Here is a 137,335-nt window from a genome sequence, read left to right as displayed (position 1 = left end):
ATGGCCAAGGCAGACGCCTTGTACAATGCGCTGGGCGGCAGAGACTCTGGAGGGGCGGATAAACGGGTGTGCATGGCCGTCCTTGGGACTCTGGAGGAAGCTCTCCAGCCCAGCGATGTCGCCGTTCCCATCCGTTACTTGGAGGCCGGATCCAAGCTCGGGCCGGATCACTTGGCGCTGGCCATGGACAAAGCCTTGGCCGAGAGGAAGGCCAGCCTGGCCATGAAGAAGGACGAGTTTCTGAAGAGGGCCTCCTCCATCTTCATCGCAAAAGTCAAACCCGTAAACTGAGCGCCGCACAAGGGACCAAACAATTTGGCTTTCTTTCTTTCCTCTGTCAAATGCCAAACATTCCTTGGGATGAACTGAGAAAGAGGACATTTTGTTAGTCTTTTCTAAGGCTGGGGGTGATGTGTTGGGGGGGCGTGGATTTGGAGGGGTGACTGTGGGTATCCTTTGTGCCTTCGCTAAAGCCCCTCCTGCGTGAGTGAGGTCAAGCCGCTGGCCTTGACAGGACTGTATCTTGTTAAGTCAATTTTTATGGCCTGGAATTGAAAAAATGATGGTAGTATTTAAATTTGAGTTATTTATACTGCAAAATTTGTTGGTTTCTGTGTGTGTGTTTTCAGCAGAGATGGGTCATTTCTCTTGAACCAAACACATCTTTCTCAGCCTAAACAACCAAAATGTGAAATAGATGTAAGGACTCCCCTGCGTCTTAACTCTTTTCTGGTTCTGTTCAATTTGTCACGATTCAAAATGGATTTGGGAGCTCTGCGCATTCAAATTTCTCTTCTCACTTGAGCATGGCACTCTGGGACAAAGTCAGTCATGCCCTGCATTCTTACATTTTGAGGAAACAACTTGCTTTGGTGCTAAATTTAGAAATTTAGGAGATTATAAGACGGGGGGAAAGCAGGGAAGAAAAAAGCATACTCCCAGCAAAGGTTTTCAAACGACGTCGCATTTATCCAGGACTTAACCCACGAAGATACAGGACTTCCTAGTGAATGGTTTGTTGCTGTGGCATTCCTGGATCTTCATGGATTAAGTCCTGGATAAGCATGATGTGTCTGAAAATCTTCAACACGATTGCGCAACTTTGCCAAGAGTATGCCTTTTACTCCCAGGTTTTCCTCCATCTGAAAATCTCCTTAGAAATACACAATTGTGTATTCTGCTTGATAGTGGGGTTGGACTGGATGACCCTTGGTTCTTCTTCCAACTCTATGATTCAATGACAGCCCACTTGGTCACATCTCCCAGGAGAGTCAACAAGTATTTATTTATTTAGAGCATTTAAATCCCTTTGTTCAGCCACAAGGAATCTCCAGAAAATCAGTTGAAGATTAAGAATGGGGAGGGTGGCTATGAAAGAACCAGAAAAGATCCTAAAATGCAAAGATACACAACTAAGCACAAAGGTTAGAATCATACAAGCCCTTGTATACCCTATTATTATGAATGGGTGTGAGAGCTGGATATTAAGAAACAAGATAGGAAGAAGATGAATTCATTTGAGATGTGGTGTTGGAGAAGAGTGCTGAGTATGCCATGGACAGCTAAGAAGACAAGCAAGTGTATCCTAGTGCAGATCAAGCCATAAATCTCCCTGGAAGCCAAAATGACAAAATGTAGGCTGTCGTAATTTGGACACATCATGAGAAGGCACAACTTGCTGGAAGAAATAATAATGCTAGGAAAGATGGAGGGAAGTAGAAAGAGAGGAAGGGTGCATGGTAGATGGATGGATTGTATTAAGGTCACAGATATGAATATACAGCAACTAAGTGGAGCAGGGGGTCTTGGAGGTGTCTCATCCATAGGGTCGCCATGGGTCGAGATGGACTCGAGGGCAGTTAACAACAGCAACAAAAGGTGTTTTATATATATATAATGTCATATATGTAAACTATATAGTATGTATGTGTGTATATATAGTGGAGTCTCCTTTCTTGGAGGTCTTTAAACAGGTTGTATGGCCATCTGTCGGGGATGCTTTGATTTGGATTTCCTGCATGGCAGAATTGGGTTGGAATGGATGGCCCTTGCGGTCTCTTCCAACTCTATGATTGTCTCTCTCTCTCTCTCTATATATATATATATATAATGCTATATTGGTGGAATTCAATGATCCAGCCATATTAGTCTGTAGAATCAATACACAGAGAGTTCTTGTAGTATCTTTGAGACTAAGTAAAAGAAAGAACATGGCAGCATGAGCTTTTGTAGTCTCTCAAAGGTGCTACAAGATCTCTCTACAAAATAATACCATACATAATATAACATACAACGTGTGTCTGTGTGTATAGCATATATGTATATATAGTAATTTTATAGATACACATATACACTTATGGTAGAATTCAGAGACATAGCTGTGTTAGTCGCTGGAATCAGTAGTCAGAGAGGTTTTGTAGCACTTTTGAGAAAGAAATTGGCAGCATGAGTTTACGTAGACTTCGGTCCACTTCCTCTGATTTATATTATTATTATTATTATTATTATTATTATTATTATTATGCACTTATTTATTTGTTTGTTTATTATATTTATTTATACCCCGTCCTTCTCCCAGGATTGGGAGTCGGGGCAGTTTACCACATTAAAAACCAAAGCCATTAAAAAGATACAAATACGTTAAATACAAATCCATCAAAATAATACAAACATGGATAGAAACTGGGATAAATAAATAAATAAATAAATACAAACACATTAAAATAATACAAACATTGATAGAAACTGGGATAAATAAATACATTAAAATAATATTAAAGTACAATAAAAAATTTAAAAAAGAAGATAAAAATGTCTAAAGTAAATTAAAAACATCATAATAGCATTTCAATGTGTTTATTTGTCTGTCTATGTATATGGCCAGCTTCTGTCCTAATCAATACAGTATATCCAGCTCAAAGGCCTTCTGGGAAATGTAGTCCTTGGAGTCCCCGCCCACTCCTCCGCGGCCACTTCTCATTGGCCGACGCGCAGGGAAGGGGGCGTGGCGGCGAGTGGCCCCTCCTCTTTCCCGTCCTCTTTGGAACTACGCCTCCCAGGCAACCCTGCGCGCGCGCCTGCCTGGCTGCCTAGCTGGGCGCTCGCCTCTCTATTCGCGACGCGTCTCTTTCAGGTCCGCCGCTCGCGCCGCTTCTCCTCCGGGCCTCCCGTTCTACGCGAGCCCCCGGCTTCGCTCGCGGCCTAGCTCCGGATTCTGGCTCTGGGCTAACCATGGCGAGGCCGTCGGTGCCCAGCTCTCAGAAGGCGCTGCTGCTGGAGCTGAAAGGGCTTCAGGAGGAGCCCGTGGAGGGCTTCCGAGTCAGCCTGGTGGACGAAGGGGACCTCTACAACTGGGAGGTGGCCATCTTCGGGCCCCCAAACACTCACTACGAAGGCGGATACTTCAAGGTGAGAGGCAAAGGGGGGTCCCTTTGCATCCACACTGGAGAGATAACCCGGTTTGGCCCCGCTTTAGCTCTTTTTGTGACTCTTTGCTATGGAATTCTGGGAGTTGGAGTTTGTTGTGGGGCCTCTGGCCCCACAACAAACTCCAACTCCCAGAATTCCATAGCAAAGAACCACAAAAAGCGCTAAAGCGGGGCCAAACCGGGTTACTTCTCAATTTTATCGATTAATATTACTTATTTCCTTCCTCCAACCCTTTCACCATCTTTAATTATTGAGGCCTTAAACTTGTCAGCTCTGATGCTAAGCAGGGCCAGCCCTGGATGGTCCTTGGATGGGAGACCGACCATAAAAGGCAACATCAGCGAGGGAGACCGAGTCGATTATTCAGGGAAGGCCAGTCAGGAAAGATCCGTCTTGACCGCCTTTCCGAAGCCGCCAAGGTTGGTAATACGTCGGATCCAATCCATAGGCACCAGGTCCATAGGCACCATCTGATCCTGGATACTGAGCAGGTTCGGCCCCGGTTAGTACTTGGATGGGAGGCCGCCAAGGAATAGCTGGTTCTGTAGGTTGCATTTCAGAAGAAGGAACTGACCAAAGCACCTCTCTGAGTCTTCCTTGCCTAAGAAAACCCTATGAAATCCATGGGGTTGCCCTAAGTCTTGGAAGGACACACATATATATGTATATATAGACATACAGACAGATACCTTAAAGCGGTGGTTCCCCAAACTGTGCCTTTTCAAGTGAGTTTGGACTTCAGCTCCCAGAATCCCAGACTATTGGCCAACGTGGCTGAGGCTTCTGGGAGCTGAAGTCCAAGACCTCTTAAAGGGCACAGTTTGGGGACCACTGCCTTAAAGGCACCAGGTCCTGCCTGGCCTTGGAAAGTGAGCAGGGTCAGCCCTGGTTAGCCCTTGGATGGGAGACCACCAACCAATACCAGATGCTGTAGGTAAGAGTTGGCCAAACCACATCTCTTGAGTCTTCCTTGCCTAAGAAGACCCTACAAAGGCGTCTGGTGTGTAAAACCGGAGCTGGAATACACGCTTTGTGTGCACCGCTGGAGCTGGGGTACAAATTCAGAAATAGGAGTGTGTTGTGCAAGTGAGATCTACATTCGGAACTAGAGTACACATTCTTTGTGTCTAAGGGAGGTTGGGGTATACATTTGGGACACAAATACACATTCTTCTTGTACACAATAGCTGGGACGTCTGAGTTACTTACTGTCGACATTTAGGTGTACAAGGGGGGGTAAATCTGAAGCTAGAATACGAATGTATCTGGAGCTAGAATATAAACACAGACTTAGAGTACGTGTTCTTTGTTTCAGCCGGTGTGGAAATCCAAGGCTAAAGTACACATTCTTTGTAACCAAGACTCGCTGGTAGTCTAAATTTGAGTTACGGCATATATTTTGGGTATACATGAAGAGCTGGTGTGTACATATGGGGCTAGAATACACAGCCTTTGTGTTATCAGTGGGGCTAGTGTGTGCCTTCTTTGTCTGCAACTGAAACTGCTTCGTGAATGTGCTAGAAAGCCTAGAATACAGGTTCTTTGTATCCAAGGAAAGCTGGTGTATACCTTTTCCGTTGCAGTATACACTGTGCATATAGAAATATAGAACCTCACTTATCAGCTAAATCGCATTTCGAAGGAATTGTATACATTCTAAAACGAGACATACGTACGAAGTTTACAAACCAGTGTACACTTCTAAAAAGCGTTCCTGTTAAATTAGGGTAGTTCTTTGAGTTAGGGACTATGACTCTGGAGGCCAGGGTTTGATTCCTCACTCGGACATGAAACCCACTGGGTGACATTGGGAAAGTCACACTCTCTCAGCTTCAGGGGAAGGCAATGGCAAACATCCTGTGAAGAAATGTTGCCCAGCAAACCCAAAGATAGGTTGGCCTTTGGGTCGCCATAAGTCGGAAATGACTTGGAGCTACACAACAACAACAGAGCTGTTAGATAACAACTCTAGTGGCCATGTTGATGTGGAATGATGGCTATTATGTACGAACAAATCTCTTTCTCTGTGTGTGTGTGTGTACATATATATATGTATGCATATGTGTGTGTGTGTATATATATATATACACACACACACACACATACACAAATCTGTACATATATGTATTATAGACAACTAAATCACTGGATTGGGAGAGACATTTCTAGGCAAGGCATTCAAAACGTATCCTTGAGGCTAGTGTATAAATTTTAAACGCTGTGTGTATATGAATTATTATTATTATTATTATTATTAACCTTTATTTATAAAGCGCTGTAAATTTACACATCACATGCCTGCTTCCAAATACATATCTAAAGCAAGCGTATAAATCCTCAACTAGATTAATGGACGAGAAGGAATCAGGACAAGGGTAAGATTTGGAAGGGGAGCGATGAAAGAGCGAGACAAGATCCTGAAGTGCAAAGATAGATCACTGAATGCTGAAGTTAGGACTGTCCATTCTATTATATTTCCCGTTTCTATGTTTGATTGTGAGAACTAGATGGTGAAGAAAGCTGACAGGAAGGAAATCAACTAATTTGAGATTTGGCGCTGGAGGAGAGTTTTGTAAACTGCAACAAAGACAAACAAACCAGACCTAGACAAAAATCAAGCCTAAACTCTCCTTAGAAGCCAAGTTGACTCAATTGAGGATGTCATACTTTGGCCATATCACGAGAAGGCATGATGTATTAGAAAAGACAATGAAGCTTGTGAAGTCAGTATCATTATCATTATTATTATGATTATCGTCATCCCATTTTCCTCCCAAAATTGGGACCCAAAGTGGCTTAAAGTCTAAAAAACCCTATGAACACAGTATGGATAGATGGATTTCCAGATGGACAGACTCCGTCAAGGAAGCCATGGCAATCTGCAAGACCTGAGTAAAGGATAGGATGACTTGGAGCTCTCTCCTTCATAGGGCCTCTGTAAGTTGAAGTTGACTTGAGGGCAGTTAACGCAACAAAACTAGTGTGCAAATTATGAATTCTAGGAAGCGACAGTTTTACAGATGTTTCTACATTGTCAACACAGAAGCATAGGTAAGTAAACATATACAAGCACCACTTTGAGGGATTGTGCGATATAGTAAACTATGCAGAAGCTTATTAATTAACATCACCGATAATGATGACGTCAAAGCTAGCGTATACATATTAAACAAAAATGCTTGTGTCGCAGAAAGAAAAACAGAGCAATGTGGTCGTGTGTATCTACTCCACATTGGTATCCACTGAGTTAAATGGGATTTACTTCTCAATAGTGACTGTGTGGCTTCTGTGTCAGTGAGATGGTGGATCTGGCTTTTAGTCCGAAGCTTACAGGAGCTATCCAAGGTGCTGAACTAATATTCGCCGGAGTTCTTGGGATATTAAATACATACATACATATCTGATGTAGTAGCTTGGAGAAGAGAGGACTGGGAGGTGATATAATAACTATCTTTCAATATCTGAAGGGATGTCACTGGAAAATAGAGTGTTTAACTTCTGTCGTTCCAGAGACTAGAACATGAACCAATAGATTCAAATTATAGGAACAGAGATTCTGCTTAAACCAGTGGTTCCCAACCTGTGGGTCGGGACCCCTTTGGGAGTCGAATGACCCTTTCATGGGGGTCGCCTAAGACCATTGGAAACCACCTATTTAATTACAGTTATGAAGTAGCAACGAAAATAATTTCATGGGTTTGGGTCACCACAACATGAGGAACTGTATTAAAGGGTCATGGCATTAGGAAGGTTGGGAACCACTGGCTTAAACATTAAGAAGAACTTCTTGCTTGCAAGAACTGTTTAAGAGTGGAATAGACTTATCTCAAAGAGGTTTTTTTGGGGGGGAACCCAGTTTTTTTAGAAGAAACAAACCTGTGTTTGTGTTTAAACCGTGGTTTTTAAACCATTTTATTTGCATTAATATGTAAGACTGCACCAATATATGACTGAATCAGAAAAATTAAGTAGCAAAACGCAGTTCAAATGTTACGGCCACTAGTTTAAATAGTACTGTATTTGCTCTATTGCTCTATTAAAGTAACTTAAGTGAATTGTAGGATTTGTTTCTGAATGGCATTTCCCCCACTGTAAAATAAAGTGATTAAAAAGAAGCATCTAGGCACCGGATACCGGTCTGACAATGCACCACTTCCAATAAACTGTTAAGGTTAACATGTTGAAATGCATACAGTCATGGTTGTTCCAGTAAGAGGGTTGGAAAACAGCAATGACAGCCAGACTAAAAAAGAAAGAAAAAGGAATCTTTCTTTTAATGAGTGGTTATTTTTAAGTCATTTGCTTTAATCCAAGGGTTAAGCCATGATTTAAATTGAACCTGGCTTAAGGAGAGGTTGGTTGGCCATCTTTCAGGAGTGCTTCTGTTGTGTATTCCTGCATGGCAGGAGGTTGGACCTTATGGCCTTTGTGGTCCCTTCCAAATCTATAATCCTGTGGTTCTGGTTTGCAGCATGGCAGGGGGTTGGATGGGTTATACAGTCCTTTTCTGTCATTCCTTGGCCCGCTGTGCCTTCAAAGGATGTACACAAAGAGCAATAAAAAGAAGGTGATTAAATAGAACATGGGAACATTAAACAACAGAGTTGAAAACAACCGAGGAACAAAACGGACAGCAGCAAAATGAACAAGGAAGCTTCAACAAAAGACCCAAGTCAAAAGGGCATCCATATTGACAGACTGTCAGGATCAATGAATTATAGTGTTGTTGTTGTTGCTGTATGCCTTCGACTTGTTTCTGACTTATGGCAACTCTATCGGGAGGGTTTCTTGGCAAGTTTCTTCAGAGCGGGGTTGCCATTGCCTTCCTCTGAGGCTGAGAGAGCGTGACTTGCTCAAGGTGGAGTTTAATGGCCAAGCCAGGATTCGAACCAGAGTCACAGTCTCAAACTACACCAATAAGCACCATTAATTGTTTAGTTACTTTTTATAGGTTTAGAAATCGCCTTTGAAACGTTTCCCAAAACAGGATGATAAATTTAAGATCATACTTGCATTCGATGTACAGAATACGCACCATTATAAAAGTGATGAAATTGAATATGTTAGTGTGTAAATATGATGAAGAAGAAGTGTAAAGCTGTACCAAAATGGGAAGCCAATATTAAACAGGGAAATATTAAGGAGTGCTATAAGAGAGGTAGCAAGGTGGAATGGGTTGAGCGTTAGACTACAACTCCAGGGAACAGGGTTCGAATCCCTGCTCGGCCATGAAAACCCACTGGGTGACCGTGGGCAAGTCGCACTCTCTCAGCCTCAGAGGAAGGCAAAAGCAAACCCGTCTGAGCAAACCGTGCCAAGAAAACCCCATAATAATTTGGCTTTAGGGTCACCATAAATGTTGTGTAGGCCCACAATAACAACAGCTAGCCTACGCCACACATAAAAACAAACCAGGCCCTTGGAAACAGCAAAGGTGACATCTGAGCAGACCTGTGTCGGCTGGGACTGTGAGTGTGTCAACACCGAAATAAACAGAAGCTAAAATGTCAGTGTTTACACTTCTTGCTGGGTTTGACCTCAGCGGACCAACCCCAGTTCCAAGTAGTTCAGTTTCTAATAATAGATCTTAGGTTGAGTACCAAGTTACTTATGAGTAAATAAGGTGGGAAAACGTTCTTTAAAATCTCTGGGTTTCTTTTCTTCCATGGTGACTTTCGTTATCTCAACAACAGACCCTTCCCTGTTACATTAGGCCCAGTCTCACAGATATTTGAATCCACCTTTCCTTGCTCTGACCTCACTGCCAGTGGCCACAGTCGTCAGGGATAATGGGAGTTTCAGTCTCGACCCATTTTTATAACACCCGGTTGGGATAATTGATTGATTGAAATTTATATAATAATAATAATAATAATAATAATAATAATCCTTGTCCTCCTTCTCTTCAGTCTAAATCAGGGCAGGGAACATATGGCCCTCTGAATGTTGTTGGGCTGCAACTCCCATCAGTCCTAGTCAGCATAGCAGGTGGCGAGGGATGATGGGACTTTCAGTCTGATAATGTTGTTGCATTGGGCAAGTTGCATTCTCGCAGCCTCAGAGGACGGCATTGGCAAACCGCCTTTGAAGAAACCTGCCAGGAAAACCATGTGGTGGGGTTGCCTTGGGGTTGCCATAAGTCGGAAAACAACTTGAAGGCGCACAACAACTTGAAGGCGTAAATAAGTGTGTATACAATTGCAGCTAAAGTCTCCTGTCTCCTTAGTGGCTAAAGTCATATCATCATAGTTTAAGGTTTAGAAGACATGTTGCTGCTGTTGTTGGGGTTCGATTCCCAGGTCAGCCATGAAACCCACTGGGTGACGTTGGGCAAGTCACACGCTCTCAGCCTCAGAGGATGGCAATGGCAAACCCCCTCTGAAGAAATCTTACCAGGAAAGCCCCATGATAGGTTTGCCTTGGGGTCGCCATAAGTCAAAAATGACTTGAAGGCACACAGCAGCAACAACAAAGCTATCCCAAAGTTTTCTTGACAAGATTTCTTTGGGACAGAAATTGCTGTTTTTCTGAGGCTGGAAGTGTAACTTTCCCAAGGTCTCCTAGCAAACTATGTAGGGATTCGAACCCTGGTCTCCCAGAGTCCAACACTGAAACCACTACACCAGGCTGTCTCTCTAAAAGGGAAGCAGAAAGCTCTAATTTCCCACCCTGTGCCATATGGAGAGGGAAAGGTGTGCAAGGTACATCCTTTTGGCATTCAGCTTTGCAGTGCATGCAGACCTGGCCTTTGTTTCGCTGCCAATCTGGGGGCTGCTGAGAAACTAGGTGGAGGTTTGTTTATTTGGGTAAATGGGTCATAGAGAGTCAGAGGCTGTAAACCAATGGAGGCCCAGGTTGGGAAAGCCTGTTTTGCAACCCGTGGCTTCCGGCTTCCTCATCGTGACGAAAACAGTGGAGGCCTGGACTGTCTGAGTCAGCTTGGAGCTGGTTTGCCTCCATCTGAGGCCTGGTGGCTCTTTTCCTTGGCTCAGTATCTTGTAAAACCTGTGGCCCCAAGGCATGCCACCGTATAAGGAGTGTAACTCCTTCCCTTGGTTGGTCATGCTGAGAATAGGTTGTGTTGTTTTTTTAGTGTCCCAAACAAACTATCATACTTGCAAAACAGCCCTGTAAGGTAGGACACTCACATTTATCCTTACATTGCTAGTGTGTGTGTAGAAGCTAAAGCCGGTCAGTGATTTGGGGCCTGATAGGATACGGGACTCTTTTAAAAGCAGCCCTGCCTAGTCTGGCATCCTCCAGATGGTTTGGATGATAGCTCCCAGCATTCCCAGCCATCGGTCGTGGTGGTTGAGACTGGTGGGAGTTGAAATGCAGAATCAAATTGGGGGGAAACCGACTTAGGACTTCCCAGTTCTCACTTTGGTTCAGACCAGAGCTGGGCAAAGTGTGCCCTGCGGGCCATATATGACCCTGTAGGGCCATTTTTATGGTCTCCAGGAACCCCCAGAGGTAAAAATAATAGAGAGAGAGAGAGAGAGCTTGCCAAATGACCTCTAAATGCAGGGCATTTCCATGTCTGCAGCTGCCGCCATCCCCAAACCCAAGAGGGTTCAAAAGAAATATATATCCGTAAAAAGGACCCCTCTGACCATAGTATCTGCAGAGCGCTCCTCCAGCACTGCATCTCAAATGAGCTGATTTTCCTCCTCTCAGCTTTATTCCCTTTCTAGTTTTTGCACACTGATATGTAGAAATCCAAACTGAATTGATTGATCCTGAATTATTCTGGCTTTGGTATTTAATGATATATCTTTACAATTGAGTAAAAAGCTTGTTCCCTTCCCCCCCCCCCCCCATAGTTGTTTGTTGCTGTTGTTGTGCGCCTTCAAGTTGTTTCCAGCGACCCTAAGACTATTGTGGGATTTCCTTGGCAAGTTTCTTCAAAGGGGGTTTGCCATTGCCGTCCTCTGAGTCTGAAAGAGTGTGACCTGCCCATGGTGGGTGTACATGGCCAAACTAGGATTCGGATCTTGGTCTCCAGAGTCCAGTGCTGAAACCACTACACCACACTGGCTCTCTTGCATAGTTGTACCTTGGTATGATGCTCTTGTCACTTAGTTTGCCAGGTTTAGGTATGTTTTGCCATCAAAACTGGAGGTTTTCCTCTGGCCGAGGGACAAAAGTGGTATAGCCTTTATCAGAAAAGAGTTGTTCCTCTGTGACAACAAAGGTTGACTTTTAGTCAGCCATCCCATTCTGTTTGTCCGTGGGGCGGTTTTAAAATTGTTCTGGAACTGGCAGGTTGCTCAGTAGTTACAAAGCTTTCTGGAAACAGTTGGTTCCCAAAGAGAGAGCTGGGTTATAACATAAAAAGGAAAGGTTGAGGGGGGGGGGATATACCTTTTCCAAGGTATTTTATTTTTTTTGCTTTTGGAAACAACCACGCTGCAGAGAAGCCTCATCAAAGTTGGGGACTGCCTTATGCCATATCTAGTTGCATATCGTCTGCACTGACCAGCAGTAGGGTTTCAGCCAAGAGACTTTCCCAGTCCCACTCGGAGACACAGATTTAAGGTCTGCATGTGAAGCAGGAGCTTTACCGTTGTCCTATAAATCTTTTCCCACTCTAAAATTGTTGCCTGTGCTTGTGAAGAACTCTGAAGGCTGATTCATCCCGGACTTGTTGTCGTCATGTGCCTTCAAGTCATTTTCCAATTTATGGCAACCCTAAGGCCATCCAGTCTCCAATTTATGGCAACCCTAAAGCCATCCAAACCTTCAAAGAAAGGGACTCCATTGCACTCCAAGGCAGCATCTTCCATTGTCAAACAGATCTTACCATCCAGAGGTTCTTCTGGAATCTCTTTACCTCTCACTTGAATCCATTGCTCTGGGTCCTATTCTCGGGAGCGGCAGAGAATAAGCTTGCTCCATCCTCTATAGGGCAACCTTCCAGATATTTAAACAGGGCTTTCATAGGAATGTTAACAACTGCCTGACTCTGCCAAGGGGGCAATTCCTCCATGTTGTTCTTGTGTGCCTTCAAGTCATTTCCGACTTATGGGGACCCTAAGGCAAACGTGTCTTAAGGTTTTCTTGGCAAGATTTGTTCAAAGGAGGTTTGCCATTGCCTTTCCCCAGGGCTGAGTGACCTGCATAAGGTCACCCAGTGGGTTTCATGGCTGAGCTGGGAATTGAACCCTGGTCTCCAGAGTGGCAGTCCATCCTTCAAACCACTATGCCATACTATTGTTGTTGTGTACTTTCAAGCCATTTCTAACTTATGGCAACCCTAAGGCAGACCTATCATGGGGTTCTCTTGGCAAGATTTGTTCAGAGGAGGTTTGTAAATTCCTCCCTTTGGCTATTACCCTTTCTTGAAGACCATGGGCACTGTCCTACCAGCCTTGTGTTTTTTCTATTTAGAATGGAGGGCACCATTTTGTCTTTTACCAATGCGTCGGCCTTGAGCCAAGCCTTCTGCCTTGGGCATTGCAAGATGGTGTGTGTGTTTGTGCGCCTTCAAGTCGTTTCCAACTTATGGCTACCCTATCATGGGGTTTTCTTGGCAAGACTTGTTCAGAGGGGGTTTCCCATTGCCATCCTCTAAGGCTGAGAGAGTGTGACTTGCTCAAGATCACCTAGTGGGCTTGCCTGGCCGAGCTGGGATTGGAACCCTGGAATCCAGAGTCCAAGGCTCAAACCACTACACAATGCTGGCTCCTAACGCAAGATGGACTCCGCCACAATGCCGGCAGAATTGCTTTCTGAACCGCCGTCAAATAGAAGATTTAATTAGTTGGTTTCTCAGCTAGAGGCTTGATAGCCTTCCTAATCTTTACATCTGGCCACGATCCTTCTAGCTCTGATCCCTTTTTAGTTTTAATGAGCCAGCCCACACATTCCTTGGTTGCTCCCGTCTTCGTGGCTTCAAAACAACCCATCCGAGTGTCAGCTCTCTTTCTCGCTTTTCATTAAGGCATGGCTGATTTGCCCGGAGTTATTTGCCGGGACAACTTTGCGTTAGCTGTTGACAAGCCAGGCGGATTGCAGTCCACACGGATTAAGGTTAAACCTGGGCGGTGATCGAAACTTAAAACAGTTCAGGAGGAAGTCATGCAGGGTGGATCTGTGTTGTCGTTCTGCCTCAAATGATTCATCATTTTGTGTACCCGATATAAACCAGGTTGTGGTGGGGGTTTTGGGGTTGTGAGTATATAGGTTGAGGCTGGCAATGGAAGAAAGCATTGACTGCTGGGACTATGGTAGTAGTTCTCATGGGTTGAGATGCTATGATGCCACTGAATGTTTTCAAGCATGGTGGGTGACCATTCAAGCTACTCTGCGGCTGCCTCTGCACTGCCAGTTTGACACCCTTTAACTGCCAAGGCATAATGCTGTGGAATCGTAGCTTTGGGAAATGTTTAGTCTTTTCTGGCAGAGAAGCTCTGGTGCCACAGCAAACTACAATTCCCGGAATTCCATGGCATGAAACCATGGTTGTTAAAGCAGTGTCAAACTGCCATCTCGTTTTTCCTCCATTGAAGTCCTGGCAACATCCGCAGTGCCCTTCCCTACTTTTCTCTTCACAACAACCTTCTGAAGTAGCACAGTCCGAAGGAAAGCTTTTCACAATTGCAATTTTAGGATTGTGTTTCTGGCAGTGTAACTGTGAAACTATGCCAGCCTAGCTTCATGTACCTGGGAGTAAGCCGTAATTGGGGTTTCTATATAAGAGTGCATTAAAATAAACCACGGTGTTTCGTCGGCTATGGCTGAAGCCTAACTGGTTTTATTAATTGCTGTCATTGCATCCTCCCATTTCTGTGATGATTTCAAGGCTCCCCTACTTCCTCCCTGTTGTTGTGCGCCTTCAAGTGATTTCCAACTTAACAGTGAACCTTTCGGACTTTTCTTGGCAAGTTTCTTCAAAGGGGGGTTTGCCATTGCCATCTTCTGTGCCAGAGAGAGTGACTTGCCCATTGAGTTTCTGTGGCTGAGCAGGGATTCGAACCCTGCTTTCCAGAGTCATAGTCCAACTCTCAAACCACTGCACCACCCTTTATCCCCACAACAACAGCCCTGTGAAGTAGATCAGGCTCAGGGGACAAGAGAGTGACTGGCCCAAAATCACTTGATGGCTTTTGCTGGATTGTTACAGGAAGAGAGATTCCACCTAAACATTAGGAGGAATTTCCTGACGGTGAGAGCTGTTTGGCAGTGGAAGATGCTGCCTTGGAGTGTGGTAGAGTCTCCTCCTTTGGAGGTTTTTAAACAGAGGCTGGATGGCCATCTGCTGGGGGTGCTTTGATTGGGTATTCCTGCATGGCAGATTGGAGTTGGACTGGATGACCCTTGGGATCCTTTCCAACTCTGTGAGTGGGGACTTGGCTCACCTGAGATCCAGCCAAACACTCTTAACCACTAGGCCAATTTACATCTCCTGCAAACCCATGTGGTTTGCCCTGTTGTTGTTCAGAAAAACCTCCTGACCCTTGTCCAGGCATGCAGGCAAAGCGGTCCAGCCAGCTTGATCAGGGATAGGAAAAAAGCCTTTAGATAGATTTTCAGAAATAGCTTACTCCACTTCTTGGTGGGCTGGGAGAACAGGTCCCAGTGACTCACCTGACCTTAAAAGTACCTCTGCAGCCGGACAAGCAAAGTGTGCCCTATGTTTAAGCCTCGGGCAGACGCCAGCCTGACCTCCTAACCTGATGCCACAAGACAAAGAGGGAAGGAATGGCCCGCAGCCTGTGTGAAGAAGTCCTTCCGCTGATCTATCTCACCACTCCCACCATTCAGCTTCCATGGATAACTGCCATTGAGTTCCAGGACTATATTTGTTGTTATTTGTAGTCAGAGTCAACTTAGGACAACCTAATGAGACAGAGCTGGTATGGTGTAGTAGTTTGAGTGTTGGATTAGGACACTATAAGACCAGGGTTCGAATTGCTGATCAGCCACGGAAACCCACTGGATAGCACTCTCTCGGCCTCAGAGAAAGGCAAGAGCAGACCTCTTCTGTACGAATTCTGCCATGAAAAATTATGATAGGATGTTTTGCATCATTGGGGAGCTTTTGGACAAAAAAAACAACAACACAAAATTGGACCCTTAAAAATAAATCGAGGTTTGCCAGAGGTGATGGGGACTTTTGGTTACTCCGCTGTAGGATGATTCCTGTCCCACCCTATCTGTTGTTAATGTGTTTTCTCCTTTCTCTGTTTCCATACAGGCTCGTCTCAGGTTCCCCATTGACTACCCTTACTCACCGCCCGCCTTTAGGTTCCTGACCAAAATGTGGCATCCAAACATATACGAAGTAAGTTGTCCAATAACCATGAGGATAAGGAAAGGCTAAAAGCTTTGGCATTTTGTTGTGCTTCTTGTTAATCTTGACTAGAGAACTGTTCCATCCATTGTGTTGACTTACCAGTATTGAATGGGTTTCCTCTAGTGGGGATGAATCAAGAGGATTCCAGCTATTATTAGATATACAGTTGGCCCTCCATATTTGTGGCTTTGACTTTTGGGGACTTGATTATTTGCGGTTTTGATTAATATGTTCTCTCTAGGTATCTCTAGGTCCTCCAGCGTAATTCTGCCAGAAGTTAACCATAGAGTTGTGCTGGAGAACTTAGAAGTTCCTGGAAAAAACACTTCTCTTGGCATTTGTAGGTCCTCCAGCATGATTCTGTTATCAGCTTCTGGCAGGTGTTGACCTGCACTGGAGGACCTAGAGATTTCTAGAGAGGTGTTCTCTCTGGTAAAAAGAATAGCGTTTTTTTATTTTCAATTTTTCCACTGTAGAAGAATAAATATTGGTTTCTCTTTCAGACAGGAGACGTTTGCATTTCCATTCTACATCCTCCGGTGGATGACCCACAGAGCGGAGAACTACCTTCAGAGAGGTGGAATCCCACCCAAAATGTCAGGTATGAGCTCTTCCCTTACCCCCTCTCCCTGCACTCAGAGGATATGAAGAGGATGACTTTGGACTTTTGTTTAGAAAAATATCCTTTAAATTAGCCCCCAGGAGAACATGGAGGGCCATATACACCCTCACCTTCCTCAATAATCCCCCCCAAATTGCTCCCATTTGGGGGATTGGGACATTTTAGCCTCCCTATTTCCTTTTTATAAAGGAAAGTTTGCCTCTTCGAGGCTTAAAATAGTCCAGGAGGGAGAGCCAAAGATTGTGAAACTCCATTTGGGGTATTATTGGGGGGAAAGGGGGTTTGACCCCTGAGCCCACAAAAACAGTCCTTGTGCTGCATGTGATTCATGGGCCACACTTTGCCCACTCTTGGTTTAAAATGTGGAGAAGCTGTTAAGTGAGATCGAAGCATAGGATCAGGGACAGAAATAACACTGCATCCATCTGGTGCTGGGATTATTTGCACACGGTTTCCTGCATGTGTCCTTGGTATTTCCCTGGTGTTTCCCTACGCTTCCACTTACTCGATGGCAGCTCCTGGTAGGTACGTTGGAGCTCATGGAGTTGAAAGGTGGTTTGAACAAAGGAACCAGAAAAGCATAGCCTCCAAAGGCCTGCTTTATATTATTATTATTATTATTATTATTATTATTATTATTATTGTTATGTGTTTCCCCAAGACTCAAGGTGGGGTACAACATAGATTAAAATACAATATATAACTAAACTCATGAAACCATTTAAATCGGGGATTCCCAAACTTTGGTCCTTCAGGTTTTTGGACTTGGACTCCCAGAAGCCCCAGCCAGCTTAGCCAACAGTTAGAAATTCTGAAGTCCAAAACATCTGAAGGACCAAAGTTTGGGAATCACTGGTTTAAACGCATAAACATAGGATTAAGACAGGCAGGATGTTCTTTCCAATTTAGGCCTTTATAAAAACAGGAAGTGATTTCTGTTCACTTCCTGTTTATAAAAGTCCTTTCCTGGCCTAAAATGAGAAGCAGACCCAGCTCCAGATGTTTCTTTTGCCAGGGAAGGTCATTCAACTCCAGGTCTCCTGGCTAGAAAGGATGCCCATCTCCAGTTCTCATTCCCAACCGGGAAGGACACCTAGCCCCAGGCTGCATCCACACTGCAGAAATAATCTGATTTGCCACCACTTTAACTGCCCTGGCTCCGCTCTAGTGCCACAGCAAACTACACTTCCCAGAATTCCATACCATTGAGTTAAAGTGGTGTCAAGCCAGATTATTTCTGCAGCTACCCTAAACTCAAGTTGCAATTGATGTGGTCCAACTGAAGTTCTGATGGCTCCTCTTGATGATTCTTCTTTCCAGAACAATTCTCCTCAGCGTGATCTCGCTACTCAATGAACCAAACACGTTCTCCCCGGCTAACGTAGATGCTTCCGTCATGTACCGGAAGTGGAAGGAAAGTAAAGGGAAGGATCAAGAATACACAGACATCATCAGGTTGGTGCGGGAGCCAAGCAGTCACTGGACACAGGGATCTCTTCACAGTTCAGCACCCCTTAAGAACTATACCTCATTTGCTGAGTTTAGAAAGATGATGATGATGTTGTTAAGTGCCTTCAAGTCGTTTCCGACTTATGACAACCCTAAAGCGATCCTATCATGGGGTTTTCTTGGCAAAGTTTGTTCAGAGGAGGTTTGCCATTGCCATCCCCTAAGGCCAAGAACATGCGACTTCCCGATACTCTTATCATTGTTGACATGTCAGCTGGAGATTTCCATGTCAGGAAACCCAAACTCGGTACAATTCATTGTACTGGATTAGAGATGCATTGTTTGCTGGATTATGGACAAACTCATGTCCCTGTGATTGTGAATTGTTGTGGTGGTTGTTCATTGCCTTCAGGGTGGCTTCAACATACAACTACCCTACAAAGGAGAGACCTCCAAGACACCCTTGACTGTATGTGGTACTAACAACTTAGGTCCAAAACACACTGCAAAAATAATCCAGTTTGAGACCGCTTTAACTGCCCTGGCTCAGTCTTAGGGAATTCAGGGGACTGTGGTTTTGTGAGGCATTTAGCCTTTTCTATGAGAGAGCTCTGGTGCTATAATAAACTACAATTCCCAGGATTCCCTTGCAGTGAGGCAGGGCAGTTGAAGAAGTTTCAAAGTGGATTATTTCTGCAGTGTCCTGGAAATTTAGTTAGAAGTTTTGTAATGGGCTGGTGGCAAATGTCCCTTTAAAAATACATGAGTTGTAGTTTCTATGGGGAGAAAGGGGATCCATTCTGCTGGCGATTGGATCCCAAGTGAATTCAGTGTTCATCAGATTAGGAAAGGCCAGGAGAGGTTATTTAGTTAAGTACTGTAGTTAAGTTTAGTTATGTAGTTAAGTAGCCGGAAAGGAAAGGCAAACCACCTTAGGGTTGCCTTAAGTCTGATGAAACAAGTTGAAGGCACACAATAAAGCTGTTATAGAAGCATGAGGTTTTTTGTGATAGCTTTTAATAAAAGTTACAAATTACAAACATAGTACAGTAGAAAGGGGTCTTGTAGCACCTTTGAGCTGAAGGAAAGAAGTTGATAGCATGAGCTTTATTAGACTTGAAACCTCCAAACATGCATCTGTGAAGAAGTAGACTTAAGTCAATGAAAGCTCATGCTGCCAACTTCTTTTTTTCAGTTAGTCTCAAAGGTACTACAAGATCCCTTTGCATACTGAATTTTCCAGTCTAACATAGTACAGTGCAAAGATGAACTGTAAAAGCAAGCGACGGAAACACTCTTAGTCCATTACAGTTGCAAGAAAGTTGTATATAATCTGTTCAAAGGTATGGGAAAAGGTATGGAAAAGGGAGATGGTACATTAACCAAATCAAAGTGAACCGCGTTTCCACAAATGGATCCAATTTGGAGCCATTTGGACAGACCCCTGTTCTTAAAGCTCAGGGCAGCCCTGGCTTCTTCAGTGGTGTCACTCCCTCTGTAACACTGTCTTCCTCTTTTCTTACTGCCAATTATATAATGGTATTAGAGAGCAATATTTAGCTCCCATCCTCAGAAATTTGAGGGAAAGGAATGATGAAAGCAAGCTGTCTCTGCTATTGCAAGGAGACGATCCTTTTATAACTCTTAGGGTTGCCTCGTTTGCAGTGAAAGCAGTTATTTAACGGAAGCAAGAAGTAGAAAAGGGCCCCAGATAGACTGCTGTGCAAATTACAAGAAGGTTGTAATCAGATTCAAATATTCCACATTGTATAGAGATTTTTATTATTATTATTTTATTATTATTCCTAATGTAAGTTTTAACTATGTATGTTTTTTAGAATCATAGAGTTGGAAGAGACCGTGAGGGCCATCCAGTCCAACCCCATTCTGCCATGCAGGAAATCTTTATTCTTTTTTTTTAATCATTGTAATGTGTTCCTTTTTATTTGAAATGGTCTGGGGACTTATTCAATAAAGCTGTATCACTTCTTTTCCTGCTGCCCTCAGTTTTACCCTTACCCTTTCCTATCGCCCACCAGGAAGCAGGTCCTGGGCACCAAGGCCGATGCCGAGCGGGACGGAGTCAAGGTCCCCACGACGCTGGCGGAGTACTGCGTCAAGACCAAGACCCCGGCGCCGGACGAAGGCTCCGACCTTTTCTACGACGACTACTACGAGGACGACGAGATGGACGACGAGGTGGACAGCTGCTACGGCGACGAGGACGATTCCGGCAACGAGGAGTCTTGACGGGGGACCCCCTTCCTCACTCCTTCCGCCCTCTCCCTCTTTTTCTCCCCCTCTGCCCCCTCTCCCTTCCACCGCTGCCTCCTCCTGCTGCTCCTGATAGTAGCAATAAACTATCTGACTCTTTTACTTGAACCCAGGATGGATCCGGCTGAGACTTTGGAACCCCTGTTTGGCCCTGAGACAAAACAAAACACAAAAAAAAGAGAGAACTCTACCTCAAAAGGGGGACTTGGTTTCTGCTTGGAGTGGCTGGGAAAGGGGTGGGTGGGTGGGTGGGAGGTATGCTATTTCGTTTTTTTAAAAGGTGGGGTGATAGATCGACAATTTGGCTTCGCGCGCTCCGTAGTTTGGCTTTTGTTTTTAGGAGGGGATCTAGCAGGGCGTCTCGGGAGGGCAAGGGGAGCAGCTCGGGTGAATCCGCCGCACCGTTATTTCCCAGCGGTTCGATTCTCGATAGCATTAAGGCGACGGCAGACAGGAGACCGCCGGTCCGTCGAGGAACCAGACGCAGCGTCGGCTGTGAGGTCTTTGGGTGCGTTTGCTTTCTTCTTTTTTCTTTTTAACAGATATTCATTAGACCACAATACTTTTTAATGAGAGTCGCCTCAGTGCGGAGGGAAGAAGGTAAGGGGTTCGCAAGCATGTTCACCGTACTATTCACTGGACTCTACAGAACCACTCCTGGGGATTGCGATGGTGGTGGTGGGCTGTCCTCCTTTGGTCCGGAGTTCAAATTCCCCTTGTAGTCACTGGCAGGGGGGCAAACCTGCTTTGCTCACCATCCTTCCACATTTCTGTCCCCACAACGGAGAGGTTGCATTCCTAATTTCTCTGGGGCAAAGCGGGGGGAGAGTATTTGCACCTCAGCTCTCTGTGTCTGTGTGCTTTTTAAACCAGGGAGTGGGAACCTATTAGAAAGAAGTGGAGAGATCATCGGCAGAAAATGGTGACTTTTGTGGAATCGGTAGAGGAAAGGTGGGCTTTTTTTAAAAGTAAACAAGAGATTTGTTTGGGGTCTTTTTCCTTTGTGGTTTTGTTCTGTGTTCGGGAGGGGGGGTTGGAGGTTTATTTTTCTCCCTCCTGGTTTTGAATATTTAATAAAAGGACTTTGAAAGGAAGCGCCGTTTGGGATGGCAGCATTGGTAACAACACGATTGAGTGTAAGGGAAACCAGGGTGTGCAAAAGTTACCTTTTGGGGCTACAGTTGGAGGATTTTGTACTCCAGAAACAACTTTTCTAACATATGGGAGGAAAGGGTTGGGTTGGATCAGGGTGGGCAGAGTGCAGGTATACATGGACCCCACTTTGGTGCCATGTGAAACTCGTCCACTAATGCTCCCCAGTTCTTTAATTAAAAAAAAGTCTACTAGCTTTTCAGATGATTTTGGCCTAGACACCATGTAAAAAATCTCAGGTGCATGAAAACACACAAATATATCTCCACTTTGCTCACAGAATCCCTACACTATCTCCCCAGATACCTCCCTTTTCCTCTGTAGACAGGATGTGACATGGCTTGCAGTGGCCATTTTGAGAGAGACTGCAAAGGAAGGCAGATTGGGTTCCCTGTGTGGTAGTGGAGAGGATTGGCTCTCCTCCCCTGTACAGGTGCCCACCCCTGGATTAGGTTTTTAATCCAGATCTTATTCCCTGAATGGTGTTCCCATTATCCCTGGCCAATATAGTTTGTGGAGGAGAGGATTTGTTGGCCAAGGCCCTGTGCAGACCAACCTTTGCGGTGGAATCCGGATGTAGCCTCCTCATGACACACTCCAACTCTTCCACAAAGGGTGCAGCGTCACGGCGCTCCTCTGGTGCTGCGTCCGCACGACGCAGCGCTGAAGGAGCCACGTAAAGCTGTGGCGCCGTGGCCATCACGCCCTTTACAGGGCACAAAAGGAAGCCCCAATCTGGAGAAAATGGAAGCGGCTGCAGGCCGTTTCTGACTTATTGCGACTGTCTCTCTCTCATATATATATATATATATATATATGGGGTTGGCATGGCCCTCTGAGGCTGAGAGAGTGTGACTTGTGAGTGTATATAATCATATATAACTGTATATAGAATCGTGTATGTGTGTGTATAATAATATTTATATGTTCTTGTCTTATGCCTTCATACATGGTTTTATATATATGTGTGTGTGTGTGTGTGTGTGTATAAAATTTAATATATACACACATATATACATACACATATTAATATATATATAATACACAAGTTTATATATAGAGACATACGCATATAATTATACATATATATAATATAAACACAGTCTTATATAATAGTTTTGGATATATACATATATACACACATACATACACATGCATATATATATTATACATACAGTCATATATATATATATATACACCAACATATGTAATACACAGGTGTATATATATATATATATATATACAAACAGACATATACACAGTTTTATATATATATATATATATATAATTTTATTGGTGACTTGAATCATGTCAGTGTTAGGGGCCTTGGAGGACAGTTCCCATCATCCCCAGACGATGCAGAAGGCAGGGGACGCCTCAAAGCCAGCCTTTCTGCACCCTTGAGCCTTGGAATGGAAATCCCATCATCCTCTGCCCCTCAGGGGCGGTGGTGGCCATGTTTTCCCGGGGATGATGGGAATTGTAGTGCGAACGGAAGTGCCTGCTGCTGCCTTGCTCTCGGGCGCCCTCTGGTGGCGCCCTTTGCACAGTGCAGTCTCCATGACTCATGGCTGCGAGGCTTCTCTCGGGCGCCCTCCTGTGGAGACCATCGGCCAGCTAGGATCTCATCCTCACAAAGGTCTTATCGCAATTCCGCTTTTGCGCTCATTGTCTCGTAATTCCGCTCTCTTTCCTGGCTCTCTCTCGGGCGCCCTCCTGTGGCTCAAAGGGCGCACTTCGGCCCCTTGGCGCTTAGGATGATGATTGTCCTTCCCTGTCCTGGGGCGCCCTCTGGTGGCGGAAAGGGGGCGTTGCAGCCATTCTCAGGCTCCAAGGGGCTCAGGATTCCTGGCTCCTGGGTTTGGGAGACTCAGGGATGCTGGCATCTTTGGGTCCAGATTTACAACAACAACAACAATAATGAGGCAGGGGAGCCAAAGGCTTTGGTCCTGGGCATCCTGAAGGGTTCCCTGCTGCCGTAGATAAACTGGAAAGCATGGCCCTTGGGGACTACAGCTCCCAAAAGAGCCTCAGGATGGAAGGCCAGTCCCAGGCCTTGTGGCCCCAAGATCTGCTTCTGTTTCCATGGGGCCAAGTTACAGAGGAACTCCCAGGACCCCCAAATCCATGGAGGCTATGGGATAGGATTAGGATTAGGATTAGGATTATTATGGGGCCTTGGTATCCACTGTGGTTTGGTTCCAGGACCTTCAATGGATCCCTAAATCCATGGATGCTCAAGTCACATTATATGCAATGGAATATTATTATTATTATTACTATTATATTCGACTATAAGTCATATTCAAGTTAACATTTATTGTACTAGCCAAAGGCCATGACAAAATAAGCTTATCAAAAAGCATAAAACATTTAACATTTAAAACAAAAGGCACAGAATACAAAGGAAAAAAATGTCCCAACATTTAATGTGCAGTTGTTATTATTATTATTATTACTACTATTATTATTGTGACAGCTGCAGTTTGGGTCCAGGACCTTCCTTGGATAGAAAAACCTATAGCTGTTCAACCCCATATGTATACATACATACATATACATAGAGAGAGAGAGAGAGAGAGAGAGACTCAGAGGATTGCCATGGCATTCCACCTGGAGAAACCAGCCATGATAGTCAGAATTTTATACACACACACATATATCTCTATATAGTGGTAAAAGCGCTTGTAAAAATAGGGTTGGTGTTGGGGGTCTTGGAGGACAGTTCCCATCATCCTCAGAAGGCACAGCAGCATTAGAGACTTTGCATGAGGCCACGCCCCTCAGAAATAGGCAGCCAATCAGAGCGCAGGAAGGGCCAGGTGAAGGGTGTGGAGTCAAACACACACATCATGTTACACACACGGCTATGTATACATATATATTATTTAATACATAGATACATATATATACACACACACACAAACACATATATAATATCTAGAAAGTTATAATTTCATATATGTGTATATACACACACACACAACATTATACACAAGGTTATGTATACATACATATATATATATATATACACACACACATATAATCACATTTTATATATACAGTATACACACACATATAAATTATATATATATATATATATATACACACACACACACACACATATACATATGTGTGTGTGTGTATTTTAAATAGGTTTTGCTGCACAGTGGGCCTTTCAGGCGAGCCCTGGGAGGAGAGGGAGGGATCTATGCAGCTGGGTCGATCTCTGGGTCGATCTAGAGGCTGCAGTGCCCTGACTGACCACAAGAGGGCGCCGTTGCATTAGGAATGTTCTTTATTCTTAGCCACATCTTGATAAAAGCGAAGTCTATGGGGACTCATGTGACTTTCCCATTGGCTCCCCATTCCTGAGGGGGCGTGGCCTCCTTCCCTTTACCCGGACCTTCCTCTGCTCCCATTGGCTGCCTATTCCCGAGGGGCGTGGCCTCCCTCTTTGCACGTGGAGCATCATCATCATCATTTCAAAGGAGAATGGTTTATTATTATTATTATTATTATTATTATCCTTATTACCTTCCTCTGGGTTCCAGGAGGAATAAGGAGCAGAGGCCAGTGGGCTTTGCAAAAGGAGGCTCTTTCCCAGTGTCCCTCCATCCTCCATTGAGGCCAATGCTGCTAGAAAGCCTTACAGCTGGATGGAGGAGGAGGAAAGGAAGGGCCCTTGGCTTTGCCAAGCGAGGGAGAGCTCTGCGCTTGGCACTTCCATGTGTGTGTGTGTATCAGAAGTGTGCGTGTATATATATGTATATATACGCACACACAAACACACCTACATACTTCTGCTGTGTGTGTATATATGTATATATACATATATATTTATACTTCTGATACATATATATATATATATATACACACACACAGACACATACTTCTGGTATATATATATATATATATATATATATGCACACTTCTGAGATATAGATAATAATAATAATAATAATAAAATTTCACGTCAAGGCGGTTTGCAACATTACAATTACAAAATTACAAGACACACACACACATATATATCTATAGGCACAAACATATAACCACATATACATAATGTATATCTACATGGCTATACATGGGCACTGATGGACATTGCAGTCCATCATGAGGAGAGGCACATGGGTCTCGTGGTGCGTCAGACACTTTCCTTGCCTCTCTGACCTGAATAAAGGAACGGAGCAGAGCTTGCCATCTCAGTCTTATCACAGCAAATTCATTGGGTTTGTGTTGTCATCGTTGTTGTTGTTGTCGTGTGCCATCAAGTTGTTTTCTTAGGGGCGTTCTGCACATCCCTCAAGTAAACCTGGGGACTGGGATACACTGGCTGTATCGGGTATTCAAAGGCATAGAATAGCCACCAACAAGCTATTCTAGAACATGGCCACATAGTCTAAAAACCCACTTGTCTAGGCATTTGTAGGTCTTCCAGCAAGACTCTATGATCAACCTCTGGCAGATTTTGACCATAGAGTAGTGCTGGAGGACCTAGAAGCTCCTAGAGAGGTAAATCCAGAGAAGGTGGAGGGACCAATGTAGCTTTGCCATTAATACTAATCATGCTATAGAAAGGGTCACCGCAGCGCCTTTCTACTTCTTTTGCTCCTCTTCAGCGCCCGTAGGGGTCAGTGTTGAACTATTACGTGAGTGGGCGGAGCCATAGGTCTCGGCTCTCGATGATTGGTTGCTATAGCTGCGCTACCTAAGCGTTGGCCAATCAATGATGCGTATTATCGGGATAGGCGGGAGATGTCATATTCCAGCCTTTTGATTGGATTAGGAGCACGCCAGTTGAGGGCCTCGCACTGTGATTGGCCAACGTGGGGAGGAACGGGGCCGCCCCATTTTTGGCGTACGTGACCGGACGGCGTCGGCCTCCTGCGGAGTGGCTCCCCAGCCTTTGCTAAACGATGGGAATTGCTTCAGCGCCCATGTTCTTCAACCTTCCTTCCTATAGGTCATTTGTCTTGTCAATCAAGTTTCTGCCCCAACAACAATCGCGCCTTCTAGCCCCGCCTTTGCCGCGACTCGAGCCTTCCTCTGATTGGCTCTGGCGCAGGCCTTTCGTGACGTCACCGGTCCCACAGTGACGAGTTTCCAGCGCCCGCTTCAGTCCCTTTTCTCCCTTCCCAACCGTCCATTCCGAGGCCTTTTCTTTTGCTCAAACTACAAATCCCAGGGTTCCATAGGACACACCCATCCCACTTAAAACTGGTTCGAACTGCATTAAAATCTCTCTGGGGGTCATGAGGTCGCCATAAGTCAACAGGCGACGCACCACGCACGCATACAAACCCAGCCTTCTTTCTCGCACTCCAATCTGATTGGTCTCCAAACCTGTCCTTCATACCTGCTGGACCAATCCCCGTCCGGCTCCGGCTTCGCGCCTTCTAGCCATTGGCTGCCGCGCGCGTGCCCTGCTCCTTTTTTCCCTCCCCCTCTTTCACGAGGGCGATCCCCAACCGTCCTTTTTTTCGAGCTCCAATCTGATTGGCGCAATCTCATGCCTTTCACTTCCCGCTGGTCCAATCGTCGTTCAGCTCGGGGCTCGCGCCATGCGGCCATTGGTCCTCTCCTCTCTTTTCCCACCCACCCCTTCCTGAAGGGGAGGGGGATTGAAATCCCTGCGGCGGCGGCGACCCCAACCGTCTTTCCTCGCGCTCTAAACTGATTGGCTCCACCACCTGCTCTTCATATCGGCTGGTCCAATCGGCGTCCGGCTCCTGGCCAACGCTCTCCTGTCATTGGCTGCGGCGAGCGCGCCGGCTCCTCTCTCGCCCCGCCTCCCGTCCTTATCTCTCTCTGCTGGCTGAGAAGGATTGAAAGAAGTGAGACGAAGAGGAAGGGAGGCAGCCATGCGGAGGCTCTTGGCGGCCTTGGGAGCCTTGCTCTGCGCCCTCAGCGGCGCCTCCGCGGCCGGTAAGAAGCCCAGGGAAGGGAAGCATGGTGCCTGAGGGGCCGAAGGGGTCCTTAGGGGCGTTGAGGCCAAGGCTCCCCGAGGGAGGCGAGTGGAATTGAGGGAACAACGATAATCGATAACGTTTATTGATAACGCCTTTCCACCAAGAAGCCTCCCGTTAAAGATATTAACAACAACGATGATAATCAATGTTTCTTTATAACAGCCTTTGCACAAAAAGGGCAGTGCATTCAATAATAATAACAATAATAATAATGTAATAATTATTATTATGTTTAAATATAATAATAAATAATGTTTTTATAATGCTCTTTAGTGCATTAAATGTAAATAATAATTATAATATAATAATATAATTAATAACAATAATGCAATTATTATTATTATTATTATATTTACATATAATAATAAATAATGCTTCTTTATAATGCCCTTCGCACAAAAAGGTAATACATTAAGTATTATAATAATAATATAATTAATAATAATGTAATAATTATTGTGTTTAAATATAAGAATAATTAACGTTTTTATAACGCCCTTTGCACAAAAGGGCAATACATTAAGTATTATAATAATAATAATATAATTAATAATAATGTAATAATTATTGTGTTTAAATATAATAATAATAATAATAATAATAATAATTAACGTTTCTTTATAACGCCCTTTTCCCGAAAGGGTGGCACAGTAAACATAATAATAACAATGATAATAGTAAATAATGTTTCTTTATAAAACCCTTTCCACTTAAAAGTGGCGCATTAAACATATTGACCATAATAATAATAAATAATGTTTGTTTATAGTGCTCTTTCCAACTAAAAAGCGGCATGTTAAACATAATAATAATAGCAGTAGTAAACAAGGTTTCTTTATAAAGCCCTTTCCCCCTTTAAACATATTGACAATGTTAATAATAACAAACGATGTTTGTTTATAGCACTCTTTCCACCTTTAAACGTAATAGTAAATAATACTTACTGAGGAAGCTCTTTCCACCAAAAAGTGGCACACTAAACAACGATAATAATGTTAATAACAGTAAAAGCTACTAAAAAGCAGCACATGAAACACAGTAATGATAGTTATAATAATAATAATAATACAGCGTGTTGTTGCGTGCCTTCAAGTCGTTTCTGACCTATGGCGACCCAAAGGGTTTTGTTGGCGAGTTTCTTCCATTGCCTTCCTCTGCGGCTGAGAGAGTGTGACTTGCCCAAGGCTTCATGGCTAAGTAGAGATTCAAACCCTGGTTTCCAGAGTTGTAGTCCAACGCTCTTGAGTCTAACCACTAGACCACACTGCCTCTGTAGTTACTTGGATGGCATGGTATGTCTCCAGAATAGGTTCTCCGCGGCGGCATCCACGCTGGAGAAATAACCCGGTTTGGCACGGCTTTAACTGCCCTTGGAGCAAATCCAACACAGACGACAGGGAAATCGAAGCAGTCCAAAGATTTGCCATGCCTTGGATCAGTCATTGGTGAGAAGGTAAAGAGCGGTCAAGGAATCAGGAGGAGGCTAGGAATGGGAAGGGCAGCCATGAAGGAACCGGATGAGAACTGAATAGGAAAGTTGGGTTTCTCTAAGGTGTTTTCCATCACTGGACGGCGAAGAAAGCGGATAGAAAGAAGACCAGCTCATTTGGAAATGAAGGGGCGCTATGGATAGGATGTCTTAGAGATGTCTTATTCAGGCTCAGTTTAGTAGGGAGAATTCAGGCTTTATTTGCTCCAGGATCCATTTATTGCTGGTGTTTTTTTGCAGTCCATGATTTCTGTAGGACTCTTCATCAACATATTTCAGCTGAGTTGAGTTTCTTCCTATCTGCTTTCTTCACAATACATTTTTCACAGCCCTGTTTGGAAATGGGAACTGCAATGCCATGAATGAGCCTAACTTTAGTATTCAGTTACAGATCTTTACGCTCCAGAGTCTTGTCTAGTTCTTCCAGGTCCTAGCCTTCCTTCTGCTTCCTTGACCACAGTCTCCATTCTGAGCCAGGTATGGAAAATCTTGAGCTATTTAAATGTCACCCCAGAGGAACTTTTGAAATAATGTTCAGGTCTCCATAGAAGTTGCTATATCAGTAGCTCAAAAAATGTCTCTTTGTTTTAAAAAGCACACTCACAGAATCCCTAGCAAGCTCTTAGGGAACCTCAGTGTCCCAGGGAAGCCCTGCATTAAGGGCATTGGGGCTGAGGAAGAGGGGAGTAGTCCCAGTTTTGCAATGGCTTTAAGGGACAGCCAAGATTTTGAAGAGAGCGGGGATGAGAACATGACCCCACAGCACTTTGTGGGACGGATGGCGAGAGTAAAGGGAGTGAGGGAAGTGAGAGGGCACCTTCAGGATACGTTGTGGACTTTCCACCAGGTTGTGAGGAGGGAGTTGTTTTCATACTGGGAAGCAGAGGTTTAGAGAAGGTCCCCATTTTGGAATTGCAACCAGGGGGGAAAGGATGAGAGGGGAAGCAGTCTTTTAGGGAAGCAGGAGAGTGACTGAAGGAAGGGGGCTGAGGGAAGGAGAGATAAGAAAACAGCCCTGCAATGAATTGTGGGAAAGGTGTTGATCTTACAGAGGTGGGGCCGGTCTTATAATGGAAAGGGATGAAAGACTGAAAGGAGGAGAGCAGGAGAGGATAGCTCTGCAGTGCACTTTGAGAAAAAGAGATTTTCATGAAGGGAGTGAGATGGTCTCTAGTATTTTCATGGGGAAGGTATTCCTTGCCTAAGGAAACCCTATGAAATTGATAAGGTCACCATACGCCAACAGGTGACACACACACACACACTTGCACTGAAGAGCTGAATGGATGGAGGGTGGCCTCACAGTATATTATCAGGCACTTTACTTTCATGGAGGAAGGGAAGGGTGTAAGGAGTGTCTTGGTATCCGCTGGGGTTTAGCTCCAGGACCCCCTGTGGATATCAAAATCCATGGATGCTTAAGTCCTATTAAATACGAGTAAAATGGTGTCCCTTATATAAAATGGTTTGCTTTTTGGAATTGATATATTTTTAAAATATTTTCAAGCTGAAAAATATGTAGATATGGAGTGCCAACTGTATAAGGCAGGAAATTGAATGGTGTGATAGGATATAATAGGATAGGATAGGAGGGAAGTGAAAAGGATGTCATGGATCCCCCAAACATTTTGAAAGTAAGCAATCACGCCCTTTGGAAAGTGTGACTGTCGCTAGGCCCTCCATCTTGTAGCAGAGAGGACTGGTGGGGGCTGCAGAGCACAGCTTGTGTAACTGGAAATGGAAAAACAGAGGAGGAGCCCACATTCAATTTGGAGGAGGAGAAGGTTTAAATCTTGTGACAGGGTGGCTGGGTTGGGGGCTGTAAGGAGATAAATGACAACCTGGCCCCATATATGTTATGGCAGGAGGGAAAAGGCAGAAGGAGAAGAATGCCCCTCTTGTAAGAGGAGGAGTCTGAAGGGAAGGAGAAGTAAGTGCTCACGGAGAGAAACTTAGGAATGAAAGAGAGTATTCAACCTGCAGAGTTGTAGGGTGGGAGGGTAGGCACAGTTTCACACACATTATGGAAAGATGGGTGCAGGAGGCATGGGCCACTTACTTTAAGGGCACAGGAGGCTGAAGTGAGGCAGTGAAAAATTATTATTATTATTATTATTATTATTATTATTATTATTATTATCCTTTATTTATAAAGCGCTGTAAATTTACACAGCGCTGTACATACAATCTTTTTAATTGGACAGTTCCCTGCCCTCAGGCTTACAATCTAAAAAGGATCCAAAAAGGGTTAAAATGTGTTAAAATGAATTGAAACTACACTTGTTCCTCCACATTCTCTGGGGTCAGGGGCACAGGACCCCTGTGAATGTGAAAAAACTGCAAATCACAAAAGCACTATGTTTTACCTGAGAGAACACCTCTCTAGCAATCGCTAAGTCCTCCAGTGCAACTTGGTGGTCAACATCTGCCAGACATTGACCATAGAATTGCGCTGGAGGAGCTACAAAGACCTAGTGGAGTGTTCTCTCTAGGAATCTCTACTAAGTCCTTCAGTGTGACTTTTGGTTAAAGCTGACCATAGATTTGCGCTGGGGGACCTAGATATTCCTAGAGAGAACATATTAATAAAATCCGTAAATAATCAAAGCCACAAAGGCCAATGCCGCAAACATGGAGGGAGAAGTGTATTTGCATGGGAGGGTTTTGTAAAATCAGTTAGGCTACAAAAGCTGTCATAAACAGCCATGTTTTTACTTGGTGCCTGCACAGCCGCAATGCTGCTTGCCAGTGGGGCTCAAGAAGTTGGGCACGGGAGCTACGTGATAATGTTTACTTTGTGTGTTGAGAAGGGGAGGCAAAAGATTAGGGGTGGAGACTGAATGGAGAGGTAGAGATGGGAAGAAGCCCTTGTCTGCATTAGGGAAAGAGGGAGGTGAAGAGAGGTTTAAGGAGGGTGCTGCTATTGGACAGAGGGGAAATAGGAGTATGGCATGACTCCCATTTTGGGAAGACAGGAGCAAACGATTGATATGATGGGAGAGGATGACCTTATGCATCTTGTGGAGTGGAGAGGAATAGTTTGGGAGACAGACACATAAATACTTATAGAGCATTTGTGATAATAAGAGTAAAAGAGAATGTATAATTGAGGTGGTGGAAAGAGGGCACTTACATTGCAGAAACCATTTCAGAGGTGGGCTTGGCGGGGGGGCACTACATCTCTGTCTGGTTTGAACTTGTGTACAGAAAGACGCATTACACACATGGCTTTTATGTAATCCTTGTTGTTCTGGGTGGGCCACCCTGAGGGGTAGAGAGAGAGGGATGTGCCAGGTTGGCTCTGGTTGCTGCAAGCTTCTCCTGGCTTGCACTCTGCTTTGTGTACTAATGAATAGCCATATGCTGATCTCAAAGAAAGCAAATAGGGGTAACCTCTGGGTCAGTGCGGATGGGGGAGCACTGGGCACTAAAACGTTCCTGGCCTCTCTTTTGGGGAATCCCAGTTTTTCTTTTGTCATTGTAGCTATATCCCGAGTTGTGCTTCTTAGTCTTGGTTCTCGTGGATGCGTAAATTATCTCATGGAAGACTCGTGTGACTGAATCCTCCTTCATAAGAGAACCTTAAAAAAAACTTGGATGGAAAAAATTCTTGCCAACCTCAGTTACTAGCATGCTAGATTTCTGTATGTGAGGATTTCTGAGCGCTTCCACCAAGTGCTTTAAGTGGTGAAGTCCAAATGCTAGTAGTGTTGGACTGTAATTCCTAACGTTCTGGATCTCATTCTAACATTATTCATTGTTAGCGGATAAAGCCTCCTTATGGCTTGTTAGGATTCTTTCCTTCTCTCAGAAGCTTTAGGTGTTGATCTAGCACAGTGAGGAGGGCTGGTAAACTTATGGGTGCAGTAGCAGGTCTTGGGATCCAAAAGTGTCTTGACAAACCTTTGGGTGAGTTGTGGGCACATGTCTTGAGGTTAGGGCGTGTGATGAGGAGAGCAGGATAAAGGCATCTGTATGCCCAATCCCCAAAACCCAGAAAGAACGCTGTTGTGCCTGTGAAGGGGTTAATGAACCCATGTGAAGATAGATGGGCCCCTTTCTCAGATGAGAGGTAAAGGAGCCAGACAGATGCAGGTTGAGGCAAGCTTAAGGTGGCCATATAACAACAAATGGTGAGGCACCTGTCTCTAGTTGAAATGCCAGTACCAACAGTTTGGAGTAGGCCCTATGGTTGAAGAGGCTAATGAGAAGACATGTCCTCTAAGTGTGTAGTATAGTACAGACCTGCAGGGATTCCCTGTTCCCATCATGAAAGCACAAGCACCACTATCGCAAGGAGTGGACTCTGGAGTGGGGCAAAGATTGGAAGAGAACATTTCTATTTCAGTCTTCCATTTCCAGTGGTGTGACCCTGGCTTTCATGTTTGTATGGAAGCATGGGCTGCATTGGAGCAGAATGTCACTTACATTATTGTAAGAGCCGGTGGTGAACAATAGATAATTTATTGATTAATAGCTTGGGTTGCTTATTATTTGTCTTGGAGAAATGGAAACATGCATTGTAGCTGCCTTGGCTATAGCTGCCTGTAGCTCCCATGCCAGGAGAAAGGTAAATCCAAGTGCTTTGCTGCCCTGCTTGGGACATCAAGCTGAGAATGGGTGAAGATGCCTGTTTATCCAGTATAGTGAAAGGCCTTGTGTGATCTACACTGGTGGTACACAGGGCTTGAAGATAGTACTTTGGTCCTGGGGGAGCAAATTTGCAGGAGGCATTTTCTCCCTGCTTGTGTGGGTTCCACTTTCACTGACTACAATGTGGAGATGCCCTGGGGATATGGAAAAACAAGGTCCTTGTTGATAAGATAAAAATAAAGATTAAAAAAGATAAGTTCCTTGTAAAAGGTGAGGGTTTTGCTATTGCTGCATGCCTTCAAGTTCTTTGCTACATACACTGACCGTATCACTGGGTTTTCTGAGGCTGAGAGTGTGTGACTTGCCCAGGGTCACTAGTGGGCTTCTATGGCTCAGCAGGGATTCAAATCCTGGTCTCCAGAGTCATAGTCCAATGCTCAAGCCACTAAGTCACAGATTGCTGTCATATTAATGTGTGTATTGGGAGTCATCTGTTGCAAGGTGACATTTTATTATGCAGAAAGGTCTTGCCAGAAGCATACTTTGACCATGAGAGAAAGGAAGACGTTGGAATGGGGGGACACTGGGTGATACTTCTTATTTAATGTTGTATATCTCCCCTTGCTTGCTGAAATCTAGAAGTGAAGAAAAGGAGTTGAACCAAGTTGGACAGTACACTTGACTCTGCACTTTATCTAAGATACCTTTTTTCCAGTTTGTGTTTCACAGAAGTAAATGCTGCCTATAAAGGTTGAACTGCAGTTAACATCCTCTGTTTTTAATGCAAACTGGCTTGATCCTGTTCCTCCTCCCCACTTGCCTACAAAGATTTCTTTCTCCCTTCTTGCTCTCAAATGATAAAATAAACATTGTATGTTGGTTTCTTTCTAACAGCTTAACAACTGGGCAGGAAGAGTTCATTGGCCAGCATAAAACTTGACCAGTTGCAAAAGAGAAGCTGATCTTAAAATCTCAGAACCCTTTTCATATCTATGCAGTCCTTCATTTGCTAATCTGTCGTCCAGATTTCCTAGAAGCTGTTAATGCAGCATTCCCAAATCTGTTGTTATCAGTTATGCTGGTTGCGGATGATGGTTGTTGCAGTTGGATACAACTGGGAGGCATCAGATAGTGGGGTGAACTAATGCATTCATCAATTGATCTATAGCTGCTGGGTCATGGCACTAGGACAGAACTAAACTGGCAAGGTTTTTGAAACGATGCCATTCATGCAGACCAGGTATTTCATAGCTTTTAAAATGGTTTCAGCTTGCTTTGAAAGCAGTGGGGGACTGTGAGGGATTTAGTTTGGATCTCTTTGCCCTTCCTGTGTTTAGGTGACAGATGTCTTGGAAGAAGAAAAAAGAGTTCAAAAACTGGGGGCCAGTAACAATATGAACAAAGTAACTTTTCTCTCTGTCTTTTAAAAATCTGAAGTAGGGCACTCATTCCCTGCTCAATCGCTAAAGTGTTGTTACATATGAAAATACAGACTTTCCCCCTCAAAGTGTTTAATCATCAGGGAAGAAGACATGACCTTACAAAACCAGCCCTCGATATTCAGCAGCAATCCTCTACTCTTTTGCTTGTATTATATCTAATTCTGTTGTTGTTGTTGTTGTTTTTAAATTAAATTAAGGCTTATTAATGTTAATAACCAGTGAAGCCTCTCAAGATTAAGAGTTTACAAATGTAGTCTGGTGCTTACCCTAAAAGCACCAGATCCCTTTTGATCTAGGAAGCTAAGCAGCGTCAGTTCTGATCAGTATTTGGATGGGAGACTGCCAGTAAGTGCCAGGTGCTGGAGGCTATGTTTTAGAGGAATGAAGTGGCAAAGCTACTTCTGAGGATTCCTTCCCTAGGAAAGCCCTGTGAAATTCATAGGGTCGCCATAGGTGACTTGAAGGCACTTACGCACACTTAATCCATTCTCACTTAAAGATCTTTCCTGAGAGACTAAGGACTTGTCTGTGACTGGCAAGTCTGGCTCCTTCACTTTGCCTCTAGCTGTGCTTCAGTTCTTCAAGAGGTTTCCCAGAATATCTTTAGTTGGCATTTCTAGTCATCTTGTCCTCCCGTATGTGAACCTCTTGAGATCTGAAGGTCACTTTGAGCTTTCAGCAGTGTTTTTATAGTTGTTGATTCAGTTTTATATTCCACACTGCTCCATAGGCTCAGGAGTGATTTAAAATGCTGTCCAGCAATGGCTGAAAAGGGAGATCCTTGTTGAAAGCGAAGCTGAAGTGGCCAAAGGAGAATACTCCTCCGTTATCTAATGCTATACCATGGTATTACAAAATGTTTCTTTGTTGTACTTATGTATGTGCAGCACGTAACCTAATGCTTTACATACAAACTTGTTCAGCAGGCTCAGTGGTCAGTGATTTCTCGCTGGCTCTTGCCTGCTCCAGCCTAGTCCTTGCACAGGGTTTGGTTCCCCATATCCGAGGCCGGGATGCTTGTTCCTTGAGCGACAAATGCATCCGTGATAGTTCAGTTGGGTAACTCTGTCGCAGACACTGACCTCTGTGTTCAAACCAGAGGATTAATGTTTGATCAGACCAATCTTTGAGCAGATCATTAGCTTAGCTGCCCTGAGAAAGTGCATGTGACACAGCTTTTACAGTCGCTGTTTGGCTCCTGCTGGGCTGAAGCACTGAGGAACCAGAACTGTAAAATGGAAGCGGAAAGCGGCATTTTAGTAAACCACCAGAAACTTGCAATGGTTAGCTTTTTAAAATGTTAGGGACAGTGGGCTTTTGAAGCAGTGTAGGTGCTTTGAATGGGATAGGCTGCCTTCCTGGCCGAATCATCCAAAAATATGTATTAAATTAGGGGTTGAAAAATCTATGAACATATGAAGCTGTAGGGTTTTACAGCAGAAGCTTTTCACCTGACTTTCTTTTCAATGGAGAACAGGGGCCTTCAGCAAATGAGCCCATGATCTGCTGGACAGAGAGAGAAGCTGCTTGGGCTCTCTTCCCATTTCCATGAAGCCTCTTGCAGTTCTGCTGTTTTGCAACACTCAGAGCTTTGTCACCTTCCCATGTTTCAAAAAACGTCAGTGCCTTCAGTGCCACACTTTGCTGGGAGAAGTGAATGTGGCCTGGGGAATAAAGGATGTCCTTTCTTCTGAATTGCTTTGTCATGTCTAGATTTCCCTGAAAGAAAAAATCAAGTTCGTGTGGGTAATAAAAAGGAGACACTGTAGAGCAATGTTTCCCAAATGTTGCAATGTTAGCTTGGCTAACAGTCAGGAATTCTGGGAGTCGAAGTCTAAAACTCCCGGAGGACCAAAGTTTGGGAACCACTGTTTTAGAAGGTGGTGGGATCCCTCCATAAGGCTCTTGGTAGGGAAAGGAGCTCTTCTTGCCAGGAGGAGAGCGTGTTTGGGTTTGTCCAGCTTGTGTGCGAGGGACTTTGATCTACTTAATTCATGTGTCTCGGATCCCTCTTTTTCTTTTCCTAAATAATTTATCTTTGTTCACGGAAAAACACTCCTTTCATAATAGTCAGTTTGGATTTCTCACCCTTTTCTTTTCCTCCTGGGTGTGTTTTCTCTTGATCTATCCTTGGCCGCCCTCATTATAGGTCAGAGAGAAAGGTTGGTCTCCTTTTTAATTTGCTCTTGTTTTTGTTGGGGAGCTGCTGCCTAGATTTGCTGTCTTGTGCCAGTTCTGAGCTGCCCTCTTGTAACACGAAGCCTCCACCCTGCCAAGGAATGAGCTTTCTCCCACACCTTGCGCTGATGTGAGGCCAAGAAGCCATCTTCATGGTTTTCTTCAGCTTAATCTGTTTTGAATGTTAATGTCTCAGCTCTGCAGTGCTAAGCAGCAAAAGTCTCTGGGCAGATTTCATTTGGATGCTTGCTCACTACTAAAATGTCAGCTGAGCTTCCCTTCCCACATGCACACAGGTTTGCATTAACATCCAAACAATGATACCTTTATTGGGACAACCAAAATGCACAACTCCCAGAATTCCATAGCCTTGAGCCAGGGCTCTTAAAACAGTGCCAAAACGGGTTACTTCTCCAGTGTGGATGCAGCCTGAATATCTCTGCAGGAGGTGGAGACTGTTATCTCCAGAAACAGCCAAAGCTGGGAGTCAAAGCCAGTGCTTTGTATCTGTGAGGGAACGTGGCTCTTAGCCAGGACCAGCGTCCAGAAGATGGCTAGTTGCCTGTATCTGTCAGATAGTGTCTGCACACCAGGAGCTCCTCCCTGTGTCCTAGCTCAAAGTGGGGGGTGTCTGTTTATAGTTGAAGGTGACTTTACTTTGGAGCGAAAGGGCAGATCATGTGTTTTTCCTTGGGGCGGTTATGTAGGAGCACTTGTGTATGAACTACTGGGAGAAAACTGGTGTTCGCCTCCTGTCGTCCGATAGTCCTCTGCCCTGCTTGGTTTCAGCTGGATTTTTCTACCTCAATTGAAAATTTAAAACCAGTGGCTTTCCAGTTGCATCGTGTTGAAGGCTTGGTCAGCAGCTTGTGCCAACAAATGCAAACCCCATACAGTGATCCTGCCCAGTCTGGTATCCTCTTGATGTTTCAACATCACCACCTGGCTGTACTGCCTAGGAGTAAAATAGTCTGGAGGGCATCAGATTGGGGAAGCAAGGCATGGAGCTCAATGTTAGGAAATACTGTATGACTCACCTCTGGGCTGTTACAACTCCATGTTAAAACAAGCAAATTGTTGCATATTGAAAACTATTATGGCGGGAAGTAGGACAGATAAAGCAGGTACATTACATTGGCTTTTTGTCCCCTCCATCTCCCCTCCCATTGGCCCAGATTCTCCAGTCTTTTGCAGATGCGCTCACAAGATGTAGTATTTTAGCTGCATAGTCAGGTGGCATCCAGATGATTTCTTTGGCTGTGCCAACTGTCTGTCAGCAGTTTGCACAATCCTTTGTCAAGCCAAGCGTTTTGAGCATCGTCGGACCCCTGTAGCTTGGTCCTTGTTTCGAAGCGTCTTCTACTTCAAAGAGTAGTGCTATTTTAAATCTGCTCCCCTATGAATTCAAGGGTTCATTTGGAGACAGAAACAGCAGCTGGGTTGTCTAGCCAGGCTGACCTATGAAGGGGGCTGGTCCTTCTGACCTTTAGAGCGGGATTATTTAATAAATTTCTTGACTGCCCTTCAAGCAAAGTAGACTCCTAGAAGGGTTCATAACCATGAAGTTAATACATTAAATAAAATAATCTTAGGACCCCTCATAGAATATATGCTTTGCTTGTGAAGTGTGAAGTGCTTGTTTTGAAAACCCAAGCCACAATTGCATAGAAAGTCTTCAGAGTTACACAATTGCAGAATATCCCTTGCATCAGAAGGAAGTAAAATCCCTGTGATGTCCCTTATCTTTATGGCGACATTGTTCTATATTCTGTTTGTTCTATATTCTATTTTCAGAGAGGGAGAGAGAAGGCAGATTAATATTGGATATAACACCAAAAAACAAAATACGACAGCATATAAAATCCACAGAAGAGCAATTCCTTTAATAGCCAGCTAGAATGCACAAAATGCACCATGCAAGCTTGCCCTGAATTGAGTGCCAGTTAATTTTCACTGGGTGATCTTGAGTGTTAGGGTTATGCTCACATTATGCCCTCTCTGTTCCAGAGGGCACCGTCTCTTTGCTGTTGGCATCATATCTTTTCTAGGCGTCTGAGGCAGGAGTCAATGTCTTTCAAGAGGCCATGTTGATAGATGAACAGGCTTTTGTGCTGCCAGGTTGCTGCTCAGCCTCATTGTCCTCTTCAAATAGAGGAGCCAAATTTAGGGTGTGCTTCATGTGGCAGGGGGAGGCAATTCCTGTTTATATCATCCTGCTACGTGTTTTCTGACTCTATTTACTACACTTTTGTGGGGTTTTAAGAGAGCAAGCAGGGCATTTGTTAGTCAGAGAGGTGCTGAGTCAGCCATGACTAAACAGGAGGGAGTTCAACACGCTTCTCACGTAACTGAACCCATTGAAAGTTCTCCCAGGGGAAGGAGGGCCCTTGGTCCTCTTTAGAAAGATCATTTAGCAAGCTGTGTTGAGTAAGATTTTACAGCAAAGTGGATCAGGGGACGTTGGGTTGGTGATTCATCATGAATCTGATGCAAAGATGAAATTGTGTGCTTGAGACCACATCAGGTAAATTTTTCCACTTTGCACGGCCAAGAAAATGATCTGGACATTTCTATGCAGGATGCTGGCCATGAAAGCTAGCAGGCTTCTCCCTCGCCCCTCAATATTTCAATGATTGACTTAAAGGAGGCTTTCCCTTGTGAGATTCTTATCTTCCCAAACAAGCCTGCATGCTAACTGGCTGTTAAAACAATTAAGATAGGCTGGCTGACAATTATGGAAACTCGGTAAGAGGTTATAGCTTTCCTGTCTCTGCATTAGCACTTACCTTTTGACCAAGAGGCATAAGTATGGAAGCATTACCCCAGCTGCTGCCTGGAGCAACATTTGCCTTGGCTTTGACTTAAGAGAGGAATGGACCTTGGTAATGTTATATTACACACACACACAAGTTGCCTGCTCTGGAAAGTTCATATTCCTTCTGTCTTTGTGAGGAATATTAACACACCCCAAACCAAGCCATATCAACTGGTGAGGCACCCAATTTCCTTTCTACAAGACCTTTTTTTTAATGAAGCCATGGCCAGTGAGCCCAGGTGAACCCTTTGCGTTTTGTTTCTTTGATCAAAATAGAAATGTGGTTTCTAGCACTAGTTTTTTGTATGATCCTCTAGTGCCGTTTTTCCCTTCTGTTCCTGAGTCCCGAGGGCTAAGCTTTGCCCTTGTTGTGGTCTTAAAGATTAATTTGTTTGGGTGAGGCTTAACCAAGTGGACTTTGCTCCTAGTCTCGGTAAAATGTTTTCCGACTTTTATTTTTTACTGACCCCTTCTTGGTCCTACCTGGCCTTTAATGTGCTAAGTAAGTTCAGGGTGATGAAGGCTTGTGGAGCAGGCTGGCTAGTAGAGAGAGAGTTGGCTAAATATGTTGATAATAAGAAACCTCACACAATGGTCCCCAGTCAGTATGGCTGGGCCGTGCGCCAGGAGTTAGCCATGCTAGGTCAGCTGACCACATGGGCCACACGAGGGTAAGCAAAGGAGCACTTGTTTCCCTTCTGTGGGGCATAAAAGGACGTGCTCCTGTTGTTGCGTGCGCTTTCTCTGCTATTGTCTAAAAAGCCCTTGTCTTTGTACCTTGGCATGCCTGGAAAGAACTGGCCGGTTTCGTGCGGAGAGCAAACTCTCCATTGACAATGGCCAAGATATCATCAGATGGCTGGCACAGACGTTGCTGTTAATGTCCTCGCTGTTACCTGTCTACTAATAGTCTCCCTTACTGAATTATTTCCCCCCTTTTCACAATAGGAAAGGGAAGCAAACAGTATGAACTGATGGATGGGTGAGAATTCTCGCTCCCAGCAAGGGCTTCAACATTTGACAGAGGTTCCTACCAAAATACTGCCTCTTGCACAGTTGCCCCTAAAATGGAAGGGAGTGGGAAGGATTTTGCCCATGCACACGGAAATGTAAGAAAAAGTAATAGCATTTACATTTCTATATCACTTAATAGTGAACTCAGTACTCTACCTATGGCCATGTAGGTTGAAGATGCTGCTCCATGGCTCTGTGAACTCCGCTAAAAGCTCTGAAAAGCAAGGATTAAAATCACCCATAATAGGTGTTTTTAACACGCATTTTTATGGGCCATGTTTGCAGTATCCATATGCAGAACATGTGGGAATTAGGTTACTTTCTGCCAAATGCTTTATGGAACCACTGTATAAGCTGTGATGGGTTAGTTGTATATCTTTCTCTACCTATGACCAAGTAGTTTATGTTCTGTTTGCTGCATGTCTCTATGGCTACTTCTGAAGCTTTTCATGCTGTTGAGAAGTCCTGTTTGGTGAAGAATGGTTGATCTCTTCTTACATATTCTGGGTTCATATATAGACAAAATAGTATCACTGGAGAGTGTAAGATCTTGCTTGCTCTGGCCCCATCCTATTTCCCCAAAGTTAATCATCCTTATCTTTTGAGGGAAGGAAAGACTGAACGAGGGGCTTACCAGGCTCTGTTTACTGCAATGCTTCTGACACCTTGTAACAGAAGCAGCAATGGTTGAATGTGCCTTTTTTGCTATTGTGTCTTTAAAAAAAACCTTCTAATCTTTCTCTTTGCACTCTTTTGCACTAACGCTTTGCACTAACACCTCTTCAACTCATAGCTGGCTTTATAAAGTCACCGTTGTCTCAAAAGAAACTGACCGAGGACAGCGTGGAGCTGTACTGCGAGGCCATCGGCAACCCCATCCCAGAGATCCAGTGGTGGTTCGAAGGGGCCGAGCCCAACGAGACGGCCGCCCAGCTCTGGGACGGCGCATGGCAGGACCGGGTCAAAATCAACGCCACTTACAAGCAGCACTCCACCAGTACCATCTCTGTCGCCAACCTCACGCTCAACGACTCTGGCACATATGAATGCCGGGCGAGCAACGACCCCGATCGCAACCACTTGTCGAAGAGCCCCAAAATCAAGTGGATCCGTTCCCAGGCGAACGTGATTGTCATTGAGCGTGAGTGGCAGCCCCCCTTCCAGGTGTGGCATCCGCTTGGGCACAACGATGTCTCAAGCTGTGCCACAACTGCGTGCCTCCCCTTTTCACCTGTGTCCTGTGAGAACCCACCTGCACCTCCTGCCCTAGCCATGTAGATGTCAAAGCCATTCCCCAATTCCTGTGAATCCCTCTCGCCATTGGTGGGGGACCTGCTATGGCCCTGCTCAAAAAGGGTTGTAAATGCCTATCCAAAAATCACCCCCTGCTAGTCTTTTACCATTGAGGACCTAAAGAGTTTGAATGCCTGCCTCTTTCTCCTTGGCGTTCCTGTCCGCAAATGCAGGACCCAAGTGACTCCAGCAGCCGCTAGTAAACCAGCCCTTTTCCTTTCCACTCTTTCCAGTTTTTCTTCCTGAATATATGTATCTGTATAGCTACACCTTTGCTTCTTGTATGCTTTCCTACCTTGCTTAGAGGCTCACATTGTGGGGTGGGTTTAAAACTGTGTTTGTGGTAATTACAACCGTTTTTGCAATGGCCTTTACTGTCTGTGTGCAACACCAGTCATGTGCTGCTGAACAACCAGTTGCCTTTCTTTCCCCCCTCGCTGCAGAGCTGAAAGTCCATATTTCCCAGCAGCAGGAGAAACTGCTTGCTTAATGGCAGAAGCATGGGACAAACAAATTGAATGTGACATTTCTTCAGTTTGGACTTTTGACAGGAGAGCCTTTTCACCCCAATGTTTTGCTTTCTCCATTTGCTAGTGGTTTTCAAACTCTGATCAGGAGATCCCAAGGACCCTTGATGGCAGATCTTTCTTTTTGCATGCTACAGAACCATGATGGGAAACCTTCTTCAGCCAGGAGGGTCAGATCTGGTCCTTAGTCTTGAGCTTCCCTACCCTGGCTATGCAGCTGAACACACTGAAAATGCTCTGGGATTAGCTGGGCTTTCCTAGCAAATGTTCAGGCTCTCCGTGTGAAAAGTGTAAATGAATGATATTTGAAAAACAGCACTCTATCAGGGGCTTTAAAATGACTGGAATAAATCCAGGTAAATGGAAACTCACTGCAAATCACAAGAGGGTCTTTCAGCCCTGTATACTACCCTGCTGTTGGGGGGATGGAGGGAAGGATGGGTGGTTTGGGGAGGCTTGTGTTACATTTGTTTTGTTATGGCAGCAGCAGAATTTGTCTGCAGCCAGGCTGTTTTCAAGTCACTCTACTTGAATAGAACCTGCTAAGATATGGTAGTTGACTAAGGTAAATGTTCTTCATGCTCCTGAAATGGCCAGGTGGGTTCGAAGTGTCCTTTTGCAAGTCTCCTTGCATAGTTTCATGTTAAAGAGCTGCCTTCAGCCTAGCTTTCAAAACATTGAGTGAACCCCAAATGAAAGAGAGCATGAAAATGGCCATGTGGTTCCTGGGCGTACTTTGAGCAAACAAACTGTGATAAAGACAAACTGGTTGCTGTACCTAACAGTTCTCATGAGCCAGACAGCATGGAACCCATTTTGTAAATTACCTGCTTGCCCACCTTCACCCCTCAAGGGGAATGGAGGACAGTTTTCCCTTGGACATCTGGACCACAGAGATAGGCATTTCTGTTAGAACAGTGGTTGGCAAGAGCTGGTCATATGGCTGAGAAACCAATGCCTCATGTCTCCAGTGAACCTGAAAGTCCCACATGTAAGTGCTTCCCTTTCCCAGGAGGGCAACTTGAGGAAATATGTGCATTTATTTGCACATTCCTTTTCCTTCCCACTATGAGAAGTTTATCTCTAATGTTTTCCTCGGAGGAGGGGATAATGAAAGATTGCTTAAGGTCCTAATTTGACCCACAAACTTGTCAACTGCCTGCTGTTGGCCTACATTTTGCAACTGGCTGCAGAATATCAGGAGATGATTCCTGTTGGCACAAAATGAACTTCACAACTTGCTCTGTCATTTTAAAATGCTTTGTGCTTGAGAGCATGCGCCTGGGATGGCCTGGTGGTGAATGACACACAGGAGTGCCTTGCAGAAGGAACAGAATGTTTGGTCAGGGCCCCGGGAGACAAGAGAGTTTATGTCTGCTGACCTGAAAGCTAGAAAAGGGTCTCCTTTTTTGGACCACAGTTCCCATAGTCCCCCACATATGGCTAATGGTCACAGTGCCTACACCTTTCTAGATTTTTTATGTACATACTTGCTCAGTCTCTGGAGAGATTGAAGGATGCAAGTTACCGAACTCTGGCTTAATGCCCCAGGGTTTTGGTTTTAACATTTAATACTATGCAAAGCCTAGCAGCAAGTTGCTCTTTCTGTGTTTACCTGAGCTCTGTATCACAAGTAGGTACTTTTTTCCTTCTTGTTGAAAGGAATATGTCTGCCATATCATCCTAACCCAGCTTTATTTTCTTCCCAAATTTTTTAAAAAATGAACAGGACCTCATATTTCAGTCACTCCAGAGGTAACTGAAGGTTCAAATGTGATCATTTCCTGCAACATAAGTGAAGAAGCCGTAACCATCAAAGGCCGCTATTGGATGAAGGATGGGGTGAAGCTTGATTCGAATGGGACTGCTATGAATTCTACCTCATACATGTAAGTGTTTCCAGATGAAGATGTTTCTTCATAATGCCATATCTGAGATGAGAGAGGATAGATTTCCCCCAAAGCCACAACAGTGGAGCTAGTGGTCTTTGTGTCACACAGAATGTGCTGTTACCACCAATGAAGAGTTGCCCTTTCAATGAGGTAGAACTTACTTTCTGCCCTTCCCCTTCTGCATGTTCGCTTGGAGGTAAGCCTGTGTGCGCATGTGTGTGTTGGAAGAGGCTTATTCCCAAGTTGGATTTGAAATAGCCCATGAATTTATGCTCAAGTTTCCGCTAAAGCAGAGGTGAACAACTGTGGCTTTCCAGATATTCAAGCTGTCTATTGCTTGTTGTTGTCTGCCTTAAGGGCTGGTGAGTGTTCTTGCCGAAATGCACCTGGAGAACCACAGGTTGTCTACCTCATCACAAAAGAGTTCCATTGGTTGGATTTTATTCTACTTGTAATGCCCATTGTATTGCACAGGCTGGCAAGAAAGAGAAATACAAAGGATGATGGCTAAATTTTCAAAATGTATAAGCTCTTCTTGCAGAGGAGGAAAGACCCACTGTTCCCATCTCCTCTTGGCTCTTCAAACCTTCCAACCGTAGTCAGGAGCTGGCTACATACTGTCAGCTGGCTTAAGCCTTTGAGAAGGGCTTAACAAAATGAAGAATTCATTGGTTAGCCTCAGTTGAAAGAAAGGGAGAAATCCCTCAGAGAAAGGTGTAAAGGTAGACCATCCACAAAACAGGCCCCTTGAAGAACAAAACTTTGTACAGTCAGCAAAATTCAAACCTACACAGAGGAGCTCAGTTAGCCAATGTTGTGATCTTCCAGGTCTTAGATCATAGAATGGTAGATTTGGAAGAGCCTGCAAGGGCCATCCAGTCCAACCCCATTCTGCCATGCAGGAACTCTCAATCAAAGCATCCCCAACAGATGGCCATCAAACCTCTATTTAAAGACCTCCAGGGAAGGAGACTCCACCACACTCTTGTTGGATTGCTGCTAGTGCTAGCCAGTAGTAAGTACTGAGAGCAGTTGTGGCCCATCCCTTCCTGGCAGGCCACAAGTTGCCCACCTCTGCACTAATGCCCACGGACCAGCACTCTCCATCCTCTTAAAGGATCAGCTCTCTCCATATAGGGTCCTTTTGGTGCTTAATATTTGGTGCTTAATATTTTTTCCCTCCTGTTTATTTCCTGTTCAAACAGAAGAAGGGGTACTTGATGTGGGGGTTTAAGTCTCTCTGTGAGGGGCTCAGATCAGAGTGGAGAGCTGAGTGTGGCATCAGGAGACAAGCTTTCCTACAAACCTCTTTTATTCTTTCCTCCAATTAGAGCATGCTTTCTCTATGCTGGGAGGCTGGATGGTTCGCTGCCCCTCGCCCTTGTCTTCCCCTGAAAGAAAGTGCCACCCTTGTGGTAATGGCATTGGGCCTCTGGTTCCCATCCTTGCCTCTCCTGCTGGCAGAGGCCCAGCTGGCCAGCCAGGCATCACGTCCTTTTCCACACAGCTGAGTCGACGTGCCTCTCTCCCCATAGCAACCACGCACTGAGAAAGGATTAAAGTATTTATACCCCCAGCCTCCCTCATATGCCCTCAATTCTCTGGGCAGGCTGTGTGGGATAGAAGTAACAAAAAAGAAGCCCAGCCTCTCCCTCCATAGCAAATACTCTGCAACTCTTCCTGCAGAAACATCCCTCCCTCCCCCAAAGGGCAGACATATTTAACATATTTTCCTTCCAGAGGTATGGCTAATCCATTAAATCCGGTCAGAACAAGCTTCCTAACTGAGACGTCAATAGCAGGGTTACCTCTATTATTCCTCCTCCTCCACCATGTGTTCTAAAAGCTCCTGAAAGTACTTGTGAGAACTTTATTGAACAGAAAGCATTGAATTGAAATGGAGTCCCTGTGCTGCCTCTTCCAGGATCCTCCCTGGTTGCATCCATTCTCTCTCCCGCTCTAACTCAGTCCCTCTTCTTGTAGTATTTTACCCCCCCCCCCCCCCGCCATAAGATTACTTTGGATTAAATTAGCCAAGACCCTTTTTTTGCTTTTATTTCACTGAACGCATGGTCCTTTGAACCACAGCCTGTGAATCTTAAATACCATTGGATTCCAATGCCCATCATCCAGGTATTGGCTATGCTGCCGGGGGATGATGAGAGCCATAGTTCAACACCTGGAGGATCTTAAAACCTGAGTGAGGAACCAAGGGATTCTTCAACCCTTGCTGGAAACCTTACAGTTGCTGTCTGCTCTGGACACCATAGTCGGTAATGGCGGGAGCAGTAGTTCAATATAATCTGTAGACCCAAAGGAAAAGCAGGTTAGGTGTTGGAATGCTTGTCCCAAATCCGATTCCCCTCTCCACCCTTCAGTTGTTCCAAGACTGAAAGTTCCTCCTGTGTTTATCTTGGGTGCAGCCTGTGGATAAACCTCCTTATTCTCCATGCCTTTCCTCTTCACTGCCCTCCTTTTCTTTCTGACCTTGTGTGTTCTCTCTTAAGGTGGTTCTGGCTGTTTACAGACATCTGGTTCAATAAATCATCGTCTTGAATTGAATTTCTCACTTAAGAAAAGTTAGAAGCAAAAGGAGAGTCAGGTTTTGCTATTCCATTTCATTGAGGGGCTCACTTTTGAAGTACAAAGCTACCTTTGCTGGCTGCAGAGTTGTAACATGTTGTGCACTCTACTCACTGCTTCCTTGGCACACTGGTTTTTATTTCAGGATCCCAAAAGTGGATCATGATTCCTCGGGGGAATACCACTGCATCTTCGACACGGATCCCCAATCAAGAGCCATTGTGTACGTAAAAGGTAATGATTATGGAAACCTGACTACCTTCATGCTTCCATTTTCAAAATAGTTGACTTTTCAGTGGGGACACTCAGTGGTGGGCAGGGGAGCAAAGAGCTAACATTTGTATACTGTCGCTCTGTCAGGACTGAGCCGCTATTCCATCAGCTTTGTATTCATGCTGAACAGAAAAATCACCACTTGCCCTTTTGGGAGACACTGAATAAAAGGAAGGTTGGAAAGATCCAGATTTCTGCCTGGAGACTCAGCAGCTGCAACCACTAGTTTTTTATTTAGGGTATTCTGTTCTTCAGATAAAAAGACATGATTGGGGGGAGGGGGGGGTTAATGTCCAGCAGACACTGGCTACTCTTAACCAGTTGGTATGGACCAGGGGTCGGCAATCCCCGGCCTGTGGACCTAATCCGGCTCGCAGGCGGTATTGCGGCGGCGGCGAGGAGGGTGGGCACAGACAGTGCGCTGCCGCCGCCACCCACCCACCAGCAGCTTCCTATAGCCCTGCGCACGCCTGCAGGACCACACGGAGGGCTAGGAGTTTCTCCTCCTGGGGCTGGCTGGCCAATGGCTGCTGGCAGGGGGTGGGCTGTTGGAGCTCCAGCCTGCCCCCATTGGCCAGTCAGCCTCAAGAGGAGGAGCTCCTCCTCTAGTCCTCGGCAGGACAGGAGGGGGCAGCAGTGCTCCTCCCTCCCGCCCTGCCCGCGGTTGCCTCACAGCTGCGGGCTGGGCGGGAGGGAGGCGGGGGTCCTCCTGCTCCCTCCTGGGCTCCCTGGGGGTCTTTCCTGCGCCAAACCTCCCTCTGGAGAGAGGTCTGGCAGAGGAAAGACCCTCAGGAAGCCCAGGATGCTGGCCCGCCAGGCCCTGGGCTCCCCCAGGGGCCCTTCCTCCACCAAACCTCCCTCCGGAGAGAGAGGTTTGGCGAAGGAAGGGCCCCTGAGGGGGAGGCCTCCAGCGCTGGCGCCCCCAGCCAGTTCTTTTGCCGGCCTCTGACGGGGCCTGGGGCCCCCTCAGGGGCCGGCAAAGAGGGGGAGGCCTCCAGTGCTGGCCCCGCCCCCCGGAGGGTGGAAGCTCCGCTCCTGGCATGTGGCTCTGCCCCCGGAGGGTGGAAGCTCCGCTCCTGGCATGCGGCCCCGCCCCTGGAGGGTGGAAGCTCCGCCCCCGTTTCCCCCCCCCCCCCCCGGTTGTCTGAGGGACAGCAACCCGGCCCCCGGCTCAAAAAGGTTGCCTACCCCTGTATGGACAGAGGACCTCTCACCAGCTGCCCAGAGGCCACAGTGATGGCAGAACTCTCTTGGCTGACCTTCATCTGCTGGTTCTCTTTTCCTCCTTTGCAGTCAAACCACATGTTGTTGCATATAAGAAGTCGGAGCACGGGAACGAGGGGGACACTGGCGTGCTGACTTGCAAGGCCCAGTCTTACCCTCCTGTCACCCAGTGGATTTGGTACAAGATGGTAGGGGGCATGCCAACGGTGAGTGTCTTGGCTTAACTCACACATTTCACCTCTGGACAGAACAGGTGCAACTTCACTGGTTCTGTGAAGCTGAATCAGTTCAGCCACTTAATGTGTTCCAACCTAGGGCTTCACTTCAGAAACTGTGTGGTAATGCATTTTCTGCTTGCTTTCCCCATGTCCCACAGGCGCAGCATTTGAGCTAATGTTAAAAGGAAGTAGTTGGCAACAGGGAGCCCACTCCCTTCCTGAAAATAGACACACTGGTGTTCATTGTAGAGTTCAATCTATTTTGTTCAGTAGGAAATGTGCCCACCACCCCAAACTCTTTTGTGAAGTGGGACAGCCTCAAGTGTATTTTACAAAAACTCCTATAAGATAACGTATTTAATTATGATTGCTAAATCTTCTATCAGAGGCAGTATGCCCCCGAGATACCTGTTGCAGAGAACATGAGTGGGAGAAAACTGCTGCACTCATGTTCTTCTTGTGGGCTTCCCACTGGAGCTGCTTGACTGTCTGTAAAGTGGCCAAAATGATCCAGCATAATTCTTCTTACATTTGTTCTTCTAATTCATTAAGGCCCCCGACCCTTGGTCTCCCCTATTGAGAGTGAAAAAGGTTTTGCTCATTTCCTTTCCAATTCTTCTGCAGTTTCATCATAGTTAATCAACAAAAATCTGTTACAATGCTGCTTTGGGGGGAGGTCAGTCTAGTCATCACTCCCTAGATTTTTTTATTTGCCCTTGATCTAGGGTTTGAAATTTTGAAGAGCCCACCAGTCCCAAGCCAGGGTCTTCTTTTCAGAATTGGTGAGAATTGCCAGGTTCTCCAGGCAATACCTCCCCTTTGTTTCTTCCAGCCCATTGTCAATGGCTCAGAGGACCGGTTCTTCATCAAATCAGAAGCCAACAGGACGGACCTGCGCATTGTATCCCTGGATATTGAGAAGGACCCAGGCGAGTACAAGTGTAATGCCACCAATGACCAGGGAGAAGATGGCGCTTCGGTGAGCCTACGGGTCCGCAGCCGCCTGGCAGCTCTGTGGCCATTTCTAGGGATTGTGGCCGAAGTGCTGGTCCTCGTGACAATTATTTTCATCTACGAGAAGAGGAGAAAGCCCAACGAGGTCCCTGACGGTAAGGCAACTGGGGAGGAGTGTTTTGGTGCATGAGCCTGGGAGAGAGGCAGCACAGAGCTTCCTCCCAACTATGTATTCTACTAAGGCTGAGAGAGTAGCCACCCAGTGGGTTTCCCTGACCAGGGATTCTCCCCACAGTCCAGCCACTACACCATGCTGGCTCACATTTTCCCTAGCCTTATTTAAGATGCCCTGTCCTGGGCTGAATACTCCCTAGTTTATCAGCAATAAAAGCCTGCCCTCTTGTTCATCTCTCACACAAGTACCCCAGACTGCCCACGCTGTGTGGACCCTGCACAAGTTTCCTGCCAGAGCCATCATTCCTTGTACTTAACAGATTTGGGTATGTTAGGCTGACTCATGTGGAAATTGGCCAGGGCTATAGAAGAGGCAACGAGGTCAATGTCTCCTTTGGTGGACCCTGGGGAATGGCATTCCGCAAATGTGTCTTATGTTTACTAACAAAGAAACTTCAGCCCCAGATTAGGTGAAGGCAAAACTAAGGGATTAGGAGGACTTTTGCTTCAGAATGCTTGAGAACTAGGGAGGGGTCATTTTGAGTTGGGGGCTCCTTGCCCTTTCTCCCTGTTGTTTTAATGCTTCCAAAAAGAAAACAAAAGCACTGACTTCATAGCAGTGGGGCTCAGGCTGCTTTTGGCACCACTGTCCTAGTTCTTTGCAGGACATAAAGGATTGAAGAACAGTAGCAGTTCTGTCGCTTTCCTACCAAAGCTTCCAGCATTGTTGGTGGCTTTAAAAATTTCTCTCCAACAAAGTCACGTTCCCTCCTAGCAACCTCTATTTAGGGTTTAAATCTTAGCTGCCCAAATGCCTCCTGAGGTTTCTAAATCGCAGGGAACTCAACCAGCAGGCTGCAATCTGGGATGGTCCTGTTGTTTCTGCAGGTCTGCAGCCCCCTCAAACAATTCACAGCAAGACCCTCTTGTTTTTTGTGCAAATGTAACCAACTGGAGTTGTTTAATTGCTGAGCGCATTAGCCCCTTGATGCTGCTTTCTAGTGCTCTCATAAATCCTTAATTATTTGTGTCCTTTATGTATTTGCTGCAAAGGTATTTAATGTTGCTACTATTCAAGGGTGTTATGTTTTACTGCATGTTATGCCACAGGCCTTAAATCCTCCTACATAGATTGGAGAGCAAATGCTGCCCTTTTAAATACACAATCACAGCTCTTTTCTTTGCAGTCTAGGCCTGAGACCTCTCTTGGGCTTTCCCCCCTTTTAAAAGTCTATAGCCTCCCTCCTTATTGGCTCCAGTCTTCAGCGCTTACAGCTGAGGAGCACTTGGGGTCCTTTGCTACCGATTCCTGTCTAGATGCTCCTTGGCAGTGCTTTCCTTCTGATCAAAAGGGTGGGGAGTGGAAAACCTCCATGTTGGTTGTTGCTAGTGTCTTGGTTTAACTCCCCATTTCAAACCAATGGTTGAAATCAACTGCTAGTTCATTCCACCATTGTGATTTTGTGTATGTGAAAGCATTTAATAGCCTAAGGCCTGTCCAGTTGAGCTCCCCTTTGCTTCTAGACCATCACATAGCTCAGTTCCCACCCATTCCTCAACAAAACTCTGCCATTGGGATGGATTGGAGATTCCTCTTTGTGACTTGCAGCACTGTGTCTGCACACACATTTCCAGCAGTTTAGAATAGTTTACAAAAGGTGGCCAGACAAGGGAGGGTGGGCAAGTGTCGTGTGTGCTGGTCAACAAGAACCTTTTTCCTGATGCTGTTCATTCTTCTCCTTTCTCCGGTGCCCTCTTTGCCTTGAAGATGATGATGGAGGCTCTGCACCCCTGTGAGTATGCCATTCACACTCTTTCCTCCTGTTGCCCCTTCCATAATCTCTTGAGGCATCTGGGAGGTGGGAGATGAGGGGAACCAATGGAACAACCTTGAAATCCCTTCATAGAGCTGATGTGTGGGTTGCTGCTTTGCAGGACTGGGTGGGGGGGGGGGGGCAGGAGCAGCAGTCAACAGAGTTTGTTAGGAGAGGAATCTCTCCCTGCTGGGATAATCCGAGGCTGGTGGTGCCAGAATGGGCTTGGGTCGCCTGCCAGGGAGGGGAATGCCAATCCTGGGTGGGCTCTGGAATGCAACAGTCATCTTACCTCCCTGGGCTTGCTGCCAGCCCAGATAACAGCCTTTGCCCTGAGTTGGGGAATAGTGAGACATGCCCCCCTCCATCACACACACACACACTTTTTTCTTAGTCAGGTCAGGTTTTGTGCTGCAGGTAAAGTTTTATATCTGGGTGTTGTTAAGCCACTCTTCAGTGGGTTGAGACAGGCATTTAAAACACAGTTTTTAAAGTTTTAAACCTGGGGGTGTTGCATTATTTTAAATTTTATTATTTCAAATTGCATGGTTTTTAAGTGCTTTTAATCTTTTTTAAAACTAATTGCCACTTTTCTAGGTTTTTTATTGTATTGTGTTTTTTTGGGGTGGGGTACAAATAAATAATAATACTAATAGACCTGGCTCTTCTCCTTTTCTGTTCCAGGAAAAGCAATGCCACCAATCATAAGGACAAGAATGTGCGCCAGAGGAACGCAAACTAAGCAGACAATGAGGTGGGAGTCCAGTTTCGATTTCTGGGAGAGAGGGAAAGGTTCAAGGGCAGCAAAACTTCCCAACTTGGTTCTTGTTTCATAGCTTCTTCCAAAGTCAACAACTGTAAGATCCGCCAACTTCCACCAGTGATCCACAACAGCAACTTGCTTAAAAGCAGTGAAGTTTATTGAGATACAGATGAAAGTGAACAGACAGACTTTTCAGTGAAATCTGAAAGGCAAACCTCAAACACCAAGTTAAAAGTACTCAAGCCCCCACCTTTTTTTCCTCTCCCGCCTTTTCTCCTCTCCACCTTCTTCCCCCCTTGCTTCCCAGGCTAACTAGGCTTGAGAACCCAACCTGACCTTGGACAGGCTCCGCAGATGTCTCCAGCTAATTAAACAGTGCATTCCAATCCTAAGTTGCAATCCTCCCCATCCCCCCTAGTAAAGCAAGCAAAGCTGGCAGAACTACAATTAAAGCCATTACCCAGAATATGAACAGAAACCAAAGGGAATGTGAATATTGATCAGTAATTGGCTTTGGAGTTCTGACACTCTGCCCCCCCAAAGCTCTATTTATCCAATTTAGGTTTATCAGGGTAAGCCAAATGAAATTCATGTATCAGCCTCTCAGCATTGACATGTTTAACCCCCACCCACTCAGCCATATCAACTGGGAAATGTTTCCACTGCACCAGGTATTCTAAGCCCCCTTTTACAACCCTAGAGTCCAAAATCTTCACAATTTCAAAATGTTCTTCCCCCTCAATGAGCAATGGCAGTGGAGCAGGTTCTTTCAGTTCATCTTCAGTTCTCTTCCCAGCAGGCTTCAGCAGGCTGAAATGAAATGTAGGGTTAATGTGTTTGTACATCTTAGGCAGGTCCAACTCAGCAGTCACTTCACTAACAAGTCTTTTTACAGCAAATGGACCCACAAATTTGGGGCCTAATTTTTTACAAGGCACTCTACACTTTAAGTTCTTGGTAGACAGGAACACCCAGTCTCCCTCCTGAATGTCCCAACCAGGCTTCCTGTGCTGATCAGCAAAGCGCTTGTAGTCCAATTTGGCCTGTTTCAATGCCTCCTCAATTTTAGGCCAACTGTCCCGCAATAGCTGACTCCACTTTCCCACTGGCACCGGATCCTTTGGTTCAGGGGATAGTTGTGGGATGACCCTAGGCTCATAGCCAAACACCACTTGGAAAGGAGACATCCCAATGCTGGCATGACTAGATACATTAAAGGCCACCTCAGCATGGGGCAGCAAGTCCATCCAGTTATCTTGTAGGTAATTGACATAGCACCTTAAATAGACCTCCAGGCTCCGATTAACCCTTTCCGTCTGACCGTCCGTCTGGGGGTGAAAAGCCGAGCTGAACGCCAATTGCACCCCCAACTTGTCTTGCAAACACCTCCAAAATTTGGAAGTGAAGGACGATCCCCGGTCGGACAGAATCTTGTCCGGCAAACAATGGAACTTGTATATGTTTTCAATGAAAAGGTCAGCCAGTTTGGATGCAGTGGGGACCCCTTTGCAACCCACATAGTGCACCTGTTTGGAAAACAAGTCCGTAACAACCCAAATGGTGTCTTTGCCTTTGCTTTCTGGCAAGTCAGTAATGAAGTCCATTGCAATGTGTTGCCAAGGCCTAGATGGGGTCTCCACCGGCTGCAATAGGCCACTCGGCTTGCCTGTGTGGGGTTTGGCTCTGGCACAAATTGAACACCCCTGTACATAAGCCTCCACCCCTTTACGAGCTTTGGGCCACCAGTACTTGGAGCTTAGTGTCAGCCAGGTTTTAATGAAACCCCAATGACCTGCGGCTTTGACATCATGACATAGTTCCAGCACTTTAGACCTGCAGGCCCCAGGCACATATATTTTCCCATCTTTGGTCCATACTCCCTGCTCTGAGCATTGGAGTTCAGTCTTTAGGTCTGCCAACTCCTCATCTGTTTCATATGCCTCCAAAATTTCTCTCACCATGGGGTCTAGAGCTTCCAAGCTAGAGTCCTGCTCCTTTTTGGCCTGGGAGCGCGTGGTCACTCCCAGCCCCAATTGTTTGGAGGAGAACAGAGTCTGGAGTTCACTACGTTCTTGTTGTCCAGGGCCATGCATTCTGGACAACCCATCTGCCAATACATTGTCTTTACCAGGGAAGAACTTTATTGTGAAGTTGAACTTATAGAACTCCTTTGCCCACCGCCTCTGTTTGGGAGTCAACTGCTTGGGGGTTTGTAGGGCCTCTAAGTTTCGATGATCCGTCCACACTTCGAACGGGTGTGGAGCCCCCTCCAAGAATTGCCTCCACACCTCCAAAGCCCTCTTAATGGCATAGGCCTCTTTCTCCCAGCATGGCCAACCTTTTTGGGTAGAATCAAAACGTTTAGACAAATAGGCGCAAGGCCTCAGTTTGCCCTCGCTATCCCTTTGCATCAGCACTGCCCCCACTGCTTCATCTGAAGCATCTACTTGCACCACAAAAGGCTGCTCAGGATCTGGGTGCTTTAACACAGGCTCTGTACTGAACAATTTCTTTAGCTGTACAAAAGCCTCTGTGCACTCCCGAGTCCAGTCCACTTTAAAGGAAGGTTTCATTCGGGCTGCCTGTTCTCCAGCACTTGCAGGTTCACCAGATTCCCCCACCTTGGTTTTTAACAGATTGGTGATGGGTAATGCAACTTGAGCAAAATTGGGGATGAACTGTCTGTAAAAGTTAGCAAACCCTAGAAATCGTTGCACCTGTTTGCGGGTTTTTGGTTGCGGCCAGTTCATGACATCTTGTACTTTATGCGGGTCCATTTGTAATCCCCGGGTGGATACTCTATATCCCAAGAACTCCAAACTATCTGTATGAAATTCACATTTAGACAGTTTAACATACAGCTTGTTCTCTAACAGCCTTTGCAACACCTTTCGCACCAATTTCACATGGCTGGGAAGGTCCGGGGAGTAAATGAGGATGTCGTCCAAATATACCAGCACCCCTTCATACAGCAAGTCCTGCAGCACCTCATGGATCAGCTGCATGAAACACGAAGGCCCTCCCGCAAGGCCAAACGGGAGGACTAGGTATTCAAACGCCCCCAACGGGCAATGGAATGCGGTCTTATATTCGTCCCCCTCCTTAATCCTTACTCGAAAGTAAGCATCCCTTAAGTCCAATTTGGTGAAAATCTTCCCCGTGGCCAATCTACTCAACATGTCCTTCATCAATGGAAGGGGATATTTGCTACAAGTGCTGATGGCATTCAAGTTCTTGTAATCTGTCACCAACCGCAGGGACCCATCCTTCTTTTCCCTGAAAAACACTGGCGCACCGAACGGTGAACTGGAGGGGCGGATGAACCCTCTGGCCAAATTCTTGTTAATGAACTCCTTCAATGTCACCATCTCCCTTGGAGTCATGGAGTACAGTTTGGGTTTAGGGAGTGGGGCCCCGGGGGTCAATTCAATGGCACAGTCTGTGTCTCGGTGAGGCGGCAAGATGTCACACTCAGTTTCCTCAAACACTGCACTCAAATCCTTATAGACCTCTGGGAAACTCCCCATCTCCTGTAGCCGGTTGACTGTCGCTTTTGGGTAAGGGCCATAGACCGTCACCGCAGTGGCACGGTGCGGCTCTCTCCCCATGTTCCCTGCAGGCGCCACATGCTTACTGCACCCAGGGTCGTTGAACACCAACTGCTTGGTTTTCCAATTGATGAATGGGTTGTGAAACGCCAGCCAGTCTATTCCCAACACTAAATCGCAACCCCTGGTGGGCCCAACCACAAACCGGAGGGTTTCCCAATGTCCTGAAACCTGAAGCATAAGTTTCTCAGTCTGATAACTGCTGGGTTTTCCCCCCATGACCGTCCCATCCATCTGCAGGAAAGGGATTGACTCCGGCAAAGGCTCCTGTTCAATCTGGAGCGATTGCACCAGCTTTTCGCTGATTAGACATCGGGTGCACCCCGAGTCCAGAGCTGCCAGCATTGGCTCTGTAGTCCCTTTTATTTTATGTCCCAATTTAACTTCCAAGTAATAAATGGAGACCCCTCCACTCACCAAATCCGGAATGGCCTGGTCTTGGGCCGGTCCAGCTGGGCGCTCGTCCTCGGCCCCGGCCGGCTCGGCAGCCTGGCCGGCGGCCCCTTTCCCTGGGCCTCCGGAACCGCCTGGCGCCGCCTTGGGGGTCTTTTTGCCGGTGGCCCTATCCGGGCAGGTCGCAATCATGTGGCCTTTTTTCCCACATGCCAAACACAGGCCCAGTCTCATCCGGCGCTGCTTCTCCACCTCCGCCGAAGTCTTGGGTCTGCCCTCTCGGCCCGGGGTCGCGGCCACCTTCCCTTGTTGGAAAGCTGCTCGCTGCTTGGCAAGCCGAATCCGCTCCCTGGTGGCCTCCGCCTCGCCGGCACAACGAATCCACTCTTGTAGGCCCGCGGGCGTTTCTCTCATCAGGATCCACTCTAGCAGGTCTGCGCGGAGCCCATCCTGGAACTGGCGGGTCATCATCGCGTCCGGATAATCCGGAATGTTTGCAGCCACGCTCCGGAACTCCAACACGTATTCTGCCACGGATCGACTTCCCTGCTGCAGGGTGGCGAACTTGGCCTTTGCCCGATCCACGCGGAACGGGTCCTCGAACCGGGCTCGAAGTGCTGTCATGAAGGCGTCCAGGGACCGCAGCTCGGGTGCCCCACAATCATACAGCTGCACTAGCCACTGAGCCGCTTGGCCCTCCAGTCGGCCGGCCACGCATCTCACCTTCTCGGCTTCGTCCGGGAAGTAGTCCCCTCGAGCCCGCATGTGCCCCGCCACCTGCGCGAGGAAGAATGGGAGCTGTTCCGGGTCCCCGTTGAACTTGGCCTCCAGCTTGCCCGCCAGCAGCTCGCGCAGCGCCTCTGCTTCTCCACGGCGAATTCGTGAGGTTCCCCCCACTCCTCTCCGACGAGAGGGCGGCCTTGAGCTCTGGTCATCCTCGTCCTCCATCTCCGAGTCGACGTCCTCCTCCAGGTCCACTGGACGGGCGGCCCGGGCGGCGGCGACTGCGGGTGCCTTTCGGGCTTCCTGCCCCGGTTTCTTCCCTTCCTTGGGCATCAGGGTGGCCATCATCTCCTTCAGTTGACGGATGTCGTCCTTGACACCTGCCACCTCCTCCGATAGGTCCTCAGGTCCGGGGCTCTGCAACATAGCTTCCCCCAGTCCTTGGTTCCACGCCGTCAGTCTGCCAGCCCGGCGCCGGTGTCTCCCGGTCCCCGCTGGCAGGTACCACCAGTCCTCTGGTTGGTCCTCTGAGCTGGTCCCTGTCTTGGGCCTTGCTCCCTGGCGTTCCTCGACGCCGCTCTTTCCCTCGGTCCCGAGGGCCCCGGTGTCTTCCACCACCTCAATCTCCAGATCGGATGGTTCGACCTGCACCTTCACCTCAGTCATGATGACAAGTAGATTACAGCTGATTTCACTGACTGTAAGATCCGCCAACTTCCACCAGTGATCCACAACAGCAACTTGCTTAAAAGCAGTGAAGTTTATTGAGATACAGATGAAAGTGAACAGACAGACTTTTCAGTGAAATCTGAAAGGCAAACCTCAAACACCAAGTTAAAAGTACTCAAGCCCCCACCTTTTTTTCCTCTCCCGCCTTTTCTCCTCTCCACCTTCTTCCCCCCTTGCTTCCCAGGCTAACTAGGCTTGAGAACCCAACCTGACCTTGGACAGGCTCCGCAGATGTCTCCAGCTAATTAAACAGTGCATTCCAATCCTAAGTTGCAATCCTCCCCATCCCCCCTAGTAAAGCAAGCAAAGCTGGCAGAACTACAATTAAAGCCATTACCCAGAATATGAACAGAAACCAAAGGGAATGTGAATATTGATCAGTAATTGGCTTTGGAGTTCTGACAACATCTCTGTACAGTGGTACCCCGGGATACGAATGCGCCGGGATACGAAATTTCCGGGTTACGAAAAAAATCTATTTTAAAAAACTGTTCCGCGTTACGAATGTTTTTTCGGGTTACGAAAAAACTTTTGGTGCTTTTTGGCGCTATTTCGCACCAAATTGCGGCTTTTCCCCATTAGCGCCTATGGGTTTTTCAGCTTACGAAGCCTTTCGGGTTACGAAAGCGGCGGCGGAACGAATTACTTTCGTAACCCGGGGTACCACTGTACTCAAATCACTCCAGTTCTAGCTTAGCAAATGGCTCCAGCAGATAGTTACGCATAGGAGTCTTCTGCAGGTGTGCTCTTTGAGAGTGGGAAACAGGGGGAATTGAGAGATTATTTTAACCATGGTTTGCTTGGTGCGGCTTTGCTTAATGCAATCCTAGCTTTCCCAAACTTCATGCCATGGTTTCACACAGCCCACTTTGAGGCCTTCTTAACTATGTTTTAGATATTTGGACATTAATGTTTAACTGTTACTAGGTTATCCCTGCATAGACGCCATGTAAAATAACCACCTAGGACTGGGGCAAGTTGATTGTACTAACTGGCCTGTCTTTGTTTCTCTGTCCCTCCCTTCTTCCCTTCCAGGTGACATCCCAGCTAAGCAGCTTGCTTAGATGTCTCCTGTCTGCCTTGTGCTATAGCACCAAGAATATTCTAGTGCACCCTCGCAAAGAACAGAAAACTTCACTTTTTAAGAGAGTCTGTAGAGTAAAAAATCTTTCTTTTTCTTTTTTTAAAGGAAAACAGTGGGAGGCAGTTGTTGTTTTTTACCTCTTAAGTTTGACCGTATAGACAGATGGGCTGAGAACATCTGTCGTTCCCTCCTTCCTTTGTGTCAGCAGCTCCTTCCCCTGCTGGCAAACTACACAAAAAAGCTGCTAACACTAGTCGCAATGTAGTGTGGGGTTTATCCAGCCTTTAAAATGATCCTCAGCCTTAGTAAGGATGCAGCTGAAAACCCATTTGACTGGTAGGCAATAGGGAGCTAAGAATGAAAAGCACATTCTTTCTTTGTTTCTATTTTATTGTTTTAGGCCAGGAACCTTCCTTTCCAAGGCAGAAAGTGGCAGTATTAGCTTCCTTTCCCCTTCGACGGCCCACTGTATCTGGCTTCCAGGAGTTTGAATGTGCCTAATCCACCCCACAAAGCCACCAGTTTTGACCTCTGGCACTTGCTCTTTTGCCTCTTCTGTTAAGTTGGTTTCCTGGGCACCATCCCTCTCACCTCAAGCCACCCCACTTCCCTACCTGGCCTGAAAGAATAGTGCTATAAACTGCTCAAAAACAAAACAAACCCCCCAACGCCCACATGTATGGCGACATGTTCTGTGCCACCGTTTTGTTTTGTTTTTCTTGGTCCCCTGTAGTACCAAAGCCCAGGCTTGGGGTGCAGCGGAAGGCAGTAGTGAGGAAATGTCTCCTGCAGCGTCTCAGCAACGTCTCTTTTTAATCTGCCATGGTCAGAGCGAGACTTAAGCTACAAAAGGCCCCTAGCAGTACATTGTTGGAGGACCAGAGCTGCTAGGGGCTGACCCATCCGTCCCATTTCCTCACTTGCCAGAACCTGAGAAGGGAGAGGAAGAGTTGTACTGGCCCCCGTTGGCCACCTCTGTTGCAGTTACTGTGGAAATAGTTCACCTGTTTTAAAGAAGCTGACTTCCTCCAAATAAAGCGAGATTCACTTTTGTTCTGCCTCTCTCCCGATCCCTGCTCCTCGTTCCCAAGTTCTTATTTTCTCGCCTCCGATGGGCTCCCATCTGCCAGAATCAAACTATCCCTGCTGCTTGTTTTTAAGTAGGAGTCTCCTCTCAGTCTCCCTCAGAGGCCTTGAGCTCTGCTTTGTGAAAGGCATTGAGGGAGCCAGAAAGATAGGAGTGTGTAGGTGGGTAGCAAAGAGAGGAGGATGATTAGAAGATGTGCAGAGAGAGAAGAAGGAGAAAAAATAGTGTGAATTTGTGGAAGCTGGAAAGAGAGAATGCTAAGAATGGGGCCTTAAAGGTGAGGTTCTTTAGCACAAAGAGGGGGGAGCTCAGTATTACTGAGGAGATTATTTGGGCACCTGAGACAAGATGCAGGAGGAAAGAAGCGCAACAGAGCAGAAAGAAGCATTTACTTTGGAATCTGGCTAGAAAACCCCAGGCAGGCAGTTTTGGAGAAGACTGATTGTTGACATCTTTAAATATTGGAAAGGAGGTCATGTAGAAGACTTTGTTCAGGCACCAGGACATGAACCAATGGCTTCAAATGACAAGAAACGCCATTCCACCTAAGCATTAGGAAGAATAGTTTTCTGTGGGTTTTTTGGGTTATGAGGCCGTGTTCTAGAAGAGTTTTTTCCTGACGTCTCGCCATCCACAACTGCTGCCCCAGAGGACTGCCCCGTGTACAAACATGTAACACATTTGAGAAGCAGAACAAAACATTTTCAGCCTCCTCTTTACACAAAGGTGTTTAGGCCAGGAGAAGGTCTGATGAGGTTTAAGAACACACAACCAGAACATTTAGATGCTCTGTGTGTGCAAGAAGAATGTTCTCCCTTTGTAAGGGGAAATCTGTGGGCCAGACTAATTCTTTTTCTGTGCTGCTTATGAAGGAAATGGTGTCTGGGGTGGATAGTGGGACATTCTAGTAAAGACGGAAGTGGGCATTATTAGATACAGTACTTTTAAACACTATTCTGGCTTCTAGATGGGAGCAAAGGACCAAGAGGGCTGAAGCCCACCCATCTTCCCTCAGAAAATCTTACTGAACCATTCCTTGTCAGATTCCCTTTCCCCTCCTTCTATCCTGTTTTCCCAGCAATGTGGACAAACAGAAACGACTGTTGGAGGGCTCTGCTGGGTACCTGCCTTTACCTGCCTTCTTTTTAAAAAGACACACTGGCCTGTTACAGACAGCCAAAATAAAGCTGCTTCGAGTCACAGTGGAGGTATGGTGTTTCAATGATGCATGCGTCCTAAGAGTCCAGAAGTCGCAGCAAAGCCACGCTCCAGCCCTAAGGACTGGAGCGTGGCTTTGGTGTGGCTTCTGGACTCTTAGGACGCATGCATCGTTGAAACACCATACCTCCACTGTGACTCGAAGCAGCTTTATTTTGGCTGTCTGTAACAGGCCACTGCCAGCTAAAAGTTTGTGCACTGTTTGCGCGGCTGCTCTGTCAAATGGTTTGGCAATGCTCAACAAAACCTTTGCACAAAAGGCCCCATAAGTAACTCATTCTCCAAAGGACTCCGCTGAGAGTTTGCTTTGCTTAAGAGGGCCTCTCTTAACCAGAAACACAAAGCACCATTTCGTATTGTTTCTCCTCTTTAATGAGATTAAATCGGCTTGTGTAGTTGGGAAGGGGAAAACAGGTCATGGGCATTAAAAGTGGAGGCTTTTTGTTTTTAAAGCCACGGTGAATGCTGCCTCCTGCAGGACGAGAAAGATACAGTTGCACTGCAATGGCAAAATGGCCTCTCCCCCTTAAGCATATGTTGCCTTCAAGAGGACAGAGGAGGATGTAGTAACTGGTGGGGAATTCAGCTCTTACGAATCCCTCCGCTCAATGGCTTAAACTGAAATGTGGTGGTCCCTGAGCTATTGAGTGCTGGTCCTTGGCCAGTTGCTAGGAAAGGAAGCAATGAAACCCAACGGGTGCTAATATATATACCCTGGCACATTGGGTAAAAATGATTGCTGGTCTCCCAACATCAAACATCCTGAGAAGCAACCACAGAAACAATGCTACAAATGTCCCCAAACTGTTGTGCAAAATCAACACCAAAACATCAGTGCCAGAAAACTGCAGCTCTTCAAAGGTTACCAACTGATTAGGAATGTTCTCCCCATTAGTCTAGTGATATGCTGAGGATTATACAGAAATGTGGGGAGGCTAGACTCTCGAGATCAGGGTTTGAGTCCCTGCTTAGCCATGAAGCCCACTGGGGGACCTTGGGCAAGTCACATGCTCTCAGCCAAGACCTCTGAACAAGCCTTGCCTAGATAACCCCACAGTAGGGTCTGCCACAAGGCAGAAACAACTGGAAGGCACACAACAAAAACCCTTAATGGTAGCTACTTCCTTGCCATTGGCATGTAGACGTCCAGAAGAAAGCTAGTTGACTCCAAGAGAGGCATATTTCTAAGGTGGAGCTGGCCAAACATAGTTTTCAACAGCCACAAGCCAGCTGCCACCACTGCCAAGTCCAGCATCCTGCTAAGAGCCATATCCAAGCCCCCTGGCATGTCTTCCCCACTGGATCTTAACCTACAAATCCCAAACATCTTAGGCCTCAAGTGGCCTCTTGGAGTTTTCCCTCCAAACAGTATAGCAACATCAACAACGGGAAAAAGGAGCAAACAAGATTTCATGCCTACCACATTTGCTCTGTGTTTTTAAACCTTTCTTCCTCACTTGCTCCTCTGTAGGAGGATGTGGCGCTGGAGAAGAGCATTAAGGATGCCACAGATGGCCAAAAAGACAAAGAAATGGGTTCTAGATCAAGCCTGAAATCTCCCTGGAACCCAAAATGACTAAACTGAGGCTGTCATACTTTGGTCACATCTTAGACGGCATGAATCAGAAAAGAATAATGCTAGGAAAGGTGGAGGGAAGTAGAGAGAAGGCCGCATACCTGGTGGATGGTCTCAGTCGAGGAGGGGCTCAGAGGTGTCTCCGTCACAGAGTTACTGTGTTAAACAACAACAGGGGTGGAAAGAATATTTCAAAAAACTTGGGAAATGATGGGAAAACATGCTTCTTGAGTGTCAGGAAACGGAGAGCATCCTGGACTAGTGAGAATCTTTGCAGTTCTGAAATTTATCCTGTGCAAAATCCCCATCTTTTGGGTGTGCTGGCAACAGCATTTTCAGGGAAGAGAATAAAAAAGCAAATTGCAAAATCCATTTTAAAACGTCTAAGAGAAACAAGTTAAATTGCCTACATGATTTCACCGTAGTAACATGTTAGCACTGCTACCCCACCCCCCAAATACTGACAGTGTGATGGCAAATTGGGCAGAAACTTCAACACGTTCCTACAATTTCTAAGGAAAAGGTGCTGCCCTTGGGTGCATTTTGTCCTTTTTCTCAAGGCTATCTTTTTTTTTTTAATGTGTGAACTCCAGGAACCACGTGAGGGGACTCTTTGCCTGATTTATCCAATTTATAAATATCATTTTCTACTGTAAGAGAATATTTCAGCCCAAAACTCTAAAAGATGGATGATGGATTCAATCACTCTTCATGAAAACAATCTCCTCCAGAGTTTCTCACTTTTGTTTTGGTTTGAGGTGACTTCAGTTGGCCTAGATCAGTTGTAAGTTCTGTCTTGAACCCACCTTGAATCCCATTGGGGCAGAAAGGTGGGATATAAAACCTTTGAAATAAATAGTTTGTTGTTTTGGACCTTCACATCATTTCTGACTGATCATTTCTTGCCCAGATTTGGTCACAGGAGGTTTGCCATCACAAACACCAAACCTCAAGGAGTGGGCATCAAGCAGCCCTTCAAACCATGGTAGGACTACGCACAACTCCCAGCTCCCTGGCTGGGGCTGCTGGGAACTGCAGTTGGAAAACATCCAGAAGGCCACATGATCCCTGACACTGATTTGGCCCACTTTTTAAAAGCAAACTTTAACTTCTATCAAATCAAACTAAGGTTTCTAAAAGATAAATCCTGGGAATGCAAATGACCTCCATGTATTTATAATGGCTCATTGCAAGATATGTATGTACACAGTAACACTGAATAACAATAACAACAATATACTGTTTTGGGTATATAATGTATTAAAACTAACCTTTGCAACCGTAGTTCTCCAGAAGTTTCTGATGGATTCTGAAAGCAGTAGTTAATAAAACTGTTGAAGCATCCAACATGGAGGCTGGGAAGACTGTGAGCCTTTAGGAGCATGAAACAGCGCAAGACCTAAAAGTAATAAGCCTTCTTGCTGACAACAATTCAAGTCATTTTCAACTTATGGCAACCCTAAAGGCTTCCATGGCAAGATTTGTTCAGAGAGTTTGCCTTTCCCTGAGGCTGAGAGTGTGTGACTCATCCAGTGGGTTTCCATGGCCAACTGGGGATCCGAACCCACAATCACACTCCACCATTCAAACCACTACAACACACTGGCTCTGCATGCATGCTAATATCATTTTAATCTTAGGTATATCCCCCAGTGTCCAGATGGAGGATTTATTTAAAAATGTGTTCAACCCTCCCAAACAACTGGCTCAAACTCCCATTGGCTTCAGCCAAAGGTTGGGATGATGGGAGTTGCAATGAGGCAAAATCTGGAGGGCCACATGTTGCTCGGCTCTGGTCTGAAACAAAACAGTATGGCAGTGAATATATTTGTTATTTTTGTTGTTGTATTGATACCCAACTCCATATATTCACATACACACACACAAAATGGACCAAGTTCTCTGTGGCTGAAAAAAGGCCCTTCTCCCCTTGAGACCTTAGAGTGCTAGAATATAAATGGATAACTAGTTTCACCAAGTACAAAGTATTTTCCTATACAAAGCCACCTTTTCATTAAACCCAGAAGCATCATGCCCTCCGAACACCTGACATAGAAACCATGACACACGTCTGGACAAGCAACGTCTAAGATAGCAATGTTACTCATGAGGAAGAAGAGACAAGGTATGGGAGAAGCTGCAGCATTTTGCTCTTGCCTGGGCCTACAAGGGAAGGTGCTGCCCTCTCCTCTCTTGAATCATGTGCACATTTCTGCTCTTTCAACTCACTTTGCAGCATTGAACTAAGCCACAGGACAAAAGGGGGAGGAAGAGAGAGAAACCAGGACATTTTAGAAGCAGCTGAAAAAGTGGGAAGGCAGAGAAATACTGTCCTGGCCAAATTGGGACACTCGGAGGGCACAGATGAATGGAATCTTGATATCATAACAGGCCATATACATCCCAGATGAAAGATTCAATGCCAGGCATATCCACACTTAAAAACAAGCAAAATTGGGTAGCAAGTGCCATAGGACCCTGGGGAGGAGCTACCAGTATTGAGCTAGGTAAGTGTAGGTATAATGCCACCTCTGTCACAACACCAGAGGAGGCAATGGCAAACCCCCTCTGAGCAACTCTTGCCAAGAAAATCCATGATAGGTTCCATTCTAGGGTGGCCATAAGTAGGAAATGAATGCACACAGCAGCAACAAACGTCACAACACCAGTGACAGATCTCCCCTCAACACAGATACACCCCGGGTTTTGGTCCCAACCTTCTGTGCTTCCACCAAGCTCCTATTGATCATTAAAACAGCATCTGTGCTTTTTAATTAACCAAGTACAGTGCCCCTTAACAGTGCTGCGCTTCCCTCTTCCATTTCACACACAAACGCATACATGCACACGCACTCCCTGGTGGGCTTATTGCATTTAATCGTTGGCAAACACCAGGTGCCCCTGATGGAAAGGAGGGGGCTTGTTAACAGCCATTAGTGAGCTTCTGCCATGGATTCACCGGTTTAGAAAGGCCCCAGTGCAACCCAGGTTCAATTTGGCATCAATGCTCCCCTTCTTCCATCCTATTCTGGTGTGGGTCTGGCACCCAGCCTCATCAAAACCAAATTCAGATCATGGTGGTTAGCATGTTGGGTTGGAATGGGGGAGATCCAGGTTCAAATCCCCACTGAGTCACAAAATGCACTGGCTCTGGCCTACCTTTTAGGGTTATTGTGAGCATGTTGTAGCCAAATTGGGAGAGAGCAATATATACCACCTTGAACCCCCTGGGCAAGGCAGAGGAAGATATGTAGTAAATTGTGACTAAATTGATCTATGCCATTTCACTGCTATTACCTCCTATAATTCTTCCAAGAGATTGAAGAGGACTAGTATGCATCCTTCCAACCTAAAGTTGTGAAGAGCCATATAGGATGCTTTGAGCCCACTGAAGAGAAGGCAGGATAGAAGCATAATAACACCACTAAATAATTTTGGAAAAGATCACTAAAAACAATCCCTTGTCTGAGAATAGAGAGCGTTTTCCTCCTACCTGCTGCCCCCCTCAAAGTCTTGGACTATGAAATGATGGCAGGATGATGGGAATTGTAATCCCACACATCTGGGGGGGGGCATCTGGTTATGCGAATAGGATGAAATATGGACTATGCAAAGGCAAACACAATCCAACTATTAACCACGTGAGATGCCAATTCAATTAATTGCCACAAACCCGAGAAAAACATTGAACAAACAAAGGAGTTTTCAGCATGGGGCTGAGGAAGAGCAGAAAAAGGGGGAAACAAAACAAAATTCTGGGATTAATCATAGAACAGTTTAAAAATAAGATCTTCTAATAATTATCTGTCAGTGAGATTGTAAGAAACTACAATTTCTTCCCACACCTTTCTCCCCCACATCAAGTAAACTGTCTCTGCTTTACAATTACAGCGGATTTTAAATACACTCACACACTTCAAATGAAGAATCCATGCAACCACTTAGGACAACAACTGAAACTACATGTTTCCAGGCTTGGCACAATTACAGCTGATAGAGAGCAGTAAGAAATTGACATAGGCCTGAACACTATATGGGTTAGTTTCAATTAGACTTACTGAATCAATGGTTAAATAGCAAGTCAAAGGTTAGGCAAATCTCTCTGATTTAATTAGTCCCCATTTAGGGACTAATAATAGGATTTGGTCCATAAAGTAGCTGGCAAATGTGAAACCTCTTTTATGGGATTTGTATTATTTATATTTTAAAACATCAAGTTTCTAGCCCTTATAGAATATGTAGGCAAAATCAACTCAGGCAGAGGCTGAGTAAGGTTTTTCATGGAACGTCCTCCAACAACTGGGAGAAGCAGAATCCATTATGCAACATACGGAGTAGTGAAAAGCAATGGCGCCTAATAACAGAAGGCCTACAAATTCAATTCTATGTACACATCAGTTGCCCATTTGAGGGCCTTTTCTCCCCTTTTCCCACCACCAAGTTTGGCTTTACCTTGATCCAGAAGTTAACCACATGGGATCTGAAGGAAGATGCGGCTTCTTTGTCAAGCAGACTTTCAACCTGAGCAGTGAAGGAAAAGAGAAAGGCAGGGAAAAACCACAGAGAGTCACAGTTCAGTTCTGCCATGTTTTATTACACAGGATGGGTCCAGATGAACAGGCGGACAGTTGCCCAAGGGATAGAAAGCAGCCAGTTTTGGATCACAGAAACCCTGCCCGACCCCCGCCGTTTGAACATTTGGTCGGTTTTAGCCATGGTCAGTTATCGGCTGTACATTCGACACAGATGGCACAAGTTTGGCAAAAGATGCTATTGCATGGGGCTGCTTCAAAACACACGCCACTCTGCCCTCCGCACATTTCCACAAAAGATCTCAAAAGGCCATTCGTGAAGCAGAACAAAGTCATTAGAAATCGGCCACCAGTCATTCATACCACAGTTTGGGACAGAAAACCCAAAGCCAAAATAAACATTATTATTATTAAAACAACTGACGGTCAAACTTCATACAATTCAGAGAAGTGGCTCTTCTGTGTCCGGGGAATATCTGAGGGGCAATATTTTCCCCTGCAGACCAGAAAGAAACACAAAAGAAGGAACTGGACATGACGCAAGGTGTTCAGAAGATGAATGGAGAGGTTCCAGTTTGGAGAAAAATTTGGGGAGGGGACGAGATGAACGCAAGATATGTAGCAAGATTCACAAGCTAGTCCCTGGAGAAATTCAAGATATGCGGTACAATCCTAAGAAATGTTGACTTGGAAACAAGGTTCACTGTTTCCAATGGCATTTATGCTCTAGTCAGTGTGCTTAGAATCACAGCCACATTCAAATGGCAGACGCACAGTGTGCATTTTAGGAACATTGGCTGTACTTCCCGTGTGTGTGTGTGTGTGTGTGTGTGTGTGTGTGTGTGTGTGTAAATTCTCCTTCATTCTAATAGAAATCACCTATATTTAACCTCCTTTGCCCATGATGACTGTAAGCTCCTTTTGAGTGGAGACCTTCCTACTAGGTCTGTCTGTTCACTGCCATGAACAAACAGATGCACAAGCGGCTCCGTATTTTTAATGGTATTAAAACCATGGTTTCTTGCTTTGAAGAATCTCTCATCATCTTTAAATGATGCTCCAGCCCCCAACTCCATCCACAGTTAAGACTGGAAGAAGCTTTTTGACATGCCAAAATGCATCCTATGAGCCTGATTTCCAAGAAACACCAGGAAGAAGTGGTACGAACCAGAGAAATGGCAGTAAGAGGGACGCAATGTTCAACCATCTCCACTGTCCTTCAATTTTGTTCCTACCACTCTGCCCTCAACCCATTTTTCACCTTGAGAGGTGACAAATGCACATCCTTGATGGTTTCATTACATGCTTTCAGGGTATTGGTTCAGTATTTTGGACCTCTTGGCCTTATTTGAGGGGCAGGCTCATAGGATGACAATGTTTGTGGCTTCCTTCAGGCAAAACATGGCAAAGCAGCCCTGCTGCAAGGGGAACGGGTGCCCTGGATGTCTCAACCCACCAAAATGGTGCCATTCCAAGCTTTAACATGTAATGACCCTAGTTCTATCTGACCTGAGGCTAAATACACTGTGCCTCCACTGACACCCATTTCAATGCACTCTTATGAACATGGAAAATATATATAGAGAGACATACCCTGTTCAGAAGGGAAAAGAAGGCTTTCTTTCAGTCCCACTATCATCCCAGGACAGGGGAGAGAGAGAGAGAGAGAGAGAGAGAGAGAGAGAGAGAGAGAGAGAGAGACAGCCTTCGCTCTGCTCATGGTCAGAGGAACTGTCTCCACACACCACATGCAGGTTCAAAGGCACTCCAAATTATTCTTTTCCTCCCACTATCTATAGATGACCAGAACTTTGTCCACTGGATGTCTATAAAGGGAGGTCATGGCTCTCTTCTTAGCTTATGGGGGTCCCTTTCTCACTACACAAAGGCCCCACATCTTGTGGGATCCTGGGATTTGCAGTTTAGCGGGCTGTTTGTAATTCTCAACCAGAGAGAGTTCTAGTGCCTCATCAAACAACAAACCTCAAAACTCCACAGGATTTTAGTCTGGCAGCTGAAGTGGAATCATAACTGTATGATTTTATTGTGTGAAAGGGCCGCTGATGTCAATCCAAACCTACCCTCCCTGTCTTGTCAATTTCTAGTTACAACAGCAGCAAGCAGCAAGTGTTCTTAAAAATAAATCTCTGCATTTGTTTGCCACTGAACACATCCACACAAGGAGCATTTCTCAAACACGCACATATACACACTCCAGACCAAAACTCCAGCATCCTAAGTCACACAAAAGCACACATCTTCACGCAGACTACTGGCAAATTAGGACAGCAAATACCTGTCCATGTTTCCTGGAAACAGCCAGGAAAACAAGAGATGGCCAAAAGCTAGAAAATAGTGCAAAAGGCAAAGCTGCCACCCATTCACACTGCTCTTTCCAAAAACACACAATCTGGACTTTGTTTCTGCTCAGCCCCTAAATGAGACCGGAAATATAGTACTAATTCTTATTCTGAGCTGGCTACATGATTTCCATTTCTAAATAATCAAGTTGAAAAGGGGTCTTAAGGAACATCTACTCTGACCACTTCAGGAATCCACCTCTAGGGTACTCCTCCATGGTGGGCATCCAAGCTCTGTGCAACCTTGTGTATTGTTTGGGGGGAGTTTGAGGCCAGAATAAACACATACACAATCATATACATTAGTAATTCGCCTTGCATAAGTAGAAATACTGATGTTATCTGTTCAGCTTCCTAAGATCAAGTTTCTAGAGCTCGTAGTGTCTGATCACCCGCTCCCCCAAGACAGCAGTATTAGTCTGTTTCAGCATATGAGGAAAAGACAGGGGGATGGAAGGATGGCTCTAACAGCACCTTTGAGACTGATATAGTTCAGCAGCAGCTTGCATGGACTCCAGTCCCCTTCATCACAAGCCTGGAAAAAGAAATGCAAGTGTTTCCTGTCTTTGTTTCAAAGGCTCAGAGACCAGAGCAAGAGAAGAATGGGGCCAAGATTCGTCCTATGACAAAACACAGTATCAGGATCTCTGTTTCTCCACTGTTTCCAGAGATTCGGTGCCTTCCCAGCTCGCCCAAGTCTGCCCTTGTAAACAAGCTGACAAGAACCTTTCCAAATCTTGTCCAAACCACCCATTTTCTACCTATAAAGATGCACACCTCAAGACTATACACACCTGAGTTTCAAAGGAATGTATTTTGGACCCATCTGTCAAAGCTGCACATTTATTGCAAGCGAATGGAGTAGAAGTGGAAGCACGAAAACTCAAAATCTTAACCTACATACCCCTATTTCCCCTTGTAGAATTGTAAATGCATTCTGAATGCATTCTGATGGTGAAAAGGATAAGCAAGCCAGCAGATCCCCAGTGAAGGACTTGGAAGCCAGGGTGGCTTTCTTGAAAAAGTGCATTGGGCCAGGATCTGGAGGGTCAGGATTTAGAGTGGGGAGCGAAGCCATCATGCTCCACTCCCCACTTGCATATCTTTGGGGTAAGAGAATGTTAAATGATGGCATTTGTGGAAGGAGGAGTGCATACCAACCTCTAGACAAGAGATGCAACCCTCTGGATGATGTTCGACTGCACTTCCAAGTGGTATAGTCAAGGGTTAAGAATGCTGGGAGCTACAGTTCAACATTTGAAAAGCTAAATGATTCCCAACTCCTACTCAAGATCCAGTCCTCCAGATGCTGATGTGCCACTGCTCTTCTCACCCCAGCCTGACTAGAGATTATGGGAACTGGAATCCAACAACACTCAGAAACTACAGGTCACCCAACGCTGCTCAAGAGAGAAATACCAGAGTTAGCCCAGTGGCACAACTTGCCCTCTCTTCTCCCCAAGTCTATGCCACCTCGGTGCACCAGCAGCGCCATTTCATGGCACCTGCAAAAAACAACAACAACCCCAAATACATACATACACACAGCCTCAAAGAGGCAGGCCCAAAAAGCAAGGGGCAAAACATGGACACATGCACCCAAAACGCCTCACACAGGCAGACACTAAAAGGCTCGGAGAGTAAAGGGCAAAAACAAGGCAATGGCAAAGCTGGGCTTCTGCTGGGACCAGGAATATTTTGCCACGGCAAGTGGAATTCTCCCAGGATCTGGTTCTATATAGAGTTTGTTTTTTCTTTCTCTCTACTTGAGTTGTGAAGGAAGAAGGATGGAGGGAGGCTGGTGGGTGGGAATGACTCAACCGCACATGCTTGCGCCTTCCTATTCTAGCACAACACCAAGCCCTTTTCCTTCCAACGCCCTCGCGCAAGTCATGAGAGAAAAGTCACAATGCGGCGCAATAGTTAGAGAGTCAAGTATTGGAGAGACCCCAGTTCAAAACTCTACTTAGCCATGAAGCTTCCTGGGTTAGCCAAGTCTGGTCAACATTAACCAAATCTGTTTAAACACCATCTGGAGGTCCACAGGTTCCCACTCTGTCTATATTCTGAAATACAGGCATGGGATGACTTGCAGTATCTACAAGTTTTGCTCAAACTCTATGGAAATCCATCAACAGGTGTCTTCAACAAAATGGCAGCTGGTACTGGCAAAGCCAGTACATATTGTATCCCACTAGCTGCACCAATTGCATCTTCAGCTCTCTAAAAACTTACCATTAGGGTAACCAAAATGCATCACCCACTCGCAGGACAGAACTACTGAATTATTCTGAGGCTCAAGTTTAGACAAATACAAAAAAATCCTAGGGAGCTGAGATAACCAAAGTGTATTGGAAAAGAATAAAGTTTCCAGGGAAAGGGCAAAGCTGGCCGAATGCCTGAAAACATATGCTGCACGCTGCCATATTTTGTTGCGAGTCCCAATTATACCGGTACAAATGTACACCTGAGTTAAAACACAATAGAAATTTTAACAACCTATTTGGTGGGAGAGTTTGATTGCCATAGCTATAAAAAACTAATAGTCAGAAACACTTGCCTGGTCTACAGTGAATTATTCCGAGTTTGATATACCAGCAAAAGCCCTGAACTGGAGATTTTGGTTAACTTGTGTCTGCTATCTCTGCCCAATTCCTTTCGTTATCCTCTGTGAGGTTAATCTGGAACATTTTCTTTTCTTACAGGAGAACTCTAGCAGAGATACCTTTGCGTGAAACAAAATGGCGCCCTAACCAAACAATTGTCCTCCATGCCGATTTGTAGGCATCATTTGCAGCCTAATATGTCAGAGAGTCTTCTTGGTATATTTAGGGTTTCTATATAAAGGACAGTGAAAATACTCCAAACCAAATTCTTTTAAAGCTGGAGAGGAAAGGGAGGAAGATTTTACAATGCTATCCATCTCTCTATTGCTTTTTCTCTTTGGGAATTTACTCTTCCACACATAATACCAGTGGAAACAGTTAGAATGACACTTCAGGATGTTTTCAGTTTTGGCCACTGCTTCTGCTTCCAAAAGGGAAAAAAGAGCCTTTCAAAAGATTCCTGCCTATTCTTCAGCACAGCTGCTGATGCAAAAGTAAACTTGTTTTATCCAATAAATAACCCAATGATCCTATAACAAAGATCAGGGCTTGGAAGGAAATACATTCATTTCCCTTTGTAATAAGGGCACAATGAAATTACATTTCAAAAGTAATGGAACAATTACTAACAACAGCCACTTAGTGACGTTAACAAGTCATATTTGTTACCTTTAACAAATATTTTAAAGGGCATTTTGATAGAAATGTTTGCAGTCGGATGCTTTTCTCTTTCAATTCTTTTTTTTCCCTATAGTTTCTCTGTAGTAACTGATATTTCAGAGAAAGACTGCCTCTGAACACTGGTGATAACCTCACCAACAATACTCACAAAATACTCTACAGGGAAGAATAAGCAAATTGCAAATTTGAAGGAGAAGGGAAGGAAGAGTTAATATTTTACCAGGGCTAAATCTTTATTCTTTCCCCACCTAGCTTTGATCGAAGTCTTAGGATTACTGGTCAAAACTTTAAGGGTCCCCAGGGACCATGCAGTGCATGAAGGAATACGCAGCTAAAACATTTCTGAAAGATGTCAATCCAACTTCTGTTTAAAGACCTCCAAAAAAGGCGCACCCACTAACCTCCTCACAGTCTGTTCCAGTGCTCAACAATGCTTACAGTAAAGAAATTCTTGCTAATATTTAGGTGGATTTTTCTCTCCTCCCCCAAATAATATGCATCCATTGGTTTGTATTCTAGTCTACCTGACATCCCCTCAAGACGCTTATTTCAATGATAAAGAGTCTAGAACCTTGGTTGGCTCCTATAAAGCTCAATCTAAAACTTGGAATGGATTTGCTGCCCCACTGACACGGAAGGTGCTGACAACAAAAGTTACTAAGATGAGCCAAAGAAGAGACCTTTTCTTGCAACCTATCTTCCGCTCCCCCTTCTCCTCAATCAGGTTTATGTTTTAGCTTAAAGCTCTTAACTACCAATAACTAAAATCTTAGGAAAGCCTTTTGCAAGCCTTTTGCTTTGTCAAAAGATTGGAGGAAATGTTTTAGGCATGAGACAGACAAAGGACAACAAGCAGCACTGTGGATGGAAATGCCCTCCCTGAATTTATCTCCACCTAAGTAAGAAGAACCATCATCACAACTTGTGGCAGAGAATTCTATAAGATAGCATTGGGTTTTGCAGAAGAAGGCACCAGAGAGGAAAAGGAAGGAAGGAAGGAAGGAAGGAAGGAAGGAAGGAAGGAAAGAAGGAAGGAAGGCCAATGGAAGGCAAAAATACAACTAGTTCTTCACTGAAGACCACTGGGATAGAAGCAGTTTCCCTCAACTCACTCCCCCAAAATATGCCACCCCATGGGTGGAGAAGGGGTCATGAAAAGACAGGATTCTTAAGTTTTCAGTGGGGAAAAAGGAGGAGGATTTCCTTTTTTCCGAGGGAAAATGAGGTTGAAAAGGCGGAAGGAAAACTCTACCTTCTGAACATAACAATCCCAAATCCTTTCCCACAGATCCCCCTCCCCAAATTCCCTTCCTTCCAGGCTCAGCAGAGAGCACGGATGTATAAGGCGCTGCACACATGGTTTACCTCATATATATATCTATATTATTATTATTATTTCTCTTTCAATATGTATATATATATATATGTATATTATTTTACACACATTGGATTAAACTGCGCGATAAACTAGATTATGGCTTTCTGTGGTACGGTCACAGCGGGGTGAGAGGTGGGATGGAGATGACCGCAGGAGACGGGAGCCAAACTTTGGTCAGGAGCTACAACAGGACAGGCGAGTCTCCCTACCTCACCCGGGCAGGTGGTATGAGGACCAATCTGTCTTGTGGCTAAAAAACACCCCTCCATTGAACACTGACCTCCCCCATATCCATGGACACTATCTTTACTTCCACCTTCTCTTCACTTCCAAAGCTCCTCGGGACCCCACTCTTGTGTTCCCGGTTTTGCAGAGCGAGCAATGGTCAGCATGAGAGAAAAGGCGCCATGATGCATTTCTGTGGCACGGCCCCACTGCCAGCTCTTTCTGCTGTATAGTGGGGCGGCGGAAAGTGGGGCAATGCCCACTACTATTTCCCCATACCATCTTTTCCACCTCCCCACCACTAACGTTGAAGGTCACAAGTTGGAAGGTAGCTTTGATTTTGTTGGGTCCGTGTCAGGGGTGCTAACTATGGAATCCTTGCGGGCACTCCCCGAGTCCTGTTGGAGGCCTGCAGTGGGGGGGCTAGCGATCGCCCCCGCTGGCCCTGGGTACCCTGCGGTGGCTGACATCTGGTGGGGTAGTCCCGCGCGGGAAGGTGGTGGGGCAGCTGCCCGTGGCACGGCTTGAGGCATGCTGCCGGAACTCTGCGTCGAGGTGGCAGGTGAGGCGGGCGACACACCCCCAGGCCCTGCTGCCGCCGGGATGGAAGTGGTAGAGTCGTGAGCTGAGGACGGGGGGCTCTGGCTCATGGTCTGAGAGACGCCATGCGGGAGGGAGGGTTGGGAGGCCGAGAGCGGCCGGCTCTCCTGGCTCAGGCTGCTGGTGTGAAGGGCCTGTGTGCTCTTGTGGGCTGCCAGGCGCTGCGGGGAGCTGGGGGGCTTCTGCTGAGTCAGCGAGAGCTGGGAACCCGACTGACCCTTGGCGCCCTCATAGGGGAACGTCCGGCTGGTGTGGGGGCTCTGGGAAGGCGGACTGGTTACGGAGGATGAGGAAGGCAGGGGGCCAGCGGAGGAGACTGGTGGAGGGGTCGGCTGTTGCAGTGGCTGCTGTGGGGCAACATTTTGCTGTTGCGGTTGCACATTTTGTGACTGTAGTTGCAAGATACTCTGCTGTTGTTGTTGTTGCAAGTTCAGCTGCTGCTGTTGTTGACGATGTTGCTGGAGCAAAGCCGGGGAAATGGCAAAGGGCCCAGCGATGCCTCCCTGGTACTGCAGTCGGCGGGCCATCCGGGGCGAGCCCAGGCCCATTGGGCCGACCAGGGGACTGGCCATTTGTGGGCAGAAACTCATGGCCACTGCCTGCTGGAGAGTGGCAATGGCCGAGGTCACCTGCGGCTGAGGAGGGGCATAAATAGCATGTTGCTGCAACTCGGCCTGCTGCACCATCTCTCGGTCGTACTTGACAATCTCCTGGATGATTTCGTTCTCCTGGTTGTTGAAGACACCTGAGTTGAGGTCGTGCTGGACTTTGTGCAGCAGGATGGAGTTTTTCTTACCTTCAGGGAATGCAAGGGTGGGTGGGAACAGAAAGCAGAAGGGAGGCAATGTCAGTTGTAGCACAAATCTACTTTGCTGCTAACCTTACATAGCCCTGGAAATGGCCATAATTTATGCAAGCTGCATAGTCATTCATATCTATCTACCTTATCTATCTCTGTACATGTGTGTATGGATAAGTGATTGATAACACCTATTTATATGAATAATAAACCAGACATTTCAGATTCTGTGCTCTTTCATGATATTATAATTGAAGACGTTAAAAGCCAAAACATCTTTTATCAACTATTTTATTAAATCCATGATCATTTTTACAAGTTGACTATATCCTTCTGTGACCCCAGTTCTACCTGTCTATGGTGCTTTTCAATTGCTTTATTTGCCTAGACATATATCCCACTTTATGGACAAGGTTCTGTTGCTTCCTTGCTCTCTTGTAAAGCACTCTGACTTTATCAGGTGGGAAATATGGGCTTGGGGGACACATTTGGCTTTTGTCCTCCTCCCTAGAAGTTGGCTGACCCCTCCCCAAAACATTTTGGTTAAAAATAGTATCTTGGGGTGCACTTTCCCCCATAAATGCTATTTATGGAGGGAGGGAAAGAAGGAAAAGAAGAGATGTGGGAAAAGAAAAAGAGGAGGAAGAGGCAACAGCGGTGGTGGAGAGTGGGGGAAAAAGAGGAGAAGATGAGAAAAAGAAGGAGGAGGAAGGGGAAAGAAAGAAGGAGGAAAAAAGGAGGAGGAGGAGAGGGGGACAGAAAGATGTAAGACAAAGAGAATGAGGGGAATGGGAGGAAGAGAAGGAGGAAGAAGACAAAAAAAGGAGGAGGAGAGAAGAAAGTGAACAAAAAGGAGAAGAAAGTACAAAATGGAGTCAGAGAAGACAAAAGTGGCGAAGAAGAGGAAGAGGACAAAAAGAAGGTGAAGAAGAGGAGAGGTAGGAGTAGTAGCACAGTAGCAGCAAAAGTGATTGCATATTTAGCTGCAGTCGTTTTTAAAAACTGGTCACTTTTTTAAAATGAGTTTGCTCATGTTCCTCTTCCCTCCCCACCTCTTTTTCCTTTTGTGAGGCTGCTCATTCAAAACATCAGTTCTATTCACCTCTGACCTTGTCCGTGTGGCCTACCAGAGGTCATGGAGTGCAAGAAACAGCCTTCCAATCCTCAGCATATGCTTCACATCCCTGCTCCAATATATATCCATACCTATCCGGTCCAGGCGGTCAATGGCGACTGTTTCAAAAGCCCGCCGCATCATGGGGTATTCCTCCAGGACTTCATTGAAGTTGTCCACTGAGAGGGAGTAGAGACGACAGTAGGTGTCGGCGCGGACACTCGCGGTTCGCCGGCCTCTTGTTAGTAGGCAGATCTCTGGAGGGAGATAGGCAAATGTTTCAACACCAAAACATGGAACGCATAAGGATGCCTTGCTTAAGGTTATAGTATCTAGTACGGACACAAGACCGGGCTTTTTTGGTAGTTGCTCATAGGCTTTGGCTCTCCTTCTCCCTAGGGAGGCCAGGATGGCTCCCTCTTTGCTGTCTTTCCATCTGCAAATGAGCAAGAATCTTTTTCAATCCTGACAGGCTTTTAAAGAATTACTGCAAGAGCTTTTAACACTGTGGTATTTTATTGACTTTTACTGGTTTGCTAAAGGTTTTAATTCTGTGGATAGTTTAACCGCATTTTAACAATTTTGCTAAGTTCTTATGTATGTCTCTGTAAGTGCTTTTATCTTTTTTAGAAAATCTGTAACCTCTCTCTCTTGGGTCCCAGGACTGGGGAAAAACATTAGTTATACATGGATATTAAGACTACTTTGATAGTAAAACCCAATGGATCAACTCTATCCCTCTGATAGAGAATTCTACTCTCTTCAGCATCTGGTATTCACAGGTTCGCCCAACACAAAAGGACCCTTTCCTTAAACTTCTGAAGATGTCAGCCACAGTTTTAGGTGAAATGTCAGGAATAAATTCCTTCAGAACCGCCACACAGCCCGAATAACCCAAAGAAAACTATGACATTTTAGCCCCTCAACTGGTTTCCATCACTTTAGAAAATGGGCTCGCTTCCTTTCCTTTCCTCACCTCTCCGCATCCTGACTTTCTTCCTTTTTATGTGACCGCTTATTGTTTCTAATCCTCAAGGAGTAGACAGACATATTTGCTATTGCTATTATTCTCACCGTAGACATCCTGGGAGTTTTTTTTAGTTGGACAGTGTTCTTTTTTAATGCTCTGAATTTAATAACAAATAACCATTTAGCTGTCATGGCTGGAGAGAAGCAGACAAGCCTCTATGTTTTAATCCTAGGAAAGGGGAGTGAGAAGGCTATTCTAGTGTCCCAGCAGAAAACTCTCTAGAAGCCTCTTTGAGCAAACACATCACACCTCTGCACTTGGCTGGTTGTAAAGGCTCCCAGTCAGACAGATATTAAACAACCTGCCAGGGGTGTCGCGAGACTTACAAAGCTGCCAGCCAGCCGCCTATTCACTCTCAAGTCATCAATCACTCTGGTCGCCAAGACAACCGACAGACCTCCGGTTGGCACAGGCTGTCACTCATCCATTCAAAACAGGGGTGGGGAGCCCAGTTTGTGCTGCCTTCAACAGCTACAATATCTGGGAGGAAGGGTCCCAAGCACCCCTTTCATCACAAGCACCCCACAAGCAAATCCCAAGAGATCCCTCTTAAGCCATGTACGAAACATTTTTAAAAGGATTCAAAAGATCTGACCATTTAGAACAAGTCCTTACACTGAACTCCTCTTACCCTTGCCTCTTTTTTGTCAGAGCACAATCTCCAACTTTCAAGCTCCTCGCAGGTAGAGATCTCTTTTTTATACACATTTATTTATTAAAGCATTCATCTATCTATCTATCTATCTATCTATCTATCTATCTATCTATCTATCTATCAGCCTGCCAAGGGACCCAAGGCATGTCGTGTGTGCAACTGGAATCACCAGTCGACTTATGTCAGCCCCAAGAGTTTCATAAGGTTTTCTTAAACAAGGAACGCTCAGAGGTGGCTTTGCCAGTTCCCTCCTCTGAAATAGAGCCTACAGCACCAGATATTCATTGGCACTCTCCTACCCAAGATTCATGACAGATTTTAAAAAAGTAAAACTTTAAATTCACAAAGAAAAACTTTTTAAAACAGAATAGAACAATTTCTTTAAAATAGCTTTCAAACATGCAAATATTATCTGTGCACACACGCATACAGGGCTGCAGCTGAGAGTCAGAGTCATGCTAGATTCCACTTGTTGATATCACCGCCTATAAATCCCAAAACCTCTATCTTTTGCTTCTCAAGTATATTAAGCCAGTGTTACCAGGAGATATGGGACTGAATAAATCTCCTGTTTATAAGCTCTTTTAGATAGGGAGTCCTCTTTTATTGTCAATCCATCTGTTCCCCAATCTATCTACCTGGCTACTTACTGACCCATATACATTGATGCACCCTATCAGAGATGTACAGCATGGTACAGATGGAAGAGCTCACCTCAAGGAACATCTACGGCTCAAGCACAAAATTTAGCACTAACGCATCCCTGAGACGTGAACGCCTAACCTTGGTTTTAAAAATTTCATCACCTCCAAAGCAGTTTTGATCAGCTGTCAGAATCACTCTTTCCTCCAGCTGGAAATAAATTTAGCTGGAAATAAATATCCATACATTTCCTTTTGCTGTTGTTGTTATACTCCTTCAAATTGTCTCCCACTTACAGTGACTCTTTCCTAGTGTTTTTGGCTCAAATTCCCACTCAGCCATGGAAACCCAGTGGGTGGCCTTGGGAAAGTCACACTCTCAGTATCAAATAAAGACTACTGCAAACCCCTTCTGCACAAACCTTGTCACGAAAACCCTATAATAGGTTTACCTTCTGGTCACCATAAGTGGGGGACAACTTGAAGGCACACAACATGTCACCTAGGTGAAGAGGTAGACTTGCAAGTAGACAGGTAGATATCTACCTATCTACCTTTATCTATTGGGCAGTTTATATCAATGCTGCAAGCAAAGAAGTAAGTGCCTCACTCAATCTCACCTCCAAAGTAGGAGCCATCTGACAGTTTCATCTCTTTGTTGCCTTTGGTGAGGACGCTCACCACTCCATGTTGGATGAAATACATCTTCTTGCCAATGGTCCCTTCACGAATGATATAGTCGCCTGGCTGGAAGACTTCAAACTTCAGTTTGGTGAGCATGGCAGTAACAAAATTGGGGTCGGCGTTTGCAAAGAGAGGCATGGAGGCCACCAGCTTCCGGCAGTTGAAATTTACAATCTCCTGGTGGGGAAACAGACAAAAAATTGAGGGGGGACATGAGGAGAAAGGAGTTCAGAGGGAACGGACAACAAAACTGAGGTTATTCAAGGACTAGATAGGAAAATTATATCCAAATTTTGAAGTGATGGGGAACAAAACAGCATTTCTCTTATTGTTTCAGGAGAAAAAAATTCAAGAAAAAAAATATTAAAATGGAGTATTAAAATTATTTACACATTTAAAATCACTTTGTTAATTTAAAAACAGAAAACATCCTTAATTGTACTTTAGGGATAAAATAAACTTTTACACGACTCAATTATACTTTTAAAAAAATATTTTTTTCGCTACAACTGGAGCTACAAGGTCCAGAACTGTATTCCTGAATCATAAGGAACCTGTAGGAAAACAAATTGTAATGAGTTTGTTCTGCACACAGTCCTATATAAAAGTCTTCTTTTTAGATATAATTATGGTGAAGTCAATCTAGTAAGACCCTGTTTAACATGAGGGATACGTTCTGGGACTGTTCACGCAGAATAAAAACCGTGAATAACCACAAACCCCATTTTTCTTAACAACACCTTGGGCTCCCAGTGGAAATATATAATAAAATCATGCCGGCAGACCTAGAAATGCCTAAAGAGAACACTTCTCTAGGCATCTCTAGGTTCTCCAGTGCAATTTTGTGGAATGCTTGGGATAGAAGTTGAACATAGAATTGTGCTGGAGAACAGAGAAATGCCTAGAAAAGTGTTCTCTCTAAGCATTTCTAGGTTTTTCAGCATGATGTTATGATATGCTTGGACTGAAGGTTGACCAGGACAGTGTGCAAATGCAACTAACAGGCAAGCAGTGTACAGTGAATCAACACAAGATAGCGCAGAAACATGAGACAGAGCAAGCAGCCCTTTCTAGATAAGAGAAACCACAGTAAACAAATCCACATTAAATGAGGTCTCACTGCATATGAACACCTCATTTTAAAAATGTATCCATCATTCTAAAAGAAACTATTCCATAATCCATGGGTTTTTTTGTTGTTTTTCCAGGGAGGGAGGAGGCCTTGAAGGGGGAAAACAGTGCAAAAAAATCCCATTTTTTCCTATGCTTTCTACCTCTATCCAGGATATTCTGTTCCACCAAAACGAATTGTCTTGTTTTAAAGCATAAAATGTACTCACAGAGGTTTTTAAAAATGTCAGGTCCCTTATTTTATTTTATTTTGAGATAAAAGCAATTTGTTGGGCTTGAGTGGGTTTTAGGGAGGACACAGGGCTGCAGAAATGGGAGACTGAGAAGCCATGAAAACAAGACTAGGTCTCAAATGGTTGGCCTCAAATGGTTGTGCCACATTTTTAGCTCCCTCATGAACATTTTGAACCACGTGAGGCCTTTTTTTAAACTGGCGTAAGTGGCCAGAATTCACCTCTTCTCTCCTGGGCCTAAAACAGCCTGGGAAGGTGTGGGGTGGCAACATTTTTCTCCATGCCCCCTTGAAGATGTTTGGGAGAAGTCTGGGGGCTGCATGCAACCTATGGAGCACACCGTGCCAATCCCAGTATAGACTCTGTCAGCTGGACTTCTACCCAATGTGCAGTCCAGGAATGGCACATACCTCTCGCAGGGGTTCATTGAGTTCCTCCAGAATGCTGTCCTCATCAAACATCTTCCCCTGGTACCGATGCTCATAGTAGTCATGGATCCTCTGCCGGAAGTCAGTGGGGAGCTTGTGGAAGGACATGTACTGTTCCACTTGCTTGTACTGTAAGATTTGGAGAGAGAAAGATCAGCACAATGGCAAATATTTATTTATTCACAAATTACTTGTTCCAGTTCTATCCTTCCTTTCCTTCAGTGGTTCAAGGTGGCATACCTGGCTCTCTCTACCACCACCCCGCCACCAACACTCAGGCCACATTATCCTCACAAGAGCCCTGCAAGGTGGAGTTAAACTGAGAGACAGAATGAGAGGCACTGACCCAGTGAATTTCATGGCTCAGTAGAAACTTGAATCTGGAACTCCCGAGTCCCAACCCGACAGGCTAACCGCTACACCACACTGGCTCTAGCCATGCAGAACAGGGTGGATTTGACTATGTATTTAGCACACGTGTGATCAAACTGGAGTGTTCTATATGAACCGACAGGAACTGTGCTTTTTTGGGACCTTTTACAAATTGTGCATCAGTAGCAGAAGCTTGTTATCTCCTGTTAAAGAGAGCCCCCTCTCCTCCATCTCGTCTTGGGTGCTTGGTGTGCTGACTGAGCTGTTCAGTCAGGTCTGAAAATGACATTTCACTGGAAAAATAGCAGGGTGTGACTCAGTATGTTTTCCCAGGAGTTATGGACATCAGGTCTATAGAGGAGTTAAGATGAGTCATTCTGAGTGGAACAAAAAGTATTATTTCCTAAGATATTTAGACCACTTTGTACAGATGTTGCCATTGCTGGTCCCTGGAAAGGGGGCAGAGACAGAGCAAAATTAAGTCTACTGACAATTCAAAGTGCTAGTGATAACCTATAAACCCATATGGATTAGGTCCAGTCTATCTAGCAGCCCATATCTCCTTCTATGAGCTGCCCAGGTCTGAGATCATCAGGAGAGGCGCTTCTCTCAGTCTCATCACTATGAGGAAATCACAGTTGGTGGAGACATGAGACAGGACTTTCCCAGTAGCTGCCCCCAGACTCTAGAAGTCCCTTCTGAAGAATGCCAGAACGGGTGTCCTTCCTTGGGCAGGCAAAGACCTTTTTATTCCAAAAGAGAAAAGATGGTGAAAGCTCGTGTTCAGGTTATTTCAAAATGGGCACCTATAGTGAGGTTCTGACATTAGGAACTTTAGGAACTTTAACCAATTCAGGTTCACATATTTCCTTGTTTTCTACCCTTAATGTGTCCTGTGAGGGTGCCTTCTTAGAACTGAGAGACAAGATCTGCTCATGATCGGAAGATTCTGAGAAATGTCTAGGGCACATATCAAGTTCCCTGAATAAGGCCTGTTGAATCTTTCCAGCAACACCTAGTGAATTTAGCATGCACTCTGCAACATTTGCCTTCCTCCATGGCTATCCTTTGTTGGGGAGATCAGCAGTAATGAACAAGCTCTCTTCTGCTTTCTAGCAGCCACCTGTGCTCTTCATTAAACCACTCTTTTATCTAGAACCATAAGAACTAGATCCATACCTAAATTTTCACAGAAAGTTCCATAACTACTGGTGGAGAGTCACTTACAACCTAGATGGTCCCAGGATCAATTCCTGGTATCTCCAGTCAGGGCCATGAAAAACCACCTGTCTGACACCTGTCAGTTTTCCTCATCCTTGCTTCTTAACCTCACAACAACACTGTGAGGTAGGTCAGCCTGAGAGTGAAAGAGAGTGACGGGCCTAGGACTGTTCAATGATTTTCATGGCTCAGCAGAAGGGATTAAATCTTGAATGAAAATGAGATGCTCCACCACTGAGCAACAACCCTTCCTCTAAAAAAACAAGGTATGGTTATTATCCTCATGGTTCTAAATAAAAGAAGGATTTAAGGAACAACACAGCTTTTACAGATTATATAAAGTGACAAGAAGGTGAGGGTATAACTTGGTTTTGAGATATATATATATGTATGTAAATATTGTTTTTTCAAAAAAAATACTGCAGAAAGAAATTAATCTTAAAAGAAAAAAACATACAGGTGCGTGTGTGTGTGTGCGTGTTTTCTTTCCTTATTGGTGTGCATGTAGCTGTCTTGTAGGTTTCAAGACGTATATTTTAAAACATCAATAAATGCTTAATAATTCCAAAAAGAACAACACAGGAAGCTGCTTTCCACTGAGCAAGTCCCTTGGCTCCTCCAGCTCAGTTTCACCCAATCTCACCGGCATAAGCTCTCCATGGCTTCAAATAGGTGATCCTTCATAGACCAACCCAGGAGTGGCAAGGACTGAGCCTGGGGCACTTGCACACAAAGCAGTGGCCCTAGCATGAAGCTACGGATCCTTCCCTTAAAAACAAAGGTAAGATTCCCATTGTCACCGTTCTGGGGAAACTACAGCTGGGGCTCTGTTATGAAGGACGTGCTTTAGAGGCCTTCTACCGTTAATGCCAATCATTGGTTCTTTGATTAATTTGGCCATTACTCAAAAATGTTGACTCATCAGTTAAAAAATAAGTACATTAAAATCCTTTAATCCACCGATTGTCCCAGGGGGAAACAGTCTCTCTACCATATGGATGCAAAAAAAAGGACACACATATGCAACACACACACACACACACACACACCAGTTAACAATTAAAATCACAGTCCACTGGCTCACTCTGACAGCAAAAAAAAGCAATGCAAGAGAAAAAATCCAGTGGAAAGGCAATGATGTTGTCCTCGTCTTTTGGGGGGTTGTCAGATAATCCTGACAGGTGAAAGGGACTTGTTATTCCCGGTAGAGCCAACTGCTCAGGTTGGTCAAGCATCAAGATGAGGAAGGAAACAGACAATTTCAGATGGTTTTGTTTTCCTGCCTCCATCCTATGGGCAAGCATCATTTTGACCCCAGGAGACCACGGCTGGGCAGAAGCCCAGTGACAGCTGCTTCCAGACCATGAGACTTTGAAGCATTCAGGGCCTCTGCAGAGCCTGAAGACTGTCAGGCAGGGAAAAAGGTGGGGGCCTTGATTTGGCAATGGAAAAAGAGAGGCATATTTTCTGCTAAGTCCAGATGTCAACCACAGTGCCACCTCCAGCCCTGAAATGTTGACTCCTTCATGCATCCTCGGATCTCCAAGACAACCTAGGATGGTATCGCACAGCTCAACGCCTCTTTGTTTCTGAATTAAAATTGGAAGCAAGGTTCAGTGCTTTCCTTACACCAAGAATAGGGAACGTGTAGCCCACAGGATAAATGACGTCTCTGATCCTTCTTATGTGGCCTCCGCAACCCCCAGACCGTCAAACATATTAATTTATAAGTTAAAAATTGCCTCAAAATGGTCTGAAGTGCTACAAAAACACTGCTGTTGGATTGATTTGTTCCCTGCTCCCACCAAAAACAGCAAAAGCATGCCACAATGCTGATTTTCAGGTTAAAACAAAACTAAGTGTGATGTCGTGTCCCTTCATAATAACTAAAATGCACCCCTAGATTAGCTCTTGGTTTATACAGAACTCAGAAACTTTTTAGTTTTTTAGGCTGCTCCACCACATTGTTGACCCATGTTCAGTTTGTGGTCTACTAAGACCCCTTAACGCATCTACTGCAGCGCTCTACGATTCTTAAGGAGCCAGTAAGTCGATAACATGCACATATGTGAATCCATGACACCATCTGTTTACACAGATGCTCCCTAATACACATCACCCTTCTTTGTTTACCCTGCCTCCCCCTTTATACCTTCTCTTGATATTGACGCCGGGAAGAGTCCAGAGACTGAATCAGGGCGGTGGCATGGCCAATAAACATGGCGTAGCATGTAGCTCCCACAATCATACTCAGCATGGTCAGCCAGATGTCGGTCATGCTCTCAGGTGCCTGACGTCCATAACCAATGCACAGCATGTGGCTCATGGACTTGAAGAGGGCGAAGGAGTACAACTCGCTCCATGAGTCATTCTGAAATAACAAGACAGACAGACAGCCTTAGAATGGTGAATGTTTTGCAGCCCACAGTGAGATAAACAGCCTTCTCCCATGGGTTATTACTACCTTGACTTTGCTTTTGTTTGAGGCAATCCATGTTTAGCCTGCATGATGCATAGCCACTCTTGGACAAACCAACCTAGGGAAATCTTAAGAAGTGTGATGGGACTGCTAAATATGATTTATATGGGAAGGGAAGTTTTAAAACCATACACAGCAGCTCAGTCCACACTTACAAAACCAAACTAAATCATTTATAAAAACGCTGTGAAGACTTATACAAAATCAGGAAGGCATTGGTTTCAAACATTAATTAGACATCTAAGGGGGCATTTTCCTAAATCTCTGGAACCTGAGGTCACAATATGAAAGGAAAAAAGATGAAGAGAGAAAAAGAAGAAAAACCTCAGACACTAGTTTCTAAAGGTTTTGAAGTTCCACTGTCTGCTGGAATGGGCAATCCATGCTTTCCTCAAAGTAGACACACTGGTTTGTATCTACTAACCTTGGCTTTAGGCAACATCCTTGTCTTGTCCTCCAGTGACCATTGTTAAAACTGAGCGTGTCACCTCATCTCCACACCCACAAAGATTTGCATTCCTATGGACATTCTCACACACAGATTGCTTTGCAGTCTATCCCTGGGCTTTCCACTCCACCAAACACATCTAAGAAATAGGTTCATGTCTATGAAAGCTCATGCTGCCAATTTCTATCTTTCAGTTAGTCTCAGAGGTGTTGCAAGATCCCTTTGCATGCTGGTTTCTGAAAGATTACTCCCAAATACAGTCATGTGTGACCAATGCAAAAGGATTTAAATCTGAGAAAGAGGAAAGCAGAGGGGAGACCAATGTCCTCCTCTGAAGCAGCGCTCCTGGTATGGAACAAAGCTTGGGCTTAATTATTCCACTTCTCTCAAAACTGGGAACTTTCTTTTCTGCAAAGCAGAGGGATGGACATAGCCCATTCCTATGACTCTGTGACAGAAAGAGAAAGTGCCCCGCTGATCAAAATGAGGAGTGACTGCTTCCAAAACAATGGCATTTATTGTGGTAATGGTGTCATTTTGGGCAACATGAGAAACTGACATTCAGTTGTGTAAGAGTCTAGGTGCAAGACATAGAGAGAAGGAAGCGCTAGTTAGACAGTATCACCCTGCCGAGAAAATAATTGGGGAATAAATCCAATGAAGCTATCAAGAACTGTTGGAAAGGTTTTTTTTCTTCAGAAATTTTAATCAGATTTATTTGATATTCTGTCAATCTGAGTTGCCTGATTATTCATAGAATCATAAAGTTGGAAGAGCTCACAAGGGTTATCCAGTTCAACCCACTGTCATGCAGGAATACACCATCAAAGCACTCATGACAACACCCCCATTCATGTGGTTGTGACGAAATGCCTTATGCTACTATTTTACTACAGTTATTACTAACTAATACGCATTTGCCATTTACAAAGAAGTCTGTTGGTCAGTAGAAAATAGAGGAGTCGGGGTTGGAGTTGAAGGTTTGGGGTGTTGACTCCATAGCCCTGGATGGTAACAGACCATGGAGGCTAGAAATTCAAGAGAACTGTGTTGGCTTTCTACTTTGTATACTGTATACAGAAATTCCCAAAATGTACGCTTGTAAGAGAGGGCTTTACTATATGAAAGCATTATTAGCCAGACATGTACAAATTAAAGTTTACAAAGACAGAGCTTCTCACTAGGTATAAGACATTTATGTTAATAAAACATATATTAGTTTCTCCAAAATCCAAGCAGATTTCCAGGCTACCACTCTCCCTTTTGCTGGTTTCACAGTCTATCAAGTGTTGACTGGAGTTTTGGACCATCTATAGAAGAGAGATTTTGGACAGCTCAGTAGGCACAACTGAAAACGAAGTAGTAATGAAACCAGGAGGGGCCAGGGCTGTTCCTAGACCTCAGTGAGGATCTTGCCATGCTACAAACAAGCAAGCTGTGTAAGAGGAAGAATGGAAACCTTGAGGGAGAATTTGGAGGGCTAAGACTGTAAAGCTAGAGTGAAGATAAAACTGGCAAGAGCTTTGCCTAGTCCTCATCAAGGTTTTCTCCATTTCCATTACAGGAGGGCATGAGTGGGAACAGAGCAGGAGATTTTCGACAAAAGACATTTAAAGAATATTTAGGTTTGGTTTTTATATTGCTATTTCATTGCACGTTGCTGCAGAAGCCAGGTAGAAAGAAACTACTCCTAAATACTTCTAATAAATAAACAAATAAAGACTAGCAGGGAGCAAACATGCTTCTGGTCCTCATTGAGGCCCTCAATAACTCCCCCAACAAACAGAGCTGCAAACCTACCACCATGTTATTGAGGGAAACCCAACAGTCGCTTGGAAAATCCTGCAGCATCGGCACAAGGAACTGCAGGCAGCCATCCCAATGACACAAGAGTAGCATCATTCCGATGAGGTTAATGATCCGCATTACAGCGCTAGCCAGGTCGTACGTCATGTGGAAGATCTGCAGCAAGAGGGAAGGAAGAGAGGAAGAAAGGGTGTCAAATATGAGTGTTAAACCAAGAAGTGTTCCCTCCTAAAATGCAAAGAACTTGGGAGAACTGCTGCTTGGATTGGGCAGTATCTACTGTTTCAAATATATCTTGGCGAAGTTACGTTTTTGGACTACGAACCAGCAAATGACAACAACAATACCTCCACTGAATAACCCAGTCACACCCAGCATGGAGAGCTAGGAAAACACTAGTCCATTGCATTGTGCAGAGATATACCAGATACTCACCTCTGAGAGTGGCTCTGTTGGATTCACTGTTCATTTATACCAGATGTCTAGTTAGTAATCTGATTACTCACTAATTTCGTTAGTTCATTATTAAAGTAACTTTAACAGTAGCTACTCTTTATATACTGCCTTTCCTAAAGACTTATTCACACTTAGAGCAAACCCTTAAGTTCATCAGGACCAGCTTAAGTCCTTTTGATTTCAGTGGATGTATATACTTAAGAATATTCTTAAGTAGAAATACTTCCATTGAATATGTCAGGATCCAATTGGAAATCATAACTAAGTAGGGTTCACAATGAACCCATAATCACAACTAAGTGGGAAAGCCAGCAAAGTGTAGTGGTCTGAGCACTAGACTATGACTTTGGAGACCAAGCTTCAGATGAAGTCAAAGGCAAAGCCTCTCACAATGAATTCTCATAAGAAAACCCCACAATATGGTTGCCTTAGGGTTGTTATAAGTCAGAAACAACTGGAAAGCAGACAACAAGAATTCCCAAGTAGGACTGAGCCTGGATCCAACCGGCAAAGTCCATCCCAGGGAATTTTATAAAGCAATTTAAAATGAAACCCACTGAAAATGTCTGGATCTAACTCATACTATCCATCCCCGGGCAATTTACAATTTAATTGTCTGGATCCAAACCATGATATTCATCCCAGGGCAGTTTACAATATAATTTAGAACAAGATGGTTAATAAAACAAGCAAGAGACTCATTAAACGTAATAGAATGACAGTGTGATTAGAACAATAAAATACCCAAATGAAATTGCAATTACAAATGGCAAAGTAGAATCTGGTGAGCTGAAACAGGGCAGCCTCCAAGAAATATTTCGGAGGACCAAAAGCGAGAGAATTTGAAAAAAGGGTTTCCAGGTTAAAATTTCCAGCCAGTTTTCTTGCTTGTTTTGTTTTGTTTGTGGGGATGGGGGGTGTCAGGTGTGCTGCAATTTGCAGCTTTTAGAAATGTTTGTATTGTGTGTATGAGAGAGTGAACTGAGGGTAGAAAAATTGCCCTGGAAATAATGCTTTAAAAATTCTGCGTCTGGGCAGGTCTGGGTGTTGCAAAGTATGGGGAGCATCTCAAATGATAAGAAGTCTTAACAAAAGAAGACCTTCAGTAACAAAGAAAACACAAGAAATAAAATATACAAAGGGAATTTCAGTATAATCAAGTAGAACACCATGCAAATACAACACCTAAAGTAGGGATAGTCAACGCGGAAGGAGCAGGGGCCAATTGTCATCCTGACATCCTCTTGACAGAGTGCACTGGATATGGGAATTGTAGTTTGTTGTGGCACCAGAGATCTCTGACAGAGGAGGCTAAATGTCTCAGAAAATGACAGTTCCCAGAATTCCATAGCATTGAGCCAAGGCAGTTAAAGTGGTGTCAATCTGCATTACTTCTGCAGTGCAAATGCAACCTCACATAGATACATTACATCAATCAAACTAGCAAGTTTTGATAAATCACATTCTTACTGGTATGTTCTAGCTGGAACGAGGAAACAGATTTAAACCTATGATGACTGGTCACACTTATATCTGCCTTTCTTCCAAAGGGCTTGTGGCTCTTGTCCTCCCCACATTATCATCACAACAATCCTGTGAGGTAGGCCAAGCTGAGAGAAACAGAGTGTGCGGGACTGGTACAAGGTCACCCAAGGCGTTTCATGGGTCAATAAAGGCTAGAACATGCCTTTTCCAGAAATCCCAGTCCAATTCTCTAGCCGCTATAACACAGTATCTCTCTCTCTGGTCCAAAACATGCTGCAGCAATAATCCAGTGTGACACCACTTTAACTGTCCTGGCTCAGTGCTAGGGAACTTTGGGAACTGTAGTTTTGTGAGACATTTCGCCTTCTCTGTAAGAGAGCTCTGGTGCCACGTAAACTACAATTCACAATAAACCACAATAAGCTGCCATTACAATACATTACTAAGCACTAGACAGGTAGCTGAATTCTCTCCCCTCTATTAAAATAAAATGGATAAACAAGGAAATAGGATCTCGGTTAATATGGCAAAATAGATTAACTTAATCAGAGCCCAAGAAGGAAGAGAGCAAGATAGCTTTCTTAGCAAAAAGGGAACTTAACTTTATATAACTTTAGTTATATAGCATTGCAATGACAATGGAATGACTCATAAAACGGTTATTACAGATTCCAAAACAATACTTAAAGGTGGAAAAGTTATGGATGGATCTCAAGGCTAGGTAATTTTTCTTTTACAAAGCCAGAGAGCCAGCCCTTCTGTTAATTTGGACATTCCAGACAAATCAAAGGCCAATTTTCCTTGAATGCCAATTCTCCAAAGCTCATAGGAAAGGCTAATAAACAAGAAAAACTTGGCTAGCCTGCCGTATGGCCCTGCAGTGCCATTATTCATTTTACTCCAAGCAAAGTCATACGCAGACAGGGCTTTCTCCACACTGAGGAGGGAAAGAAGGACGTGTGGGAGTTTCCAAAGAATAATTTCTCTACCTAATATTTTACTCTTCTTTCTCCTCCCATAAAGAAAAGTAAAACACTGCTGGACAATTCATGCACATACATCTCCACATGCTGATTCTAGTCTCAATATTGCCAAACCCTTTATCATCCTTATCAACCTGCTCCAGGTCTGCAGACATCTCTATCCAATGAAAGGACCCTTCTGAAACTTAGCAGCATGTTTTATTAAGCTCGCAATACGCAATAAATACGTCGTCGGGGTTATTTGTTGTTTGGACTGTGTGACTTTATTTGTCCGCTTGTCTGCTTCTGAACAGTTTTTACTTAATCATATATTAGTGCTGAGTTTTATTTGATGGCTCTTTTCTATGCACCAGAGTCATATGAAGAACCACTGGGAACCATGCAAACCTGCCCAAAGTGTTGGCACTGTTGCCCTTCAGGTATAGATGACCTACTCCTCCTAGTATCCCCTCTTCAATGGCCATAATGGCTGGGGATAATGGGAACTGGAATCTATCAGTATAAGGAGGGTCACAGACTCAAACCCAACCTAAGATCAGCATCAAAATCAATAAGACTGAGGATGTGAAAACAGGGACTTTTCAGTGTGTCCCCCCCCCCCCCCACATTTTTGGAAACCTCTACCAAGGACTATATATTTGACTCCTTTTTTTGTTGTTATGTGCCTTCAAGTCTTCTTCTAGGCTGCATCCATAGAAGTACGTATAGTGTCTAGATCAAGGGAAGTAATAGTGCCACTATATTCTGCTTTGGTCAGGCCTCACCTGGAATACTGTGTCCAGTTCTGGGCCCCACAATTCAAAAAGGACACTGAGAAACTGGAGCCATGTGTCCAAAGGAGGGCAACTGAAATGGTGAAGGGTCTGGAAACCATAAAGCCCTATGAGGAGAGGCTTAGGGAGCTGGGGAGGTTTAGTCTGGAGAAGAGAAGGTTAAGAGGTGATATGATAGCCCTGTTTAAATATTTGAAGGGATGTCATGTTGAGGAGGGAGCAAGCTTGTTTTCTGCTGCTCCAGAGACTATAAGGTGGAACAATGGATGCAAACTGCAGGAAAAGAGATTCCACCTCAACATTAGGAGGAACTTCCTGAGAGTAAGAGCTGTTTGACAGTGGAACACACTCCTTCCTCAGAGTGTAGTGGAGTCTCCTTCCTTAGAGGTCTTTAAACAGAGGCTGGATGACCATCTGGCAATGGGGATGCTTTGATTGAGAGTTCCTGCATGGCAGAATGGGGTTGGACTGGATGGCCTTTGCGGTCTCTTCCAACTCTATGATTCTACGATTCTAAGTCAACTACGAATTATGACTTAGCCAAGGATTTTTCTGGTTAGGTTTATCAGAGGAGGTTTGCCAAGTTCATTCAATGGATTTCCATAGCTGAGCATGGAAACCTTGGCCCCCTGAAGTGCTGATCTCTCAACCCTCCCTTTAATACCTTTTAAGCAGGCTTATTTTATCTGTTTATTATTTATTTAATGTATAACCAAGATGGGACAAAATTCTATTCTAATCTGTTTTTAATTAGAAAGTGTTGGGTTTTAAAGCGTTTCATTCCTACTAATATTAGTTAGTTTGAAAGGACTAAGCTGAGATTTAAATACTCTAAAGCAGTGGTCCTCAATCTGTGCTCTTTAAGGGATTTTGGACTTCAGCTCCCAGGCTCCCAGACTATTGGCCAACATGGCTGAGGCTTCTGGGAGCTGAAGTCCAAAATCTCTTAAAGGGCATAGTTTGGGGACCCACTCCTCTAAAGGCAACAGATCCTGTCTGATCTTGGAAGTTAAGCAGGGTCAGCCCTGGTTAGTACATGGATGGGAGATGAATACTATGAGCTGTAGTAAATAGTTCAGAAGAAATAACTAGCAAAACCACCTCTGAGTCTTCCTAGGCTAAGAAAACCCTGTGAAATTCTCACAGTCACCATAAATTGACATGTGCACATACATGCACTTGCAAATACATACACACAGAGAAACCATTTAGTTGGGGCCTAAATACTCTAAATATTCTGTCTGCACTTGGAAGCTAAGCAGGATCAGTCTTGGTTAGTCCTTGGATGGGAGACCCAGGCGCTGCAGGCTGTATTTCAGAGGAAGGAAGTGGCAAAACCACCTCTGAGCATTTCTTGCCAAAGAACACCCTATGAAACGTATGGCATCACCATAAGTCAATAGGCGACTTGCATACTAATGTGTTATTATTGTTTAAATGCTTTTCTGAAAATGTTTTCTAATTGAATACCACTGTTTGAAGTGATAGCTGTATCTGCCAAGGGATTATAAAGTGACTTTAGAAACATGCCTTAGAAGTGGGATAGAAATACTGTTAAACAGACCATCTTTGATACGTAAGATTTTTGTATTTTAGTGGTAAGAAAGGTTTCTTAAATTCTCCTTGACCTGAAGACTGATTCATCAATGCTGTCCATGGTCCTGCAACTGCACTTCTAGGCTGTTTATCCATGGTCTTGATTCCTGTATCATACTCTAACAACACCCCAAGACACATATTTACTCTATGCATTTGAGGAAGCAGCATATGCTACACCTTCTTCTTTCGCTCAAGCAGTCTCAAAGGTACTGCAAAGTTCCCTTTGCATACTCATATTACAGACTAACATGGCTATGTCTCTGAACATCCCCCAAAGTCTGACACTTTATCCCTCCTCCTTAATGGGGACAGAAACATAGAAACATAGACAAGGAATGGCCTAATCCAGGGAAGATCTAACAAAAGAGGCAAATCTAACCGAAAAAACAAAATATTTAGGAAAGAAGGGAGGAACAGGGGAAGGAAAAGGAGAAATAAAGAAAGGATGGAGGGAAGGAAGGAAGGGATAAAGAAAAAAAGAAAGAAAACAGATACTGGAATAGGTGGATGGAAAGAAGGAAAAGGAAAGAAGGGGGGAATAAAAAGAAACAAATGAAAGCTGCATTTCCCTATGTGATTAATTGGAAGCAATAGAAGGGATTTAATTCTGAATAAATATGCATAGGATTACACTACAAATGGGAATGGGGCAGCTGCATTTTCAAACATTTCAAATATCATTTCAAATACATAGGGCTACGTGGTGCAACCTTATGGACTTTTACTCAGAGGTAAGCTCAGTGTGACAGAATGGCCCGCACATGACCAGAACCCAAAAGACTCAGATTCACCGTCAGGCATGCAGCTGAAAGGGTCATCTGAGGACAGTTGCTTTTCCATTCCCATTTATTTGTCGGAAGCGTATCCAGGCTGCCATAAAAATGACAGGACACATATTACATAATTTTAAAAAACACCCTCTAACACACTAAATCCGGGGTGAGCAAGATGTGGCCCACAGGCCAGATGCAGCACCAAGGCCATGTCTGAGACCCATGTCCACCTGTGGAGTCCCCTCTCTTTTTAAAAATGCATTTTCCTGTCCCCAGGGAGGACTGTGCAAGGGCCTCCCCACCTCACCCACAAACCAGGAAAGAAAAACATGTAGAAGTGCCTTTCCATTTGGGGTTGTTAATTTTCCTCCAAGCATTTCTTAGCCTGTAGGTGCCACTCAGTGGATGCTGGGTCTATGTGTGAAAACGGGCCCCTGGACCATTTGCGTTTGCCCATCACTGACCTGAATTGATCCACCCTGAACATATATTATTGCCCTTCCAAATATTCTTAACTATCTGAAGGGCTGTTGCAGAGAACAGACACATTTTCTGTTGCTCCAGAGGGGAAAGACAAGAAGACAGGGATAGAATTAGTAGAGAGGGAATTTAAAAGAAGCAAGGAGCGAGTCAGCCGACTAAATATCCTAAAGGCACCAGATCCTGTCTGATCTTGGAAACTAAGCAAAGTCAGCTCTGGTTAGTACTCAGAAGGGAGACTGCCAACAAATATCAAGAGCTGCAAGCTCTATTTCAGAGGAAGGAACTGGCAAAGCCATCTCTGAGCATTCCTTGACTAAAAAAAATGTACAAAATTCATGGGGTTGCCGTAAGTCAATAGGCAACTTGAAGGCACACACACACACACACACACACACACACAACAGACAAGCCGGCAAGATGTAGCAATCTGGGTGTTGGACTAGGACTCAGCCCTGAAAACCACGGGTGACCTTGGGGTAGTCACACTTTCTCAGCCTCAGAGGAAGGCAACAGCAACCCCAATGTGAGCTAATCTTGCCAAGAAAACCCCATGATAAGTTCACCTTGGGATCACCATAAATTGGACACAGCTTGGAGGCACACAGCAAGGAAAGAGAATTTTGAGGCAAGCAAAAGGAGGGAATCTCGGGGATGAGACCAAATGGGAGGGAATTTAAGAGAAGGGAACCAGGAGGAGAGAATTCAAAGGATGCAAGAGAAAAGAAATTACAGGAGAGAAAACAAAAGGAAGGGAATGGGCAGGGGAACAGATTTTGGCTAACCATTAGGAGAAAATGATTAAAGGCAAGAACTGTTTGACAACGGGGCAGTCTGCATCAAGAAGTAGTTGATTCTCTGCAGCTACAGGCAATTGATCCTCATAATACCCAGATTTATTTACTTTTTAAAAACTGACCCTAAGATAACTGCAAAGTTTTGAGAATTAGGTTCAAGGTGATGGTTAAAGTTACAGTCAAGGTTGAATAATATACTTCTTTGATTTCCCAACCCCAATGAGAATGCCAGTGTTAGCCCAAATAGGGCCAGCCTACTAAGCAAGTAACTTCTATTTTGCAAAGGATTTACCAAACATTTTCTTAAATTAAAGAGGCAACAATGTGTGACATTTGTGCCCCAATATCTTAGGCGTGTAACAAAAAAGCACCCCAAATGCCACAATACAGGGCAAATTAATACAATTCTTATTTTTATGGTCCAAGCATATTTTCAGGGAGGGGAACATATATGACAAACAGCTGAAGTTAGGGTAAACTGTTTGCAACTACACAGATGGTACTGTCAGAAAAAGCCCATGTTGCACCTCTAGCTCTGAAATTTCCGCAAACAAAACCTGACTGGAGGACGGAAATATGCATGGAGGATAAGCAAAAAGGGACAGCCATTTGCCCAGAAGGCTGTAGTCGCAACATGCCAACATTGAGCAGGGGCTTGGATCAGATGACCTCCTGGAACTCTTCCCAAGCCCAATGCTCAAGGTTTCAAACTTTCCATAACTTTGCAATACAAGTTGCAACTCTCACAGAAACGGATGCAGACTGATTTCTTGTTTTACAGGACATCCTGGAATGATATCCTGGAGAGGCTGTTACCAGTTGCTATTTCTCAGCCTAACTAGCTGAGGGGTTGTTATTAGGATAAAGTTGGATTGACAGTGTTTTCCTTGGATGAATCATAGATTCATAGAGTTAGAAGAAACCTCAAGAGCCATCAGGTCCAACAGAGGTGAATCTAGAAGAAGCTTCAGATAGATTTGGTCCTTCATGAAGAATGCAACTCTGTCCAGTACCGGGAATCCGGGCAGCTTACAACAGAGGGGATAATAGACGATTCCCTGCCCTCAGGCTTACAATCTAAAAAGACACGACACAAAAGGAGAAGGGAATGGTGGTGGAAAAGGGGATGAGGTCTAGTGTCTCTTCTCTTCCTCCAAGGCCTGGACCAAGGCAGATGGACTGGAGGGAGGGCTCTTCTTCTTCCAGGCAGGCCTAATGGAGCTAGCCTGCCTCTCTCTCCCTCAAGATGGTGGATGAAGGGAGGGCTTTTCCTCTTCCAGGCAGGCCTGGTGGAGCTAGCCTGCCTCTCTCTCCCTCAAGATGGAGGATGAAGGGAGGGCTTCAGTGATTTCCCCCAACCAAAGTACTTCTGCCTTGTTGCTGCTTGCTCCTTCTCATCTATCCCATAACTGCCCATTTGGGAGCTTGCTCACATTCATTTTCAAGACCCCTGAACACTAGCACAGGCATGGGCTATAACTCTGGAGGTCAAGGGGACAAGTTTCTGCTCTCTCCATCAATAATGTTGCAGACTGTATCAGCTATAAAACAGAAGAACAGGTTGGAATTATTCAGAAGTCCAATTTGTAAAACCTTGGAGAGGGAGAATCTGAAGCAAAACTAGGCATGGGGGGTGCACCTTGTTTTAAGGGCAATTCAGCAGACCTTAAAGGGGCTTTGGCTGGAATGTAGGGGGACTTTCCTTCTTCGTAGGTCTTTAAACAAAGGCTGGACATCTCTCAGGAATGCTTCATCTTAATGGCAGTGGCTATACTAGAGTGCCCTTGTGGTTTCTCTTCCAACTCTATGGTTCCAAAATAGGGAGGAAGTAATCAAGCTCCATTTGAATTTTCTAGTCCAGGGCACACTCCTATAAAGTTATGCTGAACATACGTCTGAATAGAACAATGTATAGGACTATACTGTACATATATACTTGTTTTACACCATTTCACAAACAGCAAGTACAAGAGGATCCTGCCTTCCCAGAGGTTACACCGTGAGTATACTATGGGTAACCAAGAGGGAGTAATCCTTCGTAGTTGTAGCATGTCAACTGTAGAATAACAGACATGAGGCTGCTGCTTCCACCACAACTGTTTCACCTCCAATTCCAAACCTTTTTCCTTGCCAAAGCATTTCATCCAGCTGATTCCATCTGTTTTATTAGCTCTGGGGCCTTTGAGCTGCTTGCCTTCCCACCCTCACCCTCAATGTTTGTGTAATTGTTTTAATGGGATATGTTCACCGCAACAGTATCTATAAAAATACAGAGCAAATTCTGTAAAATGTTTTAATAAAATACTTTAATAAATAATAGTAGCAAGTAATTAAATAAATAAATACAATGAAAGGGTAATGAAGACATTGGGGGCAGGAGTCACCAGGCAAAAGGCAAGCAAAATATAGCTATATTCAGCTTGGTTATAGTTTTTAAATGAACATGTTTGAAACTGCTTTTAGTTCTACCTATAGTATGCTTACGGTATATTTTACCTTTCTAATGCTTTTAGTGATGTGAGCTTTTTATACCTCTTATTTATTTATTAAATTTCTATTCTGCCCTATAGCAACAAGATCTCAAGGCAGCTCTCAAATAACATTAATCGGTTAAAACAATAAAATAATTTAAAATGAGCCAAAAATATATTAAGCATTATAATGAGTTAAGAACAGATTCAAATGATTAACATGTTTTTGAAACTAGGTACATCAGTGGGATACAGAGGATGCTTTTTGTAAGCTACCCTGAGTACCAGGATGAATGGAAAGGACAGATGTAACTAGCTAACTAGCTAATAGTTAGTGTGAGGACAAAGAAAGCCAGCACTGTGTAATGGTTGAATGTTGAACTGAGAGATCAGAGTCTGAAGCCCACCCTGTTTTGAAAACCTACTAAGTGACCTTGGATAAGTCATGGTCTCTCAGTCTTGTCAGAAAGGAACAGCAAACATCCTCTGAATGAATCTGGCCAAGAAAACCATAGGATGACAGCCAGTATGGCGTAATGGTTTGAGCACTGGACTATGGCTATGGAAACCAGGGTTTGGATCAGGCCGCGGAAACCGAGTTAGTGACCTTGCACAAGAGATTTTCTCAGCCTCCGAGAACAGCAAAGACAAACCACCTCTGAACAAATCCTGCCAAGAAAATCCTGTGATAGGGTTGCCTTAGGGTTGCCGTAAGTCAGAAATGACTTGAAGGCACACAACAACAGCAACAACAACAACTGATCACCACAAGTCAGTGTTGACTTAAAGGCACGTAACAACAATGTGGACCAAGGAGGTATTCTCAAAATCTGTGAAGTGGCAAGGAAGGGACCCAGCATCTAGAAGACATAACTGCTACATCTGTGTCCTCTGGGTTTCAAGCATTTTAGTTCTGCATTGCAGAGTGTTTCTCCAGACCACTGGAGTGATAGGAACCGGTGCCAACTCTACTGTCAGCAAGAGGGGGGGAATCACCTGCGTATCTGTAGCTATGTTCTTGTCTCCACCAAAATCTTTTTTGTGCATGGTAGAAGGGGATGGATCGTACAAGGCAGAGTTCTTGTTCCTTGTTTAGAAAAAGAGGGGTAAACTACATCATCACCATCAAAACTCCTTGTGAACGCAGCAGGCTCCTCAGCTCTGCAGAAAAATACAGTGCAAGCAGCCAGCTGTCAAGAACCTTGGAAGCAAGGAAGGATGTCTGGAGAGAGGCAGGCGGCCGGCTGACAGGTGCTGCCCCAACCATTTTTCAGCTCAGGCGGAAGGACCCCATCTGTCATCATGAGAAGCCTTGTCATTCAAACCCAAAGGAGGGCTAAAGAGGTCTGGAGAACCATGCCAGATCAAGACAAAAGGCACATCCATATGATCTTGCCTGAGTCCTGAGATTGCTAGAATAGCCCCTGCCCTAAGTCCCACCGCTTTGAAAGGCATATTTGATGGGTCGTGAGACAGAGCCTTCCCAGGGGATCCTAGGTACCAGAACTCCCTTCCTTGGGAATTGAGAATGGCTCCCCTTTTCATCATCCTTCTGTCAGCAAGCAAAGACTTTTCTTTTATTCCAAACAAGTTGGGGAACTGAGGCTTGTTACAGACTGCCAAAATAAAGCTGCTTCGGGTCTCTTTGGAGGTATGCTATTTAAATAATGCATGGGTCCTAAAAGTCTGGAGGTCGCACCAAAGACACACTCCATTCCTAAGCACCGGAGTGCAGCTTTTGGTGCAGCTTCCGGATTCTTAGGATGCATGCATCATTTAAATAGCATACCTCCAAAGAGACCCGAAGCAGCTTTATTCTGGCAGTCTGTAACAGGCCTGAATGTTTCTGGAAAAAAGGGGCTTTTAACAGGGTTCTGCACTGCTTGTAAACTGCTTTTTAATTAGTTTAATGACATGTTTTTTAAGGACCAAGCATGGTGTAGTGGTTTGAGCAGTGGACTACAACTCTGAGAGAACCAGGTTCAAATCCCTGGCTGGCTATGGAAACTAGTTGGGTGACCTTCAGCCAGTCATAATCTTCCTACCTAGAAAGGAAAGCAATGGTGAACCTGCTCTGAATAAAAACACTAGGACAGGGTCACCATAAGTTGATGCTGACTTAAAGGTACATAACTACATTTTAAATTCTTTTTAATTTTGTTGGTTTTGTTGTGTGCTTTCAAGTCATTTCTGACTTATGGCAATTCTAAGGCAAAGCTACCTTTGAGACTGACAGATTGTGTTGTTAGCCTATCCCTCACAGTTAAGGCCACCAACCTCTGATCCTTATATAATTGTCCTGGTGCTCTGGCTCCATTACAACACTGTTTTCCTTTTCTCTACTTTCCATCCCTGTGGGACCCTTTACGGCATGATGGACAATGTATGCCCCCTTCATCTGTTTTTTGCAGCCCTGGACCTCCTGCAGAATCGCCCATCTTTTTTTCAAACGACAAAAAAAGGAGAGTGAATGGTCTCATCAGAAGTTCCTGAAATGTAAGGTTTAAGGCTTTTATTGATAAGATTTCTCCCCACCTCCATGAATTTCTTCAGTCTTCCTTGTATGGGGATAAGGACATATAAAGAGTCATGCCAGTTTGAGGCAAAATGCCCAGTATCCCCAGCTGGGAAATCAAAACATCATCTACCATGTCTTCTCAGTGTGGAACACCATTTTAAATCAGCCACAGTGCCGTTAAATGCTATCAACGAAAGGGAACCTAAGGCAGTCTGCTCCAACATCGAACAGATTGCACCATTTAGGAAGTTTCTCCTCACATTTAGCTGAAAAGTGCTTCCCTGCCATTTCCACCCACTGGTTCTACTCCTGCCCTCTGGAGCTACAGAGAACAAGTCTGCTTCATCTTCTGCATGGCTGTAATTGACTACTGCTATCATGTTTCCTATTGATCTTTTCTGAGTTAAATGAAGCCAGCTCTGCCTTCAAATTTCCAGGTGTGCAGCAGTCCTCCCTTATTCACGGGAGATAAGTTCCAAGACCCACAGCAGATGCCTGAAGCCACCAATATACTGAACTCAACACCAGTAACATGTTCAGACAAGTGACTGTGGTAAGAGAAACCACAGAGGACAAAACCATGGATAAGGGTGGACTATGTAATATTTCCGAATCGTGGCTGACCACAAATAACTGCAACTACGGAAAGCGAATCCATGGATAAGGATGGACTACTGTATGTTTTAGAACTGTGCTTGGGCAAAGTCAACCCTTCCTTCCTTCCTTCCTTCCTTCCTTCCTTCCTTCCTTCCTTCCTTCCTTCGAGGAAAAGCTAGATTTAAAATATATATATTTTTAAAAATATTGGCCAGTATAGTATCTACATCAGCTACTTAACAGTTATGGACTTACTCATCTGTAACTATTCCATATTCACAATCACTAATTAGTCACAACTGCGACATTACTGTCATGATAGTCACTCTCCCACCCAACCTACTTTACCAGGCATCAGCTGCATGGAGAGAAGGAGGTCCGTTCTGTTGGTGTTTGGTGGGTGAGTGAATAACTTTCCATCAGGCTTGGAGAGGCCGATGTAGAATATTGTCCATCAGTTTTGCTGATCCCTACCCAGACTTTGTAGAACCCCAGTTCTTATCAGCCCAGTCAGCCTGGACAATGGTGATGAATGACATAAGCCAGAGTTCATCAACATCCAAGGGCTGAAGTCTTCTCAGCATCTTTTTATACTACGTTATACTACCATGGCTGTTCTACAAAAGCAGAGTGGAAACGCCACTGGTTATATAAAACAATCTGAATTTTTTAAAAAACCCAACAGCAGAGGGAAAAGCATCAGGAAAGGAAAATTAAAAGTATATGCAGGTGATGTTTATAAAAGGCTTGAGGAAATTTGCAAATGCAGCAGGCACAGGGAAACCTCCAGCTGTGAGCCAGATGTGGCCTGTGGCTGTGGGTGTTCTTCATTCAATCCAAAAGCACTTTCTACTGTTCTTTGATCAGGGATCAGAGACAAAAGGTTGTTTAAAACTATGAAAACTTTCATGTAGTACTGAGATTTGGTTTTCTGTTGCATAACCCAGGCCCTATAGAGACAGGCCCAAATAAAGCTGCTTCGGGTCACTTTGGAGGTATGGTGTTTCAATGATGCATGTGTCCTAAGAGTCTGGAAGCTGCACCAAAGCTGCATACCAGTCCTTAGGACTGGAGCGTGGCTTTGGTGCGGCTTCTGGACTCTTAGGAGGCATGTATCATTTAAACAGCATACTTGCAAAGTGACTCGAAGCAGCTTTATTTTGGCCTGTCTGTATCAAGCCCCAGAATGTGCTGCATGATACTAAGGCCTATTACAGACTGCCAAAATAAAGCTGCTTCTGGTCTCTTTGGAGGTATGCTATTTAAATGATTAATGGGTCCTAAGAGTTCGGAGGTTGTGCCAAAGCCACACTCCATTCCTAAGCACTGGAGGGCAGCTTTGGTGCAGCTTCCGGATTCTTAGGATGCATGCATAATTTAAACAGCATACCTCCAAAGAGACCCGAAGCAGCTTTATTTTGGCAGTCTGTAACAGGCCTAAGTTGCTACGCTGGGGCTTACTCCTGAGTGGACACAAAAAGCAGCCTGTTAGCGACTTGTCCGTGCATAAGGCCCTTTTTGGACAGGGTATAGGGGGCCTTCTTCTTGATCGTGTGCTCTTTCCAAAAGCCACTCAGCACCCCACAGCTTGAGAGGCACTACTGCTGCTTCTTACCCGAAAGAGGGAGTGAGAGGAAAGGCAATTCAATCCATTAAGATCTGGTTGCTCTGGGTTCCCAGGGGAAGGAAACATTTCAGAGTGCACCCTCATTTCTTCTCCCAACCAAGCTCTTCTCCATTACCTGAATCAGCTTCCCACTGCCTCCCATCCCCCAGAGTAAATGACAGCAGTAGGAACCACTCTAGGAATGGGCAACTACAAGTGGTAATAGGAGGACATGGAACTGCGCTTGCAGAGTTACACATACTGTTCATGTACAAGTAGAAATTTTAGTCAAAAAATTGACCCCGAAAAACCTGAGTCGACTTATCCATGGGTCAATGTAAGTACTGTACTTTAACTCATATATAACCATCCCCTGATGAACAGTAAGAGTTTAATCCACCCTGGAAGCACTGACCCTCTCTCTACTCTCTCATTCATCCAGCCTTTAATGTTATGCCTGCTAGAATTTTTTAAGTTTTTGGCATCATTTTCCTTTGCTTCCCTCTTTAGATCCTTTGTTACATGTCACTAAGTTTTACCCTTGACTTATCCACGGATCATATCACAATCCATAATTTTGGCCCAAAAACCTGCCCTCGACTTATACATTACATCAACTTATAGTCGAGTATATATGGTACATTAATTAAGCTGTGCTCTGCAGGCCTGAAAGCTGTCGCACTGGGTCATAAATCTAAAATAGCACACAGCTCTGAGCTGCCCTTCTGAAGGCCTGAAAGTTGTTGCACCGGGGTTTACTGAGGTTGTATTTTACTGGTCTGAAAGCCACTGCACAGGGACTTACTCCTTATTAGATACTGATACTACTAAGCTGTGCTTTTCAGGCCTGAAAGCTGCGGAGCTGAGGCTTATTCCTGAGATATGCGAAGCACCAAGCTGCTCTTGGCAGATCTAAAAGCAATTGCATTCCATCTTACTCCTGAATGGATACCCATAGAATTAGCTTTGCTGATCTGAAAGCAGCTGTTGCACAGGGGCTTACTCATGAACAGAAGAATACAGTATCGAGTTGTTTTGAAAACTGAGAGCAGTTGTATTGCAGCATGCTTCTGAACAAATATGTGGTATTGAGCTCGTGCTTTGCCAGCCTGAAAACCAGTGCACTGAGATGTTCCACCAAATAAATGCACATAGAATTGAGCCATGGAATTTGGACCATTGGGCCCCCCCAAAAAAGAGTTCCCATTTCCCAACTTGCACAAGAAGTTAAGCTTGCCGACTTCACCATGATTTCAACCACTTCCTCTTACCTCTTCCCATTGATGGATGTAACGGATGAGCCGCGAGAGCCGAAGTAATCGAAGGAGACTGAGGATCTTGGTGAAACGGACAATGCGCAAGGCCCGGGCTGTCTTATAAACCTCTGAATCGATGCCCTTCTCCACAATGAGGAAGATATAATCCACAGGGATGGAGGAGACAAAGTCCACCACAAACCAGGTCTTCAGATACTTCTTCTTGATCCGCTCAGGGTCCAGAATGATATCAGTATTATCCTCAATGACAATGCCCGTCCGGAAGTTCATTACCAGGTCCGTCAGAAAGAAGGTGTCAGAGACCACGTTGAAGACAATCCAGGGTGCTGTTGTTTCGTCTTTGAAGAAAGTGATGCCCACAGGGATGATGATGAGATTGCCAACCATGAAGAGCAGCATAGTAAAGTCCCAGTAGAACCTGCAAAAGGAAGAGCAAGAATATGCATAAGAACACTGAAACCACAAAAATCCTCAGCTAGCCCACTCATATATCTAGCCCCATACTGCTATGACAGGCAAAGGCTTTCCAAGGTATCTGGAAGAGAAGCCATCTTTTAACTGGTGATAATAAGAACTGCATGCAAAGGAGCTGCTCTACCACCAAGCTATTTTACCTTAAATATCAAGATTCTAGTCCTTAGGGGTTCAAAGCAAGGGTTGATTCAAACAGAAAGCTGTTTGCTGTCTAAGTCCAACTCTTTATCCACCTAGTTCAGTATTGTCTGCTTTGACTGGCAATACCTCTCTAGCATTTGTAGCACAGAAGTGGAGAACATCTGCGTGCAAAGTGTGTTCCATTACTGTGATATCCTGCCTTAGATAAGGTCAGACTACCAGTCTATCCAGGCCAGTATTGGCTACTCACTTTGGATCCCAATTTTGGGAGAAAAAGCAGGATACAAATAAATATCATCATCACCACCATCACTACCACCAGTATCTCACTGGAAGCTGCTCTCCAGGGGATAAGATAGAGAGAGAATCACCTGGTCCTTTAAAACTGACATATTAGGGACTGAATCTAGGAATGTCTACATGAAAAGCAGATGCTCAAGCAGTGGACGATTGACTAATCCTCTACTTATCAAGATTCTAATCTTCAGGACTTTCAATAAGGTGCTGGTTTAAATAAGGATATTATCTTGAGCCATTTCTTGTCTACCTAGCCCAATATTCTGTACCCTGACTGACAGTAGCTTTCAAGGATCTCCAGCAGAAAAAAGACTTTCCCATCTTTTGCTGCCTGATCCTTTAAACTAGAAAGGAGGGTGTTTGGACCTGGGACTATCTAGTTCACAAACAGAATAGATGTTCTGCCACTGAACAGGCCCTCTAACCAAACAGTATAGAAACATAGGACAATGCCTCCTACCCACTCAGGCCACTGGTTCATGTTGTGTGGTTTTGGGGCTCGTGTCCATTTGTGTCACACACACACACACACACACACACACGCAAGGGTCTTTTAGTCAAAAGAGGCTGACATATGTTTTATGTCAATTTTAAAGCAGTTCCCAGCAGCAAAGCAATCTGAACTCAGGACAGTCTGATCTGCAACGCTAGCCCCATGCTATGCTGTGCCACTGTATCTCCTCATAAGAATCTTCTCAGGCCATGAGACGCTCAGGATAAGACCTTCCCCTTCAATCCCACTATCTTCACAGGTATGCTTAGGGACGATGTGTGACGGAGCCTTCTCAGTGCTTGCGCCTAGGCTTCTGGAACTTTCTTCCTAGGAAGGCTGTCCATCGGCAAGCAAAGACTTTTATTCGAACAGGCTTTCAAAAACCAAAGGTCTTAAAGGAAAAATATTTAAGAGTGTGCCGTACTGTTGTACTGTTTATTTCCTGCTTTTAAACATTTTAATTGTATGTTTACATTGTTTTTATTGTGATTCATGGTTAATTCTATTTCAATGTTGATATTTTCAATTTTTACACTATGTTACGTTTGTTTTAATTTGCAAACCACCTCGACTCTGTTTTTGGGAGAAAAGGCATGCTATAAATGAGGAGGAGGAGCAAAGCAATATAAATATAAAATATACAATTAGTGCCTATATATTTATAGTAGAGTACACCTGCTATAGGGCCTAAATATCCTAAAGGCACCAGATCCTGGGTAATCTTGGAAGCTAAGCAGAGTCAGCCCTGGGTAAGGAGATCACCAAGGAATATCAGATGGTGTAGGCTCTATTTCAGAGGAAGGAACTGGTAAAATCACCTCTGTGTCTTCCTTGCCTAAGAAAGCTCTATGAAATTCATGGAGCTGCCATAAGTGAACCGGCAACTTGAAGGCACACACACCCCTGTCATATTTCAAACAGCAACTGCAGCTTCCCACTGCAGACGAAAACCCCAGCATATGTTTTCCTCATGACAAAGAACCTCATATTTTTGTCCTCAGACACAAGTGGGGAGACGGAGGGAAAACGTGACGTTATACCCCACAAAAGACCATCTGCAAACCTCTTCCCCTCAAGCCACCACACGGCTGGGGTACCAATGTCCTTCTCTAGCCACCTGCAAGGTCACAGCAGACACTGGCAAAACAGTGCCAATGATTCGACATTGCTATATTGCTCAGTCACCCACGGTTTAAGCAGCTGCACTTTTCCCTCCCCGCAAATACACTCAAAAAACAGAAGAGGAGGGGGCGTTGGGATTGTGGTAACCTAACAGGACTGTCTTTGGGTCTCCAGGGTAATGGGAGAAATTTACATTCCCTGCCTCTCCTCCTGCTTTCTTTTTCCTGGCTGGCTCTTTCTGTGCCAAACTCACAGCTGCCAATGTCAGAAGAAGCATGCACATAACTGCATCCTTTTCTCCATCTCCTTTTGGAGACCTCTGTCTCTGTTCTTTCTCCATCCCTTCGTGTCCTTTCATGGGGCTTAATGCCATCCCTCCTAGAGGAAATAAAATGGGCTAAAAATTGGGGAGGGATGCCATGTTTGACATTGATAGTGCCTGCAATGGCAAGGTTGCCATGGAGATTGTTAATGATGTCACGGCGGTAGAGTGATGACCTCAAGGATGCTCCTGGGTACCCTTCAAATCTCCCCAGAGACTGTAGGTGTGCTTGGGAAGCAGATCCAGAAAGAGGCTAGCTCTATAGTTTACCTTAATCTAGCTTCTTCTTTCCCATTGTGGCCAGCCAGGTGGTGTGGGGACAGCTCACAAGTGGGATCTGATCATCAGAGATATTGTGATAGAATTCAAAGATATAGCCATCTTAGTCTGTAGAATCAGTATGCAGCGAGATCTTGTAGCATCTTTGAGACTAACTGAAAGAAACTAATTGGCAGCATGAGCTTTCATAGACTTCAGTCTACTTCCTCAGATGCATAAATGGGAGGTTCCATTCAACCAACCATAATAATCCATAGCCAATTGATAGTCTGATACTCTATTGATTTGTTCACACACCCCCCCCTTTTTTTTCCCCATCTGAACTGGTGGCCATTGCTGCAGCTGGGGGCTCTGGATTCTCCAAATAAACCACATACTGTGATACATTCAATTAGACCAGTGATTCCCAAACTTTGATCCTCCAGATGGTTTGGACTTCAGCGCCCAGAATTCCTGACTGTTGGCCAAGCTAGCTGGGGCTTCTGGGAGTTGACATCCACAACACGTGGAGGACCAAAGTTTGGGAATCACTGATTTAGACTCATCCAGAATCCACGCCCAATCGCTCTGGACCTCTGGGTTCTTGCTGTACAAGAAGGAGAAAAATAGTTGTTTATCAAGCTGTGCCTTAGTTTGATAAATCTTTTTTTCAGGTTCCACACAGCCACAGTTGTTGTTTTCCTAAATTTAAAAGCCACAAATGCCTTCAGCCTAGGCTCATGCTGACACATCAGAAGGATTACTATACAGTACTTCTCAGAGGCCGGAGTGGGCAGATGGGTGGAATGTTAGCATCCTTATTCCTGGCAAATATGAAATTAGTTGGCATATTTTATTGGCATCTTAGAAGTACAGTGTGTGTGTGTGTGTGTGTGTGAGAGAGAGAGAGAGAGAACTATTCCAACACCAGTCAAGTATTGCAACACCATGACCTCCAACATGTAAGATTCACCCAAACGCTTTCAAGCTTCACAAACCTTTAAAAAAAATCAAATCTAGCTAGCCACAATTCATTGCTCAACTGGTCAGATTTTCAAGTTGTGCAGCCCTGTCTGGATCCAGGCCTAGATCCCCATTTAACAGATGGGGGAAATTGAGTCACGCCCACAAGAGATTTTGATCGATGCAGTGCCAGCACTTAAGAGAGTGAACCAGGAATTGCCAACAGATAGATATTGCACTTCCCTCCACCTTGTACCTCTCTCTTTCAAAAGGAATTTTAGCCAACCCAGACAAATGATTGTTATTCAATCTAACCTCCCACTGCACCAGGCCAAGGCAAAAAATAGCAAGTGGCCACAGCTTTAGCTTTGTGTAGGGGTCACCCATAATGGCTATGGTTTGTCCTTGGACTGCTGCGGCTGCCCTCCCCACTCTGTAAACTGACCCTGAAATGTGTCTACTGCAGCTCCTTATGGGCATTTGGATGCAGAGATGCAGAGAATGGAGGGAGGCCTGGTTGATAGTGGAGGGGATAGAAAGAAATGCATGGGAAGAGATGGGTGGCCAGGGAAGGGAGGAAGGCAAGAAAATTAAACAATAAGCAAAGTGGGAGGTAATGCAGGCAGGCAGAAAGAAAACTTAAAATGTTGAAGAGGGAGGAAAGGAAAGGAAGAAGCCAACAAGTAATGAGGGATGGAGGCAAGCAGGATGGTTTACTTAAAATGATACACAAGTAATGAGGAAGGAAGGAAGGAAGGAAGGAAGGAAGGAAGGAAGGAAGGAAGGAAGGAAGGCCAACAAGTAGTGAGGGGGAGAAGGTAAGCAGGGTGGTTGACTTAAAATGATACACAGGTAACAAGGAAGGAAGGAAGGAAGGAAGATTTAAAATGATAGACGTGTATTGAAAGAGGAAGAGAGGATGAAGATAGCAGATCTCTGTTGAAAATTTGAAGACCTGGATGTAACTCTCGCAGAAAATATTATCAAACACTCAGAAAGAGGACATATAACAGAAACGGGAGACTCCCACTATCCCTGATCTCTGTTGGAAGTCAAGCTCTTCCAAGAATATAAGGTCCAACAAATTCCTTTCTTGTCTTGCAGACAATTTCATGCAATAAGGAGATCAACTATCTTGGACTTAAGTCTCAGCAGCAGATTTGGAATCTTTGGTGGGAGTGATCCCATATCCATTCTAGAGAGGAAAGAAAAAGCTATGCAGTAGGACATGAACTCTGAGACAGCCAGTTTCAATAAGCTTAAGGAAATACTGGATGAGAAAATGGGAGGCATCTAAAGAAACCCGTGTGTATACGTAAGAAGCTTTCAGTTAAGCAGAGATTTAAAGGGAGCATGCATAAGAAAAAGAAGAAGAGGCAAATCACCAAGAAAAAGTACAAACAAGTGGCCAATATTTAAAGGAGAAGGTCAGGAGGGCTAAAGCTCAGAAGAGCTCAAAAGAGATTTAAAATAGTATTTTTGGCTATGTTTGGAACAAGCAAGGAAGTGAAGGTTCACTGTGTGGAAAATACGCCAAAATGCTAACAGTTGAGAGAGAGAAACAAAGTGGAATTGCTTAACAACAACTTGGTCTGTTTTCTCCCAAAAGGAGAACAGTTCTCAACCTGATGAAAACAGAATAAATGATACAATGAAGGGATCACAGCCCAATACAGGCAAGTCAGAGGCAAACAAAAACAGCTGAAATCTGGCTAAAGATGAGGGGAAAGTTGTTCAAAGGCTGGAAACAGAGCTTGATGATGCAAAGGATACTGGACTTAACTGTATTACTATCCAGTGGGGGAGGAGGGAGAAGAAAGCCATCACTTGAGGTTGGCTGCAAAGCAGGACGTTTAAAATATAGATTTCAGGGAAATAAAAATAGGATGTCAAAAGAGAACGGGGGCAGAGAAAAGCAGAAGACTCTTGGCTCTCCTTCAAAACGGAGGCTGTCTATCAAATCTCAGGGCAGATCACAAGCACCCAGACTCACAGATATGGGGACATGGTTGCTAAGAAACAGCCATCAGGCTTTTATAGCGGCAGCACCCCTCCGGTGGACAGGGTTTTGGCACTGAGAGACAAGGCACAGGACAAGGGAGCTCCAGCAAGAGGCCCAAAGGTGCACCCACAAAGCAGGTAAGAAAAACATTGACAGCAGTGTAAAGAGGGGGCAAGGATCCTGCAGAAGATTCAGTAGCCAGCAAAAGGTTCTTTCTGCTGCAAACTGCAAGAAAAAAAGAGGGGGGGACATTTTGCAAATGTATAACTCTGCAAGACTAAGAACACAGCTATTCCAACCAGCTTCCTCTGAACAGTGACAGAAAGCCAAGACGTTGCAAAGGGTGTTGCCCTTCACATGGATGATCTAATCTGTGACAAGATCGTCTGCTATGAGCAGCTCGGAGATCTCAAGGTGCCTGAAAAGCTGCACAGAAATGAGAGGGTTGTCAAGTTGGAAGCCACCACCAAGACCTTCTAGTCCAACACGCTTCCCAATGCAGGACTCCAGAGGAGAAGCTCACTTTGGAAAAAGCAGTCACCATCACAGGTCTGAATTCAAGGCAGTGGTGATGGCATCCAAAGCCCTAAATGGGTTGGGACGTTGATATCTGAAGGAGACCCCTCCCTGTCTTTGCCTGCCTGAGGTCTGAGGTTTGTTGGAGAAGTCCTCCTGACAGGGCAAGGTACTGGGCAAGGATACTGCAGCAGAGGCTTCTCTGCTTTGGCAACCAAGTTATGTAAGGGCAACCCAGTTACCCCCCCCCCCCAAGAGGACTGAGACCAAAACTGCCATCATTCAGGCCCCAAGTAAAAACGTGGCCTTTTCCTAAAGCCTTTGGGGCTTAATTAATTCATAAAAATCTGCACGCAAAGTCTGAAACCCCTGGAAGGCCAGAGTTTGGGAACCACTGATCTAAACAGAGCTCTCCCCCTTTTTCTTTTTCCTGATGCTGGTGAAATCAGAATGAAGAGATTCTTCTCATAGGACACTTGAAAACTCTTGTTCCATGTGCTGTCCGAAATCTAATTCGCTCTAATAAACCCAAAAAATAAAATAAAATAAAATAAAATAATAAAAATCTGCACACGTGCATCGTTTTTAAATTGTCTTCAACAAATTCAACTGTCTTGTTTTAATTTGCCAAACTGTTTAATATGCTTTTGATTGGTTTTTTTTTAAATATACTGATTTAAATTGGTAAGCTTGATTTTACTGGATGGCACTTATTAGGAATAAGGAAGGATGTAAATGTTTTAATAAATAAAAAAGCAACACGTTAACACATCCCCAATGTGTGTTGCTATCCAAGCCTACGGATGTCTTCCACTGAGAACCCACACAACTGGCAAGGTGAAGATCTGTTCACTGACTGCCAAACTCTCTCTCTCTCTCTCTCTTGTTGGCAGAAGCCTCTCTTTTAATCTGTGGAGCAGCTGTTTAAAGAAGGGTGACGTGTCCTTGTGTCACAGCAAACATATCTCAAAGAGTCCACATCAGATTGCCCCCCCCCCCTTTAACAAAGTAAGGGACTTCTTGACAAATTAAAACACTTCTTGGCAACTAACAAGGCAAAAATATCAATAATGAGGCTGGGATGGAGAGAACCACATAGAAATCTAGGCCTGAACTGCAGGTGCTCCAGCTCTGGGGCTTGGAGATGGTGGTGTAAAGGTTACAACACTAGATTGAGACTTGAGAGATCCAGGTTCAAGTCTCTACTGAACTAAAACACTCACTAGATGATCCTGTACTCAGTTTCTCTCATTTTCTCACACCTTGACCTACCTTGAAAGGTTGATGTAAGAAGAAAGTGGGGAGGAATCCTACACATTGTATTGAAGTCACTGGAGCATAACTAGGACAGAAATCTAACTACAGACAACCTGCTTTGGGAACTACAGGAAAGCAGAACACTAGGTTCCTAATGAATTTATACCCATCAGATCAATCTGAAAGCTTCATACTTCCCTTCAGTCACAAAGATCAATGTTGTAGTTGCTAAGACCCCTTCTGTGGCTGGAGAAGGCTTCAAGGCCTGAGCTCATGTAGTCCATGATGGATTGCAGGAGAGGGGCTGCCAGATGTTGTACACTACACTTACCACAACCCCTTACCACTGCAGTGCTTAAAGACAAGACTTTTGGGGCTACAACACCCAGAATCCACCAGCCAACACAGTTGGCATCCAGTATTTATGTCCTTAGCATTGAACTAGCGAATCTAAAATCTTCAAACTTTCAGCATTTAACACTCAGTGATGTGGGGAAGGAGGGATTCAAATCAGGAGACTCTACATATCAGAACTTAGGTGCCTTACTAGATTTCATCACTAACCAAATTGAGAGCCAGCACAATGTAGTGGATTGAGTATTGGACCAGGACTTGGTGACAATGGGTTTTAACTCAGTCATGGAAACTGCCTTTGAATACAGCTTTGCCAAGAATACCAAGAGGGTTGCCATAAATCAGAATCAACTTGAAGGCACATAACAGTAACAACAACAGTTCTCCATTTACTCTGGCATCATCCCAGTACCCAATGTGAATCATCTCCCTTTGGATCTTTCTCTGACTGCTCCAATAGTGATAAAGACCATTTCCAAATATAGGAGCAGCCAGTCTATCACAGAATTTCAAGTGTTGAGGAATGACAAGAGAGGAGGGCTATTACGTCTATATCCAACCTCTGGACGTCCCAGAAGTTGTAAATGAAAGGCAGAATACAGCGTGTGTAGGGCTCTGAGTGGAGAACCAGGGTTCAAATCACATATCAACCAAGGAAACTCACAGGGTGACCTTGGACAAGCCAAATTCTCTCATCCTTAAAGAAAAGCCAAACCTCCTCTGAACAAGTCCTGCCTTGAAAATCATAGGATATGGTCCCCATAGCTCCTTGGCTCAGATGAGATTTGAGCTCTGGTCTCTTTGAAATCTAGTTCAAGTTGACTTGAAGGCATGTTAACAACAAGAACAACAATAATAAATCAAAAGAACATTGGACGCAGGAAGATATAAATACACACACAGAAACAAAATAATCCAGACAAATTGGAGTCCTACAAAAAAAGGAATCTCTTTTCTAATTGACAAACCAGAAAAGTGACCACCAATTGTGAAAATGCAACCTATTTATCACTCCGCCAGGCAGCATCTCATTCGCCACAGGATGCTGTAGGCCTCTTGCCTGGTCCAGATTTTGGAAACAAGTAGCTATTTTGGTGGGACAACAAGGATGCAATGGAACCACATCGCAAAACTGATCTGAAATCAAATCAGAGTGAAATTACTCCATGGGCATAATAAGTAAAGCTACTTCTAAAGGACATTCTAAGGTGCATTTTGACAGAAACATTTCAGGTTGTGTGCCACTATCTTGCCAATCCCTCGGTTTTTCCCCTTAAAAAAGGAAGAAATGGAACATTACCAAAGCCACTGAGTAGTCTATAGTAGCTGGTGGCTTCCACGTCAGAGAAGAAGAGGCATTGTACCCACTCCAACCTGAAAGAAGTTGGAGAAAGAAGGGGGAATCTAGGCAGCAGCAACTGGTTGACCACTGACTCTGAAGGCTCAACCTGTTGTTTTCAAGAAGCTCAAAGGAGACTTTCACTTGGGTTTCCCAGCTCCCAGTATGCCACTTACCATTAACCATATTACCATTCCCCGTGGTATAACTACCAACTGCATAGATTTATATCAGATTTATATCAGAGCAGCTCTCTTAGGGAGGTCACAGGTATGAGTTTGCAGGAGCTAAGCAAAACCATGAAGCAAAGGAGTCTTTGTGGTGTCTCATCCGCAGGATCGCCATGAGTTGAGATCCACTCAAGGGCAGTTAACAACAACAATGCTGCAAAATGCAGAAAGGTTAATGTTTCGCTTGAACCCAGCTCTCCAACGGAACCCAGTGAGAATTTCAGTGAACCCAGCTCTCCAACGGTCGCTGACTCTTCCACATACACTTCAGAAGTTCTGTCCATCATCATAATCATCACCATCACCATCCCTGTCCTATGCCTTTCCCCCCAAAACTGGGACTCAATACACCTTACAAATTAAAGCAAGTACAATATAGTCAAAACATACCAAACAGAACAACAATACCATACATTAAAATGAAATTAACAATTAGCAATACTAAAAACAGTTTAAAACACATGCTTAAAAATGTGAAAAATTTGCTTTGGAAACACACCAATTAAAACAATACAGCGCTTCTCTTAAGATCTCTCTGCACAAACTCAAAAGACTGTCAAACAGTTTTGTAAAAGTACTTTCACGTTGGCAGAAAGGCAATAAGGAGGGGGCCATCCTAGCCCCCTCTCCACCAAAAAGGGAGTTCCAGAGCCTAAGAGCAGCCACTGAGAAGGCCCTGTCCTCTGTGGATAAGATAGCTAGTAGGACCCTGCCCTGCCTCAGTGCCTATGCAGGGTGACGCAGGTGAAGATCCGGGAACATACTGAAGACTTAAAAGCCCTATAAATGATTCAGAGACTAAGACCTCAGCTACTCTTATTCTCTCTCTCTCTCTCTCTCTCTCTCTCTTCCATTTTGAAATCTTTTGAAGAAGAGGGGGAGATTGCCAAACTAGAAGGAAGGAAGGCATACAATGGATCATGCTGGAGTGTGTATCGCATATTCCAGGTCCCACCCAAGGGTTCTCAGAAGACAGAGAGAACAGCATGCATAGGGAAGGCCTCTTCCAAATACACTTTCTCCCTTGTAATTCAAGAGGGTTAGTCTGTTGTAAGGGAAGCCAGAACAGTGTAGAGGTTGGAGTTCTGGACTAGGTCTCTAGAAGACCAGGATTCAAATCTTTCTTCAGCCATGGAAACCCACTGGGTGACCTTCGGGAAGATATACCCTTTCAACCTAAGAGGAAGGCAATGGCAAACCACCTCTGAATACATTTGTTTTCACCTTTTAAACTTGTTTTCACTTATTAGTGTGTTTAATATGCTTTAGTATGCTTAAATTATTTTTTATTATTGTTAGTATTGTATGATGCCCTGAGATGCTCCAAAAGAAATGTTGTAATAGATTAATTTTAAAATCTTGCCAAAAAATCAAAAGACAAAACAAACAAACAAACAAAAAACCAATGATGAGGTCTTTGTAAGTCATGGTTGACTTAAAGGCATATAACAACAATAATAAAGTCTGCTGCAACAACCAAGCAACTGGTGATGCCTTAAATGTGACCACATTTTTCAAAAATAAATTTTACTAGAATATTAAGGAAAAAATTATTAGAATAAAAACTCATAACTCCCAAAAAGGCACAAACATCTACTACAAAGGATGGAAACTTTCCCTATAAAACATGGATCTAATAACGAGAGAATATGTGTGAACAGCTGTACTCCCACATACAACCATATTGTTATTGTTGTGTGCCTACAACTCATTTCCGACTTATGGCAACTCTAAGGCAGACCTATCATGGGGTTTTCCTGGCAAGCTTTGCTCAGAGGAGGTTTGCCATTGCCTTCCTCTGAGGCTGAGAACATGTGACTTGCCCAAGGTCACCCAGTGGGTTTCATGGCCGAGCCAGGAATCAAACCCTAGTCTATGGAGTCATAATCCAACATTCAAACCACTACGTCACACTGGCTCTCTGACCATGTAGCCATGTTAAAATAATACATATATACATACATACATACATACTTGCCTGTATGACATGCACAGAAACATATGGCCCCATACAGACAGGCCAAAATAAAGCTGCTTTGGGTGACTTTGGAGGTATGCTGTTTAAATGATGCATGCTTCCTAAGAGTCCAGAAGCTGCACCAAAGCTGCGCTCCCGTCCTTAGGACTGGTTCATGGCTTTGGCATAGCTTCCAGACTCTTAGGACGCATGCATCATTTAAACAGCATACTTCCAAAGTGACCCAAAGCAGCTTTATTTTGGCCAGTCGGTATGGGGCCGTACTATAGGAATGCTCCGCATGTAAGGTTACTTTTAGGAGTCATCCAGTGCATCATTCCCTAAATTAATATAAGATAACAAATTTATTCCATCATAAGCTGCAGGGAGATAACTGGGAGTCCACCTGTTCACAATGTAGCCAGTGTGGCTGGTGTTTGGGGATGATAGGGCTGGTAGTCCAAAAAAACCTGGAGTGACGGGAACAGCTAACTACTTAAAGGAAAAAGAGAAGAATGGGGTAGCAGTTAGGGGAAGCCTCTGTTCATTTCACAAAGTGAGTATCTTGAGGAGCACAAGATTACCTATCACCTTTGCTGCAGTCCATGGTAATTATGTTTAGTGATTTGTGCCCATTTGGGGCAACATAAACCACCACCACTATCCTCCTCACAGCAGGGCTGGGTAAACAGTAGCTCTCCAGATAGATTACAACTCCCATCCTCCTTAACCACTGACCATGATGGCTGGGAACAATGGGTTGACAAGAGCCCAACAATACAGGATGGATCCCCGGGTTCTCCAGCACTGATTTATAATACAACCCTTCTCTCCTAATCTACGAAAAGTAATGGTGGGTTCCTGTATTAAACTTGTGAGTGAAACTTGTCCAAGTTAATTTTCAGCACCACAGACAGCACCTCCCTGTGTTATGGTTCATAGTGATACTAAAGGCAGCTCAGCTGAAAGAGCGCTCTCCCTTCCTTCCCTCTTCCTCGATTTTGGCAATATACATAAAAACATCTCCCCCCTTTCAATCAGTTCCTCCTTTCAAACATAATCTTTAAAACTGACTAAGAGTACATAGACAGGCATGCATGTGCATGCGCACACACACTTACTTTTCAGCCCTACAGTTCCACAAAGCAGCTCAAAATACAATCCAAACCATTCAGATCCAAACGTTCGGCTTCTCCTTTCTCTAGACTGCCCTCGCTCGCTCTCGACAACCCTTGACAATTAACTACAATGGGTGAGCAGCATTGCTCATATTAGTGTGTTGCAGCAAAACTAACAAACTGCGGGTTGCAACAATTCAAAAAGCAACACATCGATTATGGCATCTGTTTTTGAGAACATCATAAAAGTTAAACAGGGACACAGAGAGCTGTTTTACACTGAGTCCCCTAAGCCCATGACAGCACTGCTGGCTATGGCTTCTGGGAGTTGCAGTCCAAAATCTACAAAGCCACGTGCTCCCTATTCTCACCCTCCTATGTCAAAATGTAGTCCACAGAATCACACATGGAAGGGGCCACAAGAGCCATCTAGTCCAACCCCGTCATGCAGGAATACACAACCAAAACAATCCTGAAAGATACTCATCCAACTTCCGTTTAAAGACCGCTAAAGGCATGAGTAAAGGCATTCTTTCTAATATCTATGTGGAATCTTTTGTTCTTATCATCACAAGGAGGTGGGAGAAAATGCAAGCTAAGTAGTTATTCCTTCTAAAATTTAAACCTGCCACTCTTCTGGATTCATAATTGTCTCAATGGAATTCAAACAGATTCCCAAAAGATGTGCATTTGCTTGTTCATTCATTTTAACTGAGGGTGGGAATTAGGTGATCTTCCAGGTGTTGTTGGACCACAACTCCCAGCATGGTTCAGCTTTCGCAATGCTAGCCAGGGCTGCTGGAGGTTGCAGTCCAACATCAAGAGAGCTGCACAACTCCCACTGCAGATAGCGTTTCAATTAGTACCTAAAACGTATTGGGGAAAGTCAACTGGGCCAACAGTGCTTCAGTCAATAAACCATCCAAAATCTGTAAACATTAAAATCAATAAATTCCAAGCAGCACAAATGTTCTACCAACCAACAAGGGAACAATGTTGTTGGGGTGCGGTTCTCAAAGTGCAATGAACATTAAAGCAATTAAACTGATGTTCAATTCACTCTAAAGCCTTCACCTTGAGAAAAGATTCCCTGCTGCTAAGCTGGGCTTTGCAGAATGGAATAAGCTGGGCTTTGCAGGCCAGAACAGCGTTGCAGGGAACTGATTTTGGCTTTGCAGGCTGAAAGTTGTTTTATAGAACCAAGCTATGCTTTGCAAGATAGCAGTGCTGTCTGCAACTAAACTTGCCTTTGGAGACTAGAATTGTATTCTGTGAATTCAACTTTCCTGGAAATTATTGCAACGAACCAAGCTGAGCTCTGCGGGTTGAAATGATGTTGTATGGAACTGAACTGAGCTGAGCTTTTAAGCCAGAAAGCTGTTGAAGAGAACTGAGCTGAGCATTGCAGCATGTAATGCTGTTATATAGAACTGAGCTGGGCTCTGCATGCCAGAAAGCTGTTGCATGGAAATGAAATGAAAATGGCATCGAACCAAGCTAAGCTTTGCAGGTCAGAATACTGTTGCAAGGAACCAAGCTGAGCTTTGCAAGCTAAAACAGCTGCATAGAATAGGCGCAGCTTTACAGAACACTGTTGAATTGAACTTGGCTCAGCCTTGTAGACTGGAGTACAGAATGAAGCTGGACTTCCACAATCTCACAACAATGTCCCATCTCTCTGAAATCCTATGATACTGTAATACCAGAAGTGTCACAGTAGCACCACTTCTTGACAAGAGCCTAATTTTAATGTGGTTTAAGCAAAAACTTGACTGTGACATGTCATTTGTAGCCAGCACAGAGAATAGGGATTAGCTTAGTTGATCTAAAGGTCCCTCCCAATTCAACTATTCTAAAATAGTATTTTGATTAATCTGTTGGTGAGAACAAGTGCCCAGGACAGACATTAAAACCTTCGGTCTGCAGTGTGCATCCAGTGTTCATTTTAAGGGGCCACAAATCCATGCTGTAAGAGCTCTCTCCATTGTGTCAAAGATAAGAGAAATCTGGAAGGAAACTCCATTCCTGTCTCCCATTTTCCCACTGATTAAGGTGAGTGTTCTAAAATTAACCAAGCAATAAAAGCCATCAGGCTCAGGGTGAAAGCAGATGAAACATTTAAAACAGAAGGTTGTTTTATACACTGCGGGGGCTGGACTTCCACCGATCTTCACAGTTCTCTCAGCAGATGTACATACCAGGGAATCGAACACTCATTTAGCTGTCAGCCTGAGCTGTCCACATTTTAGAGGGTTTCTTTTCTTTTAAAAAACAATACCGCCGTGTATGTTTATGCCCTTACCAAGATCATGCTTCCCTTTATCTCTTCTTATAATTTATATCTCCCTCCCGCATGCAGAACAGCTCTGAGGACTGACAGAAAGTGGCATTTTGGATGGCACACGCTGTAGTGGGTTGCTGCCCATTCCACTGCTACAATGGAGTACTTGACTTATTTCAAGGTGGGATGGGAATCACATGGCCCTCAAGATGTTGTTAGGACTGCAACTCCCAGCATTGCTTACCACTGCCTAAGCTACCCAGGACTGCTGGGAGTTACCAGTTCAAGAACATGACCACCACCCCTGTTTTACGGCTAAGATGCTGACACTCTTTCAGTCCAAAGGCCAAACTCCATTTGGGAGAAAATGCCAAATGCAAAAAGGGAGGGAGACCACTTACCAGCATAAAAAGTTTAAAATTCTTATGGCCTGAAACTAAACTTTAAGAAAGGCATTTCAACCTTTTAGGAGCCTGTACAAAACCTGAGAACCCTCCAGTCTTCCTCACTTGTTTTAGACCTCAACAAAGGAGAAGAATATATATGAGAGAGAGAGAGAGAGAGACTAACTAATGGCTTTATAGCAGGCTATCAGGTGTATAGGACTGGCAATAGTTTTTCAATGAGACTGGTACTATGTTTATGCTCATTAGCTGCAACTGTTTATTTCCTGGAAACTCTCCACAGACCAGCAGCTGATGAGTTGTGAACCCCCTCTTTGGGTAGCATTGATCTATAAAAAGGTATGTGTCCCTTAGAAGAAGCCTCTTGAGGGCACAAACAATCCACACTGGAATCAATGACTTGAAGACTGGTGGATTGTCTCTAGTGCTTCAAGCAGACATACCACTGTTGGGGATGTTTTAGTACTGGAGTTTCTGTGTTATACAGTACTCAGTGGTTGGTCTAGATCAGTGATTCCCAAACTCGAGTCTTCCAGGTATTTTGAACTTCAGCTCCCAAAATCCCAGACCACCGGCTACTATGACTGAGGATTCTGGGAGCTGAAGTCCAAAATACCTGGTGGACCAGAGTTTGGGAATCACTGGTCTAGATGACCTCTGGAACCTTCACCTCAGAGCTTGAAAAGGTTGTTTTCAGGGATTTTTATCTTCTTATTGCCACAGCCAGCATGGTCATCATCCTCAGCCAGGATCACCAATGGCTCTGGTGTCAGTAGAGACAGTGAATTTATTGTGAGAATACAAACCTCCCCAATGCAAAACTCTCTATGGCCCTATACAGACAGCCAAAATAAAGCTGCTTCGAGTCACTTTGGAGATATGGTGTTTCAATGATGCTTGTGTCCTAAGAGTCTGGAACCTGCACCAAAGCTGCATTCCAGTCCTTAGGACTGGAGCGTGGCTTTGGTGCAGCTTCTGGACTCTTAGGATGCATGTATCATTGAAACAGCATACCTCCAAAGTGACTCGAAGCAGCTTTATTTTGGCTGTCTGTATCAGGCCTATGTGTCCACATTTAGATGCTGCCTAAACAACAAACACATGCCCTGCTGTATCCTACCCAGAGCAATCTGTAAGTCACATCCTTCCCTCCGCTTCATTTTTCCGCTTTCAATTGGATTTACAGCTGCTAACAAGATACAACTGCTTATCCAGGCTGCTTCCTGATAATTCCATATTTTGTATTAAAACAGTCAACATTTTTATAGGAAGCTTAATTCCTGTAGCTGGGTTTTCCTCATCCATTCACCTCCACCTTTGCACCACATCATTATGCACGAACAATGCATGGATGCTTTCTTTCATGCCAAGGCAGATTATAAAAGGGGGGATTTGTACAACAACAGATGCTAAATGATTTTTTAAAATTATCCTAAGAGTGGCGGGGGAAAGCCCACAAAATACAGTTTCCATTAAGCTGATCACGATTCAAAAAGGGGCAAGCCGAGTACTGAACATTAATCCTTTATTACTACAGCATTCCCTAAAAATATTTTGCAATTGCATGGCACTGTTTTAAAAAAGTCAAAGAGCCAACGCACACAGTAACAATTGCATGGAAACTGTAGAAGCCTGGAACTCAAAGTCCCATTTAAAAGCCATGCCCATCTCCTAGTTCTTTGGCAAAGTTAGCTATATCCTGCAACAGAATGAGGTGAGAAAGTCCAGAAACAGATATCAAAAATGGCCTGCCAAGCATCAGACAATGGTGAGGGAATTATACAACAATATCATTCAAAGCCCCCTATTTTCTTTCAAGGTTCTGTGAATCAAAAGCGAGCACAATGGGGAGAAAGCTAATCTAGAATCGCTTTCCGCTTGACATATTAACTTTCCACATGTGAGGAGTGTTCTTCTCAAACACACAATTCCCCACCTCAGTCCAAACTCCAATCTCATGGGAGCACAGTCCCATCTGACATTATACAACAGCTCTCGGCTGTATGCACACAGCCAATTGCACAGGCATCAACCAACTCTCTCCTGAGATACCAGCCTTCTATTACAGAAATCCCACAACTACAGCTCTTGTTTGCATTCAAAGACAGCACTCGGATCCCAAATTTTGAATCGGGGATAGGGAATGTGTGGTTCTCCAGACATTGTTGGATTGCATTTCCCATCAACTCTAGCCAACATAGCCAAAAGTGAGAGCTACTGGATGTTACAATCCAACAACATTAGGAGGGCTGCATGTTTTCCATCCTGGATTTAAATGATGAAGGCATCCATTTGTCTTCTCTCTGAGATACCAACTTCTAGTTAAAAATCTGTCTCTGCTACAGATCTTTTGGTTACAAGTAAGGGCAGCGGCAGATGTCAGTTTTAGATGACAGACCTGTTATCTATATCTGTTATCTTGCAGAGATGCTAATTTTCTGTTTCAGGGAACTGTCTCTGTTAAGCGGAAAAAAGTCCCTGCAATTAGAAAACTAGCATGGGAGGGAGCAATGCTGTGAGGCCTAGCATTTTTCCCACTGGGTTTTGGCATTTCTTTGCTGTTCCAAACTGAGACTTACTCCCTCCCTCCTCCAAGCCACTTGTAGTATCAATACTGGCCACATTCAACTGAGGCTAAACAGCAGATGTGACAAAATAGAGAAAAGATGACAAAAACATTAGAGAGGATCTCGATTTGAAATCTACAGAGACTTCAAGTAATTATCACAGCCTCATTTCTCTCCTGGAGACTCAAAAGCTGCCTCTTCCAATGACTTATGTCAAGTTGTTGCACGGAGTTTCAGGGTCTCCTCTGAAACACAGAACGCTGGCTATCAGAATTGCAGGAAAAGATTCATCCCACCTGAGAAACAGTTCAAAACAGAAAAAGATGAACGAAGGACAACATGGAGTTGCTTGCCTCATCCCCAGACTCCAGCACACTGAATCCTCTTCCAGTTTTGAGAGGGCCATGACCCAAGGAGGTTGACAGGGCTAGCAGCTTGCTTGCATGACAACTCAAGGAGAATTTAACAACGCAGCTGTCTTGCTACACAGCTCCCAGAGTCCAGCTCATCCATTTCTTTTGTCTTGTCAACTCATCAGAATAGCACAAAGAGGGTAACTGGGTCTCTCCTGTGGTTTGCTTCCAGCATTTGGCATTTGGAGACTGCTACTCGAAACTGAGGTTTCGTTTAGCTATTATGGTGAGGAAAAGCCATCAAAATACTTTTCCTCTTCCTTAAATTTGTCAAATATATATTTGTCGAATGAGTAAGTAAACACAAACACACACACATTACTCGTACAACTGTATTAAAACCAGGCTTGGAAAAATTACTTTTGGGAGGATTACCGTTTCTAGAATCTGCCTGCCTGTATGGCCAGTGGGAAGTAAACATCCCTTGTGCATGTAAATAATTATTTTATAACCTAAACATTTAAATAGAAAAATAAGCCTCCCAAATAGCTGCCCACCTCAGATTAGATTATGGCATTTGAGACTTTGAAGGCAGGCATTAAGGTTTCTGGTGGCTTGGGGCGTCCAGGTTTAGCTCAAGTTGAACCTGTCCATGTAGTACAGTATGTTCAACATGGTGAGCCTTCTGGTGTTCCTTCAAGTGATATTTAAGAACCTAATGAGGATTATAATATACCTTATGAGGAACATCCATATCCAGTTCTAAAGAGGTATCTTTTAGGTGTAACATCTCAACACAGACCTGTTTTCTTACCAGCAAGATATGGTTTGAGGAAAAGGTAAAAGGTAAAGCTTTTCCCTGGACATGACATACAGTCATAACCGACTGTAGGGGTGGTACTCATCTCCATTACTAAGCCAAAGAGCCAGTGTTGTCCAAAGACAACTCTGTGATCATGAGGCCAACATGACTGCGCAGAATGCTGGGGTACCTACTGCATGCTTTCGAACTGCAAGGTTGGCAGAAGCTGGGGGCTAGTGATGGGAGCTCACCCCATCATGTGGCCCCTGGGCCTCGCACTGCCACCCTTCTGGCCTTATGATCGTTGGAATTGGCATCTTAACCACTAAACCACTGCACCCCTTGCTTCTTTAGGAAGAATGGGGGTAAAAGCCATCTTAAACAGTGGGCCAAATGCTGGCGACCTCTACACCATGGTAGTAATTTCTTCCATTGTTTTAATTTCTATACTGATATATGGTGATATGCATGATAATTTTAGCAATTATAAGGTTTTATATAGTATTTAAGATGATTTTTCTGCTTTATGGAGAAGAGATTTGCTGTAATATCTCTTCAAGGTTCATCTCCTTTCAATACACCTGGAGAGTATTTAACAGATCGTGCCTTGTGTGGGCTAACCCAATGGTTCTCAAATTTGAGTCTTCCAGATGTTTTGGACTTCAGCTCTCCGTAGCCAAACTGTCTGGGTCTTCTGAGAGTTGAAGTCCAAAATACATAGAGAACCAAAGTTTTAGAACTAGTGGGCTAAATGGATGCTACTCAAAGTGGTGGTCTTAAACCAGTGGCAGTCTGCAAACCATTGGCGGTGCATTTCCAAGAAATGTAGGTCCAAAACACAGCAGAAATAATCCAGTTTGAGACTGCTTTAACTGTCCTGGCTCAATGCTAAGAGAATCCTAGAAATTGTAGTCTATTGTGGCAGCAGATCTCTCTGACAAAGAAGGCTAAATCTCTCATAAAACAGTTTTCAGGATTCCCTAGCATTGAGCCAGGGCAGTTAAAGTGGTTTCAAACTGGTTTATTTCTGCAGTGGTTTTGGGCCAAAGAAACAGTTGTGGCTAACAGGCACAAATATGGTACCAGTCCCTAGCACATCAGGGGGGGAAACTCTGCTGATCTTCCACATCAGATAACTCATAGAATCATAGAGTTGGAAGAGACCGCAAGGGCCATCCAGTCCAACCCCCCTGCCATGCAGGAAATCACAATCAAAGCATGCCCGACAGATGGCCATCCAGCCTCTGTTTAAAGACCTCCAAGGAGGGAGATTCCACCACACTCCGAGGGAGTCGAGAAGCGTTGTGCTATACCTCCTTTAGAAATGCTCTTGCTGGTGTGGGTATGTACCAACCAATAAACTAATCCTCTGTCATACCACAGCCTTGTTGCAGTGTCAGCCTGCTTTACTGTATCTTAAGAGTACAGAACATTGCATGAAGGTGGGGGCTGCTTCCAGGTCTTATGATTCTAAAATAGTACTTGCTGCTATGTGCCTTAAAGCTGACTCTGATGTACAGCAACCCCATCACAGGGCTTTCTTGGCAAGATGTATTTAAAGAGGGTTTGCCACTGCCTTCCTCTAAGGCTGAAAGAATATGACTGGCCAAAAGTCACCCCCCAAAAACGGCTGAGCAGGGATCCGAACCCTTTTCTGCCAACACTCAACTACCAGACCACACACTGGCTCTCACAATCCTAAAATAAGTTACATCCCAATGGGCCAAAATCACTCAATGTAGTTTACAGCTATGCAAAGTTTTGAACCTCTCTTTCTGCAGAGTTAAGACTACACAGCAGTTGAATCAGCCTCTCAAGACATCTTAAGGCAGGGAAAAGAAAATCTAGAGGCTAGAGATCTGATACGTTTCTAAGCAAGCAAAAGTGACCCTACGGCCTCCAAAAAGGCATGTCTGGTTTAGTTTATGAAGGCACCTGCAAAAGGTCTGAGCTGATGGGAGATAATGACAGAAACAGAGAATCCCAAATCACTTTCCCAAAAACAGCTGCTGCAGTTGAAAGAGCAGCAGAACTAAAGCTGTCTATAAAATGCCACCAGCTGGTCCAACATTTCACCCCACCTTTCTAGGGACATGCAGTAACCCTGCTTTTGCTGTTAGCACAACCCTGACAAAATTAATGTGCGTGTAACATGACTCTCTTCTACCACCTCTGTCCAAAACCCTGGCACACAAGCTATCATTGCCAATTTAGCAGGATTTAAGGATACAGGAAAAGATAGACGGGGTGTATGTGCTTCAGAATGAAGACAATTTCAGCTCTGCTTGTAGCTTCCCCTTCAAAAAAACCCCAAAACCCAAAACAAAACACTCATCAGCACAATGTTCTGCACTCCCCCCCCTTGCAATTCTTGGTTTGCTTTGCAAGAGAGGATGAGTTACATTATGATCAGAGTCTTCTCCACCCACTCTCCCCACTTTATCACTTTCAGAGATGGAAAGCAGACAAAAATGCTACATCCTTGCATTGAAGGCCAAGTCAAAATGGATCCCTCCTTATATGTCCTCCAGCATAGTGGACTTCTGCATTTCCCAAAAGGATTGTTTGAGATCCAGAAAAAATGAGGGAGGGTCAATAATCACACGCATGAGAGAGAGAGAGAGAGAGAATGATGGGGGGAGTAGGAGAAAGAAAACCACTTGATTTTCCAAGATGATCTCAACTGGCTGTCTTCTCTCCACGCATTTCAAGGTGCCCTTTCAAACAGGCCTAGCAATACAATGCTACCCTTGCAAAAATGGCTGGGGGGAGGACAGCAGCAGCAGAAGGGCTCTCAGTTTGCAATTTTTGAAAGGGAGACAGGAGAGACAGAACTGGGAGGGCTCTTCCTCCCCCACCTTAGCTTTTAAAAAATTAAGAATAGACAAGCAAATCTAAATTGACATGTTAATGATTCGACTCTTAGACCTCTGGTTCTGGAAAAATAAAATTATTTTGCAAAAAGAGATTAGAATAGGATTATCCTATCCCTATCTTCCCTCCCCCCCCCCAAAAAAAACCACCCCATTTCTGGACTGCCAAAACCTTTCAGTTCTTAAATATTTCCTAGATTGACATTTTATTCACCTACCATCTTCCTCAAGCTTCAATTCTTGCTCAGATACATTCTCCAAAGTCACTCAACCACCCAGAAGTGCCCCCCTAAAAGCTCCCCCCCCCAAAGATCACTCTTCTCTTAAGATGTCATCAATACTTCGTTCTCAAGTTTTGAGGGGGGGGGGGACAAAACCACAACAGTTTGCACTTGTAGCAGTGATGGGCAAACTTCAGCTCTTCAAATGTGATTGGATTGCAATTCCAGCATCCTTCACCACTGGCTAAGCTAGGGAAGGCTCATGGGAAGAGCAGCCCAACAGCATGTGAAGGCTCACCAACTCTCCATGCCTGCTGTACTGGTTTGCTAGTTCAACCTGTCATCCCCTAGATCTATTAACTACCCATCCACTCAGCCCTGTATCTCCTCTCTTACCTCTTTTCCAAGTCACTAATCCAACCCATAAATGTTTCTTAAACCTCTGGCTAGACTTATTTATTAGTTACATTTATCCCCACCTTTCCTCCCATGAGTTCAAGGCAGTGTGCACAGCTTTCTGATGCACTGATTTTATCCTCACAACAACCATGCAAGGTAGGTTGGAGTGAGAGGAAGAGACAGAGTGCAAGACAGTCCCAAGGTTATCCAGCGTGTACCACGGTTCACTGGGGATTCAAACCTGGAATCCCAAATCCTGGTCCAACCAACTATGTTGTTGTTGCATGCTTTCAAGTCATTTCTGACTTCTGGTGACCCTAAGGCAAACCTACCATGGGGTTTTCTGGGGCTGAGTGTGTGTCACCCAGTGGGTTTCTATGGCCATGTGGGAAATCGAACCCTGATCTTCAGAGAGCAACATTCAAACCACTACACCACGCTGTCTCTGTCCACCCAGCCACATATCTCCAAATCCCAGTCCAACTACAGTGACCAGGCTCTCAAGATACTTTGCTCTTTGCACACAAAGTTCAGCCAGTCCAACACTCTCAAGATACTTTGCTCTTTGCACACAAAGTCACTCTCACACAGAACCACGATTCTTTTGTCTGTGCAGATAATTTGGAAGACAGAAATCTAACCCACCCAACTCTCTCCAGTCCTAATTCCCATGCAACAAGAACAACAACTAAGAAAAGGAACAGGATTGGCACACACGATTCCCCTAACAATTAAAAGTTGCTAGGGCAGTGAGGATGAATGCTGTCCCAGTTCTGCTCTCACACCCGGCCGGCACAGGTGATACTCCAGGTCAACGATACTATCACCACCTCGGCATCTAAAGTTACTCTTCTGACAGAGAATCAAAGCCAACTGTAGTGTCCTCTCTCCCAGACAGGCAAAATCAAAAATCCCACACACAGCCTGAGTTGTCTTAAAACCTTGAAGGTGTTAGGCTGAACAGAACAACCCTTCTCTCCCTCTCTCTGTCTCACTTTTTCACACCAAGAAAGCCTTCCTTAACCCGGCCCTGGAACTGGAAATCCCTTCTATAGGATGCTAGGCTGGCCCTCTCTCTGCTTTCCTTTTGCCAGCAAGCAAAGAAAGTTTTATTTAAGCAAGTTTTTAATGGTTAAGCAGGGGCATGTGTGTCTTACCTGCTTTTCACTTTTGCATGGTTTTTAAACGGTTTTATAGTGTTTTAATGTGTGGGATTTTAAACTTCTTGTCAACGTTTTTAATTTGTTGTTCTGGAAGATGCCATCGGTCCCATTTTGAGAGAAAGGTGGGATACAATTAAAGCAAATAACTAGATATCAAGGTTCTAGTTCTCATGGATTTAAACCAAGGGTTGGGGACATTCTTGTGCTGAATGAACTTATTGCAAACATCTGGATTAGTCTAAAAATACTGCAGAGGGAGAAATCAGTCTTATAGGCTATTGCAGAAGTCTTGCTATGGATCTTAAAACATATCCAACTAATAGAGCTTGAGAAAGTTACTTTTAAGCCCATCACTCTCCCTTCCATTAAAAAACACACTGACACTGAAAATCAGGAGGCCGGGGCAGATAGGGAACGAATGTATTTTCTTATAGGCTAGGGACCTCAGGAGCCATGCGACAGCAGAGCAAAGTAAGTGATGTTTCAAAGGGCACCCCAGAATCCAGTTACCCTAAGATTCATATATTCTGGTGCTTCAGTGTTGAAGCAGCCTGAAAGGCATACTGGAACTGGATGGGAATGCACTCACATGCATTCCCAAGGCCCCCTACCCTTCTAGACCCCCAAATTCCCCCCCCAAACTGCCCCTCTCTATAAAAAGTGTGGAATCACTTAGCAGTGCAGACAACCCTGTCCTTCCATCCTTCTTGGATTTCACCTACAGATCTGCAAAGTCATTCTCAAACACTCGCAGGCACACACTTGATAAAAACAGCTGCCATCCCACTCCCAAAATTACCTGAAATCACCATCTAAAGATACACTGCAGCGTGACCTTATCCCCCGACATTCCTCAAAATCACCTTGGCTTGCCCTTAACCTGGAATAACATTTCTTCTCCCAAAGCCTCAAAAATGGCTCAAACCAGGTTGCCATGACTGGACATCCCCCAGGTGTGCTGGATTGATTACAACGCCCATCATCCCTAGCCAGGGCATCATAGGCCACCACATTTACAGCACGCCCTGTTACTGAAAGCTGGAGTTTTGGTTAAAGGGAGTATCATCCCTTTGATTTATTTTGGATTACCTGCTCACCCTCAAAATGCCAGTGAGAAGGTTTCCATCCCCAAACCTGCTTAAGTGAATCGAAACCTCCTTGATAACAGCCAAGGAGGAGCCTTACTTCTGAGTAATGACACCTAGGAAAGCTGTGCTGCCAGAGACCTAGGCCCTTTCTACTAATCTGTGTGACTCATGCCTACAACACTGTTATTTTCCATTATGAATGTTCTCTTCCCCCTCCCAAAAAACAGACTAAAGAGCCTCCGATTTAAAAATCACTGCAGAGATGGAGAACAGAGCCAGCCCCGTCCTCAACTTTCCTTGCCGCCCTCCTTCCTGAGAGTTGATCCACCGCTTCTCCCCCTCCAAAATCTCCAGGGATTTTCATTAAAATCAACACATCTGCCTCTCCGAGTTGCTCTCTTCAGAAACGTGTAAAAGGAAAAGCGCAGTAAGTGGAATCACAGGATGGCAGGTGGCAGGCAGAAGGTGAGCTGGGATTTACGAGGGGATCTCGGTGTCGTTTGTGGCTGAGTGCCGTTAATTGATTTCCAATCGTCCTGAAACGGCAAGCGAAACGATCCGTTTATATCAGCTAGCCCTAAGCTGGCACAGGCCTCCCCTCAGCCCTTAAGCTCCCTTGTCTGCAAAATGCACATTCTTGTGCCATTATGGTTAGCTGACCCTCACAGGGCACTTGCAAAATACAAGTTCTTGGTTCTTTCTCCCGCTTTCCTGGCCTGGCCCTGCAATTATTCCTTCTTACATCTGTAACGCTGACTCAAAGTTACTCAGGAACCCACTTGTCTTTGCCTTGCATCCCATTGCAGGAGAAAGGCGGGATGTAAATCCTTGAAATGAAATCAATGAAATCAATAAATTATGGGCTATGCAACAAAAACTCAATACCGCTCCTGAGCCACAATTTTGCCTCCAGTTCCAACTGACTGTGCTCACAATGGCTTCCGACTGTCCCACGCTGGCTTAGGGTACCAAGTCCTGCCCCACATCCAATATGGTTAACTGCCCCTTTCCTCCTGATCTCCCAACAGGGGCTTTCTTATTTGAAAATACTAGCAGCCAATTTGACACCGACGACGTGAGGCACTGAGTCCAAGGGAGCTATGCCCAATTTCCTCCTCCTCTCCCCATGTCCCCAGCCTCCGGGAGGGAACATTCGTGTTCTGTCCTAAAGCTGCTTCAATGTTTGTTTCCAGCATATAATCATCACTATCGCTACTCCTGGGTTGCTACCCTGGATGTCCTTCTCCCATTCCAGGTACTGAGTGAGTAGCTGACATCACTGTAAGGTTAGCTACCTTTTCTGGCACTAGCGAGCCCCAATTTCTCCTTCTGAGGAAGAGGTTGCCTCCAGTCTCCTCTTCTGATGCTTATAGGAAGCCAGAAGCAAATCTTCTGCCTGGCTTGAAACTAGTACATAAATCTCCCTTTTACTGCCCTGAGGTAACTACCCCAGATCACCCACTCTCCCACCTAAACCCTGAAGCAGAGGGGAAAGAAAACCCACATTTTGCCTTAAACAGCTGGCTACCAGTATATAAGGATTGTTGACCCTGTTGTCGTTGTGTGCCTTCAAGTCATTTCCGATGTATGTTGCCCCTATGCAAGGTAATTACTCCGTGCTAACTACCTCCCATCTCACTCCCACAAACTCTTCCAGGAAAGGCAGGGAGGAAAGTCTCCAGCATTTCTGAAATCGCTGTTGATGTGTGCCTTCGAGTCACTTCTGACTTATGGTGGCCCTCAAGCAAACTTATCATGGGGGTTTCTTGGTAAGAACTGTTCAGAAAGTGTTTGCCAGAACGTTCCTTTAAGGCTGAGAGAGTGTGCATTGCCCAGTGGGCATCCATGGCCAAGTGGGGATTCGAACCCTGGGCTCCAGAGTTGGTAGTCCAAGGCTCAAGCCACTCACTCCAAGGGACATCCATTTCTCCTCACAGCCAGGTTCTCTCCATATTGTCTAAAACCACTATAGGCAAAGGCTGGCAGAACACTACCTTCTTTCTCTCATTACTTTGAGGTAGTTACCCCAGTTCTTGCTGTCACTCTCTCTAAACTCAAGGTAATTACTTTAGATCGCCTTTCCTTTTCCCCACCCACCAATTCGCCTGGAAACACTATCACTTCGTTAGTATAAGAACCTGACCCACGTTTTGAAAGCACTGCAGAGCTGCCCCTCCAAAACATGCCCTACTGCTCCCTGAGATAGTTATTCTGAGGTGACTTCTCCCAAATTTTCCTGAAATCACTATAATTGCCAATATGAAGAGCATTTCCCTGCAACTCAAGATAACTACCCTGAGGAAATTGTTCCAGTTCCCTTCATTTTCCCATAACTATCTGTCTGATCCCCTGCGTTCTCCAATGCCAACCGGAGGTAACTAGCCTGAGGTAATTACCTCCGATCCCCTATATTCTCCAATGCCAACCTGAGGCAACTAGCCTGAAATAACTATCTCCAATCCTGTGCATTTTCCAATGCTAACATGGGGTAACTACCCTGAAGTAATTATTCCAACTCCCTTCATTCTCCAATGCCAGCCTGAGGTAACTACCCTGAAATAACTATCTCCAATCCCCTGCATTCTCCAATGCCAACCTAAGGTAACCCTGAAGTATTTATCTCCAATTCCCCATATTCTCCAATGTGAACCTGAGGTAACTACCCTGAAATAACTATCCCCAATCCCCTGCAGTCTCCAATGCTAACCTGAAGTAACTATTCTGAAGTAATTATTCCAATCCCCTGCATTCTCCAATGCTAACCTGAAGTAACTATCCTGAAGTAATTATTCCAATCCCCTGCATTCTCCAATGCTAACCTGAAGTAACTATCCTGAAGTAATTATTCCCAATCCCCTGCATTCTCCAATGCTAACCTGAAGTAACTATCCTGAAGTAATTACCCCAATCCCCTGCATTCTCCAATGCTAAACTGAAGTAACTATCCTGAAGTAATTATTCCAATCCCCTGCATTCTCCAATGCTAAACTGAAGTAACTATTCTGAAGTAATTATTCCAATCCCCTGCATTCTCCAATGCTAAACTGAAGAAACTACTCTGAAGTAATTATTCCAATCCCCTGCATTCTCCAATGCCAACCTAAGGTAACTATCCTGAAGTAATTATCCCCAATCCCCTACATTCTCCAATGCTACCCTGAAGTATACGGTTGCAAACACACACAAAAACTCCGCACCACTGAGGCAATTACTCTTAGTCAATTAGCCTGGACTAATTACCTCTGACCTCTCCTTAAACTGCTGTAAAATTACCAGTGCAAAACATACCTCTACTGCTACTTGAGGCAACCAACCCAAGGTTATGACCTACAACTCCCATTCTCTATGATGGCTACAATGCCAAAAAAACCCCAACACTCCACGCACCCAAGGTAATTACCCTAAAGTAATTACCTCTGATCCCATTTCCAGAAATCCTTGTAGAGCTACCAATACAACACACATGCCCCACCACAGCTACCTGAGATAACTAGCGATAGCACTAGATAACTACTCCAGATTAAGTCCTCAGTTCTCTGTAATCGTTTTAGTAGCACTGACAAAAAAATCCTCAGAGGTAACTGCCTCAGGGTAATCATCACTAACCTGAGGTTATTAAAGGTAAAGGTGAATGTCTAGTCATAACCAATTGCAGGGGGAGGTGCTCATCTCTGTTACTAAGCCAAAGAACCAGCGTTGAAACTAAGGTGATTATCCTGAGATAATTACCTCTGAACCCCACCGCCACCAATTATTGTAAATCTTTTTTTTGTTGCTGTAAAATGTGAGGTAATTTAACTTCCCTGAGGTAAATCCGAATCCTAAACACTCTAAGGTGCAGTTTCCCCGCTGTCAGAGGTAAAATTCCTGGAAGTAAAATGTGAAGTAATTTAACCCACCTGAGGTAAATACCAATCCTAAATGCAATTACCCCACTGCTTGAGGTAAAATGAGATGTAATTTAACTTGTCTGAGGTAAAAGGTGAGGTAATTTAACCTGCCTGAGGTAAATCCTAATCCTAAATTGGACTGAAACTCCCACTCCAAAGTGGTTACCCCACTGCTTGAGGCAAAATGTGAGGTAATGTAACCTGTCTGAGGCAAAATGTGAGGTAATGTAACCTGTCTGAGGCAAAATGTGAGGTAATGTAACCTGTCTCAGGCAAAATGTGAGGTAATGTAACCTGTCTGAGGTAAAATGTGAGGTAATGTAACCTGTCTGAGGCAAAATGTGAGGTAATGTAACTTGTCTGAGGCAAAATGTGAGGTAATGTAACCTGTCTGAGGTAAAATGTGAGGTAATGTAACCTGTCTGAGGCAAAATGTGAGGTAATGTAACTTGTCTGAGGCAAAATGTGAGGTAATGTAACCTGTCTGAGGTAAAATGTGAGGTAATGTAACCTGTCTGAGGCAAAATGTGAGGTAATGTAACTTGTCTGAGGTAAAATGTGAGGTAATGTAACCTGTCTGAGGCAAAATGTGAGGTAATGTAACCTGTCTGAGGTAAAATGTGAGGTAATGTAACCTGTCTGAGGCAAAATGTGAGGTAATGTAACCTGTCTGAGGCAAAATGTGAGGTAATGTAACTTGTCTGAGGTAAAATGTGAGGTAATTTAACCTCTCTGAGGTAAATCTCAACCCTAAATCTGGCTGGAGCTGCCACTCCAAGGTACACTTTCCCTGATGCCTGAGGTCAAATGTGAGGTAATTTAACCTTCTCGAGGTAAATCCCAATCCTAAAAAGGACTGGAACTCCCACTCCAAAGTGGCCTGAGGTCAAATGTGAGGTAATTTAACTTGTTTGAGGTCAAACGTGAGGTAGTTCAAATTGTCTGAGGTAAAATGTGAGGTAACTTAAGTTGTCTGAGGTAAAATGCGAGGTAACTTAACCTCCCTGAGGTAAATCCCAACCCTAAATTGGGGTGGATCTACCACTCCAAGACGCACTTTTCCCCCGCTGTCTGAGGTAAAATTCCCTGTGGTAAAATGTGAGGTAATTCAACCTCCCTGAGGTCAATTCCACCCGAAATATCCCCAGAAGAGGCAGACACTGAGGTAGGCAACACCCCTCCCCCGCTAGCCTACCCCGGGGCAGTTACCCCGGGGCAGTTACCCCCCTTTCCCTATCCCTTGCCTGAAATCGCTGTAGGGGTGTATGATCCAGGCTCCGGCGGACTTGACGCGCTCCTGCTCCCGCTCGACGGCCTTCTGGGAGCCGAACATCCGCAGCGAGAACTTGTTGACGCCCGGCTGGAGCATGGCGCTGAACTGCCGCTGCATGAAGGTCGCCTGGCGGGCCTCCAGGCCCTCGGACAGCGGCGTGGCCCCGGCCCCGCCAGAGCCTTCCTCGGCCGCCTTCGGGGAGCCCCCGCCGTCGCAAGAGAAGGAGACCTTGGGCTGCTGGGCGGGAGGCTCGGCTCCGGCCCCTTCCCCGCCGCCGCCGCCTCCTCCTCCTCCTCCGCTGCGTCGGCACTCGCCATTCGGGGAGCCCCCTTTCCCCGCCCGGGACCCCATCGCTGTCCCCCGCCGCAGCGAGAGCCGAGAGCCCTTGGCTGCGCCCTCCTCCTCCTCCTGAGGCGAAGGCGACGGCGACGCCGCCCTCCCGCCCCGCCGCATGCTCCGGCTCCGGCTGCACTCGCTCCCGCCCAGAAGCAGCAGCAGCAGCAGCAGAGCAGGCAGAAAGGACCGGAGGCAGGAGCAGCGCAGACGAGCGCGCGCCCTGACGGCTCTCTCTCCCGCGCACGCGCAGAACGGCCCCGGCTCCTCAGCGTCCGCCGCTGCTGCAGCGGAGCAGAAGGGGCGGGGCCTAAAGGGGCGGGGCCTAAAGGGAAAGGGGGAGGAGCCAAAGAAGGCGGGAAAGGAGGGAGGTCAAGGAAAGAGGGAGAAAGAGGAAGGAAGGTCAAAAGAGAGGAAAGGGGAAGGAAGAAGGAAAGAGGGAGGGAGGACAAGGGGAAGGAAGGGTGGGAGGAGGAGGAAAGAGGAAGGAAGGTCAAAAGAGAGGAAAGGGGAAGGAAGAAGGAAAGAGGGAGGGAGGACAAGGGGAAGGAAGGGTGGGAGGAGGAGGAAAGAGAGAGAAGGAAAGAAGGCAGTGGAGGAGGAATTGGGGAAGAAGGTCAAGGAAAGAGGGATGGAGGACAAGAGGAAGGGAGGGAAGAAGAAGGGGATGGTGGGAGGGGAAAAGGGAGGGAGGAAGAAGAAGAAGAAGGGGAGATGGTAGAAGGGCACTGAAGGAGGACATGAGGAGGAAGGTCAAGGAAAGAAGAAGGGAGGGACGAGGGAGAAATAGGAAGGAAGGTCAAAAGAGAGGAAAGGGGAAGGAAGAAGGAAAGAGGGAGGGAGGACAAGGGGAAGGAAGGGTGGGAGGAGGAGGAAACAGAGAGCAAGAAACAAGCAAAGAGGGAGGAAGGACAAGGGGAAGGAAGGGTGGGAGGAGGAGGAAAGAGGGAGGAAGGTCAAAAGAGAGAGAAGGAAGGAAGGCAGTGGAGGAGGAATTGGGGAAGAAGGTCAAGGAAAGAGGGATGGAGGACAAGAGGAAGGGAGGGAAGAAGAAGGGGATGGTGGGAGGGGAAAAGGGAGGGAGGAAGAAGAAGAAGAAGGGGAGATGGTAGAAGGGCACTGGAGGAGGATATGAGGAGGAAGGTCAAGGAAGGAAAGAGGAGGAGGAGGAGGAAGGGGATGGTGGGAGGGGAAAAGGGAGAGAAGGAAGAAGGTCAAGAGAGAAAGATGGGAGGAAGGGGGAAGGAAGAAGGACACAGGAAGAGGAAATAGGGAGGAAGGTCAAAAGAGAGGGGAGGAAAGGGGAAGGAAGAAAATAATGGTGGAAGAGCACAGGAGGGAAGAAACAGGGAAGAAGGTCAAGGAAAGGAGGAGGAGGAAGAAGGGTGGGAGGGAACAAGGAGAGGAGTAAATGAGAGGAGGAAGGGGATGGTGGAAGATCAAAAGGGAGAGAACGGAGGAAGAAGGGGGAGATAGTAGAAAGGCATAGGAAGAGGACATGGGGAGGAAGGTCAAAAGGGAGAGGAAAGACAAGGGGAAGGAAGGAAGAAGAAGGGTGGGCGGGAGAAAAGGGAGAGGGGGAAAGCAGAAGGAAGTGGGGAGGAAGATGGTAGAAGGGCACTGGGGGAGGATATGGGGAGGAAGGTCAAAAGAGATGGGAGGAAAGGGGAAAGAAGAAGGGGATGGTGGGAGGGAGGGATGGTGGAAGGGCACAGGAGGACGAAATGGGGAGAAAGATCAGAAGAGAGAGAGAAAGGAGGGGAAGGGGGAGTTAGGAGGAAGATGGGGGGAAAGAGGGAAGGGGGAAATGGGAAGGTCAAAAGAAGGAGAAGAAGGGCCCAGTACAAGGTGTTGGTTATCACCTTTAAAGCCCTCAATGGCTTGGGTCCAACCTATCTTTGGGATGCCTCCTTCCATATAATCCTCCCCACACACTTAGATCCTTGGGGAAGAATTTGTTACAGCCTTGTAAAACAAGGCTGTCTACAACCTCCCAGAGGACCTTCTCAGCTGTTGCTCCCAGATTGTGGAATGGCTGCTGGACGAGATCCATCATATTACCACCCTAAATAGCTTTTAAAAAGCTGTAAAGACGGATCTCTTCCGGCAAGCCTTTCCTGAATAGTTCTCCAGCCATCGGAAGGAAAATCTCACTGCTGACCTCTGACTTCACCACAGTTATTGTATTGTTTTTAAGTATGGTTTATGTTTTAAATTCTACATGGTTTAATTGTATTTTAAGGGTGGGTGAGTTGAGGGTTTGGACTGTATATTTTAACTTTGTAAGCCGCCCCGATTGCTTTTTGTAGGGAGGGGATATAAATAAATTTTATTATTATTAGAAGGGGAGAGAAATGAAGAGGAAGAAAGGGATGGTGGAAGGGCACAGACAGGGAGGAAGGTCAAGGAAAGGGAGGAGGAAGAAGGGTTTAAGGGAATGAGAGAGTCAAAAGAGAGAGGATGGAGAAGGAAGAAGAGGAAAAGAAGGGGATGAGGATACATGAGGAGGAAATGGGATGGAAGTAAGGAGGAAGATGGGTGCAAGTGAGAGAATGGTGAAAGGGCAAGGGGACATGGAAGGGAGAGGGAAATGGGTGGAAGGAAGGTGAGGTTGGAAAGGAGTTACTGAAAAGGGGAGGAAAGACACAGAAAGAGGAAGGAATAGGAAGGCTCGAAGGACAGGAGAAAGGAAGTGAGGAGGAAGAAGGGGAGGAGGAAATGGAACGGTCAAAAGAGAGGAGGAA

At 44.8% G+C, this 137,335-nt stretch overlaps 4 protein-coding genes across 6 annotated transcripts in view; 3 read left to right on the top strand and 1 right to left on the bottom strand.

The window, feature by feature from the left end:
* Positions 1 to 600, top strand: part of LOC149308421 (tubulin polyglutamylase complex subunit 1-like) — a 2,344-nt gene extending 1,744 nt beyond the window's left edge. For both annotated transcript variants that reach the window (XM_089535780.1, XM_089535779.1), the window contains exon 2: positions 1 to 600. This exon is cut by the window's left edge and continues 244 nt beyond it. In XM_089535780.1, coding sequence (XP_089391906.1) covers positions 1 to 291 — 291 coding nt within the window. In that variant the 3' untranslated portion in view covers positions 292 to 600.
* Positions 601 to 3,070: 2,470 nt separating this feature from the next.
* CDC34 (cell division cycle 34, ubiquitin conjugating enzyme) lies at positions 3,071 to 21,166 on the top strand. Its single transcript, XM_089535778.1, has 5 exons — positions 3,071 to 3,408; positions 15,629 to 15,715; positions 16,231 to 16,328; positions 17,670 to 17,804; positions 19,838 to 21,166. Exons 1-5 carry the CDS (start codon positions 3,232 to 3,234, stop codon positions 20,046 to 20,048), a joined length of 708 nt encoding a protein of 235 aa, XP_089391904.1. The 5' UTR covers positions 3,071 to 3,231; the 3' UTR covers positions 20,049 to 21,166.
* A 5,861-nt stretch (positions 21,167 to 27,027) lies between these two features.
* Positions 27,028 to 60,034, top strand: BSG (basigin (Ok blood group)). Of its 2 annotated transcripts, XM_089535776.1 has the most exons (9): positions 27,028 to 27,155; positions 41,524 to 41,871; positions 44,280 to 44,439; positions 47,171 to 47,259; positions 48,592 to 48,728; positions 49,573 to 49,849; positions 51,637 to 51,661; positions 52,367 to 52,436; positions 58,934 to 60,034. In XM_089535776.1, exons 1-8 carry the CDS (start codon positions 27,092 to 27,094, stop codon positions 52,422 to 52,424), a joined length of 1,158 nt encoding a protein of 385 aa, XP_089391902.1. In that variant the 5' UTR covers positions 27,028 to 27,091; the 3' UTR covers positions 52,425 to 52,436; positions 58,934 to 60,034. The 2 variants fall into 2 exon arrangements, with proteins under 2 accessions (XP_089391902.1, XP_089391903.1); XM_089535777.1 differs by lacking the exon at positions 41,524 to 41,871 and having other exon boundaries at positions 27,037 to 27,155.
* Positions 60,035 to 69,068: 9,034 nt separating this feature from the next.
* On the bottom strand, positions 69,069 to 134,526 carry LOC149308418 (potassium/sodium hyperpolarization-activated cyclic nucleotide-gated channel 2-like). Its single transcript, XM_089535774.1, has 8 exons — positions 134,230 to 134,526; positions 104,096 to 104,519; positions 88,281 to 88,442; positions 85,706 to 85,924; positions 81,943 to 82,089; positions 80,105 to 80,345; positions 77,251 to 77,415; positions 69,069 to 76,041 (listed from the first exon to the last, which is right to left on the bottom strand). Exons 1-8 carry the CDS (start codon positions 134,373 to 134,375, stop codon positions 74,960 to 74,962), a joined length of 2,586 nt encoding a protein of 861 aa, XP_089391900.1. The 5' UTR covers positions 134,376 to 134,526; the 3' UTR covers positions 69,069 to 74,959.
* Between the last annotated feature and the right edge of the window lie 2,809 nt (positions 134,527 to 137,335).

This window comes from Sceloporus occidentalis, unplaced genomic scaffold (genome assembly GCF_023333645.1).
Source record: "Sceloporus occidentalis isolate IW3139 unplaced genomic scaffold, rSceOcc1.0.p SCAF_8, whole genome shotgun sequence".
Taxonomy (NCBI): Eukaryota; Metazoa; Chordata; class Lepidosauria; order Squamata; family Phrynosomatidae; genus Sceloporus; species Sceloporus occidentalis.
The sequence above is the reverse complement of the archived record's forward strand: the minus strand, read 5'-3'. Positions and strand labels throughout refer to the sequence as shown.

Coding starts and splice junctions, on each gene's coding strand:
- CDC34 (XM_089535778.1), top strand. CDS start 3,232: ATGGCGAGGCCGTCGGTGCCCAGCTCTCAGAAGGCGCTGCTGCTGGAG. Junction 15,716..16,230: donor GGCATCCAAACATATACGAA/GTAAGTTGTCCA, acceptor TTTCTCTTTCAG/ACAGGAGACGTTTGCATTTC. Junction 17,805..19,837: donor GAATACACAGACATCATCAG/GTTGGTGCGGGA, acceptor ATCGCCCACCAG/GAAGCAGGTCCTGGGCACCA.
- BSG (XM_089535776.1), top strand. CDS start 27,092: ATGCGGAGGCTCTTGGCGGCCTTGGGAGCCTTGCTCTGCGCCCTCAGC. Junction 48,729..49,572: donor TGGTAGGGGGCATGCCAACG/GTGAGTGTCTTG, acceptor TGTTTCTTCCAG/CCCATTGTCAATGGCTCAGA. Junction 49,850..51,636: donor GCCCAACGAGGTCCCTGACG/GTAAGGCAACTG, acceptor TTTGCCTTGAAG/ATGATGATGGAGGCTCTGCA.
- LOC149308418 (XM_089535774.1), bottom strand. CDS start 134,375: ATGCAGCGGCAGTTCAGCGCCATGCTCCAGCCGGGCGTCAACAAGTTC. Junction 104,520..134,229: donor CACCCCTACAGCGATTTCAG/GCAAGGGATAGG, acceptor TTCCTTTTGCAG/GTTCTACTGGGACTTTACTA. Junction 82,090..85,705: donor GGCGTCAATATCAAGAGAAG/GTATAAAGGGGG, acceptor CAAATCTTACAG/TACAAGCAAGTGGAACAGTA.